We start from the raw sequence: 144179 nt of genomic DNA, 5'->3' as shown, positions 1-144179 counted from the left end.
GAATGTTCAAGGAAATGGTATACAACAGTTTTTCTTTCTTTCTTTCATCCCCCTACACCCCCAGCTTCCAAATCATGGTTGACAACATTAATATTCCATCTTCTGCATTCTTACTATTTTTCTTTATGCAGATTAACAATCTTTTATTATTTTATTGAAATTTCCATGAAAGTTCAAGGAAATGGGATACAACAGTTTTTCTTTCTTTCTTTTATCCCCCAACACCCCCCAGCTTCCCAATCATGGTTGATAACATTAATATTCTATCTTCTGCATTCTTACTCTTTTTCTCTATGCAGATTAACAATCTTTTTATTATTTTATTGAAATTTCCATGAATGTTCAAGGAAATGGGATACAACAGTTTTTCTTTCTTTCTTTTATCCAGTACCCCCGCCATCTTCCAAATCATGGTTGACAACATTAATATACAATCTTCTGCATTCTTACAGTTTTACTTTATGCAGATTAACAATCTTTTTCTTATTTTATTGAAATTTCCATGAATGTTCAAGGAAATGGGATACAACAGTTTTTCTTTCTTTCTTTTATCCCCCACAACCCCCCAACTTCTAAAACATGGTTGACAACATTAATATTCTAACTTCTGCATTCTTACACTTTTTCTTTATGCAGATTAACAATCTTTTTTTATTGTATTGAAATTTCCATGAATGTTCAAGGAAATGGGATACAACAGTTTTTCTTTCTTTCTTTTATCCCCCACCCCCGCCAGCTTCCAAATCATGGTTGACAACATGAACATTCTATCTCCTGCATTCTTACTCTTTTTCTTTACGCAGATTAACAATCTTTTATTATTTTTTTGAAATTTCCATGAATGTTCAAGGAAATGGGATACAACAGTTTTTCTTTCTTTCTTTCATCCCCCACCCCCCCAGCTTCCAAATCATGGTTGACAACATAATATTGTAACTTGTGCCTTCATACTCTTTTTCTTTATGCATTTAACAATCTTTTTATTATTTTATTGAAATTTCCATGAATGTTCAAGGAAATGTGATACAACATTATTTCTTTCTTTCTTTCATCCCGCACGCCCCCAGCTTCCAAATCGTGGTTGACAAGATTAATATTCAATGTTCTGCATTCTTACACTTTTTCTTTATGCAGATTAACAATTTTTTATTATTTTATTGAAATTTCCATGAATGTTCAAGGAAATGGGTTACAACAGTTTTTCTTTCTTTCTTTCATCCCCCTACCCTCCCAGCTTCCAAATCATTGTTGACAACATTAATATTCCATCTTCTGCTTTCTTACTCTTTTTCTTTATGCAGATTAACAATCTTTTATTATTTTATTGAAATTTCCATTAAAGTTCAAGGAAATGGGATACAACAGTTTTTCTTTCTTTCTTTTATCCCCCAACACGACCCAGCTTCCCAATCATGGTTGACAACATTAATATGCTATCTTCTGCATTCTTACTCTTTTTCTCTGTGCAGATTAACAATCTTTTTATTATTTTATTGAAATTTCCATGAACGTTCAAGGAAATGGGATACAACAGTTTTTCTTTCTTTCTTTTATCCCGCACAACCCCCCAGATTCCAAATCATTGTTGACAACATTAACATTCAATCTTCTGCATTCTTAATCTTTTTCTTTATGCAGATTAACAATCTTTTTATTATTTAATTGAAATTTCCATGAACGTTCAAGGAAATGGGATACAACAGTTTTTCTTTCTTTCTTTTATCCCGCACAACCCCCCAGATTCCAAATCATTGTTGACAACATTAACATTCAATCTTCTGCATTCTTACTCTTTTTCTCTATGCAGATTAACAATCTTTTTATTATTGTATTGAAATTTCCCTGAATGTTCAAGGAAATGGGATAAAACAGTTTTTCTTTCTTTCTTTTATCCCGCACAACCCCCCAGATTCCAAATCATTGTTGACAACATTAACATTCTATCTTCGTCATTCTTACTCTTTTTCTCTATGCAGATTAAGAATCTTTTTATTATTTTATTGAAATTTCCATGAATGTTAAAGGAAATGGGATACAACACTTTTTCTTTCTTTCTATCATCCCCCAACCCCACCAGCTTCCAAATCATTGTTGACAACATTAATATTCTATCTTCTGCATTCTTACTATTTTTCTTTATGCAGATTACCAATCTTTTTATTATTTTATTGAAATTTCCATGAATGTTCAAGGAAATGGGATACAACAGTTTTTCTTTCATTCTTGTATCCCCCAGCCCCCCAGCTTCCAAATCATGATTGAAAACATTAATATTCTACCTTCTGCATTCTTACTGTTTTTCTTTATGCAGATTAACAATCTTTTCTTATTTTATTGAAATTTCCATGAATGTTCAAGGAAATGGGATACAACACTTTTTCTGTCTTTCTTTTATCCCCCACACCCGCCAGCTTCCAAATCATGGTTGACAACATGAACATTCTATCTCCTGCATTCTTACTCTTTTTCTTTATGCAGATTAACTATCTTTTATTATTTTATTGAAATTTCCATGAATGTTCAAGGAAATGGGATACAACAGTTTTTCTTTCTTTCTTTTATCCCCCACGCTCCAAGCTTCCAAATCATGGTTGACAACATTAATATTCTATCTTCTGCATTCTTACTCTTTTTCTTTATGTAGATTACCAATCTTTTTATTATTTTATTGAACTTTCCATGAATGTTCAAGGAAATGGTATACAACAGTTTTTCTTTCACTCTTTTATCCCCCAACCCCCCAAGCTTCCAAATCATGGTTGACAAGATTAATAGTCTATCTTCTGCATTCTTACTATTTTTCTTTATGCAGAATAACAATCTTTTTATTATTTTACTGAAATTTCCATGAATGTTCAAGGAAATGGGATACAACAGTTTTTCTTTCTTTCTTTTATCCCCCACAACCCCCCAGCTTCCAAAACATGGTTGACAACATTAATAATCTATCTTCTGCATTCTTACTCTTTTTCTTTATGCAGATTAACAATCTTTTTATTATTGTATTGAAATTTCCATGAATGTTCAAGGAAATGGGATACAACAGTTTTTCTTTCTTTCTTTTATCCCCCACCCCCGCCAGCTTCCAAATCATGGTTGACAACATAATATTGTATCTTCTGCCTTCATACTCTTTTTCTTTATGCATTTAACAATCTTGTCATTATTTTACTGAAATTTCATGAATGTTCAAGGAAATGGGATACAACACTTTCTCTTTCTTTCTTTTATCCCCCACTCCCCAATCTTCCAAATCATGGTTGACAACATTAATATTCTATCTTCTGCATTCTTACTCTTTTTCTTTATGCAGATTACCAATTTTTTTAATATTTAATTGAAATTTCCATGAATGTTCAAGGAAATGGTATACAACAGATTTTCTTTCTTTCTTTTATCCCCCACCACCCACCACCTTCCAAATCATGGTTGACAACATTCATATTCAATCTTCTGTATTCTTACACTTTTTCTTTATGTAAATAACAATCTATTTCTTATTTTATTGAAATTTCCATGAATGTCCAAGGAAATGGGATACAACATTTTTTCTTTCTCTCTTTTATCCCCCACGCCCCCAGCTTCCAAATCGTGGTTGACAACATTAATATTCAATCTTCGGCATTCTTACACTTTTTCTTTATGCAGATTAACAATCTTTTTATTATTTTAATGAAATTTCCATGAATGTTCAAGGAAATGGAATACAACAGTTTTTCTTTCTTTCTTTTATCCCCCACCACCTCCCACCTTCCAAATCATGGTTGGCAACAGTAATATTCAATCTTCTGCATTCTTACACTTTTACTTTATGCAGATTAACAATCTTTTTATTATTTTATTAAAATTTCCATGAATGTTCAAGGAAATTGATTACAACAGTTTTTCTTTCTTTCTTTTATCCCCCACTTGCCCGCAGCTTCTAATTCATGGTTGACAACATTAATATTCTATCTTCTGCATTCTTACTCTTTTTCTTTATGCAGATTAACTATCTTTTTATCATTTTATTGAAATTTCTATGAATGTTCAAGGAAATGGGATACAACAGTTTTTCTTACTTTCTTTTATCCCCCACGCCACCCCAGCTTCCAAATCATGTTTGACAACATTAATATTCTATCTTCTGCATTCTTTCACTTTTTCTTTATGCAGACTAACAATCTTTTTATTATTTTATTGAATTTTCCATGAATGTTCAAGGAAATGTGATACAACATTATTTCTTTCTTTCTTTTATCCCGCACGCCCCCAGCTTCCAAATCGTGGTTGACAATATTAATATTCAATGTTCTGCATTCTTACACTTTTTCTTTATGCAGATTAACAATTTTTTATTATTTTATTGAAATTTCCATGAATGTTCAAGGAAATGGGATGCAACAGTTTTTCTTTCTTTCTTTCATCCCCCTACCCCCCCAGCTTCCAAATCATGGTTGACAACTTTAATATTCCATCTTCTGCATTCTTACTCTTTTTCTTTATGCAGATTAACAATCTTTTTACTATTTTATTGAAATTTCCATGAATGTTCAAGGAAATGGGATACAACAGTTTTTCTTTCTTTCTTTTATCCCCCACAACCCCCCAGTTTCTAAAACATTGTTGACAACATTAATATTCTATCTTCTGCATTCTTACTCTTTTTCTTTATGCAGATTAACAATCTTTTTATTATTGTATTGAAATTTCCATGAATGTTCAAGGAAATGGGATACAACAGTTTTTCTTTCTTTCTTTTATCCCCCACCCCCGCCAGCTTCCAAGTCATGGTTGACAACATGAACATTCTATCTCCTGCATTCTTACTCTTTTTCTTCATGCAGATTAACAATCTTTTATTATTTATTTGAAATTTCCATGAATGTTCAAGGAAATGGGATACAACAGTTTTTTTTTCTTTCTTTCATCCCCCACCCTCCCAGCTTCCAAATCATGGTTGACAACATAATATTGTATCTTCTGCCTTCATACTCTTTTTCTTTATGCATTTAACAATCTTGTCATTATTTTACTGAAATTTCATGAATGTTCAAGGAAATGGGATACAACATTTTCTCTTTCTTTCTTTTATCCCCCACTCCCCAAGCTTCCAAATCATGGTCGACAACTTTCATATTCTATCTTCTGCATTCTTACTCTTTTTCTTTATGCAGATTACCAATCTTTTTAAGATTTTATTGAAATTTCCATGAATGTTCAAGGAAATGGTATACAACAGTTTTTCTTTCTTTCTTTTATCCCCCACCACCCACCACCTTCCAAATCATGGTTGACAACATTAGTATTCAATCTTCGGCATTCTTACACTTTTTTTTATGCAGTTGAACAATCTTTTTATTATTTTAATGAAATTTCTATGAATGTTCAAGGAAATGGAATACAACAGTTTTTCTTTCTTTCTTTTATCTCCCACCACCTCCCACCTTCCAAATCATGGTTGGCAACAGTAATATTCAATCTTGTGCATTCTTACACTTTTACTTTATGCAGATTAACAATCTTTTTATTATTTTATTAAAATTTCCATGAATGTTCAAGGAAATTGGATACAACAGTTTTTCTTTCTTTCTTTTATTCCCCACTTGCCCGCAGCTTCTAATTCATGGTTGACAACATTAATATTCTATCTTCTGCATTCTTACACTTTTTCTTTATGCAGATTAACTATCTTTTTATTATTTTATTGAAATTTCCATGAATGTTCAAGGAAATGGGATACAACAGTTTTTCTTACTTTCTTTTATCCCCCACCCCCCCCCAGCTTCCAAATCATGTTTGACAACATTAATATTCTATCTTCTGCATTCTTACACTTTTTCTTTATGCAGACTAACAATCTTTTTATTATTTTATTGAAATTTCCATGAATGTTCAAGGAAATGTGATACAACATTATTTCTTTCTTTCTTTCATCCCGCACGCCCCCAGCTTCCAAATCGTGGTTGACAATATTAATATTCAATGTTCTGCATTCTTACACTTTTTCTTTATGCAGATTAACAATTTTTTATTATTTTATTGAAATTTCCATGAATGTTCAAGGAAATGGGATACAAAGGTTTTTCTTTCTTTCTTTCATCCCCCTACCCCCCCAGCTTCCAAAACATGGTTGACAACATTAATATTCCATCTTCTGCATTCTTACTCTTTTTCTTTATGCAGATTAACAATCTTTTATTATTTTATTGAAATTTCCATGAAAGTTCAAGGAAATGGGATACAACAGTTTTTCTTTCTTTCTTTTATCCCCCAACACGCCCCAGCTTCCCAATCAGGGTTGACAACATTAATATTCTATCTTCTGCATTCTTACTCTTTTTCTTTATGCAGATTAACAATCTTTTTATTATTTTATTGAAATTTCCATGAATGTTCAAGGAAATGGTATACAACAGTTTTTCTTTCTTTCTTTTATCCCGCACAACCCCCCAGATTCCAAATCATTGTTGACAACATTAACATTCATTCTTCTGCATTCTTAATCTTTTTCTTTATGCAGATTAACAATCTTTTTATTATTTTATTGAAATTGCCATGAATGTTCAAGGAAATGGGATACAACATTTTTTCTTTCTTTCTTTTATCCTCCAGCGCCCCCAGCTTCCAAATCATGGTTTACAACATTAATATTCTATCTTCTGCATTCTTACTCTTTTTCTCTATGCAGATTAACAATCTTTTTATTATTGTATTGAAATTTCCATGAATGTTCAAGGAAATGGGATACAACAGTTTTTCATTCTTTCTTTTATCCCGCATAACCCCCCAGATTCCAAATCATTGCTGACAACATTAACATTCTATCTTCGTCATTCTTACTCTTTTTCTATATGCAGATTAAGAATCTCTTTATTATTTTATTGAAATTTCAATGAATGTTCATAGAAATGTGACACAAGAGTTTTTCTTTCTTTCTTTTATCCCCCACCCCAACAGCTTCCAAATCTTAGTTCCCAACACTAATATTCTATCTTCTGCATTCTTACACTTTTTCTTTATGCATATTAACAATCTTTTTATTATTTTATTGAAATTTCGATGAATGTTCAAGGAAATGGGATAAAACAGTTTTTCTTTCTTTCTTTTATCCCGCACAACCCCCCAGATTCCAAATCATTGTTGACAACATTAACATTCTATCTTCGTCATTCTTACTCTTTTTCTCTATGCAGATTAAGAATCTTTTTATTATTTTATTGAAATTTCCATGAATGTTAAAGGAAATGGGATACAACACTTTTTCTTTCTTTCTATCATCCCCCAACCCCACCAGCTTCCAAATCATTGTTGACAACATTAATATTCTATCTTCTGCATTCTTACTATTTTTCTTTATGCAGATTACCAATCTTTTTATTATTTTATTGAAATTTCCATGAATGTTCAAGGAAATGGGATACAACAGTTTTTCTTTCATTCTTGTATCCCCCAGCCCCCCAGCTTCCAAATCATGATTGAAAACATTAATATTCTACCTTCTGCATTCTTACTGTTTTTCTTTATGCAGATTAACAATCTTTTCTTATTTTATTGAAATTTCCATGAATGTTCAAGGAAATGGGATACAACACTTCTTCTGTCTTTCTTTTATCCCCCACCCCCGCCAGCTTCCAAATCATGGTTGACAACATGAACATTCTATCTCCTGCATTCTTACTCTTTTTCTTTATGCAGATTAACTATCTTTTATTATTTTATTGAAATTTCCATGAATGTTCAAGGAAATGGGATACAACATTTTTTCTTTCATTCTTTTATCCCCCAACCCCCCAAGCTTCCAAATCATGGTTGACAAGATTAATAGACTATCTTCTGCATTCTTACAATTTTTCTTTATGCAGAATAACAATCTTTTTATTATTTTACTGAAATTTCCATGAATGTTCAAGGAAATGGGATACAACAGTTTTTCTTTCTTTCTTTTATCCCCCACAACCCCCCAGCTTCCAAAACAGGGTTGACAACATTAATTATCTATCTTCTGCATTCTTACTCTTTTTCTTTATGCAGATTAACAATCTTTTTATTATTGTATTGAAATTTCCATGAATGATCAAGGAAATGGGATACAACAGTTTTTCTTTCTTTCTTTTATCCCCCACCCCCGCCAGCTTCCAAATCATGGTTGACAACATAATATTGTATCTTCTGCCTTCATACTCTTTTTCTTTATGCATTTAACAATCTTGTCATTATTTTACTGAAATTTCATGAATGTTCAAGGAAATGGGATACAACATTTTCTCTTTCTTTCTTTTATCCCCCACTCCCCAATCTTCCAAATCATGGTTGACAACATTAATATTCTATCTTCTGCATCCTTACTCTTTTTCTTTATGCAGATTACCAATCTTTTTAATATTTAATTGAAATTTCCATGAATGTTCAAGGAAATGGTATACAACAGTTTTTCTTTCTTTCTTTTATCCCCCACCACCCACCACCTTCCAAATCATGGTTGACAACATTCATATTCAATCTTCTGTATTCTTACACTTTTTCTTTATGTAAATAACAATCTATTTCTTATTTTATTGAAATTTCCATGAATGTCCAAGGAAATGGGATACAACATTTTTTCTTTCTTTCTTTTATCCCCCACCCCCGCCAGCTTCCAAGTCATGGTTGACAACATGAACATTCTATCTCCTGCATTCTTACTCTTTTTCTTCATGCAGATTAACAATCTTTTATTATTTATTTGAAATTTCCATGAATGTTCAAGGAAATGGGATACAACAGTTTTTTTTTCTTTCTTTCATCCCCCACCCTCCCAGCTTCCAAATCATGGTTGACAACATAATATTGTATCTTCTGCCTTCATACTCTTTTTCTTTATGCATTTAACAATCTTGTCATTATTTTACTGAAATTTCATGAATGTTCAAGGAAATGGGATACAACATTTTCTCTTTCTTTCTTTTATCCCCCACTCCCCAAGCTTCCAAATCATGGTCGACAACATTCATATTCTATCTTCTGCATTCTTACTCTTTTTCTTTATGCAGATTACCAATCTTTTTAATATTTTATTGAAATTTCCATGAATGTTCAAGGAAATGGTATACAACAGTTTTTCTTTCTTTCTTTTATCCCCCACCACCCACCACCTTCCAAATCATGGTTGACAACATTAGTATTCAATCTTCGGTATTCTTACACTTTTTTTTATGCAGTTGAACAATCTTTTTATTATTTTAATGAAATTTCTATGAATGTTCAAGGAAATGGAATACAACAGTTTTTCTTTCTTTCTTTTATCTCCCACCACCTCCCACCTTCCAAATCATGGTTGGCAACAGTAATATTCAATCTTGTGCATTCTTACACTTTTACTTTATGCAGATTAACAATCTTTTTATTATTTTATTAAAATTTCCATGAATGTTCAAGGAAATTGGATACAACAGTTTTTCTTTCTTTCTTTTATTCCCCACTTGCCCGCAGCTTCTAATTCATGGTTGACAACATTAATATTCTATCTTCTGCATTCTTACACTTTTTCTTTATGCAGATTAACTATCTTTTTATTATTTTATTGAAATTTCCATGAATGTTCAAGGAAATGTGATACAACAGTTTTTCTTACTTTCTTTTATCCCCCACCCCCCCCAGCTTCCAAATCATGTTTGACAACATTAATATTCTATCTTCTGCATTCTTACACTTTTTCTTTATGCAGACTAACAATCTTTTTATTATTTTATTGAAATTTCCATGAATGTTCAAGGAAATGTGATACAACATTATTTCTTTCTTTCTTTCATCCCGCACGCCCCCAGCTTCCAAATCGTGGTTGACAATATTAATATTCAATGTTCTGCATTCTTACACTTTTTCTTTATGCAGATTAACAATTTTTTATTATTTTATTGAAATTTCCATGAATGTTCAAGGAAATGGGATACAAAGGTTTTTCTTTCTTTCTTTCATCCCCCTACCCCCCCAGCTTCCAAAACATGGTTGACAACATTAATATTCCATCTTCTGCATTCTTACTCTTTTTCTTTATGCAGATTAACAATCTTTTATTATTTTATTGAAATTTCCATGAAAGTTCAAGGAAATGGGATACAACAGTTTTTCTTTCTTTCTTTTATCCCCCAACACGCCCCAGCTTCCCAATCAGGGTTGACAACATTAATATTCTATCTTCTGCATTCTTACTCTTTTTCTTTATGCAGATTAACAATCTTTTTATTATTTTATTGAAATTTCCATGAATGTTCAAGGAAATGGTATACAACAGTTTTTCTTTCTTTCTTTTATCCCGCACAACCCCCCAGATTCCAAATCATTGTTGACAACATTAACATTCATTCTTCTGCATTCTTAATCTTTTTCTTTATGCAGATTAACAATCTTTTTATTATTTTATTGAAATTGCCATGAATGTTCAAGGAAATGGGATACAACATTTTTTCTTTCTTTCTTTTATCCTCCAGCGCCCCCAGCTTCCAAATCATGGTTTACAACATTAATATTCTATCTTCTGCATTCTTACTCTTTTTCTCTATGCAGATTAACAATCTTTTTATTATTGTATTGAAATTTCCATGAATGTTCAAGGAAATGGGATACAACAGTTTTTCATTCTTTCTTTTATCCCGCATAACCCCCCAGATTCCAAATCATTGCTGACAACATTAACATTCTATCTTCGTCATTCTTACTCTTTTTCTATATGCAGATTAAGAATCTCTTTATTATTTTATTGAAATTTCAATGAATGTTCATAGAAATGTGACACAAGAGTTTTTCTTTCTTTCTTTTATCCCCCACCCCAACAGCTTCCAAATCTTAGTTCCCAACACTAATATTCTATCTTCTGCATTCTTACACTTTTTCTTTATGCATATTAACAATCTTTTTATTATTTTATTGAAATTTCGATGAATGTTCAAGGAAATGGGATAAAACAGTTTTTCTTTCTTTCTTTTATCCCGCACAACCCCCCAGATTCCAAATCATTGTTGACAACATTAACATTCTATCTTCGTCATTCTTACTCTTTTTCTCTATGCAGATTAAGAATCTTTTTATTATTTTATTGAAATTTCCATGAATGTTAAAGGAAATGGGATACAACACTTTTTCTTTCTTTCTATCATCCCCCAACCCCACCAGCTTCCAAATCATTGTTGACAACATTAATATTCTATCTTCTGCATTCTTACTATTTTTCTTCATGCAGATTACCAATCTTTTTATTATTTTATTGAAATTTCCATGAATGTTCAAGGAAATGGGATACAACAGTTTTTCTTTCATTCTTGTATCCCCCAGCCCCCCAGCTTCCAAATCATGATTGAAAACATTAATATTCTACCTTCTGCATTCTTACTGTTTTTCTTTATGCAGATTAACAATCTTTTCTTATTTTATTGAAATTTCCATGAATGTTCAAGGAAATGGGATACAACACTTCTTCTGTCTTTCTTTTATCCCCCACCCCCGCCAGCTTCCAAATCATGGTTGACAACATGAACATTCTATCTCCTGCATTCTTACTCTTTTTCTTTATGCAGATTAACTATCTTTTATTATTTTATTGAAATTTCCATGAATGTTCAAGGAAATGGGATACAACATTTTTTCTTTCATTCTTTTATCCCCCAACCCCCCAAGCTTCCAAATCATGGTTGACAAGATTAATAGACTATCTTCTGCATTCTTACAATTTTTCTTTATGCAGAATAACAATCTTTTTATTATTTTACTGAAATTTCCATGAATGTTCAAGGAAATGGGATACAACAGTTTTTCTTTCTTTCTTTTATCCCCCACAACACCCCAGCTTCCAAAACAGGGTTGACAACATTAATTATCTATCTTCTGCATTCTTACTCTTTTTCTTTATGCAGATTAACAATCTTTTTATTATTGTATTGAAATTTCCATGAATGATCAAGGAAATGGGATACAACAGTTTTTCTTTCTTTCTTTTATCCCCCACCCCCGCCAGCTTCCAAATCATGGTTGACAACATAATATTGTATCTTCTGCCTTCATACTCTTTTTCTTTATGCATTTAACAATCTTGTCATTATTTTACTGAAATTTCATGAATGTTCAAGGAAATGGGATACAACATTTTCTCTTTCTTTCTTTTATCCCCCACTCCCCAATCTTCCAAATCATGGTTGACAACATTAATATTCTATCTTCTGCATTCTTACTCTTTTTCTTTATGCAGATTACCAATCTTTTTAATATTTAATTGAAATTTCCATGAATGTTCAAGGAAATGGTATACAACAGTTTTTCTTTCTTTCTTTTATCCCCCACCACCCACCACCTTCCAAATCATGGTTGACAACATTCATATTCAATCTTCTGTATTCTTACACTTTTTCTTTATGTAAATAACAATCTATTTCTTATTTTATTGAAATTTCCATGAATGTCCAAGGAAATGGGATACAACATTTTTTCTTTCTTTCTTTTATCCCCCACCCCCGCCAGCTTCCAAGTCATGGTTGACAACATGAACATTCTATCTCCTGCATTCTTACTCTTTTTCTTCATGCAGATTAACAATCTTTTATTATTTATTTGAAATTTCCATGAATGTTCAAGGAAATGGGATACAACAGTTTTTTTTTCTTTCTTTCATCCCCCACCCTCCCAGCTTCCAAATCATGGTTGACAACATAATATTGTATCTTCTGCCTTCATACTCTTTTTCTTTATGCATTTAACAATCTTGTCATTATTTTACTGAAATTTCATGAATGTTCAAGGAAATGGGATACAACATTTTCTCTTTCTTTCTTTTATCCCCCACTCCCCAAGCTTCCAAATCATGGTCGACAACATTCATATTCTATCTTCTGCATTCTTACTCTTTTTCTTTATGCAGATTACCAATCTTTTTAATATTTTATTGAAATTTCCATGAATGTTCAAGGAAATGGTATACAACAGTTTTTCTTTCTTTCTTTTATCCCCCACCACCCACCACCTTCCAAATCATGGTTGACAACATTAGTATTCAATCTTCGGTATTCTTACACTTTTTTTTATGCAGTTGAACAATCTTTTTATTATTTTAATGAAATTTCTATGAATGTTCAAGGAAATGGAATACAACAGTTTTTCTTTCTTTCTTTTATCTCCCACCACCTCCCACCTTCCAAATCATGGTTGGCAACAGTAATATTCAATCTTGTGCATTCTTACACTTTTACTTTATGCAGATTAACAATCTTTTTATTATTTTATTAAAATTTCCATGAATGTTCAAGGAAATTGGATACAACAGTTTTTCTTTCTTTCTTTTATTCCCCACTTGCCCGCAGCTTCTAATTCATGGTTGACAACATTAATATTCTATCTTCTGCATTCTTACACTTTTTCTTTATGCAGATTAACTATCTTTTTATTATTTTATTGAAATTTCCATGAATGTTCAAGGAAATGGGATACAACAGTTTTTCTTACTTTCTTTTATCCCCCACCCCCCCCCCAGCTTCCAAATCATGTTTGACAACATTAATATTCTATCTTCTGCATTCTTACACTTTTTCTTTATGCAGACTAACAATCTTTTTATTATTTTATTGAAATTTCCATGAATGTTCAAGGAAATGTGATACAACATTATTTCTTTCTTTCTTTCATCCCGCACGCCCCCAGCTTCCAAATCGTGGTTGACAATATTAATATTCAATGTTCTGCATTCTTACACTTTTTCTTTATGCAGATTAACAATTTTTTATTATTTTATTGAAATTTCCATGAATGTTCAAGGAAATGGGATACAAAGGTTTTTCTTTCTTTCTTTCATCCCCCTACCCCCCCAGCTTCCAAAACATGGTTGACAACATTAATATTCCATCTTCTGCATTCTTACTCTTTTTCTTTATGCAGATTAACAATCTTTTATTATTTTATTGAAATTTCCATGAAAGTTCAAGGAAATGGGATACAACAGTTTTTCTTTCTTTCTTTTATCCCCCAACACGCCCCAGCTTCCCAATCAGGGTTGACAACATTAATATTCTATCTTCTGCATTCTTACTCTTTTTCTTTATGCAGATTAACAATCTTTTTATTATTTTATTGAAATTTCCATGAATGTTCAAGGAAATGGTATACAACAGTTTTTCTTTCTTTCTTTTATCCCGCACAACCCCCCAGATTCCAAATCATTGTTGACAACATTAACATTCATTCTTCTGCATTCTTAATCTTTTTCTTTATGCAGATTAACAATCTTTTTATTATTTTATTGAAATTGCCATGAATGTTCAAGGAAATGGGATACAACATTTTTTCTTTCTTTCTTTTATCCTCCAGCGCCCCCAGCTTCCAAATCATGGTTTACAACATTAATATTCTATCTTCTGCATTCTTACTCTTTTTCTCTATGCAGATTAACAATCTTTTTATTATTGTATTGAAATTTCCATGAATGTTCAAGGAAATGGGATACAACAGTTTTTCATTCTTTCTTTTATCCCGCATAACCCCCCAGATTCCAAATCATTGCTGACAACATTAACATTCTATCTTCGTCATTCTTACTCTTTTTCTATATGCAGATTAAGAATCTCTTTATTATTTTATTGAAATTTCAATGAATGTTCATAGAAATGTGACACAAGAGTTTTTCTTTCTTTCTTTTATCCCCCACCCCAACAGCTTCCAAATCTTAGTTCCCAACACTAATATTCTATCTTCTGCATTCTTACACTTTTTCTTTATGCATATTAACAATCTTTTTATTATTTTATTGAAATTTCGATGAATGTTCAAGGAAATGGGATAAAACAGTTTTTCTTTCTTTCTTTTATCCCGCACAACCCCCCAGATTCCAAATCATTGTTGACAACATTAACATTCTATCTTCGTCATTCTTACTCTTTTTCTCTATGCAGATTAAGAATCTTTTTATTATTTTATTGAAATTTCCATGAATGTTAAAGGAAATGGGATACAACACTTTTTCTTTCTTTCTATCATCCCCCAACCCCACCAGCTTCCAAATCATTGTTGACAACATTAATATTCTATCTTCTGCATTCTTACTATTTTTCTTTATGCAGATTACCAATCTTTTTATTATTTTATTGAAATTTCCATGAATGTTCAAGGAAATGGGATACAACAGTTTTTCTTTCATTCTTGTATCCCCCAGCCCCCCAGCTTCCAAATCATGATTGAAAACATTAATATTCTACCTTCTGCATTCTTACTGTTTTTCTTTATGCAGATTAACAATCTTTTCTTATTTTATTGAAATTTCCATGAATGTTCAAGGAAATGGGATACAACACTTCTTCTGTCTTTCTTTTATCCCCCACCCCCGCCAGCTTCCAAATCATGGTTGACAACATGAACATTCTATCTCCTGCATTCTTACTCTTTTTCTTTATGCAGATTAACTATCTTTTATTATTTTATTGAAATTTCCATGAATGTTCAAGGAAATGGGATACAACATTTTTTCTTTCATTCTTTTATCCCCCAACCCCCCAAGCTTCCAAATCGTGGTTGACAAGATTAATAGACTATCTTCTGCATTCTTACAATTTTTCTTTATGCAGAATAACAATCTTTTTATTATTTTACTGAAATTTCCATGAATGTTCAAGGAAATGGGATACAACAGTTTTTCTTTCTTTCTTTTATCCCCCACAACCCCCCAGCTTCCAAAACAGGGTTGACAACATTAATTATCTATCTTCTGCATTCTTACTCTTTTTCTTTATGCAGATTAACAATCTTTTTATTATTGTATTGAAATTTCCATGAATGATCAAGGAAATGGGATACAACAGTTTTTCTTTCTTTCTTTTATCCCCCACCCCCGCCAGCTTCCAAATCATGGTTGACAACATAATATTGTATCTTCTGCCTTCATACTCTTTTTCTTTATGCATTTAACAATCTTGTCATTATTTTACTGAAATTTCATGAATGTTCAAGGAAATGGGATACAACATTTTCTCTTTCTTTCTTTTATCCCCCACTCCCCAATCTTCCAAATCATGGTTGACAACATTAATATTCTATCTTCTGCATTCTTACTCTTTTTCTTTATGCAGATTACCAATCTTTTTAATATTTAATTGAAATTTCCATGAATGTTCAAGGAAATGGTATACAACAGTTTTTCTTTCTTTCTTTTATCCCCCACCACCCACCACCTTCCAAATCATGGTTGACAACATTCATATTCAATCTTCTGTATTCTTACACTTTTTCTTTATGTAAATAACAATCTATTTCTTATTTTATTGAAATTTCCATGAATGTCCAAGGAAATGGGATACAACATTTTTTCTTTCTCTCTTTTATCCCCCACGCCCCCAGCTTCCAAATCGTGGTTGACAACATTAATATTCAATCTTCGGCATTCTTACAGTTTTTCTTTATGCAGATTAACAATCTTTTTATTATTTTAATGAAATTTCCATGAATGTTCAAGGAAATGGAATACAACAGTTTTTCTTTGTTTCTTTTATCCCCCACCACCTCCCACCTTCCAAATCATGGTTGGCAACAGTAATATTCAATCTTCTGCATTCTTACACTTTTACTTTATGCAGATTAACAATCTTTTTATTATTTTATTAAAATTTCCATGAATGTTCAAGGAAATTGGATACAACAGTTTTTCTTTCTTTCTTTTATCCCCCACTTGCCCGCAGCTTCTAATTCATGGTTGACAACATTAATATTCTATCTTCTGCATTCTTACTCTTTTTCTTTATGCAGATTAACTATCTTTTTATCATTTTATTGAAATTTCTATGAATGTTCAAGGAAATGGGATACAACAGTTTTTCTTACTTTCTTTTATCCCCCACGCCCCCCCAGCTTCCAAATCATGTTTGACAACATTAATATTCTATCTTCTGCATTCTTTCACTTTTTCTTTATGCAGACTAACAATCTTTTTATTATTTTATTGAATTTTCCATGAATGTTCAAGGAAATGTGATACAACATTATTTCTTTCTTTCTTTTATCCCGCACGCCCCCAGCTTCCAAATCGTGGTTGACAATATTAATATTCAATGTTCTGCATTCTTACACTTTTTCTTTATGCAGATTAACAATTTTTTATTATTTTATTGAAATTTCCATGAATGTTCAAGGAAATGGGATGCAACAGTTTTTCTTTCTTTCTTTCATCCCCCTACCCCCCCAGCTTCCAAATCATGGTTGACAACATTAATATTCCATCTTCTGCATTCTTACTCTTTTTCTTTATGCAGATTAACAATCTTTTCTTATTTTATTGAAATTTCCATGAAAGTTCAAGGAAATGGGATACAACAGTTTTTCTTTCTTTCTTTTATCCCCCAACACGCCCCAGCTTCCCAATCATGGTTGACAACATTAATATTCCATCTTCTGCATTCTTACTCTTTTTCTCTGTGCAGATTAACAATCTTTTTACTATTTTATTGAAATTTCCATGAATGTTCAAGGAAATGGGATACAACAGTTTTTCTTTCTTTCTTTTATCCCCCACAACCCCCCAGCTTCTAAAACATGGTTGACAACATTAATATTCTATCTTCTGCATTCTTACTCTTTTTCTTTATGCAGATTAACAATCTTTTTATTATTGTATTGAAATTTCCATGAATGTTCAAGGAAATGGGATACAACAGTTTTTCTTTCTTTCTTTTATCCCCCACCCCCGCCAGCTTCCAAATCATGGTTGACAACATGAACATTCTATCTCCTGCATTCTTACTCTTTTTCTTCATGCAGATTAACAATCTTTTATTATTTATTTGAAATTTCCATGAATGTTCAAGGAAATGGGATACAACAGTTTTTTTTTCTTTCTTTCATCCCCCACCCTCCCAGCTTCCAAATCATGGTTGACAACATAATATTGTATCTTCTGCCTTCATACTCTTTTTCTTTATGCATTTAACAATCTTGTCATTATTTTACTGAAATTTCATGAATGTTCAAGGAAATGGGATACAATATTTTCTCTTTCTTTCTTTTATCCCCCACTCCCCAATCTTCCAAATCATGGTCGACAACATTCATATTCTATCTTCTGCATTCTTACTCTTTTTCTTTATGCAGATTACCAATCTTTTTAATATTTTATTGAAATTTCCATGAATGTTCAAGGAAATGGGATACAACATTTTTTCTTTCTTTCTTTTATCCCCCAACCCCCCAAGCTTCCAAATCATGGTTGACAAGATTAATAGACTATCTTCTGCATTCTTACAATTTTTCTTTATGCAGAATAACAATCTTTTTATTATTTTACTGAAATTTCCATGAATGTTCAAGGAAATGGGATACAACAGTTTTTCTTTCTTTCTTTTATCCCCCACAACCCCCCAGCTTCCAAAACAGGGTTGACAACATTAATTATCTATCTTCTGCATTCTTACTCTTTTTCTTTATGCAGATTAACAATCTTTTTATTATTGTATTGAAATTTCCATGAATGATCAAGGAAATGGGATACAACAGTTTTTCTTTCTTTCTTTTATCCCCCACCCCCGCCAGCTTCCAAATCATGGTTGACAACATAATATTGTATCTTCTGCCTTCATACTCTTTTTCTTTATGCATTTAACAATCTTGTCATTATTTTACTGAAATTTCATGAATGTTCAAGGAAATGGGATACAACATTTTCTCTTTCTTTCTTTTATCCCCCACTCCCCAATCTTCCAAATCATGGTTGACAACATTAATATTCTATCTTCTGCATTCTTACACTTTTTCTTTATGCAGATTAACTATCTTTTTATTATTTTATTGAAATTTCCATGAATGTTCAAGGAAATGGGATACAACAGTTTTTCTTACTTTCTTTTATCCCCCACCCCCCCCCCCAGCTTCCAAATCATGTTTGACAACATTAATATTCTATCTTCTGCATTCTTACACTTTTTCTTTATGCAGACTAACAATCTTTTTATTATTTTATTGAAATTTCCATGAATGTTCAAGGAAATGTGATACAACATTATTTCTTTCTTTCTTTCATCCCGCACGCCCCCAGCTTCCAAATCGTGGTTGACAATATTAATATTCAATGTTCTGCATTCTTACACTTTTTCTTTATGCAGATTAACAATTTTTTATTATTTTATTGAAATTTCCATGAATGTTCAAGGAAATGGGATACAAAGGTTTTTCTTTCTTTCTTTCATCCCCCTACCCCCCCAGCTTCCAAAACATGGTTGACAACATTAATATTCCATCTTCTGCATTCTTACTCTTTTTCTTTATGCAGATTAACAATCTTTTATTATTTTATTGAAATTTCCATGAAAGTTCAAGGAAATGGGATACAACAGTTTTTCTTTCTTTCTTTTATCCCCCAACACGCCCCAGCTTCCCAATCAGGGTTGACAACATTAATATTCTATCTTCTGCATTCTTACTCTTTTTCTTTATGCAGATTAACAATCTTTTTATTATTTTATTGAAATTTCCATGAATGTTCAAGGAAATGGTATACAACAGTTTTTCTTTCTTTCTTTTATCCCGCACAACCCCCCAGATTCCAAATCATTGTTGACAACATTAACATTCATTCTTCTGCATTCTTAATCTTTTTCTTTATGCAGATTAACAATCTTTTTATTATTTTATTGAAATTGCCATGAATGTTCAAGGAAATGGGATACAACATTTTTTCTTTCTTTCTTTTATCCTCCAGCGCCCCCAGCTTCCAAATCATGGTTTACAACATTAATATTCTATCTTCTGCATTCTTACTCTTTTTCTCTATGCAGATTAACAATCTTTTTATTATTGTATTGAAATTTCCATGAATGTTCAAGGAAATGGGATACAACAGTTTTTCATTCTTTCTTTTATCCCGCATAACCCCCCAGATTCCAAATCATTGCTGACAACATTAACATTCTATCTTCGTCATTCTTACTCTTTTTCTATATGCAGATTAAGAATCTCTTTATTATTTTATTGAAATTTCAATGAATGTTCATAGAAATGTGACACAAGAGTTTTTCTTTCTTTCTTTTATCCCCCACCCCAACAGCTTCCAAATCTTAGTTCCCAACACTAATATTCTATCTTCTGCATTCTTACACTTTTTCTTTATGCATATTAACAATCTTTTTATTATTTTATTGAAATTTCGATGAATGTTCAAGGAAATGGGATAAAACAGTTTTTCTTTCTTTCTTTTATCCCGCACAACCCCCCAGATTCCAAATCATTGTTGACAACATTAACATTCTATCTTCGTCATTCTTACTCTTTTTCTCTATGCAGATTAAGAATCTTTTTATTATTTTATTGAAATTTCCATGAATGTTAAAGGAAATGGGATACAACACTTTTTCTTTCTTTCTATCATCCCCCAACCCCACCAGCTTCCAAATCATTGTTGACAACATTAATATTCTATCTTCTGCATTCTTACTATTTTTCTTTATGCAGATTACCAATCTTTTTATTATTTTATTGAAATTTCCATGAATGTTCAAGGAAATGGGATACAACAGTTTTTCTTTCATTCTTGTATCCCCCAGCCCCCCAGCTTCCAAATCATGATTGAAAACATTAATATTCTACCTTCTGCATTCTTACTGTTTTTCTTTATGCAGATTAACAATCTTTTCTTATTTTATTGAAATTTCCATGAATGTTCAAGGAAATGGGATACAACACTTCTTCTGTCTTTCTTTTATCCCCCACCCCCGCCAGCTTCCAAATCATGGTTGACAACATGAACATTCTATCTCCTGCATTCTTACTCTTTTTCTTTATGCAGATTAACTATCTTTTATTATTTTATTGAAATTTCCATGAATGTTCAAGGAATTGGGATACAACATTTTTTCTTTCATTCTTTTATCCCCCAACCCCCCAAGCTTCCAAATCATGGTTGACAAGATTAATAGACTATCTTCTGCATTCTTACAATTTTTCTTTATGCAGAATAACAATCTTTTTATTATTTTACTGAAATTTCCATGAATGTTCAAGGAAATGGGATACAACAGTTTTTCTTTCTTTCTTTTATCCCCCACAACCCCCCAGCTTCCAAAACAGGGTTGACAACATTAATTATCTATCTTCTGCATTCTTACTCTTTTTCTTTATGCAGATTAACAATCTTTTTATTATTGTATTGAAATTTCCATGAATGATCAAGGAAATGGGATACAACAGTTTTTCTTTCTTTCTTTTATCCCCCACCCCCGCCAGCTTCCAAATCATGGTTGACAACATAATATTGTATCTTCTGCCTTCATACTCTTTTTCTTTATGCATTTAACAATCTTGTCATTATTTTACTGAAATTTCATGAATGTTCAAGGAAATGGGATACAACATTTTCTCTTTCTTTCTTTTATCCCCCACTCCCCAATCTTCCAAATCATGGTTGACAACATTAATATTCTATCTTCTGCATTCTTACTCTTTTTCTTTATGCAGATTACCAATCTTTTTAATATTTAATTGAAATTTCCATGAATGTTCAAGGAAATGGTATACAACAGTTTTTCTTTCTTTCTTTTATCCCCCACCACCCACCACCTTCCAAATCATGGTTGACAACATTCATATTCAATCTTCTGTATTCTTACACTTTTTCTTTATGTAAATAACAATCTATTTCTTATTTTATTGAAATTTCCATGAATGTCCAAGGAAATGGGATACAACATTTTTTCTTTCTTTCTTTTATCCCCCACCCCCGCCAGCTTCCAAGTCATGGTTGACAACATGAACATTCTATCTCCTGCATTCTTACTCTTTTTCTTCATGCAGATTAACAATCTTTTATTATTTATTTGAAATTTCCATGAATGTTCAAGGAAATGGGATACAACAGTTTTTTTTTCTTTCTTTCATCCCCCACCCTCCCAGCTTCCAAATCATGGTTGACAACATAATATTGTATCTTCTGCCTTCATACTCTTTTTCTTTATGCATTTAACAATCTTGTCATTATTTTACTGAAATTTCATGAATGTTCAAGGAAATGGGATACAACATTTTCTCTTTCTTTCTTTTATCCCCCACTCCCCAAGCTTCCAAATCATGGTCGACAACATTCATATTCTATCTTCTGCATTCTTACTCTTTTTCTTTATGCAGATTACCAATCTTTTTAATATTTTATTGAAATTTCCATGAATGTTCAAGGAAATGGTATACAACAGTTTTTCTTTCTTTCTTTTATCCCCCACCACCCACCACCTTCCAAATCATGGTTGACAACATTAGTATTCAATCTTCGGCATTCTTACACTTTTTTTTATGCAGTTGAACAATCTTTTTATTATTTTAATGAAATTTCTATGAATGTTCAAGGAAATGGAATACAACAGTTTTTCTTTCTTTCTTTAATCTCCCACCACCTCCCACCTTCCAAATCATGGTTGGCAACAGTAATATTCAATCTTGTGCATTCTTACACTTTTACTTTATGCAGATTAACAATCTTTTTATTATTTTATTAAAATTTCCATGAATGTTCAAGGAAATTGGATACAACAGTTTTTCTTTCTTTCTTTTATTCCCCACTTGCCCGCAGCTTCTAATTCATGGTTGACAACATTAATATTCTATCTTCTGCATTCTTACACTTTTTCTTTATGCAGATTAACTATCTTTTGATTATTTTATTGAAATTTCCATGAATGTTCAAGGAAATGGGATACAACAGTTTTTCTTACTTTCTTTTATCCCCCACCCCCCCCCAGCTTCCAAATCATGTTTGACAACATTAATATTCTATCTTCTGCATTCTTACACTTTTTCTTTATGCAGACTAACAATCTTTTTATTATTTTATTGAAATTTCCATGAATGTTCAAGGAAATGTGATACAACATTATTTCTTTCTTTCTTTCATCCCGCACGCCCCCAGCTTCCAAATCGTGGTTGACAATATTAATATTCAATGTTCTGCATTCTTACACTTTTTCTTTATGCAGATTAACAATTTTTTATTATTTTATTGAAATTTCCATGAATGTTCAAGGAAATGGGATACAAAGGTTTTTCTTTCTTTCTTTCATCCCCCTACCCCCCCAGCTTCCAAAACATGGTTGACAACATTAATATTCCATGTTCTGCATTCTTACTCTTTTTCTTTATGCAGATTAACAATCTTTTATTATTTTATTGAAATTTCCATGAAAGTTCAAGGAAATGGGATACAACAGTTTTTCTTTCTTTCTTTTATCCCCCAACACGCCCCAGCTTCCCAATCAGGGTTGACAACATTAATATTCTATCTTCTGCATTCTTACTCTTTTTCTTTATGCAGATTAACAATCTTTTTATTATTTTATTGAAATTTCCATGAATGTTCAAGGAAATGGTATACAACAGTTTTTCTTTCTTTCTTTTATCCCGCACAACCCCCCAGATTCCAAATCATTGTTGACAACATTAACATTCATTCTTCTGCATTCTTAATCTTTTTCTTTATGCAGATTAACAATCTTTTTATTATTTTATTGAAATTGCCATGAATGTTCAAGGAAATGGGATACAACATTTTTTCTTTCTTTCTTTTATCCTCCAGCGCCCCCAGCTTCCAAATCATGGTTTACAACATTAATATTCTATCTTCTGCATTCTTACTCTTTTTCTCTATGCAGATTAACAATCTTTTTATTATTGTATTGAAATTTCCATGAATGTTCAAGGAAATGGGATACAACAGTTTTTCATTCTTTCTTTTATCCCGCATAACCCCCCAGATTCCAAATCATTGCTGACAACATTAACATTCTATCTTCGTCATTCTTACTCTTTTTCTATATGCAGATTAAGAATCTCTTTATTATTTTATTGAAATTTCAATGAATGTTCATAGAAATGTGACACAAGAGTTTTTCTTTCTTTCTTTTATCCCCCACCCCAACAGCTTCCAAATCTTAGTTCCCAACACTAATATTCTATCTTCTGCATTCTTACACTTTTTCTTTATGCATATTAACAATCTTTTTATTATTTTATTGAAATTTCGATGAATGTTCAAGGAAATGGGATAAAACAGTTTTTCTTTCTTTCTTTTATCCCGCACAACCCCCCAGATTCCAAATCATTGTTGACAACATTAACATTCTATCTTCGTCATTCTTACTCTTTTTCTCTATGCAGATTAAGAATCTTTTTATTATTTTATTGAAATTTCCATGAATGTTAAAGGAAATGGGATACAACACTTTTTCTTTCTTTCTATCATCCCCCAACCCCACCAGCTTCCAAATCATTGTTGACAACATTAATATTCTATCTTCTGCATTCTTACTATTTTTCTTTATGCAGATTACCAATCTTTTTATTATTTTATTGAAATTTCCATGAATGTTCAAGGAAATGGGATACAACAGTTTTTCTTTCATTCTTGTATCCCCCAGCCCCCCAGCTTCCAAATCATGATTGAAAACATTAATATTCTACCTTCTGCATTCTTACTGTTTTTCTTTATGCAGATTAACAATCTTTTCTTATTTTATTGAAATTTCCATGAATGTTCAAGGAAATGGGATACAACACTTCTTCTGTCTTTCTTTTATCCCCCACCCCCGCCAGCTTCCAAATCATGGTTGACAACATGAACATTCTATCTCCTGCATTCTTACTCTTTTTCTTTATGCAGATTAACTATCTTTTATTATTTTATTGAAATTTCCATGAATGTTCAAGGAAATGGGATACAACATTTTTTCTTTCATTCTTTTATCCCCCAACCCCCCAAGCTTCCAAATCATGGTTGACAAGATTAATAGACTATCTTCTGCATTCTTACAATTTTTCTTTATGCAGAATAACAATCTTTTTATTATTTTACTGAAATTTCCATGAATGTTCAAGGAAATGGGATACAACAGTTTTTCTTTCTTTCTTTTATCCCCCACAACCCCCCAGCTTCCAAAACAGGGTTGACAACATTAATTATCTATCTTCTGCATTCTTACTCTTTTTCTTTATGCAGATTAACAATCTTTTTATTATTGTATTGAAATTTCCATGAATGATCAAGGAAATGGGATACAACAGTTTTTCTTTCTTTCTTTTATCCCCCACCCCCGCCAGCTTCCAAATCATGGTTGACAACATAATATTGTATCTTCTGCCTTCATACTCTTTTTCTTTATGCATTTAACAATCTTGTCATTATTTTACTGAAATTTCATGAATGTTCAAGGAAATGGGATACAACATTTTCTCTTTCTTTCTTTTATCCCCCACTCCCCAATCTTCCAAATCATGGTTGACAACATTAATATTCTATCTTCTGCATTCTTACTCTTTTTCTTTATGCAGATTACCAATCTTTTTAATATTTAATTGAAATTTCCATGAATGTTCAAGGAAATGGTATACAACAGTTTTTCTTTCTTTCTTTTATCCCCCACCACCCACCACCTTCCAAATCATGGTTGACAACATTCATATTCAATCTTCTGTATTCTTACACTTTTTCTTTATGTAAATAACAATCTATTTCTTATTTTATTGAAATTTCCATGAATGTCCAAGGAAATGGGATACAACATTTTTTCGTTCTCTCTTTTATCCCCCACGCCCCCAGCTTCCAAATCGTGGTTGACAACATTAATATTCAATCTTCGGCATTCTTACAGTTTTTCTTTATGCAGATTAACAATCTTTTTATTATTTTAATGAAATTTCCATGAATGTTCAAGGAAATGGAATACAACAGTTTTTCTTTGTTTCTTTTATCCCCCACCACCTCCCACCTTCCAAATCATGGTTGGCAACAGTAATATTCAATCTTCTGCATTCTTACACTTTTACTTTATGCAGATTAACAATCTTTTTATTATTTTATTAAAATTTCCATGAATGTTCAAGGAAATTGGATACAACAGTTTTTCTTTCTTTCTTTTATCCCCCACTTGCCCGCAGCTTCTAATTCATGGTTGACAACATTAATATTCTATCTTCTGCATTCTTACTCTTTTTCTTTATGCAGATTAACTATCTTTTTATCATTTTATTGAAATTTCTATGAATGTTCAAGGAAATGGGATACAACAGTTTTTCTTACTTTCTTTTATCCCCCACGCCCCCCCAGCTTCCAAATCATGTTTGACAACATTAATATTCTATCTTCTGCATTCTTTCACTTTTTCTTTATGCAGACTAACAATCTTTTTATTATTTTATTGAATTTTCCATGAATGTTCAAGGAAATGTGATACAACATTATTTCTTTCTTTCTTTTATCCCGCACGCCCCCAGCTTCCAAATCGTGGTTGACAATATTAATATTCAATGTTCTGCATTCTTACACTTTTTCTTTATGCAGATTAACAATTTTTTATTATTTTATTGAAATTTCCATGAATGTTCAAGGAAATGGGATGCAACAGTTTTTCTTTCTTTCTTTCATCCCCCTACCCCCCCAGCTTCCAAATCATGGTTGACAACATTAATATTCCATCTTCTGCATTCTTACTCTTTTTCTTTATGCAGATTAACAATCTTTTCTTATTTTATTAAAATTTCCATGAAAGTTCAAGGAAATGGGATACAACAGTTTTTCTTTCTTTCTTTTATCCCCCAACACGCCCCAGCTTCCCAATCATGGTTGACAACATTAATATTCTATCTTCTGCATTCTTACTCTTTTTCTCTGTGCAGATTAACAATCTTTTTACTATTTTATTAAAATTTCCATGAATGTTCAAGGAAATGGGATACAACAGTTTTTCTTTCTTTCTTTTATCCCCCACAACCCCCCAGCTTCTAAAACATGGTTGACAACATTAATATTCTATCTTCTGCATTCTTACTCTTTTTCTTTATGCAGATTAACAATCTTTTTATTATTGTATTGAAATTTCCATGAATGTTCAAGGAAATGGGATACAACAGTTTTTCTTTCTTTCTTTTATCCCCCACCCCCGCCAGCTTCCAAATCATGGTTGACAACATGAACATTCTATCTCCTGCATTCTTACTCTTTTTCTTCATGCAGATTAACAATCTTTTATTATTTATTTGAAATTTCCATGAATGTTCAAGGAAATGGGATACAACAGTTTTTTTTTTCTTTCTTTCATCCCCCACCCTCCCAGCTTCCAAATCATGGTTGACAACATAATATTGTATCTTCTGCCTTCATACTCTTTTTCTTTATGCATTTAACAATCTTGTCATTATTTTACTGAAATTTCATGAATGTTCAAGGAAATGGGATACAACATTTTCTCTTTCTTTCTCTTATCCCCCACTCCCCAATCTTCCAAATCATGGTCGACAACATTCATATTCTATCTTCTGCATTCTTACTCTTTTTCTTTATGCAGATTACCAATCTTTTTAATATTTTATTGAAATTTCCATGAATGTTCAAGGAAATGGGATACAACATTTTTTCTTTCATTCTTTTATCCCCCAACCCCCCAAGCTTCCAAATCATGGTTGACAAGATTAATAGACTATCTTCTGCATTCTTACAATTTTTCTTTATGCAGAATAACAATCTTTTTATTATTTTACTGAAATTTCCATGAATGTTCAAGGAAATGGGATACAACAGTTTTTCTTTCTTTCTTTTATCCCCCACAACCCCCCAGCTTCCAAAACAGGGTTGACAACATTAATTATCTATCTTCTGCATTCTTACTCTTTTTCTTTATGCAGATTAACAATCTTTTTATTATTGTATTGAAATTTCCATGAATGATCAAGGAAATGGGATACAACAGTTTTTCTTTCTTTCTTTTATCCCCCACCCCCGCCAGCTTCCAAATCATGGTTGACAACATAATATTGTATCTTCTGCCTTCATACTCTTTTTCTTTATGCATTTAACAATCTTGTCATTATTTTACTGAAATTTCATGAATGTTCAAGGAAATGGGATACAACATTTTCTCTTTCTTTCTTTTATCCCCCACTCCCCAATCTTCCAAATCATGGTTGACAACATTAATATTCTATCTTCTGCATTCTTACTCTTTTTCTTTATGCAGATTACCAATCTTTTTAATATTTAATTGAAATTTCCATGAATGTTCAAGGAAATGGTATACAACAGTTTTTCTTTCTTTCTTTTATCCCCCACCACCCACCACCTTCCAAATCATGGTTGACAACATTCATATTCAATCTTCTGTATTCTTACACTTTTTCTTTATGTAAATAACAATCTATTTCTTATTTTATTGAAATTTCCATGAATGTCCAAGGAAATGGGATACAACATTTTTTCTTTCTTTCTTTTATCCCCCACCCCCGCCAGCTTCCAAGTCATGGTTGACAACATGAACATTCTATCTCCTGCATTCTTACTCTTTTTCTTCATGCAGATTAACAATCTTTTATTATTTATTTGAAATTTCCATGAATGTTCAAGGAAATGGGATACAACAGTTTTTTTTTCTTTCTTTCATCCCCCACCCTCCCAGCTTCCAAATCATGGTTGACAACATAATATTGTATCTTCTGCCTTCATACTCTTTTTCTTTATGCATTTAACAATCTTGTCATTATTTTACTGAAATTTCATGAATGTTCAAGGAAATGGGATACAACATTTTCTCTTTCTTTCTTTTATCCCCCACTCCCCAAGCTTCCAAATCATGGTCGACAACATTCATATTCTATCTTCTGCATTCTTACTCTTTTTCTTTATGCAGATTACCAATCTTTTTAATATTTTATTGAAATTTCCATGAATGTACAAGGAAATGGTATACAACAGTTTTTCTTTCTTTCTTTTATCCCCCACCACCCACCACCTTCCAAATCATGGTTGACAACATTAGTATTCAATCTTCGGCATTCTTACACTTTTTTTTATGCAGTTGAACAATCTTTTTATTATTTTAATGAAATTTCTATGAATGTTCAAGGAAATGGAATACAACAGTTTTTCTTTCTTTCTTTTATCTCCCACCACCTCCCACCTTCCAAATCATGGTTGGCAACAGTAATATTCAATCTTGTGCATTCTTACACTTTTACTTTATGCAGATTAACAATCTTTTTATTATTTTATTAAAATTTCCATGAATGTTCAAGGAAATTGGATACAACAGTTTTTCTTTCTTTCTTTTATTCCCCACTTGCCCGCAGCTTCTAATTCATTGGTTGACAACATTAATATTCTATCTTCTGCATTCTTACACTTTTTCTTTATGCAGATTAACTATCTTTTGATTATTTTATTGAAATTTCCATGAATGTTCAAGGAAATGGGATACAACAGTTTTTCTTACTTTCTTTTATCCCCCACCCCCCCCCAGCTTCCAAATCATGTTTGACAACATTAATATTCTATCTTCTGCATTCTTACACTTTTTCTTTATGCAGACTAACAATCTTTTTATTATTTTATTGAAATTTCCATGAATGTTCAAGGAAATGTGATACAACATTATTTCTTTCTTTCTTTCATCCCGCACGCCCCCAGCTTCCAAATCGTGGTTGACAATATTAATATTCAATGTTCTGCATTCTTACACTTTTTCTTTATGCAGATTAACAATTTTTTATTATTTTATTGAAATTTCCATGAATGTTCAAGGAAATGGGATACAAAGGTTTTTCTTTCTTTCTTTCATCCCCCTACCCCCCCAGCTTCCAAAACATGGTTGACAACATTAATATTCCATCTTCTGCATTCTTACTCTTTTTCTTTATGCAGATTAACAATCTTTTATTATTTTATTGAAATTTCCATGAAAGTTCAAGGAAATGGGATACAACAGTTTTTCTTTCTTTCTTTTATCCCCCAACACGCCCCAGCTTCCCAATCAGGGTTGACAACATTAATATTCTATCTTCTGCATTCTTACTCTTTTTCTTTATGCAGATTAACAATCTTTTTATTATTTTATTGAAATTTCCATGAATGTTCAAGGAAATGGTATACAACAGTTTTTCTTTCTTTCTTTTATCCCACACAACCCCCCAGATTCCAAATCATTGTTGACAACATTAACATTCATTCTTCTGCATTCTTAATCTTTTTCTTTATGCAGATTAACAATCTTTTTATTATTTTATTGAAATTGCCATGAATGTTCAAGGAAATGGGATACAACATTTTTTCTTTCTTTCTTTTATCCTCCAGGGCCCCCAGCTTCCAAATCATGGTTTACAACATTAATATTCTATCTTCTGCATTCTTACTCTTTTTCTCTATGCAGATTAACAATCTTTTTATTATTGTATTGAAATTTCCATGAATGTTCAAGGAAATGGGATACAACAGTTTTTCATTCTTTCTTTTATCCCGCATAACCCCCCAGATTCCAAATCATTGCTGACAACATTAACATTCTATCTTCGTCATTCTTACTCTTTTTCTATATGCAGATTAAGAATCTCTTTATTATTTTATTGAAATTTCAATGAATGTTCATAGAAATGTGACACAAGAGTTTTTCTTTCTTTCTTTTATCCCCCACCCCAACAGCTTCCAAATCTTAGTTCCCAACACTAATATTCTATCTTCTGCATTCTTACACTTTTTCTTTATGCATATTAACAATCTTTTTATTATTTTATTGAAATTTCGATGAATGTTCAAGGAAATGGGATAAAACAGTTTTTCTTTCTTTCTTTTATCCCGCACAACCCCCCAGATTCCAAATCATTGTTGACAACATTAACATTCTATCTTCGTCATTCTTACTCTTTTTCTCTATGCAGATTAAGAATCTTTTTATTATTTTATTGAAATTTCCATGAATGTTAAAGGAAATGGGATACAACACTTTTTCTTTCTTTCTATCATCCCCCAACCCCACCAGCTTCCAAATCATTGTTGACAACATTAATATTCTATCTTCTGCATTCTTACTATTTTTCTTTATGCAGATTACCAATCTTTTTATTATTTTATTGAAATTTCCATGAATGTTCAAGGAAATGGGATACAACAGTTTTTCTTTCATTCTTGTATCCCCCAGCCCCCCAGCTTCCAAATCATGATTGAAAACATTAATATTCTACCTTCTGCATTCTTACTGTTTTTCTTTATGCAGATTAACAATCTTTTCTTATTTTATTGAAATTTCCATGAATGTTCAAGGAAATGGGATACAACACTTCTTCTGTCTTTCTTTTATCCCCCACCCCCGCCAGCTTCCAAATCATGGTTGACAACATGAACATTCTATCTCCTGCATTCTTACTCTTTTTCTTTATGCAGATTAACTATCTTTTATTATTTTATTGAAATTTCCATGAATGTTCAAGGAAATGGGATACAACATTTTTTCTTTCATTCTTTTATCCCCCAACCCCCCAAGCTTCCAAATCATGGTTGACAAGATTAATAGACTATCTTCTGCATTCTTACAATTTTTCTTTATGCAGAATAACAATCTTTTTATTATTTTACTGAAATTTCCATGAATGTTCAAGGAAATGGGATACAACAGTTTTTCTTTCTTTCTTTTATCCCCCACAACCCCCCAGCTTCCAAAACAGGGTTGACAACATTAATTATCTATCTTCTGCATTCTTACTCTTTTTCTTTATGCAGATTAACAATCTTTTTATTATTGTATTGAAATTTCCATGAATGATCAAGGAAATGGGATACAACAGTTTTTCTTTCTTTCTTTTATCCCCCACCCCCGCCAGCTTCCAAATCATGGTTGACAACATAATATTGTATCTTCTGCCTTCATACTCTTTTTCTTTATGCATTTAACAATCTTGTCATTATTTTACTGAAATTTCATGAATGTTCAAGGAAATGGGATACAACATTTTCTCTTTCTTTCTTTTATCCCCCACTCCCCAATCTTCCAAATCATGGTTGACAACATTAATATTCTATCTTCTGCATTCTTACTCTTTTTCTTTATGCAGATTACCAATCTTTTTAATATTTAATTGAAATTTCCATGAATGTTCAAGGAAATGGTATACAACAGTTTTTCTTTCTTTCTTTTATCCCCCACCACCCACCACCTTCCAAATCATGGTTGACAACATTCATATTCAATCTTCTGTATTCTTACACTTTTTCTTTATGTAAATAACAATCTATTTCTTATTTTATTGAAATTTCCATGAATGTCCAAGGAAATGGGATACAACATTTTTTCTTTCTCTCTTTTATCCCCCACACCCACCAGCTTCCCAGTCATGGTTGACAACATTAATATTCAATCTTCGGCATTCTTACAGTTTTTCTTTATGCAGATTAACAATCTTTTTATTATTTTAATGAAATTTCCATGAATGTTCAAGGAAATGGAATACAACAGTTTTTCTTTGTTTCTTTTATCCCCCACCACCTCCCACCTTCCAAATCATGGTTGGCAACAGTAATATTCAATCTTCTGCATTCTTACACTTTTACTTTATGCAGATTAACAATCTTTTTATTATTTTATTAAAATTTCCATGAATGTTCAAGGAAATTGGATACAACAGTTTTTCTTTCTTTCTTTTATCCCCCACTTGCCCGCAGCTTCTAATTCATGGTTGACAACATTAATATTCTATCTTCTGCATTCTTACTCTTTTTCTTTATGCAGATTAACTATCTTTTTATCATTTTATTGAAATTTCTATGAATGTTCAAGGAAATGGGATACAACAGTTTTTCTTACTTTCTTTTATCCCCCACGCCCCCCCAGCTTCCAAATCATGTTTGACAACATTAATATTCTATCTTCTGCATTCTTTCACTTTTTCTTTATGCAGACTAACAATCTTTTTATTATTTTATTGAATTTTCCATGAATGTTCAAGGAAATGTGATACAACATTATTTCTTTCTTTCTTTTATCCCGCACGCCCCCAGCTTCCAAATCGTGGTTGACAATATTAATATTCAATGTTCTGCATTCTTACACTTTTTCTTTATGCAGATTAACAATTTTTTATTATTTTATTGAAATTTCCATGAATGTTCAAGGAAATGGGATGCAACAGTTTTTCTTTCTTTCTTTCATCCCCCTACCCCCCCAGCTTCCAAATCATGGTTGACAACATTAATATTCCATCTTCTGCATTCTTACTCTTTTTCTTTATGCAGATTAACAATCTTTTCTTATTTTATTGAAATTTCCATGAAAGTTCAAGGAAATGGGATACAACAGTTTTTCTTTCTTTCTTTTATCCCCCAACACGCCCCAGCTTCCCAATCATGGTTGACAACATTAATATTCTATCTTCTGCATTCTTACTCTTTTTCTCTGTGCAGATTAACAATCTTTTTACTATTTTATTGAAATTTCCATGAATGTTCAAGGAAATGGGATACAACAGTTTTTCTTTCTTTCTTTTATCCCCCACAACCCCCCAGCTTCTAAAACATGGTTGACAACATTAATATTCTATCTTCTGCATTCTTACTCTTTTTCTTTATGCAGATTAACAATCTTTTTATTATTGTATTGAAATTTCCATGAATGTTCAAGGAAATGGGATACAACAGTTTTTCTTTCTTTCTTTTATCCCCCACCCCCGCCAGCTTCCAAATCATGGTTGACAACATGAACATTCTATCTCCTGCATTCTTACTCTTTTTCTTCATGCAGATTAACAATCTTTTATTATTTATTTGAAATTTCCATGAATGTTCAAGGAAATGGGATACAACAGTTTTTTTTTCTTTCTTTCATCCCCCACCCTCCCAGCTTCCAAATCATGGTTGACAACATAATATTGTATCTTCTGCCTTCATACTCTTTTTCTTTATGCATTTAACAATCTTGTCATTATTTTACTGAAATTTCATGAATGTTCAAGGAAATGGGATACAACATTTTCTCTTTCTTTCTTTTATCCCCCACTCCCCAATCTTCCAAATCATGGTCGACAACATTCATATTCTATCTTCTGCATTCTTACTCTTTTTCTTTATGCAGATTACCAATCTTTTTAATATTTTATTGAAATTTCCATGAATGTTCAAGGAAATGGTATACAACAGTTTTTCTTTCTTTCTTTTATCCCCCACCACCCACCACCTTCCAAATCATGGTTGACAACATTAATATTCAATCTTCTGTATTCTTACACTTTTTCTTTATGTAAATAACAATCTATTTATTCTTTTATTGAAATTTCCATGAATGTCCAAGGAAATGGGATACAACATTTTTTCTTTCTTTCTTTTATCCCCCACACCCCCAGCTTCCAAATCGTGGTTGACAACATTAGTATTCAATCTTCGGCATTCTTACACTTTTTTTTTATGCAGTTGAACAATCTTTTTATTATTTTAATGAAATTTCTATGAATGTTCAAGGAAATGGAATACAACAGTTTTTCTTTCTTTCTTTTATCTCCCACCACCTCCCACGTTCCAAATCATGGTTGGCAACAGTAATATTCAATCTTGTGCATTCTTACACTTTTACTTTATGCAGATTAACAATCTTTTTATTATTTTATTAAAATTTCCATGAATGTTCAAGGAAATTGGATACAACAGTTTTTCTTTCTTTCTTTTATTCCCCACTTGCCCGCAGCTTCTAATTCATGGTTGACAACATTAATATTCTATCTTCTGCATTCTTACTCTTTTTCTTTATGCAGATTAACTATCTTTTTATTATTTTATTGAAATTTCCACGAATGTTCAAGGAAATGGAATACAACAGTTTTTCTTACTTTCTTTTATCCCCCACCCCCCCCAGCTTCCAAATCATGTTTGACAACATTAATATTCTATCTTCTGCATTCTTACACTTTTTCTTTATGCAGACTAACAATCTTTTTATTATTTTATTGAAATTTCCATGAATGTTCAAGGAAATGTGATACAACATTATTTCTTTCTTTCTTTCATCCCGCACGCCCCCAGCTTCCAAATCGTGGTTGACAATATTAATATTCAATGTTCTGCATTCTTACACTTTTTCTTTATGCAGATTAACAATTTTTTATTATTTTATTGAAATTTCCATGAAAGTTCAAGGAAATGGGATACAACAGTTTTTCTTTCTTTCTTTTATCCCCCAACACGCCCCAGCTTCCCAATCATGGTTGACAACATTAATATTCTATCTTCTGCATTCTTACTCTTTTTCTTTATGCAGATTAACAATCTTTTTATTATTTTATTGAAATTTCCATGAATGTTCAAGGAAATGGTATACAACAGTTTTTCTTTCTTTCTTTTATCCCGCACAACCCCCCAGATTCCAAATCATTGTTGACAACATTAACATTCAATCTTCTGCATTCTTAATCTTTTTCTTTATGCAGATTAACAATCTTTTTATTATTTTATTGAAATTGCCATGAATGTTCAAGGAAATGGGATACAACATTTTTTCTTTCTTTCTTTTATCCTCCAGCGCCCCCAGCTTCCAAATCATGGTTTACAACATTAATATTCTATCTTCTGCATTCTTACTCTTTTTCTCTATGCAGATTAACAATCTTTTTATTATTGTATTGAAATTTCCATGAATGTTCAAGGAAATGGGATACAACAGTTTTTCATTCTTTCTTTTATCCCGCATAACCCCCCAGATTCCAAATCATTGTTGACAACATTTATATTCTATCTTCGTCATTCTTACTCTTTTTCTCTATGCAGATTAAGAATCTCTTTATTATTTTATTGAAATTTCAATGAATGTTCATAGAAATGTGACAAAAGAGTTTTTCTTTCTTTCTTTTATCCCCCACCCCAACAGCTTCCAAATCTTAGTTCCCAACACTAATATTCTATCTTCTGCATTCTTACACTTTTTCTTTATGCATATTAACAATCTTTTTATTATTTTATTGAAATTTCGATGAATGTTCAAGGAAATGGGATACAACAGTTTTTCTTTCATTCTTTTATCCACCACCCCCACAGCTTCCAAATCATGATTGAAAACATTAATATTCTACCTTCTGCATTCTTACTGTTTTCCTTTATGCAGATTAACAATCTTTTCTTATTTTATTGAAATTTCCATGAAAGTTCAAGGAAATGGGATACAACAGTTTTTCTTTCTTTCTTTTATCCCCCCACACCCACCAGCTTCCCAATCATGGTTGACAACATTAATATTCTATCTTCTGCATTCTTACTCTTTTTCTTTATGCAGATAACCACTTTTAAATATTTTATTGAAATTTCCATGAATGTTCAAGGAAATGGTATACAACAGTTTTTCTTTCTTTCTTTTATCCCCCACCACCCACCACCTTCCAAATCATGGTTGACAACATTCATATTCAATCTTCTGTATTCTTACACTTTTTCTTTATGTAAATAACAATCTATTTATTATTTTATTGAAATTTCCATGAATGTCCAAGGAAATGGGATACAACATTTTTTCTTTCTCTCTTTTATCCCCCACGCCCCCAGCTTCCAAATCGTGGTGGACAACATTAATATTCAATCTTCGGCATTCTTACACTTTTTCTTTATGCAGATTAACAATCTTTTTATTATTTTAATGAAATTTCCATGAATGTTCAAGGAAATGGAATACAACAGTTTTTCTTTCTTTCTTTTATCCCCCACCACCTCCCACCTTCCAAATCATGGTTGGCAACAGTAATATTCAATCTTCTGCATTCTTACACTTTTACTTTATGCAGATTAACAATCTTTTTATTATTTTATTAAAATTTCCATGAATGTTCAAGGAAATTGGATACAACAGTTTTTCTATCTTTCTTTTATCCCCCACTTGCCCGCAGCTTCTAATTCATGGTTGACAACATTAATATTCTATCTTCTGCATTCTTACTCTTTTTCTTTATGCAGATTAACTATCTTTTTATCATTTTATTGAAATTTCTATGAATGTTCAAGGAAATGGGATACAACAGTTTTTCTTACTTTCTTTCCCCCCCCCCCCAGCTTCCAAATCATGTTTGACAACATTAATATTCTATCTTCTGCATTCTTTCACTTTTTCTTTATGCAGACTAACAATCTTTTTATTATTTTATTGAATTTTCCATGAATGTTCAAGGAAATGTGATACAACATTATTTCTTTCTTTCTTTTATCCCGCACGCCCCCAGCTTCCAAATCGTGGTTGACAATATTAATATTCAATGTTCTGCATTCTTACACTTTTTCTTTATGCAGATTAACAATTTTTTATTATTTTATTGAAATTTCCATGAATGTTCAAGGAAATGGGATGCAACAGTTTTTCTTTCTTTCTTTCATCCCCCTACCCCCCCAGCTTCCAAATCATGGTTGACAACATTAATATTCCATCTTCTGCATTCTTACTCTTTTTCTTTATGCAGATTAACAATCTTTTCTTATTTTATTGAAATTTCCATGAAAGTTCAAGGAAATGGGATACAACAGTTTTTCTTTCTTTCTTTTATCCCCCAACACGCCCCAGCTTCCCAATCATGGTTGACAACATTAATATTCTATCTTCTGCATTCTTACTCTTTTTCTCTGTGCAGATTAACAATCTTTTTACTATTTTATTGAAATTTCCATGAATGTTCAAGGAAATGGGATACAACAGTTTTTCTTTCTTTCTTTTATCCCCCACAACCCCCCAGCTTCTAAAACATGGTTGACAACATTAATATTCTATCTTCTGCATTCTTACTCTTTTTCTTTATGCAGATTAACAATCTTTTTATTATTGTATTGAAATTTCCATGAATGTTCAAGGAAATGGGATACAACAGTTTTTCTTTCTTTCTTTTATCCCCCACCCCCGCCAGCTTCCAAATCATGGTTGACAACATGAACATTCTATCTCCTGCATTCTTACTCTTTTTCTTTATGCAGATTAACAATCTTTTTATTATTTTATTGAAATTGCCATGAATGTTCAAGGAAATGGGATACAACAGTTTTTTTTTCTTTCTTTCATCCCCCACCCTCCCAGCTTCCAAATCATGGTTGACAACATAATATTGTATCTTCTGCCTTCATACTCTTTTTCTTTATGCATTTAACAATCTTGTCATTATTTTACTGAAATTTCACGAATGTTCAAGGAAATGGGATACAACATTTTCTCTTTCTTTCTTTTATCCCCCACTTCCCAAGCTTCCAAATCATGGTCGACAACATTCATATTCTATCTTCTGCATTCTTACTCTTTTTCTTTATGCAGATTACCAATCTTTTTAATATTTTATTGAAATTTCCATGAATGTTCAAGGAAATGGTATACAACAGTTTTTCTTTCTTTCTTTTATCCCCCACCACCGACCACCTTCCAAATCATGGTTGACAACATTAATATTCAATCTTCTGTATTCTTACAATTTTTCTTTATGTAAATAACAATCTATTTATTATTTTATTGAAATTTCCATGAATGTCCAAGGAAATGGGATACAACATTTTTTCTTTCTTTCTTTTATCCCCCACACCCCCAGCTTCCAAATCGTGGTTGACAACATTAGTATTCAATCTTCGGCATTCTTACACTTTTTTTTTATGCAGTTGAACAATCTTTTTATTATTTTAATGAAATTTCTATGAATGTTCAAGGAAATGGAATACAACAGTTTTTCTTTCTTTCTTTTATCTCCCACCACCTCCCACCTTCCAAATCATGGTTGGCAACAGTAATATTCAATCTTGTGCATTCTTACACTTTTACTTTATGCAGATTAACAATCTTTTTATTATTTTATTAAAATTTCCATGAATGTTCAAGGAAATTGGATACAACAGTTTTTCTTTCTTTCTTTTATTCCCCACTTGCCCGCAGCTTCTAATTCATGGTTGACAACATTAATATTCTATCTTCTGCATTCTTACTCTTTTTCTTTATGCAGATTAACTATCTTTTTATTATTTTATTGAAATTTCCACGAATGTTCAAGGAAATGGAATACAACAGTTTTTCTTACTTTCTTTTATCCCCCACCCCCCCCAGCTTCCAAATCATGTTTGACAACATTAATATTCTATCTTCTGCATTCTTACTCTTTTTCTTTATGCAGACTAACAATCTTTTTATTATTTTATTGAAATTTCCATGAATGTTCAAGGAAATGTGATACAACATTATTTCTTTCTTTCTTTCATCCCGCACGCCCCCAGCTTCCAAATCGTGGTTGACAATATTAATATTCAATGTTCTGCATTCTTACACTTTTTCTTTATGCAGATTAACAATTTTTTATTATTTTATTGAAATTTCCATGAAAGTTCAAGGAAATGGGATACAACAGTTTTTCTTTCTTTCTTTTATCCCCCAACACGCCCCAGCTTCCCAATCATGGTTGACAACATTAATATTCTATCTTCTGCATTCTTACTCTTTTTCTTTATGCAGATTAACAATCTTTTTATTATTTTATTGAAATTTCCATGAATGTTCAAGGAAATGGTATACAACAGTTTTTCTTTCTTTCTTTTATCCCGCACAACCCCCCAGATTCCAAATCATTGTTGACAACATTAACATTCAATCTTCTGCATTCTTAATCTTTTTCTTTATGCAGATTAACAATCTTTTTATTATTTTATTGAAATTGCCATGAATGTTCAAGGAAATGGGATACAACATTTTTTCTTTCTTTCTTTTATCCTCCAGCGCCCCCAGCTTCCAAATCATGGTTTACAACATTAATATTCTATCTTCTGCATTCTTACTCTTTTTCTCTATGCAGATTAACAATCTTTTTATTATTGTATTGAAATTTCCATGAATGTTCAAGGAAATGGGATACAACAGTTTTTCATTCTTTCTTTTATCCCGCATAACCCCCCAGATTCCAAATCATTGTTGACAACATTTATATTCTATCTTCGTCATTCTTACTCTTTTTCTCTATGCAGATTAAGAATCTCTTTATTATTTTATTGAAATTTCAATGAATGTTCATAGAAATGTGACACAAGAGTTTTTCTTTCTTTCTTTTATCCCCCACCCCAACAGCTTCCAAATCTTAGTTCCCAACACTAATATTCTATCTTCTGCATTCTTACACTTTTTCTTTATGCATATTAACAATCTTTTTATTATTTTATTGAAATTTCGATGAATGTTCAAGGAAATGGGATACAACAGTTTTTCTTTCATTCTTTTATCCACCACCCCCACAGCTTCCAAATCATGATTGAAAACATTAATATTTTACCTTCTGCATTCTTACTGTTTTCCTTTATGCAGATTAACAATCTTTTCTTATTTTATTGAAATTTCCATGAAAGTTCAAGGAAATGGGATACAACAGTTTTTCTTTCTTTCTTTTATCCCCCCACACCCACCAGCTTCCCAATCATGGTTGACAACATTAATATTCTATCTTCTGCATTCTTACTCTTTTTCTTTATGCAGATTACCAATCTTTTAAATATTTTATTGAAATTTCCATGAATGTTCAAGGAAATGGTATACAACAGTTTTTCTTTCTTTCTTTTATCCCCCACCACCCACCACCTTCCAAATCATGGTTGACAACATTCATATTCAATCTTCTGTATTCTTACACTTTTTCTTTATGTAAATAACAATCTATTTATTATTTTATTGAAATTTCCATGAATGTCCAAGGAAATGGGATACAACATTTTTTCTTTCTCTCTTTTATCCCCCACGCCCCCAGCTTCCAAATCGTGGTGGACAACATTAATATTCAATCTTCGGCATTCTTACACTTTTTCTTTATGCAGATTAACAATCTTTTTATTATTTTAATGAAATTTCCATGAATGTTCAAGGAAATTGGATACAACAGTTTTTCTTTCTTTCTTTTATCCCCCACTTGCCCGCAGCTTCTAATTCATGGTTGACAACATTAATATTCTATCTTCTGCATTCTTACTCTTTTTCTTTATGCAGATTAACTATCTTTTTATCATTTTATTGAAATTTCTATGAATGTTCAAGGAAATGGGATACAACAGTTTTTCTTACTTTCTTTTCCCCCCCCCCAGCTTCCAAATCATGTTTGACAACATTAATATTCTATCTTCTGCATTCTTTCACTTTTTCTTTATGCAGACTAACAATCTTTTTATTATTTTATTGAATTTTCCATGAATGTTCAAGGAAATGTGATACAACATTATTTCTTTCTTTCTTTTATCCCGCACGCCCCCAGCTTCCAAATCGTGGTTGACAATATTAATATTCAATGTTCTGCATTCTTACACTTTTTCTTTATGCAGATTAACAATTTTTTATTATTTTATTGAAATTTCCATGAATGTTCAAGGAAATGGGATGCAACAGTTTTTCTTTCTTTCTTTCATCCCCCTACCCCCCCAGCTTCCAAATCATGGTTGACAACATTAATATTCCATCTTCTGCATTCTTACTCTTTTTCTTTATGCAGATTAACAATCTTTTCTTATTGTATTGAAATTTCCATGAATGTTCAAGGAAATGGGATACAACAGTTTTTCTTTCTTTCTTTTATCCCCCACCCCCGCCAGCTTCCCAATCATGGTTGACAACATTAATATTCTATCTTCTGCATTCTTACTCTTTTTCTCTGTGCAGATTAACAATCTTTTTACTATTTTATTGAAATTTCCATGAATGTTCAAGGAAATGGGATACAACAGTTTTTCTTTCTTTCTTTTATCCCCCACAACCCCCCAGCTTCTAAAACATGGTTGACAACATTAATATTCTATCTTCTGCATTCTTACTCTTTTTCTTTATGCAGATTAACAATCTTTTTATTATTGTATTGAAATTTCCATGAATGTTCAAGGAAATGGGATACAACAGTTTTTCTTTCTTTCTTTTATCCCCCACCCCCGCCAGCTTCCAAATCATGGTTGACAACATGAACATTCTATCTCCTGCATTCTTACTCTTTTTCTTTATGCAGATTAACAATCTTTTTATTATTTTATTGAAATTGCCATGAATGTTCAAGGAAATGGGATACAACAGTTTTTTTTTCTTTCTTTCATCCCCCACCCTCCCAGCTTCCAAATCATGGTTGACAACATAATATTGTATCTTCTGCCTTCATACTCTTTTTCTTTATGCATTTAACAATCTTGTCATTATTTTACTGAAATTTCACGAATGTTCAAGGAAATGGGATACAACATTTTCTGTTTCTTTCTTTTATCCCCCACTCCCCAAGCTTCCAAATCATGGTCGACAACATTCATATTCTATCTTCTGCATTCTTACTCTTTTTCTTTATGCAGATTACCAATCTTTTTAATATTTTATTGAAATTTCCATGAATGTTCAAGGAAATGGTATACAACAGTTTTTCTTTCTTTCTTTTATCCCCCACCACCGACCACCTTCCAAATCATGGTTGACAACATTAATATTCAATCTTCTGTATTCTTACACTTTTTCTTTATGTAAATAACAATCTATTTATTATTTTATTGAAATTTCCATGAATGTCCAAGGAAATGGGATACAACATTTTTTCTTTCTTTCTTTTATCCCCCACACCCCCAGCTTCCAAATCGTGGTTGACAACATTAGTATTCAATCTTCGGCATTCTTACACTTTTTTTTTATGCAGTTGAACAATCTTTTTATTATTTTAATGAAATTTCTATGAATGTTCAAGGAAATGGAATACAACAGTTTTTCTTTCTTTCTTTTATCTCCCACCACCACCCACCTTCCAAATCATGGTAGGCAACAGTAATATTCAATCTTGTGCATTCTTACACTTTTACTTTATGCAGATTAACAATCTTTTTATTATTTTATTAAAATTTCCATGAATGTTCAAGGAAATTGGATACAACAGTTTTTCTTTCTTTCTTTTATTCCCCACTTGCCCGCAGCTTCTAATTCATGGTTGACAACATTAATATTCTATCTTCTGCATTCTTACTCTTTTTCTTTATGCAGATTAACTATCTTTTTATTATTTTATTGAAATTTCCATGAATGTTCAAGGAAATGGGATACAACAGTTTTTCTTACTTTCTTTTATCCCCCACCGCCCCCCAGCTTCCAAATCATGTTTGACAACATTAATATTCTATCTTCTGCATTCTTACACTTTTTCTTTATGCAGACTAACAATCTTTTTATTATTTTATTGAAATTTCCATGAATGTTCAAGGAAATGTGATACAACATTATTTCTATCTTTCTTTCGTCCCGCACGCCCCCAGCTTCCAAATCGTGTTTGACAATATTAATATTCAATGTTCTGCATTCTTACACTTTTTCTTTATGCAGATTAACAATTTTTTATTATTTTATTGAAATTTCCATGAATGTTCAAGGAAATGGGATACAAAGGTTTTTCTTTCTTTCTTTCATCCCCCTACCCCCCCAGCTTCCAAAACATGGTTGACAACATTAATATTCCATCTTCTGCATTCTTACTCTTTTTCTTTATGCAGATTAACAATCTTTTATTATTTTATTGTAATTTCCATGAAAGTTCAAGGAAATGGGATACAACAGTTTTTCTTTCTTTCTTTTATCCCCCAACACGCCCCAGCTTCCCAATCATGGTTGACAACATTAATATTCTATCTTCTGCATTCTTACTCTTTTTCTTTATGCAGATTAACAATCTTTTTATTATTTTATTGAAATTTCCATGAATGTTCAAGGAAATGGTATACAACAGTTTTTCTTTCTTTCTTTTATCCCGCACAACCCCCCAGATTCCAAATCATTGTTGACAACATTAACATTCAATCTTCTGCATTCTTAATCTTTTTCTTTATGCAGATTAACAATCTTTTTATTATTTTATTGAAATTGCCATGAATGTTCAAGGAAATGGGATACAACATTTTTTCTTTCTTTCTTTTATCCTCCAGCGCCCCCAGCTTCCAAATCATGGTTTACAACATTAATATTCTATCTTCTGCATTCTTACTCTTTTTCTCTATGCAGATTAACAATCTTTTTATTATTGTATTGAAATTTCCATGAATGTTCAAGGAAATGGGATACAACAGTTTTTCATTCTTTCTTTTATCCCGCATAACCCCCCCAGATTCCAAATCATTGTTGACAACATTAACATTCTATCTTCGTCATTCTTACTCTTTTTCTCTATGCAGATTAAGAATCTCTTTATTATTTTATTGAAATTTCAATGAATGTTCATAGAAATGTGACACAAGAGTTTTTCTTTCTTTCTTTTATCCCCCACCCCAACAGCTTCCAAATCTTAGTTCCCAACACTAATATTCTATCTTCTGCATTCTTACACTTTTTCTTTATGCATATTAACAATCTTTTTATTATTTTATTGAAATTTCGATGAATGTTCAAGGAAATGGGATACAACAGTTTTTCTTTCATTCTTTTATCCACCACCCCCCCAGCTTCCAAATCATGATTGAAAACATTAATATTCTACCTTCAGCATTCTTACTGTTTTCCTTTATGCAGATTAACAATCTTTTCTTATTTTATTGAAATTTCCATGAAAGTTCAAGGAAATGGGATACAACAGTTTTTCTTTCTTTCTTTTATCCCCCCACACCCACCAGCTTCCCAATCATGGTTGACAACATTAATATTCTATCTTCTGCATTCTTACTTTTTTTCTCTATGCAGATTAACAATCTTTTTATTATTTTATTGAAATTTCCATGAATTTTCATGGAAATGGGATACAACAATTTTTCTTTCTTTCTTTTATCCCGCACAACCCCCCAGCTTCCAAATCATTGTTGACAACATTAACATTCTATCTTCTGCATTCTTACTCTTTTTCTTTATGCAGATTAACAATCTTTTTATTATTTTATTGAAATTGCCATGAATGTTCAAGGAAATGGGATACAACTGTGTTTCTTTCTTTCTTTTATCCTCCAGCGCCCCCAGCTTCCAAATCATGGTTGACAATATTAATATTCTATCTTTTGCATTCTTACTCTCTTTCTTTATGCAGATTAACAATCTTTTTATTATTGTATTGAAATTTCCATGAATGTTCAAGGAAATAGGATACAACAGTTTTTCTTTCTTTCTTTTATCCCCACACCCGCCAGCTTCCAAATCATGGTTGACAACATTAACATTCTATCTCCTGCATTCTTACTCTTTTTCTTTATGCAGATTAACAATCTTTTATTATTTTATTGAAATTTCCATGAATGTTCAAGGAAATGGGATACAACAGTTTTTCTTTCTTTCTTTCATCACCCACCCCCCCAGCTTCCAAATCATGGATAACAACATAATATTCTATCTTCTGCCTTCATATTCTTTTTCTTTATGCAGATTCACAATCTTGTCATTATTTTATTGAAATTTCATGAATGTTCAAGGAAATGGGATACAACAGTTTTTCTTTCTTTCTTTTATCCCCCACCCCCGCCAGCTTCCAAATCATGGTTGACAACATGAACATTCTATCTCCTGCATTCTTACTCTTTTTCTTCATGCAGATTAACAATCTTTTATTATTTATTTGAAATTTCCATGAATGTTCAAGGAAATGGGATACAACAGTTTTTTATTCTTTCTTTCATCCCCCACCCTCCCAGCTTCCAAATCATGGTTGACAACATAATATTGTATCTTCTGCCTTCATACTCTTTTTCTTTATGCATGTAACAATCTTGTCATTATTTTACTGAAATTTCATGAATGTTCAAAGAAATGGGATACAACATTTTCTCATTCTTTCTTTTATCCCCCACTCCCCAAGCTTCCAAATCATGGTTGACAACATTAATATTCTATCTTCTGCATTCTTACTCTTTTTCTTTATGCAGATTACCAATCTTTTAAATATTTTATTGAAATTTCCATGAATGTTCAAGGAAATGGTATACAACAGTTTTTCTTTCTTTCTTTTATCCCCCACCACCCACCACCTTCCAAATCATAGTTGACAACATTAATATTCAATCTTCTGTATTCTTACACTTTTTCTTTATGTAAATAACAATCTATTTATTATTTTATTGAAATTTCCATGAATGTCCAAGGAAATGGGATACAACATTTTTTCTTTCTTTCTTTTATCCCCCACGCCCCCAGCTTCCAAATCGTGGTTGACAACATTAATATTCAATCTTCGGCATTCTTACACTTTTTCTTTATGCAGTTGAACAATCTTTTTATTATTTTAATGAAATTTCTATGAATGTTCAAGGAAATGGAATACAACAGTTTTTCTTTCTTTCTTTTATCTCCCACCACCTCCCACCTTCCAAATCATGGTTGGCAACAGTAATATTCAATCTTGTGCATTCTTACACTTTTACTTTATGCAGATTAACAATCTTTTTTATTATTTTATTAAAATTTCCATGAATGTTCAAGGAAATTGGATACAACAGTTTTTCTTTCTTTCTTTTATCCCCCACTTGCCCGCAGCTTCTAATTCATGGTTGACAACATTAATATTCTATCTTCTGCATTCTTACTCTTTTTCTTTATGCAGACTAACAATCTTTTTATTATTTTATTGAAATTTCCATGAATGTTCAAGGAAATGTGATACAACATTATTTCTTTCTTTCTTTCATCCCGCACGCCCCCAGCTTCCAAATCGTGGTTGACAATATTAATATTCAATGTTCTGCATTCTTACACTTTTTCTTTATGCAGATTAACATTTTTTTATTATTTTATTGAAATTTCCATGAATGTTCAAGGAAATGGGATACAAAGGTTTTTCTTTCTTTCTTTCATCCCCCTACCCCCCCAGCTTCCAAAACATGGTTGACAACATTAATATTCCATCTTCTGCATTCTTACCCTTTTTGTTTATGCAGATTAACAATCTTTTTATTATTGTATTGAAATTTCCATGAATGTTCAAGGAAATGGGATAAAAAAGTTTTTCTTTCTTTCCTTTATCCCCCACCCCCGCCAGCTTCCAAATCATGGTTGACAACATTAACATTCTATCTCCTGCATTCTTACTCTTTTTGTTTATGCAGATTACCAATCTTTTTATTATTTTTTTGAACTTTCCATGAATGTTCAAGGAAATGGTATACAACAGTTTTTCTTTCATTCTTTTATCCCCCACCCCCCCAAGCTTCCAAATCATGGTTGACAACATTAATATTCTATCTTCTGCATTCTTACTCTTTTTCTCTATGCAGATTAAGAATCTCTTTATTATTTTATTGAAATTTCAATGAATGTTCATAGAAATTTGACACAAGAGTTTTTCTTTCTTTCTTTTATCCCCCACCCCCCAAGCTTCCAAATCATGGTTCACAACACTAATCCTCTATCTTCAGCATTCTTACACTTTTTCTTTATGCATATTAACAATCTTTTTATTATTTTATTGAAATTTCCATGAATGTTCAAGGAAATGGGATACAACAGTTTTTCTTTCTTTCTTTTATCCCCCACCTCCCCCAGCTTCCAAATCATGGTTGACAACATTAATATACTATCTTCTGCATTCTTACTGGTTTTCTTTATGCAGATTAACAAACTTTTTATTATTGTATTGAAATTTCCATGAATGTTCAAGGAAATGGGATACAACAGTTTTTCTTTCTTTCTTTTCTCCCCCACCCCTGCCAGCTTCCAAATCATGGTTGACAACATGAACATTCTATCTCCTGCATTCTTACTCTTTTTCTTTATGCAGATTAACAATCTTTTATTATTTTATTGAAATTTCCATGAATGTTCAAGGAAATGGTATACAACAGATTTTCTTTCTTTCTTTTATCCCCCACCAACCCCCACCTTCCAAATCATGGTTGACAACATTAATATTTAATCTTCTGTATACTTACACATTTTCTTTATGTAAATAACAATCTATTTATTATTTTATTGAAATTTCCATGAATGTCCAAGGAAATGGGACACAACATTTTTTCTTTCTTTCTTTTATCCCCCACGCCCCCAGCTTCCAAATCGTGGTTGACAACATTAATATTCAATCTTCGGCATTCTTACACTTTTTCTTTATGCAGATTACCAATCTTTTTATTATTTTATTGAAATTTCCATGAAAGTTCAAGGAAATGGTATACAACAGTTTTTCTTTCATTCTTTTATCCCCCACCCCCCCAAGCTTCCAAATCATGGTTGACAACATTAATATTCTATCTTCTGCATTCTTACTCTTTTTCTCTATGCAGATTAAGAATCTCTTTATTATTTTATTGAAATTTCAATGAATGTTCATAGAAATTTGACACAAGAGTTTTTCTTTCTTTCTTTTATCCCCCACCCCCCAAGCTTCCAAATCATGGTTCACAACACTAATCCTCTATCTTCAGCATTCTTACACTTTTTCTTTATGCATATTAACAATCTTTTTATTATTTTATTGAAATTTCCATGAATGTTCAAGGAAATGGGATACAACAGTTTTTCTTTCTTTCTTTTATCCCCCACCTCCCCCAGCTTCCAAATCATGGTTGACAACATTAATATACTATCTTCTGCATTCTTACTGGTTTTCTTTATGCAGATTAACAAACTTTTTATTATTGTATTGAAATTTCCATGAATGTTCAAGGAAATGGGATACAACAGTTTTTCTTTCTTTCTTTTCTCCCCCACCCCTGCCAGCTTCCAAATCATGGTTGACAACATGAACATTCTATCTCCTGCATTCTTACTCTTTTTCTTTATGCAGATTAACAATCTTTTATTATTTTATTGAAATTTCCATGAATGTTCAAGGAAATGGTATACAACAGATTTTCTTTCTTTCTTTTATCCCCCACCAACCCCCACCTTCCAAATCATGGTTGACAACATTAATATTTAATCTTCTGTATACTTGCACATTTTCTTTATGTAAATAACAATCTATTTATTATTTTATTGAAATTTCCATGAATGTCCAAGGAAATGGGACACAACATTTTTTCTTTCTTTCTTTTATCCCCCACGCCCCCAGCTTCCAAATCGTGGTTGACAACATTAATATTCAATCTTCGGCATTCTTACACTTTTTCTTTATGCAGATTACCAATCTTTTTATTATTTTATTGAAATTTCCATGAATGTTCAAGGAAATGGTATACAACAGTTTTTCTTTCTTTCTTTTATCCCCCACCACCCCCCAACTTCCAAATCATGGTTGACAACATTAATATTCAATCTTCGGCATTTTTACACTTTTTCTTTATGTAAATAACAATCTATTTATTATTTTATTGAAATTTCCATGAATGTTCAAGGAAATGGGATACAACAGTTTTTCTTTCTTTCTTTCATCCCCCAACCCCCCCAGCTTCCAAATCATGGTTGACAACATAATATTCTATCTTCTGCCTTCATACTCTTTTTCTTTATGCAGATTCACAATCTTGTCTTTATTTTATTGAAATTCCATGAATGTTCAAGGAAATGGGATACAACAATTTCTCTTTCTTTCTTTTATCCCCCACGCTCCAAGCTTCCAAATCATGGTTGACAATATTAATATTCTATCTTCTGCATTCTTATTCTTTTTCTTTATGCAGATTACCATTCTTTTTATTATTTTATTGAACTTTCCATGAATGTTCAAGGAAATGGTATACAACAGTTTTTCTTTCTTTCTTTTCTCCAGCACCTCCGCCATCTTCCAAATCATGGTTGGCAACATTAATATTCAATCTTCTGCATTCTTACACTTTTACTTTATGCAGATTAACAATCTTTTTCTTATTTTATTGAAAATTCCATGAATGTTCCAGTAAATGGGATACAACAGTTTTTCTTTCTTTCTTTTATCCTCCAGCGCCCCCAGCTTCTAAATCATGGTTGCCAACATTAATATACTATCTTCTGCATTCTTACTCTTTTTCTTTATGCAGATTAACAATCTTTTTATTATTTTATTGAAATTTCCATGAATGTTCAAGGAAATGGGATACAGCAGTTTTTCTTTCTTTCTTTCATCCCCCACCCCCCCCAGCTTCCAAATCATGGTTGACAACATAATATTCTATCTTCTGCCTTCATACTCTTTTTCTTTATGCATTTAACAATCTTGTCATTATTTTATTGAAATTTCATGAATGTTCAAGGAAATGGGATAAAACATTTTCTCTTTCTTTCTTGTATCCCCCACTCCCCATGCTTCCAAATCATGGTTAACAACATTAATATTCTATCTTCTGCATTCTTACTCTTTTTCTTTATGCAGATTACCAATCTTTTTATTATTTTATTGAACTTTCCATGAATGTTCATGGAAATGGGATACAACAGTTTTTCTTTCTTTCTTTTATCCCCCACCCCCGCCAGCTTCCAAATCATGGTTGACAACATGAACATTCTATCTCCTGCATTCTTACTCTTTTTCTTTATGCAGATTAACAATCTTTTAATATTTTTTTGAAATTTCCATGAATGTTCAAGGAAATGGGATACAACAGTTTTTCTTTCTTTCTTTCATCCCCCATCCCCCCAGCTTCCAAATCATGGTTGACAACATAATATTGTATCTTCTGCCATCATACTCGTTTTCTTTATGCATTTAACAATCTTGTCATTATTTTCTTGAAATTTCCATGAATGTTCAAGGAAATGGGATACAACATTTTCTCTTTCTTTCTTTTATCCCCCACTCCCCAAGCTTCCAAATCATGGTTGACAACATTAATATTCTATCTTCTACATTCTTACTCTTTTTCTTTATGCAGATTACCAATCGTTTTATTATTTTATTTAAATTTCCATGAATGTTCAAGGAAATGGTATACAACAGTTTTTCTTTCTTTCTTTTATCCCCCACCACCCCCACCTTCCAAATCATGGTTGACAACATTAATATTCAATCTTCTGTAATCTTACACTTTTTCTTTATGTAAATAACAATCTATTTATTATTTTATTGAAATTTCCATGAATGTCCAAGGAAACGGGATACAACATTTTTTCTTTCTTTCCTTTATCCCCCACGCCCCCAGCTTCCAAATCGTGGTTGACAACATTAATATTCAATCTTCGGCATTCTTACACTTTTTCTTTATGCAGATGAACAATCTTTTTATTATTTTAATGAAATTTCCATGAATGTTCAAGGAAATGGAATACAACAGTTTTTCTTTCTTTCTTTTATCCCCCACCACCTCCCACCTTCCAAATCATGGTTGGCAACAGTAATATTCAATCTTCTGCATTCTTACACTTTTACTTTATGCAGATTAACAATCTTTTTATTATTTTATTAAAATTTCCATGAAAGTTCAAGGAAATGGGATACAACAGTTTTTCTTTCTTTCTTTTATCCCCCATACCCCCCAGCTTCCAAATCATGGTTGCCAACATTAATAATCTATCTTCTGCATTCTAACTCTTTCTTTACGCAGGTTAACAATCTTTCTGTTATTTAATTGAAATTTCCATGAATGTTCAAGGAAATGGGATACGACACTTTTTCTTTCTTTCTATCATCCCCCAACCCCCCAGCTTCCAAATCATGGTTGAAAACATTAATATTCTATCTTCTACATTCTTACTCTTTTTCTTTATGCAGATTAACTAACTTCTTATTATTTTATTGAAATTTTATGAATGTTCAAGGAATTGGGATACAACAATTTCTCTTTCTTTCTATCATCCCCCACCCCCCAAGCTTCCAAATCATGCTTGACAAGATTAATATTCTATCTTCTGCATTCTTACACTTTTTCTTTATGCAGATTATCTATCTTTTTATTATTTTATTGAAATTTCCATGAATGGTCAAGGAAATGGGATACAACAGTTTTTCTTACTTTCTTTTATCCCCCACCCCCCCAGCTTCCAAATCATGGTTGACAACATTAATATTCTATCTTCTGCATTCTTACACTTTTACTTTATGCAGACTAACAATCTTTTTATTATTTTCTTGAAATTTCCATCAATGTTCAAGGAAATGATACAACAGTTTTTCTTTCTTTCTTTCATCCCCCTACCCCCACAGCTTCCAAATCATGGTTGACAACATTAATATTCCATCTTCTGCATTCTTACACTTTTTCTCTATGCAGATTAACAATCTTTTTATTATTTCATTGAAATTTCCATGAGTGTTCAAGGAAATGGGATACAACAGTTTTTCTTTCTTTCTTTTATCCCCCACCCCCCCGGCTTCCAAATCATGGTTGACAACATTAATATTCCATCTTCTGCATTCTTACTCTTTTTCTTTAGGCAGATTAGCAATCTTTTTATTATTTTATTGAAATTTCCATGAATGTTCAAGGAAATGGGACGCAACAGTTTTTCTTTCTTTCTTTTATCACCCACCACCCTAGCGTCAAAATCATGGTTGACAACACTAATATTCTATCTTCTGCATTCTTACTCTTTTTCTTTATGCAGATTAACAATCTTTTTATTATTTTATTGAAATTTCCATGAATGTTCAAGGAAATGGTATAGAACTGTTTTTCTTTCTTTCTTTTATCCCCCACTCTCCCCCAGTTTACAAATCATGGTTGACTATATTAATATTCTATCTTCTGCATTCTTACCCTTTTTGTTTATGCAGATTAACAATCTTTTTATTATTTTATTGAAATTTCCATGAATGTTCAAGGAAATGGGATACAACAGTTTTTCTGTCTTTCTTTTATCCAGCACCCCCGCCATCTTCCAAATCATGGTTGACAACATTAATATTCAATCTTCTGCATTCTTACACTTTTACTTTATGCAGATTAACAATCTTTTTCTTATTTTATTGAAATTTCCATGAATGTTCAAGGAAATGGGATACAACAGTTTTTCTTTCTTTCTTTTATCCCCCACAACCCCCCAGCTTCCAAAACATGGTTGACAACATTAATATTCTATCTTCTGCATTCTTACTCTTTTTCTTTATGCAGATTAACAATCTTTTTATTATTGTATTGAAATTTCCATGAATGTTCAAGGAAATGGGATAAAAAAGTTTTTCTTTCTTTCTTTTATCCTCCAGCGCCCCCAGCTTCCAAATCATGGTTGACAACATTAATATTCTATCTTCTGCATTCTTACTCTTTTTCTTTATGCAGATTAACAATCTTTTTATTATTTTATTGAAATTTCCATGAATGTTCAAGGAAATGGGATACAACAGTTTTTCTTTCTTTCTTTTATCCAGCACCCCCGCCATCTTCCAAATCATGGTTGACAACATTAATATTCAATCTTCTGCATTCTTACACTTTTACTTTATGCAGATTAACAATCTTTTTCTTATTTTATTGAAATTTCCATGAATGTTCAAGGAAATGGGATACAACAGTTTTTCTTTCTTTCTTTTATCCCCCACAACCCCCCAGCTTCCAAAACATGGTTGACAACATTAATATTCTATCTTCTGCATTCTTACTCTTTTTCTTTATGCAGATTAACAATCTTTTTATTATTGTATTGAAATTTCCATGAATGTTCAAGGAAATGGGATAAAAAAGTTTTTCTTTCTTTCTTTTATCCTCCAGCACCCCCAGCTTCCAAATCATGGTTGACAACATTAATATTCTATCTTCTGCATTCTTACTCTCTTTCTTTATGCAGATTAACAATCTTTTTATTATTTTATTGAAATTTCCATGAATGTTCAAGGAAATGGGATACAACAGTTTTTCTTTCTTTCTTTTATCCAGCACCCCCGCCATCTTCCAAATCATGGTTGACAACATAAATATTTAATCTTCTGCATTCTTACACTTTTACTTTGTGCAGATTAACAATCTTTTTCTTATTTTATTGAAATTTCCATGAATGTTCAAGGAAATGGGATACAACAGTTTTTCTTTCTTTTTTTTATCCCCCACAACACCCCAGCTTCCAAAACATGGTTGACAACATTAATATTCTATCTTCTGCATTCTTACTCTTTTTCTTTATGCAGATTAACAATCTTTTTCTTATTTTATTGAAATGTCCATGAATGTTCAAGGAAATGGGATACAACAGTTTTTCTTTCTTTCTTTTATCCCCCACCCCCGCCAGCTTCCAAATCATGGTTGAAAACATGAACATTCTATCTCCTGCATTCTTACTCTTTTTCTTTATGCAGATTAACAATCTTTTAATATTTTTTTGAAATTTCCATGAATGTTCAAGGAAATGGGATACAACAGTTTTTCTTTGTTTCTTTCATCCCCCATCCCCCCAGCTTCCAAATCATGGTTGACAACATAATATTGTATCTTCTGCCTTCATACTCGTTTTCTTTATGCATTTAACAATCTTGTCATTATTTTATTGAAATTTCATGAATGTTCAAGGAAATGGGATACAATATTTTCTCTTTCTTTCTTTTATCCCCCACTCCCCAAGCTTCCAAATCATGGTTGACAACATTAATATTCTATCTTCTACATTCTTACTCTTTTTCTTTATGCAGATTACCAATCGTTTTATTATTTTATTTAAATTTCCATGAATGTTCAAGGAAATGGTATACAACAGTTTTTCTTTCTTTCTTTTATCCCCCACCACCCCCCACCTTCCAAATCATGGTTGACAACATTAATATTCAATCTTCTGTAATCTTACACTTTTTCTTTATGTAAATAACAATCTAGTTATTATTTTATTGAAATTTCCATGAATGTCCAAGGAAATGGGATACAACATTTTTTCTTTCTTTCTTTTATCCCCCACGCCCCCAGCTTCCAAATCGTGGTTGACAACATTAATATTCAATCTTCTGCATTCTTACACTTTTACTTTATGCAGATTAACAATCTTTTTATTATTTTATTAAAATTTCCATGAATGTTCAAGGAAATTGGATACAACGGTTTTTCTTTCTTTCTTTTATCCCCCACTTGCCCGCAGCTTCTAATTCATGGTTGACAACATTAATATTCTATCTTCTGCATTCTTACACTCTTTCTTTATGCAGATTAACAATCTTTTTATTATTTTATTGAAATTTCCATGAATGTTCAAGGAAATGGGATACAACAGTTTTTCTTTCTTTCTTTTATCCAGCACCCCCGCCATCTTCCAAATCATGGTTGACAACATAAATATTTAATCTTCTGCATTCTTACACTTTTACTTTGTGCAGATTAACAATCTTTTTCTTATTTTATTGAAATTTCCATGAATGTTCAAGGAAATGGGATACAACAGTTTTTCTTTCTTTTTTTTATCCCCCACAACCCCCCAGCTTCCAAAACATGGTTGACAACATTAATATTCTATCTTCTGCATTCTTACTCTTTTTCTTTATGCAGATTAACAATCTTTTTATTATTGTATTGAAATTTCCATGAATGTTCAAGGAAATGGGACACAACAGTTTTTCTTTCTTTCTTTTATCCCCCACCCCCGCCAGCTTCCAAATCATGGTTGACAACATGAACATTCTATCTCCTGCATTCTTACTCTTTTTCTTTATGCAGATTAACAATCTTTTATTATTTTATTGAAATTTCCATGAATGTTCAAGGAAATGGTATACAACATTTTTTCTTTCTTTCTTTTATCCCCCACCACCCCCCACCTTCCAAATCATGGTTGACAACATTAATATTCAATCTTCGGCATTCTTACACTTTTTCTTTATGTAAATAACAATCTATTTATTATTTTATTGAAATTTCCATGAATGTTCAAGGAAATGGGATACAACAGTTTTTCTTTCTTTCTTTCATCCCCCACCCCCCCCAGCTTCCAAATCATGGTTGACAACATAATATTCTATCTTCTGCCTTCATACTCTTTTTCTTTATGCAGATTCACAATATTGTCATTATTTTATTGAAATTCCATGAATGTTCAAGGAAATGGGATACAACAATTTCTTTTTCTTTCTTTTATCCCCCACGCTCCAAGCTTCCAAATCATGGTTGACAACATTAATATTCTATCTTCTGCATTCTTATTCTTTTTCTTTATGCAGATTACCATTCTTTTTATTATTTTATTGAACTTTCCATGAATGTTCAAGGAAATGGTATACAACTGTATTTCTTTCTTTCTTTTATCACCCACTCCCCCCAAGTTTACAAATCATGGTTGACAACATTAATATTCAATCTTCGGCATTCTTACACTTTTTCTTTATGCAGATGAACAATCTTTTTATTATTTTAATGAAATTTCCATGAATGTTCAAGGAAATGGAATACAACAGTTTTTCTTTCTTTCTTTTATCCCCCACCACCTCCCACCTTCCAAATCATGGTTGGCAACATTAATATTCAATCTTCTGCATTCTTACACTTTTCCTTTATGCAGATTAACAATCTTTTTATTATTTTATTAAAATTTCCATGAATGTTCAAGGAAATTTGATACAACGGTTTTTCTTTCTTTCTTTTATCCCCCACTGGCCCGCAGCTTCTAAATCATGGTTGACAACATTAATATTCTATCTTCTGCATTCTTACTCTTTTTCTTTAGGCAGATTATCTATCTTTTTATTATTTTATTGAAATTTCCATGAATGGTCAAGGAAATGGGATACAACAGTTTTTCTTACTTTCTTTTATCCCCCAGCTTCCAAATCATGGTTGACAACATTAATATTCCATCTTCTGCATTCTTACTCTTTTTCTTTATGCAGATTAGCAATCTTTTTATTATTTTATTGAAATTTCCATGAATGTTCAAGGAAATGGGACGCAACAGTTTTTCTTTCTTTCTTTTATCACCCACCACCCCAGCGTCAAAATCATGGTTGACAACACTAATATTCTAACTTCTGCATTCTTTCTCTTTTTCTTTATGCAGATTACCAATCTTTTTATTATTTTATTGAACTTCCATGAATGTTCAAGGAAATGGTATAGAACTGTTTTTCTTTCTTTCTTTTATCCCCCACTCTCCCCCAGGTTACAAATCATGGTTGACAATATTAATATTCTATCTTCTGCATTCTTACCATTTTTGTTTATGCAGATTAACAATCTTTTTATTATTGTATTGAAATTTCCATGAATGTTCAAGGAAATGGGATAAAAAAGTTTTTCTTTCTTTCTTTTATCCTCCAGCGCCCCCAGCTTCCAAATCATGGTTGACAACATTAATATTCTATCTTCTGCATTCTTACTCTTTTTCTTTATGCAGATTAACAATCTTTTTATTATTTTATTGAAATTTCCATGAATGTTCAAGGAAATGGGATACAACAGTTTTTCTTTCTTTCTTTTATCCAGCACCCCCGCCATCTTCCAAATCATGGTTGACAACATTAATATTCAATCTTCTGCATTCTTACACTTTTACTTTATGCAGATTAACAATCTTTTTCTTATTTTATTGAAATTTCCATGAATGTTCAAGGAAATGGGATACAACAGTTTTTCTTTCTTTCTTTTATCCTCCAGCGCCCCCAGCTTCCAAATCATGGTTGACAACATTAATATTCTCTCTTCTGCATTCTTACTCTCTTTCTTTATGCAGATTAACAATCTTTTTATTATTTTATTGAAATTTCCATGAATGTTCAAGGAAATGGGATACAACAGTTTTTCTTTCTTTCTTTTATCCAGCACCCCCGCCATCTTCCAAATCATGGTTGACAACATTAATATTCAATCTTCTGCATTCCTACACTTTTTCTTTATGCAGATTAACAATCTTTTTCTTATTTTATTGAAATTTCCATGAATGTTCAAGGAAATGGGATACAACAGTTTTTCTTTCTTTCTTTCATCCCCCATCCCCCCAGCTTCCAAATCATCGTTGACAACATAATATTGTATCTTCTGCATTCTTATTCTTTTTCTTTATGCAGATTACCATTCTTTTTATTATTTTATTGAACTTTCCATGAATGTTCAAGGAAATGGTATACAACTGTATTTCTTTCTTTCTTTTATCCCCCACTCCCCCCCAGTTTACAAATCATGGTTGACAACATTAATATTCAATCTTCGGCATTCTTACACTTTTTCTTAATGCAGATGAACAATCTTTTTATTATTTTAATGAAATTTCCATGAATGTTCAAGGAAATGGAATACAACAGTTTTTCTTTCCTTCTTTTATCCCCCACCACCTCCCACCTTCCAAATCATGGTTGGCAACAGTAATATTCAATCTTCTGCATTCTTACACTTTTACTTTATGCAGATTAACAATCTTTTTATTATTTTATTAAAATTTCCATGAATGTTCAAGGAAATTGGATACAACAGTTTTTCTTTATTTCTTTTATCCCTCACTTGCCCGCAGCTTCTAATTCATGGTTGACAACATTAATATTCTATCTTCTGCATTCTTACTCTTTTTCTTTATGCAGATTAACTATCTTTTTATTATTTTATTGAAATTTCAATGAATGGTCAAGGAAATGGGATACAACAGTTTTTCTTACATTCTTTTATCCCACACCTCCCCCCAGCTTCCAAATCATGGTTGACAACATTAATATTCTATCTTCTGCATTCTTACACTTTTTCTTTATGCAGACTAACAATCTTTTTATTATTTTATTGAAATTTCCATGAATGTTCAAGGAAATGTGATACAACATTATTTCTTTCTTTTTTTCATCCCCCACGCCTCCAGCTTCCAAATCGTGGTTGACAATATTAATATTCAAAGTTCTGCATTCTTACACTTTTTCTTTATGCAGATTATCTATCTTTTTATTATTTTATTGAAATTTCCATGAATGGTCAAGGAAATGGGATACAACAGTTTTTCTTACTTTCTTTTATCCCCCAGCTTCCAAATCATGGTTGACAACATTAATATTCTATCTTCTGCATTCTTACACTTTTTCTTTATGCAGACTAACAATCTTTTTATTATTTTATTGAAATTTCCATGAATGTTCAAGGAAATGTGATACAACATTATTTCTTTCTTTCTTTCAACACCCACGCACCCAGCTTCCAAATCGTGGTTGACAATATTAATATTCAATGTTCTGCATTCTTACACTTTGTCTTTATGCAGATTAACAATCTTTTTATTATTTTATTGAAATTTCCATCAATGTTCAAGGAAATGATACAACAGTTTTTCTTTCTTTCTTTCATCCCCCTACCCCCACAGCTTCCAAATCATGGTTGACAACATTAATATTCCATCTTCTGCATTCTTACACTTTTTCTCTATGCAGATTAACAATCTTTTTATTATTTTATTGAAATTTCCATGAGTGTTCAAGGAAATGGGATACAACAGTTTTTCTTTCTTTATTTTATCCCCCCCCCCCGGCTTCCAAATCATGGTTGACAACATTAATATTCCATCTTCTGCATTCTTACTCTTTTTCTTTATGCAGATTAGCAATCTTTTTATTATTTTATTGAAATTTCCATGAATGTTCAAGGAAATGGTATAGAACTGTTTTTCTTTCTTTCTTTTATCCCCCACTCTCCCCCAGTTTACAAATCATGGTTGACAATATTAATATTCTATCTTCTGCATTCTTACCCTTTTTGTTTATGCAGATTAACAATCTTTTTATTATTGTATTGAAATTTCCATGAATGTTCAAGGAAATGGGATAAAAAAGTTTTTCTTTCTTTCTTTTATCCTCCAGCGCCCCCAGCTTCCAAATCATGGTTGACAACATTAATATTCTATCTTATACATTCTTACTCTTTTTCTTTATGCAGATTAACAATCTTTTTATTATTTTATTGAAATTTCCATGAATGTTCAAGGAAATGGGATACAACAGTTTTTCTTTCTTTCTTTTATCCAGCACCCCCGCCATCTTCCAAATCATGGTTGACAACATTAATATTCAATCTTCTGCATTCTTACACTTTTACTTTATGCAGATTAACAATCTTTTTCTTATTTTATTGAAATTTCCATGAATGTTCAAGGAAATGGGATACAACAGTTTTTCTTTCTTTCTTTTATATCCCACAACCCCCCAGCTTCCAAAACATGGTTGACAACATTAATATTCTATCTTCTGCATTCTTACACTTTTTCTTTATGCAGATTAACAATCTTTTTATTATTGTATTGAAATTTCCATGAATGTTCAAGGAAATGGGATAAAAAAGTTTTTCTTTCTTTCTTTTATCCTCCAGCGCCCCCAGCTTCCAAATCATGGTTGACAACATTAATATTCTATCTTCTGCATTCTTACTCTCTTTCTTTATGCAGATTAACAATCTTTTTATTATTTTATTGAAATTTCCATGAATGTTCAAGGAAATGGGATACAACAGTTTTTTTTTCTTTCTTTTATCCAGCACCCACGCCATCTTCCAAATCATGGTTGACAACATTAATATTCAATCTTCTGCATTCTTACACTTTTTCTTTATGCAGATTAACAATCTTTTTCTTATTTTATTGAAATTTCCATGAATGTTCAAGGAAATGGGATACAACAGTTTTTCTTTCTTTCTTTCATCCCCCATCCCCCCAGCTTCCAAATCATGGTTGACAACATAATATTGTATCTTCTGCATTCTTATTCTTTTTCTTTATGCAGATTACCATTCTTTTTATTATTTTATTGAACTTTCCATGAATGTTCAAGGAAATAGTATACAACTGTATTTCTTTCTTTCTTTTATCCCCCACTCCCCCCCAGTTTACAAATCATGGTTGACAACATTAATATTCAATCTTCGGCATTCTTACACTTTTTCTTTATGCAGATGAACAATCTTTTTATTATTTTAATGAAATTTCCATGAATGTTCAAGGAAATGGAATACAACAGTTTTTCTTTCTTTCTTTTATCCCCCACCACCTCCCACCTTTCAAATCATGGTTGGCAACAGTAATATTCAATCTTCTGCATTCTTACACTTTTCCTTTATGCAGATTAACAATCTTTTTATTATTTTATTAAAATTTCCATGAATGTTCAAGGAAATTGGATACAACAGTTTTTCTTTCTTTCTTTTATCCCCCACTTGCCCGCAGCTTCTAATTCATGGTTGACAACATTAATATTCTATCTTCTGCATTCTTACTCTTTTTCTTTATGCAGATTAACTATCTTTTTATTATTTTATTGAAATTTCCATGAATGGTCAAGGAAATGGGATACAACAGTTTTTCTTACATTCTTTTATCCCCCACCCCCCCCAGCTTCCAAATCATGGTTGACAACATTAATATTCTATCTTCTGCATTCTTACTGTTTTTCTTTATGCAGACTAACAATCTTTTTATTATTTTATTGAAATTTCCATGAATGTTCAAGGAAATGTGATACAACATTATTTCTTTCCTTTTTTCATCCCCCCCGCCCCCAGCTTCCAAATCGTGGTTGACAATATTAATATTCAATGTTCTGCATTCTTACACTTTTTCTTTATGCAGATTAACAATTTTTTATTATTTTATTGAAATTTCCATGAATGTTCAAGGAAATGGGATACAACAGTTTTTCTTTCTTTCTTTTATCCAGCACCCCCGCCATCTTCCAAATCATGGTTGACAACATTAATATTCAATCTTCTGCATTCTTACACTTTTTCTTTATGCATATTAACAATCTTTTTCTTATTTTATTGAAATTTCCATGAATGTTCAAGGAAATGGGATACAACAGTTTTTCTTTCTTTCTTTTATCCCCCACAACCCCCCAGCTTCCAAAACATGGTTGACAACATTAATATTCTATCTTCTGCATTCTTACTCTTTTTCTTTATGCAGATTAACAATCTTTTTATTATTGTATTGAAATTTCCATGAATGTTCAAGGAAATGGGATACAACAGTTTTTCTTTCTTTCTTTTATCCCCCACCCCCGCCAGCTTCCAAATCATGGTTGACAACATGAACATTCTATCTCCTGCATTCTTACTCTTTTTCTTTATGCAGATTAACAATCTTTTAATATTTTTTTGAAATTTCCATGAATGTTCAAGGAAATGGGATACAACAGTTTTTCTTTCTTTCTTTCATCCCCCATCCCCCCAGCTTCCAAATCATGGTTGACAACATAATATTGTATCTTCTGCCTTCATACTCGTTTTCTTTATGCGTTTAACAATCTTGTCATTATTTTATTGAAATTTAATGAATGTTCAAGGAAATGGGATACAACATTTTCTCTTTCTTTCTTTTATCCCCCACTCCCCAAGCTTCCAAATCATGGTTGACAACATTAATATTCTATCTTCTGCATTCTTACTCTTTTTCTCTATGCAGATTAACAATCTTTTTATTATTTTATTGAAATTTCCATGAATGTTCAAGGAAATGGGATACAATAGTTTTTCTTTCTTTCTTTTATCCCGCACAACCCCCCAGATTCCCAATCGTTGTTGACAACATTAACATTCAATCTTCTGCATTCTTAATCTTTTTCTTTATGCAGATTAACAATCTTTTTATTATTTTATTGAAATTTCCATGAATGTTCAAGGAATGGGATACAACAATTTCTCTTTCTTTCTTTTATCCCCCACCCCCCAAGCTTCCAAATCATGCTTGACAAGATTAATATTCTATCTTCTGCATTCTTACACTTTTTCTTTATGCAGATTAACAATCTATTTATTATTTTATTGAAATTTCAATGAATGTTCAAGGAAATGGGAGACAACAGTTTTTCTTTCTTTCTTTCATCCCCCACCCACCCCAGCTTCCAAATCATGGTTGACAACATAATATTCTATCTTCTGCCTTCATACTCTTTTTCTTTATGCAGATTCACAATCTTGTCATTATTTTATTGAAATTTCATGAATGTTCAAGGAAATGGGATACAACAGTTTTTCTTTCTTTCTTTCATCCCCCAGCCCCCCCAGCTTCCAAATCATGGTTGACAACATAATATTCTATCTTCTGCCTTCATACTCTTTTTCTTTATGCATTTAACAATCTTGTCATGATTTTATTGAAATTTCATGAATGTTGAAGGAAATGGGATAAAACATTTTCTCTTTCTTTCTTGTATCCCCCACTCCCCATGCTTCCAAATCATGGTTGACAACATTAATATTCTATCTTCTGCATTCTTACTCTTTTTCTTTATGCAGATTACCAATCTTTTTAATATTTTATTGAAATTTCCATGAATGTTCAAGGAAATGGTATACAACAGTTTTTCTTTCTTTCTTTAATCCCCCACAACCCCCACCTTCCAAATCATGGTTGACAACATTAATATTCAATCTTCTGCATTCTTACACTTTTACTTTATGCAGATTAACAATCTTTTTATTATTTTATTAAAATTTCCATGAATGTTCAAGGAAATTGTATACAACGGTTTTTCTTTCTTTCTTTTATCCCCCACTGGCCCGCAGCTTCTAAATCATGGTTGACAACATTAATATTCTATCTTCTGCATAATTACTCTTTTTCTTTATGCAGATTAACTATCTTTTTATTATTTTATTGAAATTTCCATGAATGGTCAAGGAAATGGGATACAACAGTTTTTCTTACTTTCTTTTATCCCCCACCCCCCCCAGCTTCCAAATCATGGTTGACAACATTAATATTCTATCTTCTGCATTCTTACACTTTTTCTTTATGCAGACTAACAATCTTTTTATTATTTTATTGAAATTTCCATGAATGTTCAAGGAAATGTGGTACAAAATTATTTCTTTCTTTCTTTCATCCCCCACGCACCCAGCTTCCAAATCGTGGTTGACAATATTAATATTCAATGTTCTGCATTCTTACACTTTTTCTTTATGCAGATTAACAATCTTTTTATTATTTTATTGAAATTTCCATCAATGTTCAAGGAAATGATACAACAGTTTTTCTTTCTTTCTTTCATCCCCCTACCCCCACAGCTTCCAAATCATGGTTGACAACATTAATATTCCATCTTCTGCATTCTTACACTTTTTCTCTATGCAGATTAACAATCTTTTTATTATTTTATTGAAATTTCCATGAGTGTTCAAGGAAATGGGATACAACAGTTTTTCTTTCTTTCTTTTATCCCCCACCCCCCCGGCTTCCAAATCATGGTTGACAACATTAATATTCCATCTTCTGCATTCTTACTCTTTTTCTTTATGCAGATTAGCAATCTTTTTATTATTTTATTGAAATTTCCATGAATGTTCAAGGAAATGGGAGGCAACAGTTTTTCTTTCTTTCTTTTATCCCCCACTCCCCCAGCGTCAAAATCATGGTTGACAACACTAATATTCTATCTTCTGCATTCTTACTCTTTTTCTTTATGCAGATTACCAATCTTTTTATTATTTTATTGAACTTTCCATGAATGTTCAAGGAAATGGTATAGAACTGTTTTTCTTTCTTTCTTTTATCCCCCACTCTCCCCCAGTTTACAAATCATGGTTGACAATATTAATATTCTATCTTCTGCATTCTTACCCTTTTTGTTTATGCAGATTAACAATCTTTTTATTATTGTATTGAAATTTCCATGAATGTTCAAGGAAATGGGATAAAAAAGTTTTTCTTTCTTTCTTTTATCCTCCAGCGCCCCCAGCTTCCAAATCATGGTTGACAACATTAATATTCTATCTTCTGCATTCTTACTCTTTTTCTTTATGCAGATTAACAATCTTTTTATTATTTTATTGAAATTTCCATGAATGTTCAAGGAAATGGGATACAACAGTTTTTCTTTCTTTCTTTTATCCAGCACCCCCGCCATCTTCCAAATCATGGTTGACAACATTAATATTCAATCTTCTGCATTCTTACACTTTTACTTTATGCAGATTAACAATCTTTTTCTTATTTTATTGAAATTTCCATGAATGTTCAAGGAAATGGGATACAACAGTTTTTCTTTCCTTCTTTTATCCCCCACACCCCCCAGGTTCCAAATCATGGTTGACAACATGAACATTCTATCTCCTGCATTCTTACTCTTTTTCTTTATGCAGATTAACAATCTTTTATTATTTTATTGAAATTTCCATGAATGTTCAAGGAAATGGTATGCAACATTTTTTCTTTCTTTCTTTTATCCCCCACCACACCCCATCTTCCAAATCATGGTTGACAACATTAATATTCAATCTTCGGCATTCTTACACTTTTTCTTTATGTAAATAACAATCTATTTATTATTTTATTGAAATTTCCATGAATGTTCAAGGAAATGGGATACAACAGTTTTTCTTTCTTTCTTTCATCCCCCACCCCCCCCAGCTTCCAAATCATGGTTGACAACATAATATTCTATCTTCTGCCTTCATACTCTTTTTCTTTATGCAGATTCACAATCTTGTCATTATTTTATTGAAATTCCATGAATGTTCAAGGAAATGGGATACAACAATTTCTCTTTCTTTCTTTTATCCCCCACGCTCCAAGCTTCCAAATCATGGTTGACAACATTAATATTCTATCTTCTGCATTCTTATTCTTTTTCTTTATGCAGATTACCATTCTTTTTATTATTTTATTGAACTTTCAATGAATGTTCAAGGAAATGGTATACAACTGTTTTTCTTTCTTTCTTTTATCCCCCACTCCCCCCCAGTTTTCAAATCATGGTTGACAACATTAATATTCAATCTTCGGCATTCTTACACTTTTTCTTTATGCAGATGAACAATCGTTTTATTATTTTAATGAAATTTCCATGAATGTTCAAGGAAATGGAATACAACAGTTTTTCTTTCTTTCTTTTATCCCCCACCACCTCCCACCTTCCAAATCATGGTTGGCAACAGTAATATTCAATCTTCTGCATTCTTATACTTTTACTTTATGCAGATTAACAATCTTTTTATTATTTTATTGAAATTTCCATGAATGTTCAAGGAAATGGGATAAAAAAGTTTTTCTTTCTTTCTATTATCCTCCAGCGCCCCCAGCTTCCAAATCATGGTTGACAACATTAATATTCTATCTTCTGCATTCTTACTCTTTTTCTTTATGCAGATTAACAAACTTTTTATTATTTTATTGAAATTTCCATGAATGTTCAAGGACATGGGATACAACAGTTTTTCTTTCTTTCTTTTATCCAGCACCCCCGCCATCTTCCAAATCATGGTTGACAACATTAATATTCAATCTTCTGCATTCTTACACTTTTACTTTATGCAGATTAACAATCTTTTTCTTATTTTATTGAAATTTCCATGAATGTTCAAGGAAATGGGATACAACAGTTTTTCTTTCTTTCTTTTATCTCGCACCACCCCCCAGATTCCCAATCGTTGTTGACAACATTAACATGCAATCTTCTGCATTCTTAATCTTTTTCTTAATGCAGATTAACAATCTTTTTATTATTTTATTGAAATTTCCATGAATGTTCAAGGAAATGGGATAAAAAAGTTTTTCTTTCTTTCTTTTATCCTCCAGCATCCCCAGCTTCCAAATCATGGTTGACAACATTAATATTCTATCTTCTGCATTCTTACTCTTTTTCTTTATGCAGATTAACAATCTTTTTATTATTTTATTGAAATTTCCATGAATGTTCAAGGAAATGGGATACAACAGTGTTTCTTTCTTTCTTTTATCCAGCACCCCCGCCATCTTCCAAATCATGGTTGACAACATTAATATTCAATCTTCTGCATTCTTACACTTTTACTTTATGCAGATTAACAATCTTTTTCTTATTTTATTGAAATTTCCATGAATGTTCAAGGAAATGGGATACAACAGTTTTTCTTTCTTTCTTTTATCTCGCACCACCCCCCAGATTCCCAATCGTTGTTGACAACATTAACATGCAATCTTCTGCATTCTTAATCTTTTTCTTTATGCAGATTAACAATCTTTTTATTATTTTATTGAAATTTCCATGAATGTTCAAGGAAATGGGATAAAAAAGTTTTTCTTTCTTTCTTTTATCCTCCAGCGTCCCCAGCTTCCAAATCATGGTTGACAACATTAATATTCTATCTTCTGCATTCTTACTCTTTTTCTTTATGCAGATTAACAATCTTTTTATTATTTTATTGAAATTTCCATGAATGTTCAAGGAAATGGGATACAACAGTTTTTCTTTCTTTCTTTTTCCAGCACCCCCGCCATCTTCCAAATCATGGTTGACAACATTAATATTCAATCTTCTGCATTCTTACACTTTTACTTTATGCAGATTAACAATCTTTTTCTTATTTTATTGAAATTTCCATGAATGTTCAAGGAAATGGGATACAACAGTTTTTCTTTCTTTCTTTTATCCCCCACAACCCCCCAGGTTCCAAATCATGGTTGACAACATGAACATTCTATCTCCTGCATTCTTACTCTTTTTCTTTATGCAGATTAACAATCTTTTATTATTTTATTGAAATTTCCATGAATGTTCAAGGAAATGGTATACAACATTTTTTCTTTCTTTCTTTTGTCCCCCACCACACCCCACCTTCCAAATCATGGTTGACAACATTAATATTCAATCTTCGGCATTCTTACTCTTTTTCTTTATGCAGATTAACTATCTTTTTATTATTTTATTGTAATTTCCATGAATGTTCAAGGAAATGGGATACAACAGTTTTTCTTACATTCTTTTATCCCCCACCCCCCCCAGCTTCCAAATCATGGTAGACAACATTAATATTCTATCTTCTGCATTCTTACACTTTTTCTTTATGCAGACTAACAATCTTTTTATTATTTTATTGAAATTTCCATGAATGTTCAAGGAAATGTGATACAACATTATTTCTTTCTTTTTTTTATCCCCCACGCCCCCAGCTTCCAAATCGTGGTTGACAATATTAATATTCAATGTTCTGCATTCTTACACTTTTTCTTTATGCAGATTAACAATTTTTTATTATTTTATTGAAATTGCCATGAATGTTCAAGGAAATGGGATACAACAGTTTTTCTTTCTTTCTTTCATCCCCCTACCCCCCCAGCTTCCAAATCATGGTTGACAACATTAATATTCCATCTTCTGCATTCTTACTCTTTTTCTTTATGCAGATTAACAATCTTTTATTATTTTATTGAAATTTCCATGAAAGTTCAAGGAAATGGGATACAACAGTTTTTCTTTCTTTCTTTTATCCCCCAACATCCCCCAGCTTCCCAATCATGGTTGACAACATTAATATTCTATCTTCTGCCTTCATATTCTTTTTCTTTATGCAGATTAACAATCTTGTCATTTTTTTTTGAAATTTCATGAATGTTCAAGGAATTGGGATACAACAATTTCTCTTTCTTTCCTTTATCCCCCACCCCCCAAGCTTCCAAATCATGGTTGACAAGATTAATATTCTATCTTCTGCATTCTTACACTTTTTCTTTATGCAGATTAATAATCTATTTATTATTTTATTGAAATTTCCATGAAAGTTCAAGGAAATGGGATACAACAGTTTTTCTTTCTTTCTTTTATCCCCCATACCCCCCAGCTTCCAAATCATGGTTGCCATCATTAATAATCTATCTTCTGCATTCTAACTCTTTCTTTACGCAGGTTAACAATCTTTCTGTTATTTTATTGAAATTTCCATGAATGTTCAAGGAAATGGGATACGACACTTTTTCTTTCTTTCTATCATCCCCCACCCCCCAGCTTCCAAATCATGGTTGAAAACATTAATATTCTATCTTCAACATTCTTACTCTTTTTCTTTATGCAGATTAACAATCTTTTTATTATTTTATTGAAATTTTATGAATGTTCAAGGAATTGGGATACAACAATTTCTCTTTCTTTCTTTTATCCCCCATCCCCCAAGCTTCCAAATCATGCTTGACAAGATTAATATTCTATCTTCTGCATTCTTACACTTTTTCTTTATGCAGATTAACAATCTATTTATTATTTTATTGAAATTTCAATGAATGTTCAAGGAAATGGGATACAACAGTTTTTCTTTCTTTCTTTCATCCCCCACCCCCCCCAGCTTCCAAATCATGGTTGACAACATAATATTCTAACTTCTGCCTTCATACTCTTTTTCTTTATGCAGATTCACAATCTTGTTATTATTTTATTGAAATTTCATGAATGTTCAAGGAAATGGGATACAACAAATTTCTCTTTCTTTGTTTTATCCCCCACGCTGCAAGCTTCCAAATCATGGTTGACAACATTAATAATCTATGTTCTGCATTCTTACTCTTTTTCTTTATGCAGATTACCAATATTTTTATTATTTTATTGAACTTTCCATGAATGTTCAAGGAAATGGTATACAACTGTTTTTCTTTCTTTCTTTTATCCCTCACTCCCCCCCAGTTTACAAATCACGGTTGACAACGTTAATATTCTATCTTCTGCATTCTTACCCTTTTTGTTTATGCAGATTAACAATCTTTTTATTATTGTATTGAAATTTCCATGAATGTTCAAGGAAATGGGATAAAAAAGTTTTTCTTTCTTTCTTTTATGCCCCACCCCCGCCAGCTTCCAAATCATGGTTGACAACATTAACATTCTATCTCCTGCATTCTTACTCTTTTTGTTTATGCAGATTACCAATCTTTTTATTATTTTATTGAACTTTCCATGAATGTTGAAGGAAATGGTATACAACAGTTTTTCTTTCATTCTTTTATCCCCCACCCCCCCAAGCTTCCAAATCATGGTTGACAACATTAATATTCTATCTTCTGCATTCTTACTCTTTTTCTCTATGCAGATTAAGAATCTATTTATTATTTTATTGAAATTTCAATGAATGTTCATAGAAATGTGACACAAGAGTTTTTCTTTCTTTCTTTTATCCCCCACCCCCCAAGCTTCCAAATCATGGTTCACAACACTAATCGTCTATCTTCAGCATTCTTACACTTTTTCTTTATGCATATTAACAATCTTTTTATTATTTTATTGAAATTTCCATGAATGTTTAAGGAAATGGGATACAACAGTTTTTCTTTCTTTCTTTTATCCCCCACCTCCCCCAGCTTCCAAATCATGGTTGACAACATTAATATTCTATCTTCTGCATTCTTACTCTTTTTCTTTATGCAGATTAACAAACTTTTTATTATTGTATTGAAATTTCCATGAATGTTCAAGGAAATGGGATACAACAGTTTTTCTTTCTTTCTTTTATCCCCCACCCCTGCCAGCTTCCAAATCATGGTTGACAACATGAACATTCTATCTCCTGCATTCTTACTCTTATTCTTTATGCAGATTAACAATCTTTTATTATTTTATTGAAATTTCCATGAATGTTCAAGGAAATGGGATACAACAGTTTTTCTTTCTTTCTTTCATCCCCCACCCTCCCAGCTTCCAAATCATGGTTGACAACATAATATTGTATCTTCTGCCTTCATACTCTTTTTCTTTATGCATTTAACAATCTTGTCATTATTTTATTGAAATTTCATGAATGTTCAAGGAAATGGGATACAACATTTTCTCGTTCTTTCTTTTATCCCCCACTCCCCAAGCTTCCAAATCATGGTTGACAACATTAATATTCTATCTTCTGCATTCTTACTCTTTTTCTTCATGCAGATTACCAATCTTTTTATTATTTTATTGAAATTTCCATGAATGTTCAAGGAAATGGTATACAACAGATTTTCTGTCTTTCTTTTATCCCCCACCCACCCCCACCTTCCAAATCATGGTTGACAAAATTAATATTTAATCTTCTGTATACTTACACATTTTCTTTATGTAAATAACAATCTATTTATTATTTTACTGAAATTTCCATGAATGTCCAAGGAAATGGGATACAACATTTTTTCTTTCTTTCTTTTATCCCCCACGCCCCCAGCTTCCAAATCGTGGTTGACAACATTAATATTCAATCTTCGGCATTCTTACACTTTTTCTTTATGCAGATTACCAATCTTTTATTATTTTATAGAAATTTCCATGAATGTTCAAGGAAATGGTATACAACAGTTTTTCTTTCTTTCTTTTATCCCCCACCACCCCCCACCTTTCAAATCATGGTTGACAACATTAATATTCAATCTTCGGCATTCTTACACTTTTTCTTTATGTAAATAACAATCTATTTATTATTTTATTGAAATTTCCATGAATGTTCAAGGAAATGGGATACAACAGTTTTTCTTTCTTTCTTTCATCCCCCACCCACCCCCAGGTTCCAAATCATGGTTGACAACATAATATTCTATCTTCTGCCTTCATACTCTTTTTCTTTATGCAGATTCACAATCTTGTCATTATTTTATTGAAATTCCATGAATGTTCAAGGAAATGGGATACAACAATTTCTCTTTCTTTCTTTTATCCCCCACGCTCCAAGCTTCCAAATCATGGTTGACAATATTAATATTCTATCTTCTGCATTCTTATTCTTTTTCTTTATGCAGATTACCATTCTTTTTATTATTTTATTGAACTTTCCATGAATGTTCAAGGAAATGGTATACAACTGTTTTTCTTTCTTTCTTTTATCCCCCACTCACCCCCAGTTTACAAATCATGGTTGACAACATTAATATTCTATCTTCTGCATTCTTACTCTTTTTCTTTATGCAGATTAACAATCTTTTTATTATTTTATTGAAATTTCCATGAATGTTCCAGTAAATGGGATACAGCCGTTTTTCTTTCTTTCTTTTATCCTCCAGCGACCCCAGCTTCCAAATCATGGTTGACAACATTAATATTCTATCTTCTGCATTCTTACTCTTTTTCTTTATGCAGATTAACAATCTTTTTATTATTTTATTGAAATTTCCATGAATGTTCCAGGAAATGGGATACAACAGTTTTTCTTTCTTTCTTTTATCCAGCACCCCTGCCATCTTCCAAATCATGGTTGACAACATTAATATTCAATCTTCTGCATTCTTACACTTTTACTTTATGCAGATTAACAATCTTTTTCTTATTTTATTGAAAATTCCATGAATGTTCTAGGAAATGGGATACAACATTTTTTCTTTCTTTCTTTTATCCTCCAGCGCCCCCAGCTTCTAAATCATGGTTGACAACATTAATATACTATCTTCTGCATTCTTACCCTTTTTCTTTATGCAGATTAACAATCTTTTTATTATTTTATTGAAATTTCCATGAATGTTCAAGGAAATGGGATACAACAGTTTTTCTTTCTTTCTTTCATCCCCCACCCCCCCCAGCTTCCAAATCATGGTTGACAACATAATATTCTATCTTCTGCCTTCATACTCTTTTTCTTTATGCATTTAACAATCTTGTCATTATTTTATTGAAATTTCATGAATGTTCAAGGAAATGGGATAAATCATTTTCTCTTTCTTTCTTGTATCACCCACTCCCCATGCTTCCAAATCATGGTTGACAACATTAATATTCTATATTCTGCATTCTTACTCTTTTTCTTTATGCAGATTAACAATCTTTTTATTATTTTATTAAAATATCCATGAATGTACAAGGAAATTGGATACAACGGTTTTTCTCTCTTTCTTTTATCTCCCACTTGCCCGCAGCATCTAATTCATGGTTGACAACATTAATATTCTATCTTCTGCATTCTTACTCTCTTTCTTTATGCAGATTAACAATATTTTTATTATTTTATTGAAATTTCCATGAATGTTCAAGGAAATGGGATACAACAGTTTTTCTTTCTTTCTTTTATCTCGCACCACCCCCCAGATTCCCAATCGTTGTTGACAACATTAACATGCAATCTTCTGCATTCTTAATCTTTTTCTTTATGCAGATTAACAATCTTTTTATTATTTTATTGAAATTTCCATGAATGTTCAAGGAAATGGGATAAAAAAGTTTTTCTTTCTTTCTTTTATCCTCCAGCGTCCCCAGCTTCCAAATCATGGTTGACAACATTAATATTCTATCTTCTGCATTCTTACTCTTTTTCTTTATGCAGATTAACAATCTTTTTATTATTTTATTGAAATTTCCATGAATGTTCAAGGAAATGGGATACAACAGTTTTTCTTTCTTTCTTTTATCCAGCACCCCCGCCATCTTCCAAATCATGGTTGACAACATTAATATTCAATCTTCTGCATTCTTACACTTTTACTTTATGCAGATTAACAATCTTTTTCTTATTTTATTGAAATTTCCATGAATGTTCAAGGAAATGGGATACAACAGTTTTTCTTTCTTTCTTTTATCTCGCACCACCCCCCAGATTCCCAATCGTTGTTGACAACATTAACATGCAATCTTCTGCATTCTTAATCTTTTTCTTTATGCAGATTAACAATCTTTTTATTATTTTATTGAAATTTCCATGAATGTTCAAGGAAATGGGATAAAAAAGTTTTTCTTTCTTTCTTTTATCCTCAAGCGTCCCCAGCTTCCAAATCATGGTTGACAACATTAATATTCTATCTTCTGCATTCTTACTCTTTTTCTTTATACAGATTAACAATCTTTTTATTATTTTATTGAAATTTCCATGAATGTTCAAGGAAATGGGATACAACAGTTTTTCTTTCTTTCTTTTATCCAGCACCCCCGCCATCTTCCAAATCATGGTTGACAACATTAATATTCAATCTTCTGCATTCTTACACTTTTACTTTATGCAGATTAACAATCTTTTTCTTATTTTATTGAAATTTCCATGAATGTTCAAGGAAATGGGATACAACAGTTTTTCTTTCTTTCTTTTATCCCCCACAACCCCCCAGGTTCCAAATCATGGTTGACAACATGAACATTCTATCTCCTGCATTCTTACTCTTTTTCTTTATGCAGATTAACAATCTTTTATTATTTTATTGAAATTTCCATGAATGTTCAAGGAAATGGTATACAACATTTTTTCTTTCTTTCTTTTATCCCCCACCATACCCCACCTTCCAAATCATGGTTGACAACATTAATATTCAATCTTCGGCATTCTTACTCTTTTTCTTTATGCAGATTAACTATCTTTTTATTATTTTATTGTAATTTCCATGAATGTTCAAGGAAATGGGATACAACAGTTTTTCTTACATTCTTTTATCCCCCACCCCCCCCAGCTTCCAAATCATGGTTGACAACATTAATATTCTATCTTCTGCATTCTTACACTTTTTCTTTATGCAGACTAACAATCTTTTTATTATTTTATTGAAATTTCCATGAATGTTCAAGGAAATGTGATACAACATTATTTCTTTCTTTTTTTTATCCCCCACGCCCCCAGCTTCCAAATCGTGGTTGACAATATTAATATTCAATTTTCTGCATTCTTACACTTTTTCTTTATGCAGATTAACAATTTTTTATTATTTTATTGAAATTGCCATGAATGTTCAAGGAAATGGGATACAACAGTTTTTCTTTCTTTCTTTCATCCCCCTACCCCCCCAGCTTCCAAATCATGGTTGACAACATTAATATTCCATCTTCTGCATTCTTACTCTTTTTCTTTATGCAGATTAACAAACTTTTATTATTTTATTGAAATTTCCATGAAAGTTCAAGGAAATGGGATACAACAGTTTTTCTTTCTTTCTTTTATCCCCCAACATCCCCCAGCTTCCCAATCATGGTTGACAACATTAATATTCTATCTTCTGCCTTCATATTCTTTTTCTTTATGCAGATTAACAATCTTGTCATTTTTTTTTGAAATTTCATGAATGTTCAAGGAATTGGGATACAACAATTTCTCTTTCTTTCCTTTATCCCCCACCCCCCAAGCTTCCAAATCATGGTTGACAAGATTAATATTCTATCTTCTGCATTCTTACACTTTTTCTTTATGCAGATTAATAATCTATTTATTATTTTATTGAAATTTCCATGAAAGTTCAAGGAAATGGGATACAACAGTTTTTCTTTCTTTCTTTTATCCCCCATACCCCCCAGCTTCCAAATCATGGTTGCCAACATTAATAATCTATCTTCTGCATTCTAACTCTTTCTTTACGCAGGTTAACAATCTTTCTGTTATTTTATTGAAATTTCCATGAATGTTCAAGGAAATGGGATACGACACTTTTTCTTTCTTTCTATCATCCCCCACCCCCCAGCTTCCAAATCATGGTTGAAAACATTAATATTCTATCTTCAACATTCTTACTCTTTTTCTTTATGCAGATTAACAATCTTTTTATTATTTTATTGAAATTTTATGAATGTTCAAGGAATTGGGATACAACAATTTCTCTTTCTTTCTTTTATCCCCCATCCCCCAAGCTTCCAAATCATGCTTGACAAGATTAATATTCTATCTTCTGCATTCTTACACTTTTTCTTTATGCAGATTAACAATCTATTTATTATTTTATTGAAATTTCAATGAATGTTCAAGGAAATGGGATACAACAGTTTTTCTTTCTTTCTTCCATCCCCCACCCCCCCCCCAGCTTCCAAATCATGGTTGACAACATAATATTCTAACTTCTGCCTTCATACTCTTTTTCTTTATGCAGATTCACAATCTTGTTATTATTTTATTGAAATTTCATGAATGTTCAAGGAAATGGGATACAACAAATTTCTCTTTCTTTGTTTTATCCCCCACGCTGCAAGCTTCCAAATCATGGTTGACAACATTAATAATCTATGTTCTGCATTCTTACTCTTTTTCTTTATGCAGATTACCAATATTTTTATTATTTTATTGAACTTTCCATGAATGTTCAAGGAAATGGTATACAACTGTTTTTCTTTCTTTCTTTTATCCCTCACTCCCCCCCAGTTTACAAATCACGGTTGACAACGTTAATATTCTATCTTCTGCATTCTTACCCTTTTTGTTTATGCAGATTAACAATCTTTTTATTATTGTATTGAAATTTCCATGAATGTTCAAGGAAATGGGATAAAAAAGTTTTTCTTTCTTTCTTTTATGCCCCACCCCCGCCAGCTTCCAAATCATGGTTGACAACATTAACATTCTATCTCCTGCATTCTTACTCTTTTTGTTTATGCAGATTACCAATCTTTTTATTATTTTATTGAACTTTCCATGAATGTTCAAGGAAATGGTATACAACAGTTTTTCTTTCATTCTTTTATCCCCCACCCCCCCAAGCTTCCAAATCATGGTTGACAACATTAATATTCTATCTTCTGCATTCTTACTCTTTTTCTCTATGCAGATTAAGAATCTATTTATTATTTTATTGAAATTTCAATGAATGTTCATAGAAATGTGACACAAGAGTTTTTCTTTCTTTCTTTTATCCCCCACCCCCCAAGCTTCCAAATCATGGTTCACAACACTAATCGTCTATCTTCAGCATTCTTACACTTTTTCTTTATGCATATTAACAATCTGTTTATTATTTTATTGAAATTTCCATGAATGTTTAAGGAAATGGGATACAACAGTTTTTCTTTCTTTCTTTTATCCCCCACCTCCCCCAGCTTCCAAATCATGGTTGACAACATTAATATTCTATCTTCTGCATTCTTACTCTTTTTCTTTATGCAGATTAACAAACTTTTTATTATTGTATTGAAATTTCCATGAATGTTCAAGGAAATGGGATACAACAGTTTTTCTTTCTTTCTTTTATCCCCCACCCCTGCCAGCTTCCAAATCGTGGTTGACAACATGAACATTCTATCTCCTGCATTCTTACTCTTATTCTTTATGCAGATAAACAATCTTTTATTATTTTATTGAAATTTCCATGAATGTTCAAGGAAATGGGATACAACAGTTTTTCTTTCTTTCTTTCATCCCCCACCCTCCCAGCTTCCAAATCATGGTTGACAACATAATATTGTATCTTCTGCCTTCATACTCTTTTTCTTTATGCATTTAACAATCTTGTCATTATTTTATTGAAATTTCATGAATGTTCAAGGAAATGGGATACAACATTTTCTCGTTCTTTCTTTTATCCCCCACTCCCCAAGCTTCCAAATCATGGTTGACAACATTAATATTCTATCTTCTGCATTCTTACTCTTTTTCTTCATGCAGATTACCAATCTTTTTATTATTTTATTGAAATTTCCATGAATGTTCAAGGAAATGGTATACAACAGATTTTCTGTCTTTCTTTTATCCCCCACCCACCCCCACCTTCCAAATCATGGTTGACAAAATTAATATTTAATCTTCTGTATACTTACACATTTTCTTTATGTAAATAACAATCTATTTATTATTTTACTGAAATTTCCATGAATGTCCAAGGAAATGGGATACAACATTTTTTCTTTCTTTCTTTTATCCCCCACGCCCCCAGCTTCCAAATCGTGGTTGACAACATTAATATTCAATCTTCGGCATTCTTACACTTTTTCTTTATGCAGATTACCAATCTTTTTATTATTTTATAGAAATTTCCATGAATGTTCAAGGAAATGGTATACAACAGTTTTTCTTTCTTTCTTTTATCCCCCACCACCCCCCACCTTTCAAATCATGGTTGACAACATTAATATTCAATCTTCGGCATTCTTACACTTTTTCTTTATGTAAATAACAATCTATTTATTATTTTATTGAAATTTCCATGAATGTTCAAGGAAATGGGATACAACAGTTTTTCTTTCTTTCTTTCATCCCCCACACACCCCCAGGTTCCAAATCATGGTTGACAACATAATATTCTATCTTCTGCCTTCATACTCTTTTTCTTTATGCAGATTCACAATCTTGTCATTATTTTATTGAAATTCCATGAATGTTCAAGGAAATGGGATACAACAATTTCTCTTTCTTTCTTTTATCCCCCACGCTCCAAGCTTCCAAATCATGGTTGACAATATTAATATTCTATCTTCTGCATTCTTATTCTTTTTCTTTATGCAGATTACCATTCTTTTTATTATTTTATTGAACTTTCCATGAATGTTCAAGGAAATGGTATACAACTGTTTTTCTTTCTTTCTTTTATCCCCCACTCCCCCCCAGTTTACAAATCATGGTTGACAACATTAATATTCTATCTTCTGCATTCTTACTCTTTTTCTTTATGCAGATTAACAATCTTTTTATTATTTTATTGAAATTTCCATGAATGTTCCAGTAAATGGGATACAGCCGTTTTTCTTTCTTTCTTTTATCCTCCAGCGACCCCAGCTTCCAAATCATGGTTGACAACATTAATATTCTATCTTCTGCATTCTTACTCTTTTTCTTTATGCAGATTAACAATCTTTTTATTATTTTATTGAAATTTCCATGAATGTTCCAGGAAATGGGATACAACAGTTTTTCTTTCTTTCTTTTATCCAGCACCCCTGCCATCTTCCAAATCATGGTTGACAACATTAATATTCAATCTTCTGCATTCTTACACTTTTACTTTATGCAGATTAACAATCTTTTTCTTATTTTATTGAAAATTCCATGAATGTTCTACGAAATGGGATACAACATTTTTTCTTTCTTTCTTTTATCCTCCAGCGCCCCCAGCTTCTAAATCATGGTTGACAACATTAATATACTATCTTCTGCATTCTTACCCTTTTTCTTTATGCAGATTAACAATCTTTTTATTATTTTTTTGAAATTTCCATGAATGTTCAAGGAAATGGGATACAACAGTTTTTCTTTCTTTCTTTTATCCCCCACCACCCCCCACCTTCCAAATCATGGTTGACAACATTAATATTCAATCTTCGGCATTCTTACACTTTTTCTTTATGTAAATAACAATCTATTTATTATTTTATTGAAATTTCCATGAATGTTCAAGGAAATGGGATACAACAGTTTTTCTTTCTTTCTTTTATCTTCCAGCGCCCCCAGCTTCCAAATCATGGTTGACAACATTAATATACTATCTTCTGCATTCTTACTCTTTTTCTTTATGCAGATTAACAATCTTTTTATTATTTTATTGAAATTTCCATGAATATTCAAGGAAATGGGATACAACAGTTTTTCTTTCTTTCTTTCATCCCCCACCCTCCCCCAGCTTCCAAATCATGGTTGACAACATAATATTCTATCTTCTGCCTTCATACTCTTTTTCTTTATGCATTTAACAATCTTGTCATTATTTTTTTGAAATTTCATGAATGTTCAAGGAAATGGGATACAACATTTTCTCTTTCTTTCTTGTATCCCCCACTCCCCATGCTTCCAAATCATGGTTGACAACATTAATATTCAATCTTCTGCATTCTTACACTTTTAATTTATGCAGATTAACAATCTTTTTCTTATTTTATTGAAAATTCCATGAATGTTCCAGTAAATGGGATACAACAGTTTTTCCTTCTTTCTTTTATCTTCCAGCGCCCCCAGCTTCCAAATCATGGTTGACAACATTAATATACTATCTTCTGCATTCTTACTCTTTTTCTTTATGCATCTTACCAATCTTTTTAATATTTTATTGAAATTTCCATGAATGTTCAAGGAAATGGTATACAACAGTTTTTCTTTCTTTCTTTTATCCCCCACCACCCCTACCTTCCAAATCATGGTTGACAACATTAATATTCAATCTTCTGCATTCTTACACTTTTACTTTATGCAGAGTAACAATCTATTTATTATTTTATTAATATTTCCATGAATGTTCAAGGAAATTGGATACAACGGTTTTTCTTTCTTTCTTTTATCCCCCACTGGCCCGCAGCTTCTAAATCATGGTTGAGAACATTAATATTCTATCTTCTGCATTCTTACTCTTATTCTTTATGCAGATTAACTATCTTTTTATTATTTTATTGAAATTTCCATGAATGGTCAAGGAAATGGGATACAACAGTTTTTCTTACTTTCTTTTATCCCCCACCCCCCCCAGCTTCCAAATCATGGTTGACAACATTAATATTCTATCTTCTGCATTCTTACACTTTTTCTTTATGCAGACTAACAATCTTTATTATTTTATTGAAATTTCCATGAATGTTCAAGGAAATGTGATACAACATTATTTCTTTCTTTCTTTCATCCCCCACGCACCCAGCTTCCAAATCGTGGTTGACAATATTAATATTCAATGTTCTGCATTCTTACACTTTTTCTTTATGCAGATTAACAATCTTTTTATTATTTTATTGAAATTTCCATCAATGTTCAAGGAAATGATACAACAGTTTTTCTTTCTTTCTTTCATCCCCCTACCGCCACAGCTTCCAAATCATGGTTGACAACATTAATATTCCATCCTCTGCATTCTTACACTTTTTCTCTATGCAGATTGACAATCTTTTATTATTTTATTGAAATTTCCATGAGTGTTCAAGGAAATGGGATACAACAGTTTTTCTTTCTTTCTTTTATCCCCCACCCCCCCGGCTTCCAAATCATGGTTGACAACATTAATATTCCATCTTCTGCATTCTTACTCTTTTTCCTTATGCAGATTAGCAATCTTTTTATTATTTTATTGAAATTTCCATGAATGTTCAAGGAAATGGGAGGCAACAGTTTTTCTTTCTTTCTTTTATCCCCCACCCCCCCAGCGTCAAAATCATGGTTGACAACACTAATATTCTATCTTCTGCATTCTTACCCTTTTTGTTTATGCAGATTAACAATCTTTTTATTATTGTATTGAAATTTCCAAGAATGTTCAAGGAAATGGGATAAAAAAGTTTTTCTTTCTTTCTTTTATCCTCCAGCGCCCCCAGCTTCCAAATCATGGTTGACAACATTAATATTCTATCTTCTGCATTCTTACTCTTTTTCTTTATGCAGATTAACAATCTTTTTATTATTTTATTGAAATTTCCATGAATGTTCAAGGAAATGGGATACAGCCGTTTTTCTTTCTTTCTTTTATCCAGCACCCCCGCCATCTTGCAAATCATGGTTGACAATATTAATATTCAATCTTCTGCATTCTTACACTTTTACTTTATGCAGATTAACAATCTTTTTCTTATTTTATTGAAATTTCCATGAATATTCAAGGAAATGGGATACAAGAGTTTTTCTTTCTTTCTTTTATCCCCCACAACCCCCCAGCTTCCAAAACATGGTTTACAACATTAATATTCTATCTTCTGCATTCTTACTCTTTTTCTTTATGCAGATTAACAATCTTTTTATTATTGTATTGAAATTTCCATGAATGTTCAAGGAAATGGGATACAAGAGTTTTTCTTTCTTTCTTTCATCCCCCACCCACCCCCAGCTTCCAAATCATGTTTGACAACATAATATTCTTTCTTCTGCCTTCATATTCTTTTTCTTTATGCAGATTAACAATCTTGTCATTATTTTTTTGAAATTTCATGAATGTTCAAGGAATTGGGATACAACAATTTCTCTTTCTTTCTTTTATCCCCCACCCCCCAAGCTTCCAAATCATGGTTGACAAGATTAATATTCTATCTTCTGCATTCTTACACTTTTTCTTTATGCAGATTAACAATCTATTTATTATTTTATTGAAACTTCCATGAATGTTCAAGGAAATGGGATACAACAATTTCTCTTTCTTTCTTTTATCCCCCATCCCCCAAGCTTCCAAATCATGCTTGACAAGATTAATATTCTATCTTCTGCATTCTTACACTTTTTCTTTATGCAGATTAACAATCTATTTATTATTTTATTGAAATTTCAATGAATGTTCAAGGAAATGGGATACAACAGTTTTTCTTTCTTTCTTTCATCCCCCACCCCCCCCCATTTCCAAATCATGGTTGACAACATAATATTCTATCTTCTGCCTTCATACTCTTTTTCTTTATGCAGATTCACAATCTTGTCATTATTTTATTGAAATTTCATGAATGTTCAAGGAAATGGGATACAACAATTTCTCTTTCTTTGTTTTATCCCCCACGCTGCAAGCTTCCAAATCATGGTTGACAACATTAATAATCTATGTTCTGCATTCTTACTCTTTTTCTTTATGCAGATTACCAATATTTTTATTATTTTATTGAACTTTCCATGAATGTTCAAGGAAATGGTATACAACTGTTTTTCTTTCTTTCTTTTATCCCTCACTCCCCCCCAGTTTACAAATCACGGTTGACAACATTAATATTCTATCTTCTGCATTCTTACCCTTTTTGTTTATGCAGATTAACAATCTTTTTATTATTGTATTGAAATTTCCATGAATGTTCAAGGAAATGGGATAAAAAAGTTTTTCTTTCGTTCTTTTATGCCCCACCCCCGCCAGCTTCCAAATCATGGTTGACAACATTAACATTCTATCTCCTGCATTCTTACTCTTTTTGTTTATGCAGATTACCAATCTTTTTATTATTTTATTGAACTTTCCATGAATGTTCAAGGAAATGGTATACAACAGTTTTTCTTTCATTCTTTTATCCCCAACCCCCCCAAGCTTCCAAATCATGGTTGACAACATTAATATTCTATCTTCTGCATTCTTACTCTTTTTCTCTATGCAGATTAAGAATCTCTTTATTATTTTATTGAAATTTCAATGAATGTTCATAGAAATGTGACACAAGAGTTTTTCTTTCTTTCTTTTATCCCCCACCCCCCAAGCTTCCAAATCATGGTTCACAACACTAATCGTCTATCTTCAGCATTCTTACACTTTTTCTTTATGCATATTAACAATCTTTTTATTATTTTATTGAAATTTCCATGAATGTTCAAGGAAATGGGATACAACAGTTTTTCTTTCTTTCTTTTATCCCCCACCTCCCCCAGCTTCCAAATCATGGTTGACAACATTAATATTCTATCTTCTGCATTCTTACTGTTTTTCTTTATGCAGATTAACAAACTTTTTATTATTGTATTGAAATTTCCATGAATGTTCAAGGAAATGGGATACAACAGTTTTTCTTTCTTTCTTTCATCCCCCACCCCCCCAGCTTCCAAATCATGGTTGACAACATAATATTGTATCTTCTGCCTTCATACTCTTTTTCTTTATGCATTTAACAATCTTGTCATTATTTTATTGTAATTTCATGAATGTTCAAGGAAATGGGATACAACATTTTCTCGTTCTTTCTTTTATCCCCTACTCCCCAAGCTTCCAAATAATGGTTGACAACATTAATATTCTATCTTCTGCATTCTTACTCTTTTTCTTCATGCAGATTACCAATCTTTTTATTATTTTATTGAAATTTCCATGAATGTTCAAGGAAATGGTATACAACAGATTTTCTGTCTTTCTTTTATCCCCCACCCACCCCCACCTTCCAAATCATGGTTGACAAAATTAATATTTAATCTTCTGTATACTTACACATTTTCTTTATGTAAATAACAATCTATTTATTATTTTATTGAAATTTCCATGAATGTCCAAGGAAATGGGATACAACATTTTTTCTTTCTTTCTTTCATCCCCCACCCTCCCCCAGGTTCCAAATCATGGTTGACAACATAATATTCTATCTTCTGCCTTCATACTCTTTTTCTTTATGCATTTAACAATCTTGTCATTATTTTTTTGAAATTTCATGAATGTTCAAGGAAATGGGATACAACATTTTCTCTTTCTTTCTTGTATCCCCCACTCCCCATGCTTCCAAATCATGGTTGACAACATTAATATTCAATCTTCTGCATTCTTACACTTTTAATTTATGCAGATTAACAATCTTTTTCTTATTTTATTGAAAATTCCATGAATGTTCCAGTAAATGGGATACAACAGTTTTTCCTTCTTTCTTTTATCTTCCAGCGCCCCCAGCTTCCAAATCATGGTTGACAACATTAATATACTATCTTCTGCATTCTTACTCTTTTTCTTTATGCATCTTACCAATCTTTTTAATATTTTATTGAAATTTCCATGAATGTTCAAGGAAATGGTATACAACAGTTTTTCTTTCTTTCTTTTATCCCCCACCACCCCTACCTTCCAAATCATGGTTGACAACATTAATATTCAATCTTCTGCATTCTTACACTTTTACTTTATGCAGAGTAACAATCTATTTATTATTTTATTAATATTTCCATGAATGTTCAAGGAAATTGGATACAACGGTTTTTCTTTCTTTCTTTTATCCCCCACTGGCCCGCAGCTTCTAAATCATGGTTGAGAACATTAATATTCTATCTTCTGCATTCTTACTCTTATTCTTTATGCAGATTAACTATCTTTTTATTATTTTATTGAAATTTCCATGAATGGTCAAGGAAATGGGATACAACAGTTTTTCTTACTTTCTTTTATCCCCCACCCCCCCCAGCTTCCAAATCATGGTTGACAACATTAATATTCTATCTTCTGCATTCTTACACTTTTTCTTTATGCAGACTAACAATCTTTATTATTTTATTGAAATTTCCATGAATGTTCAAGGAAATGTGATACAACATTATTTCTTTCTTTCTTTCATCCCCCACGCACCCAGCTTCCAAATCGTGGTTGACAATATTAATATTCAATGTTCTGCATTCTTACACTTTTTCTTTATGCAGATTAACAATCTTTTTATTATTTTATTGAAATTTCCATCAATGTTCAAGGAAATGATACAACAGTTTTTCTTTCTTTCTTTCATCCCCCTACCGCCACAGCTTCCAAATCATGGTTGACAACATTAATATTCCATCCTCTGCATTCTTACACTTTTTCTCTATGCAGATTGACAATCTTTTATTATTTTATTGAAATTTCCATGAGTGTTCAAGGAAATGGGATACAACAGTTTTTCTTTCTTTCTTTTATCCCCCACCCCCCCGGCTTCCAAATCATGGTTGACAACATTAATATTCCATCTTCTGCATTCTTACTCTTTTTCCTTATGCAGATTAGCAATCTTTTTATTATTTTATTGAAATTTCCATGAATGTTCAAGGAAATGGGAGGCAACAGTTTTTCTTTCTTTCTTTTATCCCCCACCCCCCCAGCGTCAAAATCATGGTTGACAACACTAATATTCTATCTTCTGCATTCTTACCCTTTTTGTTTATGCAGATTAACAATCTTTTTATTATTGTATTGAAATTTCCAAGAATGTTCAAGGAAATGGGATAAAAAAGTTTTTCTTTCTTTCTTTTATCCTCCAGCGCCCCCAGCTTCCAAATCATGGTTGACAACATTAATATTCTATCTTCTGCATTCTTACTCTTTTTCTTTATGCAGATTAACAATCTTTTTATTATTTTATTGAAATTTCCATGAATGTTCAAGGAAATGGGATACAGCCGTTTTTCTTTCTTTCTTTTATCCAGCACCCCCGCCATCTTGCAAATCATGGTTGACAATATTAATATTCAATCTTCTGCATTCTTACACTTTTACTTTATGCAGATTAACAATCTTTTTCTTATTTTATTGAAATTTCCATGAATATTCAAGGAAATGGGATACAAGAGTTTTTCTTTCTTTCTTTTATCCCCCACAACCCCCCAGCTTCCAAAACATGGTTTACAACATTAATATTCTATCTTCTGCATTCTTACTCTTTTTCTTTATGCAGATTAACAATCTTTTTATTATTGTATTGAAATTTCCATGAATGTTCAAGGAAATGGGATACAAGAGTTTTTCTTTCTTTCTTTCATCCCCCACCCACCCCCAGCTTCCAAATCATGTTTGACAACATAATATTCTTTCTTCTGCCTTCATATTCTTTTTCTTTATGCAGATTAACAATCTTGTCATTATTTTTTTGAAATTTCATGAATGTTCAAGGAATTGGGATACAACAATTTCTCTTTCTTTCTTTTATCCCCCACCCCCCAAGCTTCCAAATCATGGTTGACAAGATTAATATTCTATCTTCTGCATTCTTACACTTTTTCTTTATGCAGATTAACAATCTATTTATTATTTTATTGAAACTTCCATGAATGTTCAAGGAAATGGGATACAACAATTTCTCTTTCTTTCTTTTATCCCCCATCCCCCAAGCTTCCAAATCATGCTTGACAAGATTAATATTCTATCTTCTGCATTCTTACACTTTTTCTTTATGCAGATTAACAATCTATTTATTATTTTATTGAAATTTCAATGAATGTTCAAGGAAATGGGATACAACAGTTTTTCTTTCTTTCTTTCATCCCCCACCCCCCCCCATTTCCAAATCATGGTTGACAACATAATATTCTATCTTCTGCCTTCATACTCTTTTTCTTTATGCAGATTCACAATCTTGTCATTATTTTATTGAAATTTCATGAATGTTCAAGGAAATGGGATACAACAATTTCTCTTTCTTTGTTTTATCCCCCACGCTGCAAGCTTCCAAATCATGGTTGACAACATTAATAATCTATGTTCTGCATTCTTACTCTTTTTCTTTATGCAGATTACCAATATTTTTATTATTTTATTGAACTTTCCATGAATGTTCAAGGAAATGGTATACAACTGTTTTTCTTTCTTTCTTTTATCCCTCACTCCCCCCCAGTTTACAAATCACGGTTGACAACATTAATATTCTATCTTCTGCATTCTTACCCTTTTTGTTTATGCAGATTAACAATCTTTTTATTATTGTATTGAAATTTCCATGAATGTTCAAGGAAATGGGATAAAAAAGTTTTTCTTTCGTTCTTTTATGCCCCACCCCCGCCAGCTTCCAAATCATGGTTGACAACATTAACATTCTATCTCCTGCATTCTTACTCTTTTTGTTTATGCAGATTACCAATCTTTTTATTATTTTATTGAACTTTCCATGAATGTTCAAGGAAATGGTATACAACAGTTTTTCTTTCATTCTTTTATCCCCAACCCCCCCAAGCTTCCAAATCATGGTTGACAACATTAATATTCTATCTTCTGCATTCTTACTCTTTTTCTCTATGCAGATTAAGAATCTCTTTATTATTTTATTGAAATTTCAATGAATGTTCATAGAAATGTGACACAAGAGTTTTTCTTTCTTTCTTTTATCCCCCACCCCCCAAGCTTCCAAATCATGGTTCACAACACTAATCGTCTATCTTCAGCATTCTTACACTTTTTCTTTATGCATATTAACAATCTTTTTATTATTTTATTGAAATTTCCATGAATGTTCAAGGAAATGGGATACAACAGTTTTTCTTTCTTTCTTTTATCCCCCACCTCCCCCAGCTTCCAAATCATGGTTGACAACATTAATATTCTATCTTCTGCATTCTTACTGTTTTTCTTTATGCAGATTAACAAACTTTTTATTATTGTATTGAAATTTCCATGAATGTTCAAGGAAATGGGATACAACAGTTTTTCTTTCTTTCTTTCATCCCCCACCCTCCCAGCTTCCAAATCATGGTTGACAACATAATATTGTATCTTCTGCCTTCATACTCTTTTTCTTTATGCATTTAACAATCTTGTCATTATTTTATTGTAATTTCATGAATGTTCAAGGAAATGGGATACAACATTTTCTCGTTCTTTCTTTTATCCCCTACTCCCCAAGCTTCCAAATAATGGTTGACAACATTAATATTCTATCTTCTGCATTCTTACTCTTTTTCTTCATGCAGATTACCAATCTTTTTATTATTTTATTGAAATTTCCATGAATGTTCAAGGAAATGGTATACAACAGATTTTCTGTCTTTCTTTTATCCCCCACCCACCCCCACCTTCCAAATCATGGTTGACAAAATTAATATTTAATCTTCTGTATACTTACACATTTTCTTTATGTAAATAACAATCTATTTATTATTTTATTGAAATTTCCATGAATGTCCAAGGAAATGGGATACAACATTTTTTCTTTCTTTCTTTCATCCCCCACCCTCCCCCAGGTTCCAAATCATGGTTGACAACATAATATTCTATCTTCTGCCTTCATACTCTTTTTCTTTATGCATTTAACAATCTTGTCATTATTTTTTTGAAATTTCATGAATGTTCAAGGAAATGGGATACAACATTTTCTCTTTCTTTCTTGTATCCCCCACTCCCCATGCTTCCAAATCATGGTTGACAACATTAATATTCAATCTTCTGCATTCTTACACTTTTAATTTATGCAGATTAACAATCTTTTTCTTATTTTATTGAAAATTCCATGAATGTTCCAGTAAATGGGATACAACAGTTTTTCCTTCTTTCTCTTATCTTCCAGCGCCCCCAGCTTCCAAATCATGGTTGACAACATTAATATACTATCTTCTGCATTCTTACTCTTTTTCTTTATGCATCTTACCAATCTTTTTAATATTTTATTGAAATTTCCATGAATGTTCAAGGAAATGGTATACAACAGTTTTTCTTTCTTTCTTTTATCCCCCACCACCCCTACCTTCCAAATCATGGTTGACAACATTAATATTCAATCTTCTGCATTCTTACACTTTTACTTTATGCAGAGTAACAATCTATTTATTATTTTATTAATATTTCCATGAATGTTCAAGGTAATTGGATACAACGGTTTTTCTTTCTTTCTTTTATCCCCCACTGGCCCGCAGCTTCTAAATCATGGTTGAGAACATTAATATTCTATCTTCTGCATTCTTACTCTTATTCTTTATGCAGATTAACTATCTTTTTATTATTTTATTGAAATTTCCATGAATGGTCAAGGAAATGGGATACAACAGTTTTTCTTACTTTCTTTTATCCCCCACCCCCCCCAGCTTCCAAATCATGGTTGACAACATTAATATTCTATCTTCTGCATTCTTACACTTTTTCTTTATGCAGACTAACAATCTTTATTATTTTATTGAAATTTCCATGAATGTTCAAGGAAATGTGATACAACATTATTTCTTTCTTTCTTTCATCCCCCACGCACCCAGCTTCCAAATCGTGGTTGACAATATTAATATTCAATGTTCTGCATTCTTACACTTTTTCTTTATGCAGATTAACAATCTTTTTATTATTTTATTGAAATTTCCATCAATGTTCAAGGAAATGATACAACAGTTTTTCTTTCTTTCTTTCATCCCCCTACCGCCACAGCTTCCAAATCATGGTTGACAACATTAATATTCCATCCTCTGCATTCTTACACTTTTTCTCTATGCAGATTGACAATCTTTTATTATTTTATTGAAATTTCCATGAGTGTTCAAGGAAATGGGATACAACAGTTTTTCTTTCTTTCTTTTATCCCCCACCCCCCCGGCTTCCAAATCATGGTTGACAACATTAATATTCCATCTTCTGCATTCTTACTCTTTTTCCTTATGCAGATTAGCAATCTTTTTATTATTTTATTGAAATTTCCATGAATGTTCAAGGAAATGGGAGGCAACAGTTTTTCTTTCTTTCTTTTATCCCCCACCCCCCCAGCGTCAAAATCATGGTTGACAACACTAATATTCTATCTTCTGCATTCTTACCCTTTTTGTTTATGCAGATTAACAATCTTTTTATTATTGTATTGAAATTTCCAAGAATGTTCAAGGAAATGGGATAAAAAAGTTTTTCTTTCTTTCTTTTATCCTCCAGCGCCCCCAGCTTCCAAATCATGGTTGACAACATTAATATTCTATCTTCTGCATTCTTACTCTTTTTCTTTATGCAGATTAACAATCTTTTTATTATTTTATTGAAATTTCCATGAATGTTCAAGGAAATGGGATACAGCCGTTTTTCTTTCTTTCTTTTATCCAGCACCCCCGCCATCTTGCAAATCATGGTTGACAATATTAATATTCAATCTTCTGCATTCTTACACTTTTACTTTATGCAGATTAACAATCTTTTTCTTATTTTATTGAAATTTCCATGAATATTCAAGGAAATGGGATACAAGAGTTTTTCTTTCTTTCTTTTATCCCCCACAACCCCCCAGCTTCCAAAACATGGTTTACAACATTAATATTCTATCTTCTGCATTCTTACTCTTTTTCTTTATGCAGATTAACAATCTTTTTATTATTGTATTGAAATTTCCATGAATGTTCAAGGAAATGGGATACAAGAGGTTTTCTTTCTTTCTTTCATCCCCCACCCACCCCCAGCTTCCAAATCATGTTTGACAACATAATATTCTTTCTTCTGCCTTCATATTCTTTTTCTTTATGCAGATTAACAATCTTGTCATTATTTTTTTGAAATTTCATGAATGTTCAAGGAATTGGGATACAACAATTTCTCTTTCTTTCTTTTATCCCCCACCCCCCAAGCTTCCAAATCATGGTTGACAAGATTAATATTCTATCTTCTGCATTCTTACACTTTTTCTTTATGCAGATTAACAATCTATTTATTATTTTATTGAAACTTCCATGAATGTTCAAGGAAATGGGATACAACAATTTCTCTTTCTTTCTTTTATCCCCCATCCCCCAAGCTTCCAAATCATGCTTGACAAGATTAATATTCTATCTTCTGCATTCTTACACTTTTTCTTTATGCAGATTAACAATCTATTTATTATTTTATTGAAATTTCAATGAATGTTCAAGGAAATGGGATACAACAGTTTTTCTTTCTTTCTTTCATCCCCCACCCCCCCCCATTTCCAAATCATGGTTGACAACATAATATTCTATCTTCTGCCTTCATACTCTTTTTCTTTATGCAGATTCACAATCTTGTCATTATTTTATTGAAATTTCATGAATGTTCAAGGAAATGGGATACAACAATTTCTCTTTCTTTGTTTTATCCCCCACGCTGCAAGCTTCCAAATCATGGTTGACAACATTAATAATCTATGTTCTGCATTCTTACTCTTTTTCTTTATGCAGATTACCAATATTTTTATTATTTTATTGAACTTTCCATGAATGTTCAAGGAAATGGTATACAACTGTTTTTCTTTCTTTCTTTTATCCCTCACTCCCCCCCAGTTTACAAATCACGGTTGACAACATTAATATTCTATCTTCTGCATTCTTACCCTTTTTGTTTATGCAGATTAACAATCTTTTTATTATTGTATTGAAATTTCCATGAATGTTCAAGGAAATGGGATAAAAAAGTTTTTCTTTCGTTCTTTTATGCCCCACCCCCGCCAGCTTCCAAATCATGGTTGACAACATTAACATTCTATCTCCTGCATTCTTACTCTTTTTGTTTATGCAGATTACCAATCTTTTTATTATTTTATTGAACTTTCCATGAATGTTCAAGGAAATGGTATACAACAGTTTTTCTTTCATTCTTTTATCCCCAACCCCCCCAAGCTTCCAAATCATGGTTGACAACATTAATATTCTATCTTCTGCATTCTTACTCTTTTTCTCTATGCAGATTAAGAATCTCTTTATTATTTTATTGAAATTTCAATGAATGTTCATAGAAATGTGACACAAGAGTTTTTCTTTCTTTCTTTTATCCCCCACCCCCCAAGCTTCCAAATCATGGTTCACAACACTAATCGTCTATCTTCAGCATTCTTACACTTTTTCTTTATGCATATTAACAATCTTTTTATTATTTTATTGAAATTTCCATGAATGTTCAAGGAAATGGGATACAACAGTTTTTCTTTCTTTCTTTTATCCCCCACCTCCCCCAGCTTCCAAATCATGGTTGACAACATTAATATTCTATCTTCTGCATTCTTACTGTTTTTCTTTATGCAGATTAACAAACTTTTTATTATTGTATTGAAATTTCCATGAATGTTCAAGGAAATGGGATACAACAGTTTTTCTTTCTTTCTTTCATCCCCCACCCTCCCAGCTTCCAAATCATGGTTGACAACATAATATTGTATCTTCTGCCTTCATACTCTTTTTCTTTATGCATTTAACAATCTTGTCATTATTTTATTGTAATTTCATGAATGTTCAAGGAAATGGGATACAACATTTTCTCGTTCTTTCTTTTATCCCCTACTCCCCAAGCTTCCAAATAATGGTTGACAACATTAATATTCTATCTTCTGCATTCTTACTCTTTTTCTTCATGCAGATTACCAATCTTTTTATTATTTTATTGAAATTTCCATGAATGTTCAAGGAAATGGTATACAACAGATTTTCTGTCTTTCTTTTATCCCCCACCCACCCCCACCTTCCAAATCATGGTTGACAAAATTAATATTTAATCTTCTGTATACTTACACATTTTCTTTATGTAAATAACAATCTATTTATTATTTTATTGAAATTTCCATGAATGTCCAAGGAAATGGGATACAACATTTTTTCTTTCTTTCTTTCATCCCCCAGGCCCCCAGCTTCCAAATCGTGGTTGACAACATTAATATTCAAACTTCGGCACTCTTACACTTTTTCTTTATGCAGATTACCAATCTTTTTATTATTTTATTGAAATTTCCATGAATGTTCGAGGAAATGGTATACAACAGTTTTTCTTTCTTTCTTTTATTCCCCACCACCCCCACCTTCCAAATCATGGTTGACAACATTAATATTCAATCTTCGGCATTCTTACACTTTTTCTTTATGTAAATAACAATCTATTTATTATTTTATTGAAATTTCCATGAATGTTCAAGGAAATGGGATACAACAGTTTTTCTTTCTTTCTTTCATCCCCCACCCCCCCCCCAGCTTCCAAATCATGGTTGACAACATAATATTCTATCTTCTGCCTTCATACTCTTTTTCTTTATGCAGATTCACAATCTTGTCATTATTTTATTGAAATTCTATGAATGTTCAAGGAAATGGGATACAACAATTTCTCTTTCTTTCTTTTATCCCCCACGCTCCAAGCTTCCAAATCATGGTTGACAATATTAATATTCTATCTTCTGCATTCTTATTCTTTTTCATTATGCAGATTACCATTCTTTTTATTATTTTATTGAACTTTCCATGAATGTTAAAGGAAATGGTATACAACTGTTTTTCTTTCTTTCTTTTATCCCCCACTCCCCCCCAGTTTACAAATCATGGTTGACAACATTAATATTCTATCTTCTGCATTCTTACACTTTTTCTTTATGCAGATTAACAATCTTTTTATTATTTTATTGAAATTTCCATGAATGTTCCAGTAAATGGGATACAGCCGTTTTTCTTTCTTTCTTTTATCCTCCAGCGACCCCAGCTTCCAAATCATGGTTGACAACATTAATATTCTATCTTCTGCATTCTTACTCTTTTTCTTTATGCAGATTAACAATTTTTTATTATTTTATTGAAATTTCCATGAATGTTCAAGGAAATGGGATACAACAATTTCTCTTTCTTTCTTTCATCCCGCACGCCCCCAGCTTCCAAATCGTGGTTGACAATATTAATATTCAATGTTCTGCATTCTTACACTTTTTCATTATGCAGATTAACAATTTTTTATTATTTTATTGAAATTTCCATGAATGTTCAAGGAAATGGGATACAACAGTTTTTCTTTCTTTCTTTTATCCAGCACCGCCGCCATCTTCCAAATCATGGTTGACAACATTAATATTCAATCTTCTGCATTCTTACACTTTTTCTTTATGCATATTAACAATCTTTATCTTATTGTATTGAAATTTCCATGAATGTTCAAGGAAATGGGATACAACAGTTTTTCTTTCTTTCTTTTATCCCCCACCCCCGCCAGCTTCCAAATCATGGTTGACAACATGAACATTCTATCTCCTGCATTCTTACTCTTTTTCTTTATGCAGATTAACAATCTTTTATTATTTTTTTGAAATTTCCATGAATGTCCAAGGAAATGGGATACAACAGTTTTTCTTTCTTTCTTTCATCCCCCACCCCCCCAGCTTCCAAATCATGGTTGACAACATAATATTGTATCTTCTGCCTTCATACTCGTTTTCTTTATGCATTTAACAATCTTGTCATTATTTTATTGAAAGTTCATGAATGTTCAAGGAAATGGGATACAACATTTTCTCTTTCTTTCTTTTATCCCCCACTCCCCAAGCTTCCAAATCATGGTTGACAACATTAATATTCTATCTTCTGCATTCTTACTCTTTTTCTTTATGCAGATTACCAATCGTTTTATTATTTTATTTAAATATCCATGAATGTTCAAGGAAATGGTATACAACAGTTTTTCTTTCTTTCTTTTATCCCCAACCACCCCCCACCTTCCAAATCATGGTTGACAACCTTAATATTCAATCTTCTGTAATCTTACACTTTTTCTTTATGTAAATAACAATCTATTTATTATTTTATTGAAATTTCCATGAATGTTCAAGTAAATGGGATACAACCGTTTTTCTTTCTTTCTTTTATCCTCCACCGGCCCCAGCTTCCAAATCATGGTTGACAAAATTAATATTCTATCTTCTGCATTCTTACTCTTTTTCTTTATGCAGATTAACAAACTTTTTATTATTTTATTGAAATTTCCATGAATGTTCAAGGAAATGGGATACAACAGTTTTTCTTTCTTTCTTTTATCCAGCACCCCCGCCATCTTCCAAATCATGGTTGACAACATTAATATTCAATCTTCTGCATTCTTACACTTTTACTTTATGCAGATTAACAATCTTTTTCTTATTTTATTGAAATTTCCATGAATGTTCAAGGAAATGGGATGCAACAGTTTTTCTTTCTTTCTTTCATCCCCCACCCCCCTCCAGCTTCCAAATCATGGTTGACAACATAATATTCTATCTTCTGCCTTCATACTCTTTTTCTTTATGCATTTAACAATCTTGTCAATATTTTATTGAAATTTCATGAATGTTCAAGGAAATGGGATACAACATTTTCTCTTTCTTTCTTGTATCCCCCACTCCCCATGCTTCCAAATCATGGTTGACAACATTCATATTCAATCTTCTGCATTCTTATACTTTTTCTTTATGCAGATTAACAATCTTTTTATTATTTTATTGAAATTTCCATCAATGTTCAAGGAAATGATACAACAGTTTTTCTTTCTTTCTTTCATCCCCCTACCGCCACACCTTCCAAATCATGGTTGACAACATTAATATTCCATCTTCTGCATTCTTACACTTTTTGTCTATGCAGATTGACAATCTTTTTATTATTTTATTGAAATTTCCATGAGTTTTCAAGGAAATGGGATACAACAGTTTTTCTTTCTTTCTTTTATCCCCCACCCCCCCGGCTTCCAAATCATGGTTGACAACATTAATATTCCATCTTCTGCATTCTTACTCTTTTTCTTTATGCAGATTAGCAATCTTTTTATTATTTTATTGAAATTTCCATGAATGTTCAAGGAAATGGGATAAAAAATTTTTCTTTCTTTCTTTTATCCTCCAGCGCCCCAGCTTCCAAATCATGGTTGACAACATTAATATTCCATCTTCTGCATTCTTACTCTTTTTCTTTATGCAGATTAGCAATCTTTTTATTATTTTATTGAAATTTCCATGAATGTTCAAGGAAATGGGATAAAAAATTTTTCTTTCTTTCTTTTATCCTCCAGCGCCCCCAGCTTCCAAATCATGGTTGACAACATTAATATTCTATCTTCTGCATTCTTACTCTTTTTCTTTATGCAGATTAACAATCTTTTTATTATTTTATTGAAATTTCCATGAATGTTCAAGGAAATGGGATACAACAGTTTATCTTTCTTTCTTTTATGCAGCACCCCCGCCATCTTCCCAATCATGGTTGACAACATTAATATTCAATCTTCTGCATTCTTACAGTTTTACTTTATGCAGATTAACAATCTTTTTCTTATTTTATTGAAATTTCCATGAATGTTCAATTAAATGGGATACAACAGTTTTTCTTTCTTTCTTTTATCCTCCAGCGGCCCCAGCTTCCAAATCATGGTTGACAACATTAATATTCTATCTTCTGCATTCTTACTCTTTTTCTTTATGCAGATTAACAATCTTTTTATTATTTTATTGAAATTTCCATGAATGTTCAAGGAAATGGGATACAACAGTTTTTCTTTCTTTCTTTTATCCAGCACCACCGCCATCTTCCAAATCATGGTTGAAAACATTAATATTCAATCTTCTGCATTCTTACAGTTTTACTTTATGCAGATTAACAATCTTTTTCTTATTTTATTGAAATTTCCATGAATGTTCAATTAAATGGGATACAACAGTTTTTCTTTATTTCTTTTATCCCCCACAACCCCCCAGCTTCTAAAACATGGTTGACAACATTAATATTCTATCTTCTGCATTCTTACTCTTTTTCTTTATGCAGATTAACAATCTTTTTATTATTGTATTGAAATTTCCATGAATGTTCAAGGAAATGGGATACAACAGTTTTTCTTTCTTTCTTTTATCCCCCACCCCCGACAGCTTCCAAATCATGGATGACAACATGAACATTCTATCTCCTGCATTCTTACTCTTTTTCTTTATGCAGATTAACAATCTTTTATTATTTTTTTGAAATTTCCATGAATGTTCAAGGAAATGGGATACAACAGTTTTTCTTTCTTTCTTTCATCCCCCACCCCCCCAGCTTCCAAATCATGGTTGACAACATAATATTGTATCTTCTGCCTTCATACTCTTTTTCTTTATGAATTTAACAATCTTGTCATTATTTTATTGAAATTTCATGAATGTTCAAGGAAATGGGATACAACATTTTTTCTTTCTTTCTTTTATTCTCCAGCGCCCCCAACTTCCAAATCATGGTTGACAACATTAATATTCTATCTTCTGCATTCTTACTCTTTTTCTCTATGCAGATTAACAATCTTTTTATTATTGTATTGAAATTTCCATGAATGTTCAAGGAAATGGGATACAACAGTTTTTCTTTCTTTCTTTTATCCCGCACAACCCCCCAGATTCCAAATCATTGTTGACAACATTAACATTCTATCTTCGTCATTCTTACCCTTTTTCTCTATGCAGATTAAGAATCTTTTTATTATTTTATTGAAATTTCCATGAATGTTCAAGGAAATGGGATACAACACTTTTTCTTTCTTTCTATCATCCCCCAACCCCACCAGCTTCCAAATCATGGCTGACAACATTAATATTCTATCTTCTGCATTCTTACTATTTTTCTTTATGCAGATTACCAATCTTTTTATTATTTTATTGAAATTTCCATGAATGTTCAAGGAAATGGGATACAACAGTTTTTCTTTCATTCTTTTATCCCCCACCCCCCCAAGCTTCCAAATCATGGTTGACAAGATTAATAGTCTATCTTCTGCATTCTTACACTTTTACTTTATGCAGATTAACAATCTTTTTCTTATTTTATTGAAATTTCCATGAATGTTCAAGGAAATGGGATACAACAGTTTTTCTTTCTTTCTTTTATCCCCCACAACCCCCCAGCTTCCAAAACATGGTTGACAACATTAATATTCTATCTTCTGCATTCTTACTCTTTTTCTTTATGCAGATTAACAATCTTTTTATTATTGTATTGAAATTTCCATGAACGTTCAAGGAAATGGGATACAACAGTTTTTCTTTCTTTCTTTTATCCCCCACCCCCGCCAGCTTCCAAATCATGGTTGACAACATGAACATTCTATCTCCTGCGTTCCTACTCTTTTTCTTTATGCAGATTAACAATCTTTTATTATTTTTTTGAAATTTCCATGAATGTTCAAGGAAATGGGATACAACAGTTTTTCTTTCTTTCTTTCATCCCCCACCCCCCCAGCTTCCAAATCATGGTTGACAACATAATATTGTATCTTCTGCCTTCATACTCGTTTTCTTTATGCATTTAACAATCTTGTCATTATTTTATTGAAATTTCATGAATGTTCAAGGAAATGGGATACAACATTTTCTCGTTCTTTCTTTTATCCCCTACTCCCCAAGCTTCCAAATAATGGTTGACAACATTAATATTCTATCTTCTGCATTCTTACTCTTTTTCTTCATGCAGATTACCAATCTTTTTATTATTTTATTGAAATTTCCATGAATGTTCAAGGAAATGGTATACAACAGATTTTCTGTCTTTCTTTTATCCCCCACCCACCCCCACCTTCCAAATCATGGTTGACAAAATTAATATTTAATCTTCTGTATACTTACACATTTTCTTTATGTAAATAACAATCTATTTATTATTTTATTGAAATTTCCATGAATGTCCAAGGAAATGGGATACAACATTTTTTCTTTCTTTCTTTCATCCCCCAGGCCCCCAGCTTCCAAATCGTGGTTGACAACATTAATATTCAAACTTCGGCACTCTTACACTTTTTCTTTATGCAGATTACCAATCTTTTTATTATTTTATTGAAATTTCCATGAATGTTCGAGGAAATGGTATACAACAGTTTTTCTTTCTTTCTTTTATTCCCCACCACCCCCACCTTCCAAATCATGGTTGACAACATTAATATTCAATCTTCGGCATTCTTACACTTTTTCTTTATGTAAATAACAATCTATTTATTATTTTATTGAAATTTCCATGAATGTTCAAGGAAATGGGATACAACAGTTTTTCTTTCTTTCTTTCATCCCCCACCCCCCCCCCAGCTTCCAAATCATGGTTGACAACATAATATTCTATCTTCTGCCTTCATACTCTTTTTCTTTATGCAGATTCACAATCTTGTCATTATTTTATTGAAATTCTATGAATGTTCAAGGAAATGGGATACAACAATTTCTCTTTCTTTCTTTTATCCCCCACGCTCCAAGCTTCCAAATCATGGTTGACAATATTAATATTCTATCTTCTGCATTCTTATTCTTTTTCATTATGCAGATTACCATTCTTTTTATTATTTTATTGAACTTTCCATGAATGTTAAAGGAAATGGTATACAACTGTTTTTCTTTCTTTCTTTTATCCCCCACTCCCCCCCAGTTTACAAATCATGGTTGACAACATTAATATTCTATCTTCTGCATTCTTACACTTTTTCTTTATGCAGATTAACAATCTTTTTATTATTTTATTGAAATTTCCATGAATGTTCCAGTAAATGGGATACAGCCGTTTTTCTTTCTTTCTTTTATCCTCCAGCGACCCCAGCTTCCAAATCATGGTTGACAACATTAATATTCTATCTTCTGCATTCTTACTCTTTTTCTTTATGCAGATTAACAATTTTTTATTATTTTATTGAAATTTCCATGAATGTTCAAGGAAATGGGATACAACAATTTCTCTTTCTTTCTTTCATCCCGCACGCCCCCAGCTTCCAAATCGTGGTTGACAATATTAATATTCAATGTTCTGCATTCTTACACTTTTTCATTATGCAGATTAACAATTTTTTATTATTTTATTGAAATTTCCATGAATGTTCAAGGAAATGGGATACAACAGTTTTTCTTTCTTTCTTTTATCCAGCACCGCCGCCATCTTCCAAATCATGGTTGACAACATTAATATTCAATCTTCTGCATTCTTACACTTTTTCTTTATGCATATTAACAATCTTTATCTTATTGTATTGAAATTTCCATGAATGTTCAAGGAAATGGGATACAACAGTTTTTCTTTCTTTCTTTTATCCCCCACCCCCGCCAGCTTCCAAATCATGGTTGACAACATGAACATTCTATCTCCTGCATTCTTACTCTTTTTCTTTATGCAGATTAACAATCTTTTATTATTTTTTTGAAATTTCCATGAATGTCCAAGGAAATGGGATACAACAGTTTTTCTTTCTTTCTTTCATCCCCCACCCCCCCAGCTTCCAAATCATGGTTGACAACATAATATTGTATCTTCTGCCTTCATACTCGTTTTCTTTATGCATTTAACAATCTTGTCATTATTTTATTGAAAGTTCATGAATGTTCAAGGAAATGGGATACAACATTTTCTCTTTCTTTCTTTTATCCCCCACTCCCCAAGCTTCCAAATCATGGTTGACAACATTAATATTCTATCTTCTGCATTCTTACTCTTTTTCTTTATGCAGATTACCAATCGTTTTATTATTTTATTTAAATATCCATGAATGTTCAAGGAAATGGTATACAACAGTTTTTCTTTCTTTCTTTTATCCCCAACCACCCCCCACCTTCCAAATCATGGTTGACAACCTTAATATTCAATCTTCTGTAATCTTACACTTTTTCTTTATGTAAATAACAATCTATTTATTATTTTATTGAAATTTCCATGAATGTTCAAGTAAATGGGATACAACCGTTTTTCTTTCTTTCTTTTATCCTCCACCGGCCCCAGCTTCCAAATCATGGTTGACAAAATTAATATTCTATCTTCTGCATTCTTACTCTTTTTCTTTATGCAGATTAACAAACTTTTTATTATTTTATTGAAATTTCCATGAATGTTCAAGGAAATGGGATACAACAGTTTTTCTTTCTTTCTTTTATCCAGCACCCCCGCCATCTTCCAAATCATGGTTGACAACATTAATATTCAATCTTCTGCATTCTTACACTTTTACTTTATGCAGATTAACAATCTTTTTCTTATTTTATTGAAATTTCCATGAATGTTCAAGGAAATGGGATGCAACAGTTTTTCTTTCTTTCTTTCATCCCCCACCCCCCTCCAGCTTCCAAATCATGGTTGACAACATAATATTCTATCTTCTGCCTTCATACTCTTTTTCTTTATGCATTTAACAATCTTGTCAATATTTTATTGAAATTTCATGAATGTTCAAGGAAATGGGATACAACATTTTCTCTTTCTTTCTTGTATCCCCCACTCCCCATGCTTCCAAATCATGGTTGACAACATTCATATTCAATCTTCTGCATTCTTATACTTTTTCTTTATGCAGATTAACAATCTTTTTATTATTTTATTGAAATTTCCATCAATGTTCAAGGAAATGATACAACAGTTTTTCTTTCTTTCTTTCATCCCCCTACCGCCACACCTTCCAAATCATGGTTGACAACATTAATATTCCATCTTCTGCATTCTTACACTTTTTGTCTATGCAGATTGACAATCTTTTTATTATTTTATTGAAATTTCCATGAGTTTTCAAGGAAATGGGATACAACAGTTTTTCTTTCTTTCTTTTATCCCCCACCCCCCCGGCTTCCAAATCATGGTTGACAACATTAATATTCCATCTTCTGCATTCTTACTCTTTTTCTTTATGCAGATTAGCAATCTTTTTATTATTTTATTGAAATTTCCATGAATGTTCAAGGAAATGGGATAAAAAATTTTTCTTTCTTTCTTTTATCCTCCAGCGCCCCAGCTTCCAAATCATGGTTGACAACATTAATATTCCATCTTCTGCATTCTTACTCTTTTTCTTTATGCAGATTAGCAATCTTTTTATTATTTTATTGAAATTTCCATGAATGTTCAAGGAAATGGGATAAAAAATTTTTCTTTCTTTCTTTTATCCTCCAGCGCCCCCAGCTTCCAAATCATGGTTGACAACATTAATATTCTATCTTCTGCATTCTTACTCTTTTTCTTTATGCAGATTAACAATCTTTTTATTATTTTATTGAAATTTCCATGAATGTTCAAGGAAATGGGATACAACAGTTTATCTTTCTTTCTTTTATGCAGCACCCCCGCCATCTTCCCAATCATGGTTGACAACATTAATATTCAATCTTCTGCATTCTTACAGTTTTACTTTATGCAGATTAACAATCTTTTTCTTATTTTATTGAAATTTCCATGAATGTTCAATTAAATGGGATACAACAGTTTTTCTTTCTTTCTTTTATCCTCCAGCGGCCCCAGCTTCCAAATCATGGTTGACAACATTAATATTCTATCTTCTGCATTCTTACTCTTTTTCTTTATGCAGATTAACAATCTTTTTATTATTTTATTGAAATTTCCATGAATGTTCAAGGAAATGGGATACAACAGTTTTTCTTTCTTTCTTTTATCCAGCACCACCGCCATCTTCCAAATCATGGTTGAAAACATTAATATTCAATCTTCTGCATTCTTACAGTTTTACTTTATGCAGATTAACAATCTTTTTCTTATTTTATTGAAATTTCCATGAATGTTCAATTAAATGGGATACAACAGTTTTTCTTTATTTCTTTTATCCCCCACAACCCCCCAGCTTCTAAAACATGGTTGACAACATTAATATTCTATCTTCTGCATTCTTACTCTTTTTCTTTATGCAGATTAACAATCTTTTTATTATTGTATTGAAATTTCCATGAATGTTCAAGGAAATGGGATACAACAGTTTTTCTTTCTTTCTTTTATCCCCCACCCCCGACAGCTTCCAAATCATGGATGACAACATGAACATTCTATCTCCTGCATTCTTACTCTTTTTCTTTATGCAGATTAACAATCTTTTATTATTTTTTTGAAATTTCCATGAATGTTCAAGGAAATGGGATACAACAGTTTTTCTTTCTTTCTTTCATCCCCCACCCCCCCAGCTTCCAAATCATGGTTGACAACATAATATTGTATCTTCTGCCTTCATACTCTTTTTCTTTATGAATTTAACAATCTTGTCATTATTTTATTGAAATTTCATGAATGTTCAAGGAAATGGGATACAACATTTTTTCTTTCTTTCTTTTATTCTCCAGCGCCCCCAACTTCCAAATCATGGTTGACAACATTAATATTCTATCTTCTGCATTCTTACTCTTTTTCTCTATGCAGATTAACAATCTTTTTATTATTGTATTGAAATTTCCATGAATGTTCAAGGAAATGGGATACAACAGTTTTTCTTTCTTTCTTTTATCCCGCACAACCCCCCAGATTCCAAATCATTGTTGACAACATTAACATTCTATCTTCGTCATTCTTACCCTTTTTCTCTATGCAGATTAAGAATCTTTTTATTATTTTATTGAAATTTCCATGAATGTTCAAGGAAATGGGATACAACACTTTTTCTTTCTTTCTATCATCCCCCAACCCCACCAGCTTCCAAATCATGGCTGACAACATTAATATTCTATCTTCTGCATTCTTACTATTTTTCTTTATGCAGATTACCAATCTTTTTATTATTTTATTGAAATTTCCATGAATGTTCAAGGAAATGGGATACAACAGTTTTTCTTTCATTCTTTTATCCCCCACCCCCCCAAGCTTCCAAATCATGGTTGACAAGATTAATAGTCTATCTTCTGCATTCTTACACTTTTACTTTATGCAGATTAACAATCTTTTTCTTATTTTATTGAAATTTCCATGAATGTTCAAGGAAATGGGATACAACAGTTTTTCTTTCTTTCTTTTATCCCCCACAACCCCCCAGCTTCCAAAACATGGTTGACAACATTAATATTCTATCTTCTGCATTCTTACTCTTTTTCTTTATGCAGATTAACAATCTTTTTATTATTGTATTGAAATTTCCATGAACGTTCAAGGAAATGGGATACAACAGTTTTTCTTTCTTTCTTTTATCCCCCACCCCCGCCAGCTTCCAAATCATGGTTGACAACATGAACATTCTATCTCCTGCGTTCCTACTCTTTTTCTTTATGCAGATTAACAATCTTTTATTATTTTTTTGAAATTTCCATGAATGTTCAAGGAAATGGGATACAACAGTTTTTCTTTCTTTCTTTCATCCCCCACCCCCCCAGCTTCCAAATCATGGTTGACAACATAATATTGTATCTTCTGCCTTCATACTCGTTTTCTTTATGCATTTAACAATCTTGTCATTATTTTATTGAAATTTCATGAATGTTCAAGGAAATGGGATACAACATTTTCACTTTCTTTCTTTTATCCCCCACTCCCCAAGCTTCCAAATCATGGTTGACAACGTTAATATTCTATCTTCTGCATTCTTACTCTTTTTCTTTATGCAGATTACCAATCGTTTTATTATTTTATTGAAATTTCCATGAATGTTCACGGAAATGGTATACAACAGTTTTTCTTTCTTTCTTTTATCCCCCACCACCCCCCACCTTCCAAATCATGGTTGACAATATTAATATTCAATCTTCTGTAATCTTACACTTTTTCTTTATGTAAATAACAATCTATTTATTATTTTATTGAAATTTCCATGAATGTCCTAGGAAATGGGATACAACATTTTTTCTTTCTTTCTTTTATCCCCCACTCCCCCCCAGTTTACAAATCATGGTTGACAACATTAATATTCTATCTTCTGCATTCTTACACTTTTTCTTTATGCAGATTAACAATCTTTTTATTATTTTATTGAAATTTCCATGAATGTTCCAGTAAATGGGATACAGCCGTTTTTCTTTCTTTCTTTTATCCTCCAGCGACCCCAGCTTCCAAATCATGGTTGACAACATTAATATTCTATCTTCTGCATTCTTACTCTTTTTCTTTATGCAGATTAACAATTTTTTATTATTTTATTGAAATTTCCATGAATGTTCAAGGAAATGGGATACAACAATTTCTCTTCCTTTCTTTCATCCCGCACGCCCCCAGCTTCCAAATCGTGGTTGACAATATTAATATTCAATGTTCTGCATTCTTACACTTTTTCATTATGCAGATTAACAATTTTTTATTATTTTATTGAAATTTCCATGAATGTTCAAGGAAATGGGATACAACAGTTTTTCTTTCTTTCTTTTATCCAGCACCGCCGCCATCTTCCAAATCATGGTTGACAACATTAATATTCAATCTTCTGCATTCTTACACTTTTTCTTTATGCATATTAACAATCTTTATCTTATTGTATTGAAATTTCCATGAATGTTCAAGGAAATGGGATACAACAGTTTTTCTTTCTTTCTTTTATCCCCCACCCCCGCCAGCTTCCAAATCATGGTTGACAACATGAACATTCTATCTCCTGCATTCTTACTCTTTTTCTTTATGCAGATTAACAATCTTTTATTATTTTTTTGAAATTTCCATGAATGTCCAAGGAAATGGGATACAACAGTTTTTCTTTCTTTCTTTCATCCCCCACCCCCCCAGCTTCCAAATCATGGTTGACAACATAATATTGTATCTTCTGCCTTCATACTCGTTTTCTTTATGCATTTAACAATCTTGTCATTATTTTATTGAAAGTTCATGAATGTTCAAGGAAATGGGATACAACATTTTCTCTTTCTTTCTTTTATCCCCCACTCCCCAAGCTTCCAAATCATGGTTGACAACATTAATATTCTATCTTCTGCATTCTTACTCTTTTTCTTTATGCAGATTACCAATCGTTTTATTATTTTATTTAAATATCCATGAATGTTCAAGGAAATGGTATACAACAGTTTTTCTTTCTTTCTTTTATCCCCAACCACCCCCCACCTTCCAAATCATGGTTGACAACCTTAATATTCAATCTTCTGTAATCTTACACTTTTTCTTTATGTAAATAACAATCTATTTATTATTTTATTGAAATTTCCATGAATGTTCAAGTAAATGGGATACAACCGTTTTTCTTTCTTTCTTTTATCCTCCACCGGCCCCAGCTTCCAAATCATGGTTGACAAAATTAATATTCTATCTTCTGCATTCTTACTCTTTTTCTTTATGCAGATTAACAAACTTTTTATTATTTTATTGAAATTTCCATGAATGTTCAAGGAAATGGGATACAACAGTTTTTCTTTCTTTCTTTTATCCAGCACCCCCGCCATCTTCCAAATCATGGTTGACAACATTAATATTCAATCTTCTGCATTCTTACACTTTTACTTTATGCAGATTAACAATCTTTTTCTTATTTTATTGAAATTTCCATGAATGTTCAAGGAAATGGGATGCAACAGTTTTTCTTTCTTTCTTTCATCCCCCACCCCCCTCCAGCTTCCAAATCATGGTTGACAACATAATATTCTATCTTCTGCCTTCATACTCTTTTTCTTTATGCATTTAACAATCTTGTCAATATTTTATTGAAATTTCATGAATGTTCAAGGAAATGGGATACAACATTTTCTCTTTCTTTCTTGTATCCCCCACTCCCCATGCTTCCAAATCATGGTTGACAACATTCATATTCAATCTTCTGCATTCTTATACTTTTTCTTTATGCAGATTAACAATCTTTTTATTATTTTATTGAAATTTCCATCAATGTTCAAGGAAATGATACAACAGTTTTTCTTTCTTTCTTTCATCCCCCTACCGCCACACCTTCCAAATCATGGTTGACAACATTAATATTCCATCTTCTGCATTCTTACACTTTTTCTCTATGCAGATTGACAATCTTTTTATTATTTTATTGAAATTTCCATGAGTTTTCAAGGAAATGGGATACAACAGTTTTTCTTTCTTTCTTTTATCCCCCACCCCCCCGGCTTCCAAATCATGGTTGACAACATTAATATTCCATCTTCTGCATTCTTACTCTTTTTCTTTATGCAGATTAGCAATCTTTTTATTATTTTATTGAAATTTCCATGAATGTTCAAGGAAATGGGATAAAAAATTTTTCTTTCTTTCTTTTATCCTCCAGCGCCCCAGCTTCCAAATCATGGTTGACAACATTAATATTCCATCTTCTGCATTCTTACTCTTTTTCTTTATGCAGATTAGCAATCTTTTTATTATTTTATTGAAATTTCCATGAATGTTCAAGGAAATGGGATAAAAAATTTTTCTTTCTTTCTTTTATCCTCCAGCGCCCCCAGCTTCCAAATCATGGTTGACAACATTAATATTCTATCTTCTGCATTCTTACTCTTTTTCTTTATGCAGATTAACAATCTTTTTATTATTTTATTGAAATTTCCATGAATGTTCAAGGAAATGGGATACAACAGTTTATCTTTCTTTCTTTTATGCAGCACCCCCGCCATCTTCCCAATCATGGTTGACAACATTAATATTCAATCTTCTGCATTCTTACAGTTTTACTTTATGCAGATTAACAATCTTTTTCTTATTTTATTGAAATTTCCATGAATGTTCAATTAAATGGGATACAACAGTTTTTCTTTCTTTCTTTTATCCTCCAGCGGCCCCAGCTTCCAAATCATGGTTGACAACATTAATATTCTATCTTCTGCATTCTTACTCTTTTTCTTTATGCAGATTAACAATCTTTTTATTATTTTATTGAAATTTCCATGAATGTTCAAGGAAATGGGATACAACAGTTTTTCTTTCTTTCTTTTATCCAGCACCACCGCCATCTTCCAAATCATGGTTGAAAACATTAATATTCAATCTTCTGCATTCTTACAGTTTTACTTTATGCAGATTAACAATCTTTTTCTTATTTTATTGAAATTTCCATGAATGTTCAATTAAATGGGATACAACAGTTTTTCTTTATTTCTTTTATCCCCCACAACCCCCCAGCTTCTAAAACATGGTTGACAACATTAATATTCTATCTTCTGCATTCTTACTCTTTTTCTTTATGCAGATTAACAATCTTTTTATTATTGTATTGAAATTTCCATGAATGTTCAAGGAAATGGGATACAACAGTTTTTCTTTCTTTCTTTTATCCCCCACCCCCGACAGCTTCCAAATCATGGATGACAACATGAACATTCTATCTCCTGCATTCTTACTCTTTTTCTTTATGCAGATTAACAATCTTTTATTATTTTTTTGAAATTTCCATGAATGTTCAAGGAAATGGGATACAACAGTTTTTCTTTCTTTCTTTCATCCCCCACCCCCCCAGCTTCCAAATCATGGTTGACAACATAATATTGTATCTTCTGCCTTCATACTCTTTTTCTTTATGAATTTAACAATCTTGTCATTATTTTATTGAAATTTCATGAATGTTCAAGGAAATGGGATACAACATTTTTTCTTTCTTTCTTTTATTCTCCAGCGCCCCCAACTTCCAAATCATGGTTGACAACATTAATATTCTATCTTCTGCATTCTTACTCTTTTTCTCTATGCAGATTAACAATCTTTTTATTATTGTATTGAAATTTCCATGAATGTTCAAGGAAATGGGATACAACAGTTTTTCTTTCTTTCTTTTATCCCGCACAACCCCCCAGATTCCAAATCATTGTTGACAACATTAACATTCTATCTTCGTCATTCTTACCCTTTTTCTCTATGCAGATTAAGAATCTTTTTATTATTTTATTGAAATTTCCATGAATGTTCAAGGAAATGGGATACAACACTTTTTCTTTCTTTCTATCATCCCCCAACCCCACCAGCTTCCAAATCATGGCTGACAACATTAATATTCTATCTTCTGCATTCTTACTCTTTTTCTTTATGCAGATTACCAATCTTTTTATTATTTTATTGAAATTTCCATGAATGTTCAAGGAAATGGGATACAACAGTTTTTCTTTCATTCTTTTATCCCCCACCCCCCCAAGCTTCCAAATCATGGTTGACAAGATTAATAGTCTATCTTCTGCATTCTTACACTTTTACTTTATGCAGATTAACAATCTTTTTCTTATTTTATTGAAATTTCCATGAATGTTCAAGGAAATGGGATACAACAGTTTTTCTTTCTTTCTTTTATCCCCCACAACCCCCCAGCTTCCAAAACATGGTTGACAACATTAATATTCTATCTTCTGCATTCTTACTCTTTTTCTTTATGCAGATTAACAATCTTTTTATTATTGTATTGAAATTTCCATGAACGTTCAAGGAAATGGGATACAACAGTTTTTCTTTCTTTCTTTTATCCCCCACCCCCGCCAGCTTCCAAATCATGGTTGACAACATGAACATTCTATCTCCTGCGTTCTTACTCTTTTTCTTTATGCAGATTAACAATCTTTTATTATTTTTTTGAAATTTCCATGAATGTTCAAGGAAATGGGATACAACAGTTTTTCTTTCTTTCTTTCATCCCCCACCCCCCCAGCTTCCAAATCATGGTTGACAACATAATATTGTATCTTCTGCCTTCATACTCGTTTTCTTTATGCATTTAACAATCTTGTCATTATTTTATTGAAATTTCATGAATGTTCAAGGAAATGGGATACAACATTTTCACTTTCTTTCTTTTATCCCCCACTCCCCAAGCTTCCAAATCATGGTTGACAACGTTAATATTCTATCTTCTGCATTCTTACTCTTTTTCTTTATGCAGATTACCAATCGTTTTATTATTTTATTGAAATTTCCATGAATGTTCACGGAAATGGTATACAACAGTTTTTCTTTCTTTCTTTTATCCCCCACCACCCCCCACCTTCCAAATCATGGTTGACAATATTAATATTCAATCTTCTGTAATCTTACACTTTTTCTTTATGTAAATAACAATCTATTTATTATTTTATTGAAATTTCCATGAATGTCCTAGGAAATGGGATACAACATTTTTTCTTTCTTTCTTTTATCCCCCTCGCCCCCAGCTTCCAAATCGTGGTTGACAACATTAATATTCAATCTTCGGCATTCTAACACTTTTTCTTTATGCAGATGAACAATCTTTTTATTATTTTAATGAAATTTCCATGAATGTTCAAGGAAATGGAATACAACAGTTTTTCTTTCTTTCTTTTATCCCCCACCACCTCCCAACTTCCAAATCATGGTTGGCAACAGTAATATTCAATCTTCTGCATTCTTACACTTTTACTTTATGCAGATTAATAATCTTTTTATTATTTTATTGAAATTTCCATGAATGTTCAAGGAAATGTGATACAACATTATTTCTTTCTTTCTTTCATCCCGCACGCCCCCAGCTTCCAAATCGTGGTTGACAATATTAATATTCAATGTTCTGCATTCTTACACTTTTTCATTATGCAGATTAACAATTTTTTATTATTTTCTTGAAATTTCCATGAATGTTCAAGGAAATGGGATACAACAGTTTTTCTTTCTTTCTTTCATCCCCCTACCCCCCCAGCTTCCAAATCATGGTTGACAACATTAATATTCCATCTTCTGCTTTCTTACTCTTTTTCTTTATGCAGATTAACAATCTTTTATTATTTTATTGAAATTTCCATGAAAGTTCAAGGAAATGGGATACAACAGTTTTTCTTTCTTTCTTTTATCCCCCAACACGCCCCAGCTTCCCAATCATGGTTGACAACATTAATATTCTATCTTCTGCGTTCTTAGTCTTTTTCTCTGTGCAGATTAACAATCTTTTTATTATTTTATTGAAATTTCCAGGAATGTTGAAGGAAATGGGATACAACAGTTTGTCTTTCTTTCTTTTATCCCGCACAACCCCGCAGATTCCAAATCATTGTTGACAACATTAACATTCAATCTTCTGCATTCTTAATCTTTTTCTTTATGCAGATTAACAATCTTTTTATTATTTTATTGAAATTGCCATGAATGTTCAAGGAAATGCGATACAACATTTTTTCTTTCTTTCTTTTATCCTCCAGCGCCCCCAACTTCCAAATCATGGTTGACAACATTAATATTCTATCTTCTGCATTCTTACTCTTTTTCTCTATGCAGATTAACAATCTTTTTATTATTGTATTGAAATTTCCATGAATGTTCAAGGAAATGGGATACAACAGTTTTTCTTTCTTTCTTTTATCCCGCACAACCCCCCAGATTCCAAATCATTGTTGACAACATTAACATTCTATCTTCGTCATTCTTACTCTTTTTCTCTATGCAGATTAAGAATCTTTTTATTATTTTATTGAAATTTCCATGAATGTTCAAGGGAATGGGATTCAACACTTTTTCTTTCTTTCTTTTATCCCCCACCCCCGCCAGCTTCCAAATCATGGTTGACAACATGAACATTCTATCTCCTGCATTCTTACTCTTTTTCTTTATGCAGATTAACAATCTTTTATTATTTTATTGAAATTTCCATGAATGTTCAAGGAAATGGGATACAACAGTTTTTCTTTCTTTCTTTTATCCCCCACGCTCCAAGCTTCCAAATAATGGTTGACAACATTAATATTCTATCTTCTGCATTCTTACTCTTTTTCTTTATGCAGATTACCAATCTTTTTATTATTTTATTGAACTTTCCATGAATGTTCAAGGAAATGGTATACAACAGTTTTTCTTTCATTCTTTTATCCCCCACCCCCCCAAGGTTCCAAATCATGGTTGACAAGATTAATAGTCTATCTTCTGCATTCTTACACTTTTACTTTATGCAGATTAACAATCTTTTTCTTATTTTATTGAAATTTCCATGAATGTTCAAGGAAATGGGATACAACAGTTTTTCTTTCTTTCTTTTATCCCCCACAACCCCCCAGCTTCCAAAACATGGTTGACAACATTAATATTCTATCTTCTGCATTCTTACTCTTTTTCTTTATGCAGATTAACAATCTTTTTATTATTGTATTGAAATTTCCATGAATGTTCAAGTAAATGGGATACAACAGTTTTTCTTTCTTTCTTTTATCCCCCACCCCCGCCAGCTTCCAAATCATGGTTGACAACATGAACATTCTATCTCCTGCATTCTTACTCTTTTTCTTTATGCAGATTAACAATCGTTTATTATTTTTTTGAAATTTCCATGAATGTTCAAGGAAATGGGATACAACAGTTTTTCTTTCTTTCTTTCATCCCCCACCCCCCCAGCTTCCAAATCATGGTTGACAACATAATATTGTATCTTCTGCCTTCATACTCGTTTTCTTTATGCATTTAACAATCTTGTCATTATTTTATTGAAATTTCATGAATGTTCAAGGAAATGGGATACAACATTTTCACTTTTATCTTTTATCCCCCACTCCCCAAGCTTCCAAATCATGGTTGACAACATTAATATTCTATCTTCTGCATTCTTACTCTTTTTCTTTATGCAGATTACCAATCGTTTTATTATTTTATTGAAATTTCCATGAATGTTCAAGGAAATGGTATACAACAGTTTTTCTTTCTTTCTTTTATCCCCCACCACCCCCCACCTTCCAAATCATGGTTGACAATATTAATATTCAATCTTCTGTAATCTTACACTTTTTCTTTATGTAAATAACAATCTATTTATTATTTTATTGAAATTTCCATGAATGTCCTAGGAAATGGGATACAACATTTTTTCTTTCTTTCTTTTATCCCCCACGCCCCCAGCTTCCAAATCGTGGTTGACAACATTAATATTCAATCTTCGGCATTCTAACACTTTTTCTTTATGCAGATGAACAATCTTTTTATTGTTTTAATGAAATTTCCATGAATGTTCAAGGAAATGGCGTACAACAGTTTTTCTTTCTTTCTTTTATCCAGCACCCCCGCCATCTTCCAAATCATGGTTGACAACATTAATATTCAATCTTCTGCATTCTTACACTTTTACTTTACGCAGATTAACAATCTTTATCTTATTTTATTGAAATTTCCATGAATGTTCAAGGAAATGGGATACAACAGTTTTTCTTTCTTTCTTTTATACCCCACCACCCCCCAGCTTCCAAAACATGGTTGACAACATTAATATTCTATCTTCTGCATTCTTACTCTTTTTCTCTATGCAGATTAACAATCTTTTTATTATTTTATTGAAATTTCCATGAATGTTCAAGTAAATGGGATACAACAGTTTTTCTTTCTTTCTTTTATCCTCCAGCGGCCCCAGCTTCCAAATCATGGTTGACAACATTAATATTCTATCTTCTGCATTCTTACTCTTTTTCTGTATGCAGATTAACAATCTTTTTATTATTTTATTGAAATTTCCATGAATGTTCAAGGAAATGGGATACAACAGTTTTTCTTTCTTTCTTTTTCCAGCACCCCCGCCATCTTCCAAATCATGGTTGACAACATTAATATTCAATGTTCTGCATTCTTACAGTTTTACTTTATGCCGATTAACAATCTTTTTCTTATTTTATTGAAATTTCCATGAATGTTCAAGGAAATGGGATACAACAGTTTTTCTTTCTTTCTTTTATCCCCCACAATCCCCCAGCTTCTAAAACATGGTTGACAACATTAATATTCTATCTTCTGCATTCTTACTCTTTTTCTTTATGCAGATTAACAATCTTTTTATTATTGTATTGAAATTTCCATGAATGTTCAAGGAAATGGGATACAACAGTTTTTCTTTCTTTCTTTTATCCCCCACGCTCCAAGCTTCCAAATCATGGTTGACAACATTAATATTCTATCTTCTGCATTCTTACTCTTTTTCTTTATGCAGATTACCAATCTTTTTATTATTTTATTGAACTTTCCATGAATGTTCAAGGAAATGGTATACAACAGTTTTTCTTTCATTCTTTTATCCCCCACCCCCCCAAAGCTTCCAAATCATGGTTGACAAGATTAATAGTCTATCTTCTGCATTCTTACACTTTTACTTTATGCAGATTAACAATCTTTTTCTTATTTTATTGAAATTTCCATGAATGTTCAAGGAAATGGGATACAACAGTTTTTCTTTCTTTCTTTTATCCCCCACAACCCCCCAGCTTCCAAATCATGGTTGACAACATAATATTGTATCTTCTGCCTTCATACTCTTTTTCTTTATGAATTTAACAATCTTGTCATTATTTTATTGAAATTTCATGAATGTTCAAGGAAATGGGATACAACATTTTTTCTTTCTTTCTTTTATTCTCCAGCGCCCCCAACTTCCAAATCATGGTTGACAACATTAATATTCTATCTTCTGCATTCTTACTCTTTTTCTCTATGCAGATTAACAATCTTTTTATTATTGTATTGAAATTTCCATGAATGTTCAAGGAAATGGGATACAACAGTTTTTCTTTCTTTCTTTTATCCCGCACAACCCCCCAGATTCCAAATCATTGTTGACAACATTAACATTCTATCTTCGTCATTCTTACCCTTTTTCTCTATGCAGATTAAGAATCTTTTTATTATTTTATTGAAATTTCCATGAATGTTCAAGGAAATGGGATACAACACTTTTTCTTTCTTTCTATCATCCCCCAACCCCACCAGCTTCCAAATCATGGCTGACAACATTAATATTCTATCTTCTGCATTCTTACTCTTTTTCTTTATGCAGATTACCAATCTTTTTATTATTTTATTGAAATTTCCATGAATGTTCAAGGAAATGGGATACAACAGTTTTTCTTTCATTCTTTTATCCCCCACCCCCCCAAGCTTCCAAATCATGGTTGACAAGATTAATAGTCTATCTTCTGCATTCTTACACTTTTACTTTATGCAGATTAACAATCTTTTTCTTATTTTATTGAAATTTCCATGAATGTTCAAGGAAATGGGATACAACAGTTTTTCTTTCTTTCTTTTATCCCCCACAACCCCCCAGCTTCCAAAACATGGTTGACAACATTAATATTCTATCTTCTGCATTCTTACTCTTTTTCTTTATGCAGATTAACAATCTTTTTATTATTGTATTGAAATTTCCATGAACGTTCAAGGAAATGGGATACAACAGTTTTTCTTTCTTTCTTTTATCCCCCACCCCCGCCAGCTTCCAAATCATGGTTGACAACATGAACATTCTATCTCCTGCGTTCTTACTCTTTTTCTTTATGCAGATTAACAATCTTTTATTATTTTTTTGAAATTTCCATGAATGTTCAAGGAAATGGGATACAACAGTTTTTCTTTCTTTCTTTCATCCCCCACCCCCCCAGCTTCCAAATCATGGTTGACAACATAATATTGTATCTTCTGCCTTCATACTCGTTTTCTTTATGCATTTAACAATCTTGTCATTATTTTATTGAAATTTCATGAATGTTCAAGGAAATGGGATACAACATTTTCACTTTCTTTCTTTTATCCCCCACTCCCCAAGCTTCCAAATCATGGTTGACAACGTTAATATTCTATCTTCTGCATTCTTACTCTTTTTCTTTATGCAGATTACCAATCGTTTTATTATTTTATTGAAATTTCCATGAATGTTCACGGAAATGGTATACAACAGTTCTTCTTTCTTTCTTTTATCCCCCACCACCCCCCACCTTCCAAATCATGGTTGACAATATTAATATTCAATCTTCTGTAATCTTACACTTTTTCTTTATGTAAATAACAATCTATTTATTATTTTATTGAAATTTCCATGAATGTCCTAGGAAATGGGATACAACATTTTTTCTTTCTTTCTTTTATCCCCCTCGCCCCCAGCTTCCAAATCGTGGTTGACAACATTAATATTCAATCTTCGGCATTCTAACACTTTTTCTTTATGCAGATGAACAATCTTTTTATTATTTTAATGAAATTTCCATGAATGTTCAAGGAAATGGAATACAACAGTTTTTCTTTCTTTCTTTTATCCCCCACCACCTCCCAACTTCCAAATCATGGTTGGCAACAGTAATATTCAATCTTCTGCATTCTTACACTTTTACTTTATGCAGATTAATAATCTTTTTATTATTTTATTGAAATTTCCATGAATGTTCAAGGAAATGTGATACAACATTATTTCTTTCTTTCTTTCATCCCGCACGCCCCCAGCTTCCAAATCGTGGTTGACAATATTAATATTCAATGTTCTGCATTCTTACACTTTTTCATTATGCAGATTAACAATTTTTTATTATTTTCTTGAAATTTCCATGAATGTTCAAGGAAATGGGATACAACAGTTTTTCTTTCTTTCTTTCATCCCCCTACCCCCCCAGCTTCCAAATCATGGTTGACAACATTAATATTCCATCTTCTGCTTTCTTACTCTTTTTCTTTATGCAGATTAACAATCTTTTATTATTTTATTGAAATTTCCATGAAAGTTCAAGGAAATGGGATACAACAGTTTTTCTTTCTTTCTTTTATCCCCCAACACGCCCCAGCTTCCCAATCATGGTTGACAACATTAATATTCTATCTTCTGCGTTCTTAGTCTTTTTCTCTGTGCAGATTAACAATCTTTTTATTATTTTATTGAAATTTCCAGGAATGTTGAAGGAAATGGGATACAACAGTTTGTCTTTCTTTCTTTTATCCCGCACAACCCCGCAGATTCCAAATCATTGTTGACAACATTAACATTCAATCTTCTGCATTCTTAATCTTTTTCTTTATGCAGATTAACAATCTTTTTATTATTTTATTGAAATTGCCATGAATGTTCAAGGAAATGCGATACAACATTTTTTCTTTCTTTCTTTTATCCTCCAGCGCCCCCAACTTCCAAATCATGGTTGACAACATTAATATTCTATCTTCTGCATTCTTACTCTTTTTCTCTATGCAGATTAACAATCTTTTTATTATTGTATTGAAATTTCCATGAATGTTCAAGGAAATGGGATACAACAGTTTTTCTTTCTTTCTTTTATCCCGCACAACCCCCCAGATTCCAAATCATTGTTGACAACATTAACATTCTATCTTCGTCATTCTTACTCTTTTTCTCTATGCAGATTAAGAATCTTTTTATTATTTTATTGAAATTTCCATGAATGTTCAAGGGAATGGGATTCAACACTTTTTCTTTCTTTCTTTTATCCCCCACCCCCGCCAGCTTCCAAATCATGGTTGACAACATGAACATTCTATCTCCTGCATTCTTACTCTTTTTCTTTATGCAGATTAACAATCTTTTATTATTTTATTGAAATTTCCATGAATGTTCAAGGAAATGGGATACAACAGTTTTTCTTTCTTTCTTTTATCCCCCACGCTCCAAGCTTCCAAATAATGGTTGACAACATTAATATTCTATCTTCTGCATTCTTACTCTTTTTCTTTATGCAGATTACCAATCTTTTTATTATTTTATTGAACTTTCCATGAATGTTCAAGGAAATGGTATACAACAGTTTTTCTTTCATTCTTTTATCCCCCACCCCCCCAAGGTTCCAAATCATGGTTGACAAGATTAATAGTCTATCTTCTGCATTCTTACACTTTTACTTTATGCAGATTAACAATCTTTTTCTTATTTTATTGAAATTTCCATGAATGTTCAAGGAAATGGGATACAACAGTTTTTCTTTCTTTCTTTTATCCCCCACAACCCCCCAGCTTCCAAAACATGGTTGACAACATTAATATTCTATCTTCTGCATTCTTACTCTTTTTCTTTATGCAGATTAACAATCTTTTTATTATTGTATTGAAATTTCCATGAATGTTCAAGTAAATGGGATACAACAGTTTTTCTTTCTTTCTTTTATCCCCCACCCCCGCCAGCTTCCAAATCATGGTTGACAACATGAACATTCTATCTCCTGCATTCTTACTCTTTTTCTTTATGCAGATTAACAATCGTTTATTATTTTTTTGAAATTTCCATGAATGTTCAAGGAAATGGGATACAACAGTTTTTCTTTCTTTCTTTCATCCCCCACCCCCCCAGCTTCCAAATCATGGTTGACAACATAATATTGTATCTTCTGCCTTCATACTCGTTTTCTTTATGCATTTAACAATCTTGTCATTATTTTATTGAAATTTCATGAATGTTCAAGGAAATGGGATACAACATTTTCACTTTTATCTTTTATCCCCCACTCCCCAAGCTTCCAAATCATGGTTGACAACATTAATATTCTATCTTCTGCATTCTTACTCTTTTTCTTTATGCAGATTACCAATCGTTTTATTATTTTATTGAAATTTCCATGAATGTTCAAGGAAATGGTATACAACAGTTTTTCTTTCTTTCTTTTATCCCCCACCACCCCCCACCTTCCAAATCATGGTTGACAATATTAATATTCAATCTTCTGTAATCTTACACTTTTTCTTTATGTAAATAACAATCTATTTATTATTTTATTGAAATTTCCATGAATGTCCTAGGAAATGGGATACAACATTTTTTCTTTCTTTCTTTTATCCCCCACGCCCCCAGCTTCCAAATCGTGGTTGACAACATTAATATTCAATCTTCTGCATTCTTACACTTTTACTTTACGCAGATTAACAATCTTTATCTTATTTTATTGAAATTTCCATGAATGTTCAAGGAAATGGGATACAACAGTTTTTCTTTCTTTCTTTTATACCCCACCACCCCCCAGCTTCCAAAACATGGTTGACAACATTAATATTCTATCTTCTGCATTCTTACTCTTTTTCTCTATGCAGATTAACAATCTTTTTATTATTTTATTGAAATTTCCATGAATGTTCAAGTAAATGGGATACAACAGTTTTTCTTTCTTTCTTTTATCCTCCAGCGGCCCCAGCTTCCAAATCATGGTTGACAACATTAATATTCTATCTTCTGCATTCTTACTCTTTTTCTGTATGCAGATTAACAATCTTTTTATTATTTTATTGAAATTTCCATGAATGTTCAAGGAAATGGGATACAACAGTTTTTCTTTCTTTCTTTTTCCAGCACCCCCGCCATCTTCCAAATCATGGTTGACAACATTAATATTCAATGTTCTGCATTCTTACAGTTTTACTTTATGCCGATTAACCATCTTTTTCTTATTTTATTGAAATTTCCATGAATGTTCAAGGAAATGGGATACAACAGTTTTTCTTTCTTTCTTTTATCCCCCACAATCCCCCAGCTTCTAAAACATGGTTGACAACATTAATATTCTATCTTCTGCATTCTTACTCTTTTTCTTTATGCAGATTAACAATCTTTTTATTATTGTATTGAAATTTCCATGAATGTTCAAGGAAATGGGATACAACAGTTTTTCTTTCTTTCTTTTATCCCCCACGCTCCAAGCTTCCAAATCATGGTTGACAACATTAATATTCTATCTTCTGCATTCTTACTCTTTTTCTTTATGCAGATTACCAATCTTTTTATTATTTTATTGAACTTTCCATGAATGTTCAAGGAAATGGTATACAACAGTTTTTCTTTCATTCTTTTATCCCCCACCCCCCCAAAGCTTCCAAATCATGGTTGACAAGATTAATAGTCTATCTTCTGCATTCTTACACTTTTACTTTATGCAGATTAACAATCTTTTTCTTATTTTATTGAAATTTCCATGAATGTTCAAGGAAATGGGATACAACAGTTTTTCTTTCTTTCTTTTATCCCCCACAACCCCCCAGCTTCCAAAACGTGGTTGACAACATTAATATTCTATCTTCTGCATTCTTACTCTTTTTCTTTATGCAGATTAACAATCTTTTTATTATTGTATTGAAATTTCCATGAATGTTCAAGGAAATGGGATACAACAGTTTTTCTTTCTTTCTTTTATCCCCCACCCCCGCCAGCTTCCAAATCATGGTTGACAACATGAACATTCTATCTCCTGCATTCTTACTCTTTTTCTTTATGCAGATTAACAATCTTTTATTATTTTTTTGAAATTTCCATGAATGTTCAAGGAAATGGGATACAACAGTTTTTCTTTCTTTCTTTCATCCCCCACCCCCCCAGCTTCCAAATCATGGTTGACAACATAATATTGTATCTTCTGCCTTCATACTCGTTTTCTTTATGCATTTAACAATCTTGTCATTATTTTATTGAAATTTCATGAATGTTCAAGGAAATGGGATACAACATTTTCACTTTCTTTCTTTTATCCCCCACTCCCCAAGCTTCCAAATCATGGTTGACAACATTAATATTCTATCTTCTGCATTCTTACTCTTTTTCTTTATGCAGATTACCAATCGTTTTATTATTTTATTTAAATTTCCATGAATGTTCAAGGAAATGGTATACAACAGTTTTTCTTTCTTTCTTTTATCCCCCACCACCCCCCACCTTCCAAATCATGGTTGACAATATTAATATTCAATCTTCTGTAATCTTACACTTTTTCTTTATGTAAATAACAGTCTATTTATTATTTTATTGAAATTTCCATGAATGTCCTAGGAAATGGGATACAACATTTTTTCTTTCTTTCTTTTATCCGCCACGCCCCCAGCTTCCAAATCGTGGTTGACAACATTAATATTCAATCTTCGGCATTCTAACACTTTTTCTTTATGCAGATGAACAATCTTTTTATTATTTTAATGAAATTTCCATGAATGTTCAAGGAAATGGAATACAACAGTTTTTCTTTCTTTCTTTTATCCCCCACCACCTCCCACCTTCCAAATCATGGTTGGCAACAGTAATATTCAATCTTCTGCATTCTTACACTTTTACTTTATGCAGATTAATAATCTTTTTATTATTTTATTAAAATTTCCATGAATGTTCAAGGAAATTGGATACAACAGTTTTTCTTTCTTTCTTTTATCCCCCACTTGCCCGCAGCTTCTAATTCATGGTTGACAACATTAATATTCTATATTCTGCATTCTTACTCTCTTTCTTTATGCAGATTAACAATCTTTTTATTATTTTATTGAAATTTCCATGAATGGTCAAGGAAATGGCATACAACAGTTTTTCTTTCTTTCTTTTATCCAGCACCCCCGCGATCTTCCAAATCATGGTTGACAACATTAATATTCAATCTTCTGCATTCTTACACTTTTACTTTATGCAGATTAACAATCTTTTTCTTATTTTATTGAAATTTCCATGAATGTTCAAGGAAATGGGATACAACAGTTTTTCTTTCTTTCTTTTATACCCCACCACCCCCCAGCTTCCAAAACATGGTTGACAACATTAATATTCTATCTTCTGCATTCTTACTCTTTTTCTCTATGCAGATTAACAATCTTTTTATTATTTTATTGAAATTTCCATGAATGTTCAAGTAAATGGGATACAACAGTTTTTCTTTCTTTCTTTTATCCTCCAGCGGCCCCAGCTTCCAAATCATGGTTGACAACATTAATATTCTATCTTCTGCATTCTTACTCTTTTTCTTTATGCAGATTAACAATCTTTTTATTATTTTATTGAAATTTCCATGAATGTTCAAGGAAATGGGATACAACAGTTTTTCTTTCTTTCTTTTTCCAGCACCCCCGCCATCTTCCAAATCATGGTTGACAACATTAATATTCAATCTTCTGCATTCTTACAGTTTTACTTTATGCAGATTAACAATCTTTTTCTTATTTTATTGAAATTTCCATGAATGTTCAAGGAAATGGGATACAACAGATTTTCTTTCTTTCTTTTATCCCCCACAACCCCCCAGCTTCTAAAACATGGTTGACAACATTAATATTCTATCTTCTGCATTCTTACTCTTTTTCTTTATGCAGATTAACAATCTTTTTATTATTGTATTGAAATTTCCATGAATGTTCAAGGAAATGGGATAGAACAGTTTTTCTTTCTTTCTTTTATCCCCCACCCCCGCCAGCTTCCAAATCATGGTTGACAACATTAATATTCTATCTTCTGCATTCTTACTCTTTTTCTTTATGCAGATTACCAATCGTTTTATTATTTTATTGAAATTTCCATGAATGTTCAAGGAAATGGTATACAACAGTTTTTCTTTCTTTCTTTTATCCCCCACCACCCCCCACCTTCCAAATCATGGTTGACAATATTAATATTCAATCTTCTGTAATCTTACACTTTTTCTTTATGTAAATAACAATCTATTTATTATTTTATTGAAATTTCCATGAATGTCCTAGGAAATGGGATACAACATTTTTTCTTTCTTTCTTTTATCCCCCACGCCCCCAGCTTCCAAATCGTGGTTGACAACATTAATATTCCATCTTCGGCATTCTAACACTTTTTCTTTATGCAGATGAACAATCTTTTTATTATTTTAATGAAATTTCCATGAATGTTCAAGGAAATGGAATACAACAGTTTTTCTTTCTTTCTTTTATCCCCCACCACCTCCCACCTTCCAAATCATGGTTGGCAACAGTAATATTCAATCTTCTGCATTCTTACACTTTTACTTTATGCAGATTAATAATCTTTTTATTATTTTATTAAAATTTCCATGGATGTTCAAGGAAATTGGATACAACAGTTTTTCTTTCTTTCTTTTATCCCCCACTTGCCCGCAGCTTCTAATTCATGGTTGACAACATTAATATTCTATCTTCTGCATTCTTACTCTCTTTCTTTATGCAGATTAACAATCTTTTTATTATTTTATTGAAATTTCCATGAATGTTCAAGGAAATGGCGTACAACAGTTTTTCTTTCTTTCTTTTATCCAGCACCCCCGCCATCTTCCACATCATGGTTGACAACATTAATATTCAATCTTCTGCATTCTTACACTTTTACTTTACGCAGATTAACAATCTTTTTCTTATTTTAATGAAATTTCCATGAATGTTCAAGGAAATGGGATACAACAGTTTTTCTTTCTTTCTTTTATACCCCACCACCCCCCAGCTTCCAAAACATGGTTGACAACATTAATATTCTATCTTCTGCATTCTTACTCTTTTTCTCTATGCAGATTAACAATCTTTTTATTATTTTATTGAAATTTCCATGAATGTTCAAGTAAATGGGATACAACAGTTTTTCTTTCTTTCTTTTATCCTCCAGCGGCCCCAGCTTCCAAATCATGGTTGACAACATTAATATTCTATCTTCTGCATTCTTACTCTTTTTCTTTATGCAGATTAACAATCTTTTTATTATTTTATTGAAATTTCCATGAATGTTCAAGGAAATGGGATACAACAGTTTTTCTTTCTTTCTTTTTCCAGCACCCCCGCCATCTTCCAAATCATGCTTGACAACATTAATATTCAATCTTCTGCATTCTTACAGTTTTACTTTATGCAGATTAACAATCTTTTTCTTATTTTATTGAAATTTCCATGAATGTTCAAGGAAATGGGATACAACAGTTTTTCTTTCTTTCTTTTATCCCCCACAACCCCCCAGCTTCTAAAACATGGTTGACAACATTAATATTCTATCTTCTGCATTCTTACTCTTTTTCTTTATGCAGATTAACAATCTTTTTATTATTGTATTGAAATTTCCATGAATGTTCAAGGAAATGGGATAGAACAGTTTTTCTTTCTTTCTTTTATCCCCCACCCCCGCCAGCTTCCAAATCATGGTTGACAACATTAATATTCTATCTTCTGCATTCTTACTCTTTTTCTTTATGCAGATTACCAATCGTTTTATTATTTTATTGAAATTTCCATGAATGTTCAAGGAAATGGTATACAACAGTTTTTCTTTCTTTCTTTTATCCCCCACCACCCCCCACCTTCCAAATCATGATTGACAATATTAATATTCAATCTTCTGTAATCTTACACTTTTTCTTTATGTAAATAACAATCTATTTATTATTTTATTGAAATTTCCATGAATGTCCTAGGAAATGGGATACAACATTTTTTCTTTCTTTCTTTTATCCCCCTCGCCCCCAGCTTCCAAATCGTGGTTGACAACATTAATATTCAATCTTCGGCATTCTAACACTTTTTCTTTATGCAGATGAACAATCTTTTTATTATTTTAATGAAATTTCCATGAATGTTCAAGGAAATGGAATACAACAGTTTTTCTTTCTTTCTTTTATCCCCCACCACCTCCCAACTTCCAAATCATGGTTGGCAACAGTAATATTCAATCTTCTGCATTCTTACACTTTTACTTTATGCAGATTAATAATCTTTTTATTATTTTATTGAAATTTCCATGAATGTTCAAGGAAATGTGATACAACATTATTTCTTTCTTTCTTTCATCCCGCACGCCCCCAGCTTCCAAATCGTGGTTGACAATATTAATATTCAATGTTCTGCATTCTTACACTTTTTCATTATGCAGATTAACAATTTTTTATTATTTTCTTGAAATTTCCATGAATGTTCAAGGAAATGGGATACAACAGTTTTTCTTTCTTTCTTTCATCCCCCTACCCCCCCAGCTTCCAAATCATGGTTGACAACATTAATATTCCATCTTCTGCTTTCTTACTCTTTTTCTTTATGCAGATTAACAATCTTTTATTATTTTATTGAAATTTCCATGAAAGTTCAAGGAAATGGGATACAACAGTTTTTCTTTCTTTCTTTTATCCCCCAACACGCCCCAGCTTCCCAATCATGGTTGACAACATTAATATTCTATCTTCTGCGTTCTTAGTCTTTTTCTCTGTGCAGATTAACAATCTTTTTATTATTTTATTGAAATTTCCAGGAATGTTGAAGGAAATGGGATACAACAGTTTGTCTTTCTTTCTTTTATCCCGCACAACCCCGCAGATTCCAAATCATTGTTGACAACATTAACATTCAATCTTCTGCATTCTTAATCTTTTTCTTTATGCAGATTAACAATCTTTTTATTATTTTATTGAAATTGCCATGAATGTTCAAGGAAATGCGATACAACATTTTTTCTTTCTTTCTTTTATCCTCCAGCGCCCCCAACTTCCAAATCATGGTTGACAACATTAATATTCTATCTTCTGCATTCTTACTCTTTTTCTCTATGCAGATTAACAATCTTTTTATTATTGTATTGAAATTTCCATGAATGTTCAAGGAAATGGGATACAACAGTTTTTCTTTCTTTCTTTTATCCCGCACAACCCCCCAGATTCCAAATCATTGTTGACAACATTAACATTCTATCTTCGTCATTCTTACTCTTTTTCTCTATGCAGATTAAGAATCTTTTTATTATTTTATTGAAATTTCCATGAATGTTCAAGGGAATGGGATTCAACACTTTTTCTTTCTTTCTTTTATCCCCCACCCCCGCCAGCTTCCAAATCATGGTTGACAACATGAACATTCTATCTCCTGCATTCTTACTCTTTTTCTTTATGCAGATTAACAATCTTTTATTATTTTATTGAAATTTCCATGAATGTTCAAGGAAATGGGATACAACAGTTTTTCTTTCTTTCTTTTATCCCCCACGCTCCAAGCTTCCAAATAATGGTTGACAACATTAATATTCTATCTTCTGCATTCTTACTCTTTTTCTTTATGCAGATTACCAATCTTTTTATTATTTTATTGAACTTTCCATGAATGTTCAAGGAAATGGTATACAACAGTTTTTCTTTCATTCTTTTATCCCCCACCCCCCCAAGGTTCCAAATCATGGTTGACAAGATTAATAGTCTATCTTCTGCATTCTTACACTTTTACTTTATGCAGATTAACAATCTTTTTCTTATTTTATTGAAATTTCCATGAATGTTCAAGGAAATGGGATACAACAGTTTTTCTTTCTTTCTTTTATCCCCCACAACCCCCCAGCTTCCAAAACATGGTTGACAACATTAATATTCTATCTTCTGCATTCTTACTCTTTTTCTTTATGCAGATTAACAATCTTTTTATTATTGTATTGAAATTTCCATGAATGTTCAAGTAAATGGGATACAACAGTTTTTCTTTCTTTCTTTTATCCCCCACCCCCGCCAGCTTCCAAATCATGGTTGACAACATGAACATTCTATCTCCTGCATTCTTACTCTTTTTCTTTATGCAGATTAACAATCGTTTATTATTTTTTTGAAATTTCCATGAATGTTCAAGGAAATGGGATACAACAGTTTTTCTTTCTTTCTTTCATCCCCCACCCCCCCAGCTTCCAAATCATGGTTGACAACATAATATTGTATCTTCTGCCTTCATACTCGTTTTCTTTATGCATTTAACAATCTTGTCATTATTTTATTGAAATTTCATGAATGTTCAAGGAAATGGGATACAACATTTTCACTTTTATCTTTTATCCCCCACTCCCCAAGCTTCCAAATCATGGTTGACAACATTAATATTCTATCTTCTGCATTCTTACTCTTTTTCTTTATGCAGATTACCAATCGTTTTATTATTTTATTGAAATTTCCATGAATGTTCAAGGAAATGGTATACAACAGTTTTTCTTTCTTTCTTTTATCCCCCACCACCCCCCACCTTCCAAATCATGGTTGACAATATTAATATTCAATCTTCTGTAATCTTACACTTTTTCTTTATGTAAATAACAATCTATTTATTATTTTATTGAAATTTCCATGAATGTCCTAGGAAATGGGATACAACATTTTTTCTTTCTTTCTTTTATCCCCCACGCCCCCAGCTTCCAAATCGTGGTTGACAACATTAATATTCAATCTTCTGCATTCTTACACTTTTACTTTACGCAGATTAACAATCTTTATCTTATTTTATTGAAATTTCCATGAATGTTCAAGGAAATGGGATACAACAGTTTTTCTTTCTTTCTTTTATACCCCACCACCCCCCAGCTTCCAAAACATGGTTGACAACATTAATATTCTATCTTCTGCATTCTTACTCTTTTTCTCTATGCAGATTAACAATCTTTTTATTATTTTATTGAAATTTCCATGAATGTTCAAGTAAATGGGATACAACAGTTTTTCTTTCTTTCTTTTATCCTCCAGCGGCCCCAGCTTCCAAATCATGGTTGACAACATTAATATTCTATCTTCTGCATTCTTACTCTTTTTCTGTATGCAGATTAACAATCTTTTTATTATTTTATTGAAATTTCCATGAATGTTCAAGGAAATGGGATACAACAGTTTTTCTTTCTTTCTTTTTCCAGCACCCCCGCCATCTTCCAAATCATGGTTGACAACATTAATATTCAATGTTCTGCATTCTTACAGTTTTACTTTATGCCGATTAACCATCTTTTTCTTATTTTATTGAAATTTCCATGAATGTTCAAGGAAATGGGATACAACAGTTTTTCTTTCTTTCTTTTATCCCCCACAATCCCCCAGCTTCTAAAACATGGTTGACAACATTAATATTCTATCTTCTGCATTCTTACTCTTTTTCTTTATGCAGATTAACAATCTTTTTATTATTGTATTGAAATTTCCATGAATGTTCAAGGAAATGGGATACAACAGTTTTTCTTTCTTTCTTTTATCCCCCACGCTCCAAGCTTCCAAATCATGGTTGACAACATTAATATTCTATCTTCTGCATTCTTACTCTTTTTCTTTATGCAGATTACCAATCTTTTTATTATTTTATTGAACTTTCCATGAATGTTCAAGGAAATGGTATACAACAGTTTTTCTTTCATTCTTTTATCCCCCACCCCCCCAAAGCTTCCAAATCATGGTTGACAAGATTAATAGTCTATCTTCTGCATTCTTACACTTTTACTTTATGCAGATTAACAATCTTTTTCTTATTTTATTGAAATTTCCATGAATGTTCAAGGAAATGGGATACAACAGTTTTTCTTTCTTTCTTTTATCCCCCACAACCCCCCAGCTTCCAAAACGTGGTTGACAACATTAATATTCTATCTTCTGCATTCTTACTCTTTTTCTTTATGCAGATTAACAATCTTTTTATTATTGTATTGAAATTTCCATGAATGTTCAAGGAAATGGGATACAACAGTTTTTCTTTCTTTCTTTTATCCCCCACCCCCGCCAGCTTCCAAATCATGGTTGACAACATGAACATTCTATCTCCTGCATTCTTACTCTTTTTCTTTATGCAGATTAACAATCTTTTATTATTTTTTTGAAATTTCCATGAATGTTCAAGGAAATGGGATACAACAGTTTTTCTTTCTTTCTTTCATCCCCCACCCCCCCAGCTTCCAAATCATGGTTGACAACATAATATTGTATCTTCTGCCTTCATACTCGTTTTCTTTATGCATTTAACAATCTTGTCATTATTTTATTGAAATTTCATGAATGTTCAAGGAAATGGGATACAACATTTTCACTTTCTTTCTTTTATCCCCCACTCCCCAAGCTTCCAAATCATGGTTGACAACATTAATATTCTATCTTCTGCATTCTTACTCTTTTTCTTTATGCAGATTACCAATCGTTTTATTATTTTATTTAAATTTCCATGAATGTTCAAGGAAATGGTATACAACAGTTTTTCTTTCTTTCTTTTATCCCCCACCACCCCCCACCTTCCAAATCATGGTTGACAATATTAATATTCAATCTTCTGTAATCTTACACTTTTTCTTTATGTAAATAACAGTCTATTTATTATTTTATTGAAATTTCCATGAATGTCCTAGGAAATGGGATACAACATTTTTTCTTTCTTTCTTTTATCCGCCACGCCCCCAGCTTCCAAATCGTGGTTGACAACATTAATATTCAATCTTCGGCATTCTAACACTTTTTCTTTATGCAGATGAACAATCTTTTTATTATTTTAATGAAATTTCCATGAATGTTCAAGGAAATGGAATACAACAGTTTTTCTTTCTTTCTTTTATCCCCCACCACCTCCCACCTTCCAAATCATGGTTGGCAACAGTAATATTCAATCTTCTGCATTCTTACACTTTTACTTTATGCAGATTAATAATCTTTTTATTATTTTATTAAAATTTCCATGAATGTTCAAGGAAATTGGATACAACAGTTTTTCTTTCTTTCTTTTATCCCCCACTTGCCCGCAGCTTCTAATTCATGGTTGACAACATTAATATTCTATATTCTGCATTCTTACTCTCTTTCTTTATGCAGATTAACAATCTTTTTATTATTTTATTGAAATTTCCATGAATGGTCAAGGAAATGGCATACAACAGTTTTTCTTTCTTTCTTTTATCCAGCACCCCCGCGATCTTCCAAATCATGGTTGACAACATTAATATTCAATCTTCTGCATTCTTACACTTTTACTTTATGCAGATTAACAATCTTTTTCTTATTTTATTGAAATTTCCATGAATGTTCAAGGAAATGGGATACAACAGTTTTTCTTTCTTTCTTTTATACCCCACCACCCCCCAGCTTCCAAAACATGGTTGACAACATTAATATTCTATCTTCTGCATTCTTACTCTTTTTCTCTATGCAGATTAACAATCTTTTTATTATTTTATTGAAATTTCCATGAATGTTCAAGTAAATGGGATACAACAGTTTTTCTTTCTTTCTTTTATCCTCCAGCGGCCCCAGCTTCCAAATCATGGTTGACAACATTAATATTCTATCTTCTGCATTCTTACTCTTTTTCTTTATGCAGATTAACAATCTTTTTATTATTTTATTGAAATTTCCATGAATGTTCAAGGAAATGGGATACAACAGTTTTTCTTTCTTTCTTTTTCCAGCACCCCCGCCATCTTCCAAATCATGGTTGACAACATTAATATTCAATCTTCTGCATTCTTACAGTTTTACTTTATGCAGATTAACAATCTTTTTCTTATTTTATTGAAATTTCCATGAATGTTCAAGGAAATGGGATACAACAGATTTTCTTTCTTTCTTTTATCCCCCACAACCCCCCAGCTTCTAAAACATGGTTGACAACATTAATATTCTATCTTCTGCATTCTTACTCTTTTTCTTTATGCAGATTAACAATCTTTTTATTATTGTATTGAAATTTCCATGAATGTTCAAGGAAATGGGATAGAACAGTTTTTCTTTCTTTCTTTTATCCCCCACCCCCGCCAGCTTCCAAATCATGGTTGACAACATTAATATTCTATCTTCTGCATTCTTACTCTTTTTCTTTATGCAGATTACCAATCGTTTTATTATTTTATTGAAATTTCCATGAATGTTCAAGGAAATGGTATACAACAGTTTTTCTTTCTTTCTTTTATCCCCCACCACCCCCCACCTTCCAAATCATGGTTGACAATATTAATATTCAATCTTCTGTAATCTTACACTTTTTCTTTATGTAAATAACAATCTATTTATTATTTTATTGAAATTTCCATGAATGTCCTAGGAAATGGGATACAACATTTTTTCTTTCTTTCTTTTATCCCCCACGCCCCCAGCTTCCAAATCGTGGTTGACAACATTAATATTCCATCTTCGGCATTCTAACACTTTTTCTTTATGCAGATGAACAATCTTTTTATTATTTTAATGAAATTTCCATGAATGTTCAAGGAAATGGAATACAACAGTTTTTCTTTCTTTCTTTTATCCCCCACCACCTCCCACCTTCCAAATCATGGTTGGCAACAGTAATATTCAATCTTCTGCATTCTTACACTTTTACTTTATGCAGATTAATAATCTTTTTATTATTTTATTAAAATTTCCATGGATGTTCAAGGAAATTGGATACAACAGTTTTTCTTTCTTTCTTTTATCCCCCACTTGCCCGCAGCTTCTAATTCATGGTTGACAACATTAATATTCTATCTTCTGCATTCTTACTCTCTTTCTTTATGCAGATTAACAATCTTTTTATTATTTTATTGAAATTTCCATGAATGTTCAAGGAAATGGCGTACAACAGTTTTTCTTTCTTTCTTTTATCCAGCACCCCCGCCATCTTCCACATCATGGTTGACAACATTAATATTCAATCTTCTGCATTCTTACACTTTTACTTTACGCAGATTAACAATCTTTTTCTTATTTTAATGAAATTTCCATGAATGTTCAAGGAAATGGGATACAACAGTTTTTCTTTCTTTCTTTTATACCCCACCACCCCCCAGCTTCCAAAACATGGTTGACAACATTAATATTCTATCTTCTGCATTCTTACTCTTTTTCTCTATGCAGATTAACAATCTTTTTATTATTTTATTGAAATTTCCATGAATGTTCAAGTAAATGGGATACAACAGTTTTTCTTTCTTTCTTTTATCCTCCAGCGGCCCCAGCTTCCAAATCATGGTTGACAACATTAATATTCTATCTTCTGCATTCTTACTCTTTTTCTTTATGCAGATTAACAATCTTTTTATTATTTTATTGAAATTTCCATGAATGTTCAAGGAAATGGGATACAACAGTTTTTCTTTCTTTCTTTTTCCAGCACCCCCGCCATCTTCCAAATCATGCTTGACAACATTAATATTCAATCTTCTGCATTCTTACAGTTTTACTTTATGCAGATTAACAATCTTTTTCTTATTTTATTGAAATTTCCATGAATGTTCAAGGAAATGGGATACAACAGTTTTTCTTTCTTTCTTTTATCCCCCACAACCCCCCAGCTTCTAAAACATGGTTGACAACATTAATATTCTATCTTCTGCATTCTTACTCTTTTTCTTTATGCAGATTAACAATCTTTTTATTATTGTATTGAAATTTCCATGAATGTTCAAGGAAATGGGATAGAACAGTTTTTCTTTCTTTCTTTTATCCCCCACCCCCGCCAGCTTCCAAATCATGGTTGACAACATTAATATTCTATCTTCTGCATTCTTACTCTTTTTCTTTATGCAGATTACCAATCGTTTTATTATTTTATTGAAATTTCCATGAATGTTCAAGGAAATGGTATACAACAGTTTTTCTTTCTTTCTTTTATCCCCCACCACCCCCCACCTTCCAAATCATGATTGACAATATTAATATTCAATCTTCTGTAATCTTACACTTTTTCTTTATGTAAATAACAATCTATTTATTATTTTATTGAAATTTCCATGAATGTCCTAGGAAATGGGATACAACATTTTTTCTTTCTTTCTTTTATCCCCCACGCCCCCAGCTTCCAAATCGTGGTTGACAACATTAATATTCCATCTTCGGCATTCTAACACTTTTTCTTTATGCAGATGAACAATCTTTTTATTATTTTAATGAAATTTCCATGAATGTTCAAGGAAATGGAATACAACAGTTTTTCTTTCTTTCTTTTATCCCCCACCACCTCCCACCTTCCAAATCATGGTTGGCAACAGTAATATTCAATCTTCTGCATTCTTACACTTTTACTTTATGCAGATTAATAATCTTTTTATTATTTTATTAAAATTTCCATGGATGTTCAAGGAAATTGGATACAACAGTTTTTCTTTCTTTCTTTTATCCCCCACTTGCCCGCAGCTTCTAATTCATGGTTGACAACATTAATATTCTATCTTCTGCATTCTTACTCTCTTTCTTTATGCAGATTAACAATCTTTTTATTATTTTATTGAAATTTCCATGAATGTTCAAGGAAATGGCGTACAACAGTTTTTCTTTCTTTCTTTTATACCCCACCACCCCCCAGCTTCCAAAACATGGTTGACAACATTAATATTCTATCTTCTGCATTCTTACACTTTTTCTCTATGCAGATTAACAATCTTTTTATTATTTTATTGAAATTTCCATGAATGTTCAAGTAAATGGGATACAACAGTTTTTCTTTCTTTCTTTTATCCTCCAGCGGCCCCAGCTTCCAAATCATGGTTGACAACATTAATATTCTATCTTCTGCATTCTTACTCTTTTTCTGTATGCAGATTAACAATCTTTTTATTATTTTATTGAAATTTCCATGAATGTTCAAGGAAATGGGATACAACAGTTTTTCTTTCTTTCTTTTTCCAGCACCCCCGCCATCTTCCAAATCATGCTTGACAACATTAATATTCAATCTTCTGCATTCTTACAGTTTTACTTTATGCAGATTAACAATCTTTTTCTTATTTTATTGAAATTTCCATGAATGTTCAAGGAAATGGGATACAACAGTTTTTCTTTCTTTCTTTTATCCCCCACAACCCCCCAGCTTCTAAAACATGGTTGACAACATTAATATTCTATCTTCTGCATTCTTACTCTTTTTCTTTATGCAGATTAACAATCTTTTTATTATTGTATTGAAATTTCCATGAATGTTCAAGGAAATGGGATACAACAGTTTTTCTTTCTTTCTTTTATCCCCCACGCTCCAAGCTTCCAAATCATGGTTGACAACATTAATATTCTATCTTCTGCATTCTTACTCTTTTTCTTTATGCAGATTACCAATCTTTTTATTATTTTATTGAACTTTCCATGAATGTTCAAGGAAATGGGATACAACAGTTTTTCTTTCTTTCTTTTATCCCCCACCCCCCCAGCTTCCAAATCATGGTTGACAACATAATATTGTAACTTGTGCCTTCATACTCTTTTTCTTTATGCATTTAACAATCTTTTTATTATTTTATTGAAATTTCCATGAATGTTCAAGGAAATGTGATACAACATTATTTCTTTCTTTCTTTCATCCCGCACGCCCCCAGCTTCCAAATCGTGGTTGACAATATTAATATTCAAAGTTCTGCATTCTTACACTTTTTCTTTATGCAGATTAACAATTTTTTATTATTTTATTGAAATTTCCATGAATGTTCAAGGAAATGGGATACAACAGTTTTTCTTTCTTTCTTTCATCCCCCTACCCTCCCAGCTTCCAAATCATGGTTGACAACATTAATATTCCATCTTCTGCTTTCTTACTCTTTTTCTTTATGCAGATTAACAATCTTTTATTATTTTATTGAAATTTCCATTAAAGTTCAAGGAAATGGGATACAACAGTTTTTCTTTCTTTCTTTTATCCCCCTCTTGCCCGCAGCTTCTAATTCATGGTTGACAACATTAATATTCTATCTTCTGCATTCTTACTATTTTTCTTTATGCAGATTACCAATCTTTTTATTATTTTATTGAAATTTCCATGAATGTTCAAGGAAATGGAATACAACAGTTTTTCTTTCTTTCTTTTATCCCCCACCACCTCCCACCTTCCAAATCATGGTTGGCAACAGTAATATTCTATCTTCTGCATTCTTACACTTTTACTTTATGCAGATTAATAATCTTTTTATTATTTTATTAAAATTTCCATGAATGTTCAAGGAAATGGGATACAACAGTTTTTCTTTCTTTCTTTTTCCAGCACCCCCGCCATCTTCCAAATCATGGTTGACAACATTAATATTCAATCTTCTGCATTCTTACAGTTTTACTTTATGCAGATTAACAATCTTTTTCTTATTTTATTGAAATTTCCATGAATGTTCAAGGAAATGGGATACAACAGTTTTTCTTTCTCTCTTTTATCCCCCACAACCCCCAAGCTTCTAAAACATGGTTGACAACATTAATATTCTATCTTCTGCATTCTTACTCTTTTTCTTTATGCAGATTAACAATCTTTTTATTATTGTATTGAAATTTCCATGAATGTTCAAGGAAATGGGATACAACAGTTTTTCTTTCTTTCTTTTATCCCCCACGCTCCAAGCTTCCAAATCATGGTTGACAACATTAATATTCTATCTTCTGCATTCTTACTCTTTTTCTTTATGCAGATTACCAATCTTTTTATTATTTTATTGAACTTTCCATGAATGTTCAAGGAAATGGTATACAACAGTTTTTCTTTCATTCTTTTATCCCCCACCCCCCCAAGCTTCCAAATAATGGTTGAAAAGATTAATAGTCTATCTTCTGCATTCTTACACTTTTACTTTATGCAGATTAACAATCTTTTTATTATTGTATTGAAATTTCCATGAATGTTCAAGGAAATGGGATACAACAGTTTTTCTTTCTTTCTTTTATCCCCCACCCCCGCCAGCTTCCAAATCATGGTTGACAACATGAACATTCTATCTCCTGCATTCTTACTCTTTTTCTTTATGCAGATTAACAATCTTTTATTATTTTTTTGAAATTTCCATGAATGTTCAAGGAAATGGGATACAACAGTTTTTCTTTCTTTCTTTCATCCCCCACCCCCCCAGCTTCCAAATCATGGTTGACAACATAATATTGTATCTTCTGCCTTCATACTCGTTTTCTTTATGCATTTAACAATCTTGTCATTATTTTATTGAAATTTCATGAATGTTCAAGGAAATGGGATACAACATTTTCACTTTCTTTCTTTTATCCCCCACTCCCCAAGCTTCCAAATCATGGTTGACAACATTAATATTCTATCTTCTGCATTCTTACTCTTTTTCTTTATGCAGATTACCAATCGTTTTATTATTTTATTGAAATTTCCATGAATGTTCAAGGAAATGGTATACAACAGTTTTTCTTTCTTTCTTTTATCCCCCACCACCCCCCACCTTCCAAATCATGGTTGACAATATTAATATTCAATCTTCTGTAATCTTACACTTTTTCTTTATGTAAATAACAATCTATTTATTATTTTATTGAAATTTCCATGAATTTCCTAGGAAAAGGGATACAACATTTTTTCTTGCTTTCTTTTATCCCCCACGCCCCCAGCTTCCAAATCGTCGTTGACAACATTAATATTCAATCTTCGGCATTCTAACACTTTTTCTTTATGCAGATGAACAATCTTTTTATTATTTTAATGAAATTTCCATGAATGTTCAAGGAAATGGCATACAACAGTTTTTCTTTCTTTCTTTTATCCCCCACCACCTCCCACCTTCCAAATCATGGTTGGCAACAGTAATATTCAATCTTCTGCATTCTTACACTTTTACTTTATGCAGATTAATAATCTTTTTATTATTTTATTAAAATTTCCATGAATGTTCAAGGAAATTGGATACAACAGTTTTTCTTTCTTTCTTTTATCCCCCACTTGCCCGCAGCTTCTAATTCATGGTTGACAACATTAATATTCTATCTTCTGCATTCTTACTCTCTTTCTTTATGCAGATTAACAATCTTTTTCTTATTTTATTGAAATTTCCATGAATGTTCAAGGAAATGGGATACAACAGTTTTTCTTTCTTTCTTTTATACCCCACCACCCCCCAGCTTCCAAAACATGGTTGACAACATTAATATTCTATCTTCTGCATTCTTACTCTTTTTCTCTATGCAGATTAACAATCTTTTTATTATTTTATTGAAATTTCCATGAATGTTCAAGTAAATGGGATACAACAGTTTTTCTTTCTTTCTTTTATCCTCCAGCGGCCCCAGCTTCCAAATCATGGTTGACAACATTAATATTCTATCTTCTGCATTCTTACTCTTTTTCTTTATGCAGATTAACAATCTTTTTATTATTTTATTGAAATTTCCATGAATGTTCAAGGAAATGGGATACAACAGTTTTTCTTTCTTTCTTTTATCCCCCACAACCCCCAGCTTCTAAAACATGGTTGACAACATTAATATTCTATCTTCTGCATTCTTACTCTTTTTCTTTATGCAGATTAACAATCTTTTTATTATTTTATTGAAATTTCCATGAATGTTCAAGGAAATGGGATAGAACAGTTTTTCTTTCTTTCTTTTATCCCCCACCCCCGCCAGCTTCCAAATCATGGTTGACAACATGAACATTCTATCTCCTGAATTCTTACTCTTTTTCTTTATGCAGATTAACAATCTTTTATTATTTTTTTGAAATTTCCATGAATGTTCAAGGAAAGAGATACAACAGTTTTTCTTTCTTTCTTTCATCCCCCTCCCCCCCAGCTTCCAAATCATGGTTGACAACATAATATTGTATCTTCTGCCTTCATACTCTTTTTCTTTATGCAGATGAACAATCTTTTTATTATTTTAATGAAATTTCCATGAATGTTCAAGGAAATGGAATACAACAGTTTTTCTTTCTTTCTTTTATCCCCCACCACCTCCCACCTTCCAAATCATGGTTGGCAACAGTAATATTCAATCTTCTGCATTCTTACACTTTTACTTTATGCAGATTAATAATCTTTTTATTATTTTATTAAAATTTCCATGGATGTTCAAGGAAATTGGATACAACAGTTTTTCTTTCTTTCTTTTATCCCCCACTTGCCCGCAGCTTCTAATTCATGGTTGACAACATTAATATTCTATCTTCTGCATTCTTACACTCTTTCTTTATGCAGATTAACAATCTTTTTATTATTTTATTGAAATTTCCATGAATGTTCAAGGAAATGGCGTACAACAGTTTTTCTTTCTTTCTTTTATCCAGCACCCCCGCCATCTTCCACATCATGGTTGACAACATTAATATTCAATCTTCTGCATTCTTACACTTTTACTTTACGCAGATTAACAATCTTTTTCTTATTTTATTGAAATTTCCATGAATGTTCAAGGAAATGGGATACAACAGTTTTTCTTTCTTTCTTTTATACCCCACCACCCCCCAGCTTCCAAAACATGGTTGACAACATTAATATTCTATCTTCTGCATTCTTACTCTTTTTCTCTATGCAGATTAACAATCTTTTTATTATTTTATTGAAATTTCCATGAATGTTCAAGTAAATGGGATACAACAGTTTTTCTTTCTTTCTTTTATCCTCCAGCGGCCCCAGCTTCCAAATCATGGTTGACAACATTAATATTCTATCTTCTGCATTCTTACTCTTTTTCTTTATGCAGATTAACAATCTTTTTATTATTTTATTGAAATTTCCATGAATGTTCAAGGAAATGGGATACAACAGTTTTTCTTTCTTTCTTTTTCCAGCACCCCCGCCATCTTCCAAATCATGCTTGACAACATTAATATTCAATCTTCTGCATTCTTACAGTTTTACTTTATGCAGATTAACAATCTTTTTCTTATTTTATTGAAATTTCCATGAATGTTCAAGGAAATGGGATACAACAGTTTTTCTTTCTTTCTTTTATCCCCCACAACCCCCAGCTTCTAAAACATGGTTGACAACATTAATATTCTATCTTCTGCATTCTTACTCTTTTTCTTTATGCAGATTAACAATCTTTTTATTATTGTATTGAAATTTCCATGAATGTTCAAGGAAATGGGATAGAACAGTTTTTCTTTCTTTCTTTTATCCCCCACCCCCGCCAGCTTCCAAATCATGGTTGACAACATTAATATTCTATCTTCTGCATTATTACTCTTTTTCTTTATGCAGATTACCAATCGTTTTATTGTTTTATTGAAATTTCCATGAATGTTCAAGGAAATGGTATACAACAGTTTTTCTTTCTTTCTTTTATCCCCCACCACCCCCCACCTTCCAAATCATGATTGACAATATTAATATTCAATCTTCTGTAATCTTACACTTTTTCTTTATGTAAATAACAATCTATTATTATTTTATTGAAATTTCCATGAATGTCCTAGGAAATGGGATACAACATTTTTTCTTTCTTTCTTTTATCCCCCACGCCCCCAGCTTCCAAATCGTGGTTGACAACATTAATATTCCATCTTCGGCATTCTAACACTTTTTCTTTATGCAGATGAACAATCTTTTTATTATTTTAATGAAATTTCCATGAATGTTCAAGGAAATGGAATACAACAGTTTTTCTTTCTTTCTTTTATCCCCCACCACCTCCCACCTTCCAAATCATGGTTGGCAACAGTAATATTCAATCTTCTGCATTCTTACACTTTTACTTTATGCAGATTAATAATCTTTTTATTATTTTATTAAAATTTCCATGGATGTTCAAGGAAATTGGATACAACAGTTTTTCTTTCTTTCTTTTATCCCCCACTTGCCCGCAGCTTCTAATTCATGGTTGACAACATTAATATTCTATCTTCTGCATTCTTACTCTCTTTCTTTATGCAGATTAACAATCTTTTTATTATTTTATTGAAATTTCCATGAATGTTCAAGGAAATGGCGTACAACAGTTTTTCTTTGTTTCTTTTATCCAGCACCCCCGCCATCTTCCACATCATGGTTGACAACATTAATATTCAATCTTCTGCATTCTTACACTTTTACTTTACGCAGATTAACAATCTTTTTCTTATTTTATTGAAATTTCCATGAATGTTCAAGGAAATGGGATACAACAGTTTTTCTTTCTTTCTTTTATACCCCACCACCCCCCAGCTTCCAAAACATGGTTGACAACATTAATATTCTATCTTCTGCATTCTTACACTTTTTCTCTATGCAGATTAACAATCTTTTTATTATTTTATTGAAATTTCCATGAATGTTCAAGTAAATGGGATACAACAGTTTTTCTTTCTTTCTTTTATCCTCCAGCGGCCCCAGCTTCCAAATCATGGTTGACAACATTAATATTCTATCTTCTGCATTCTTACTCTTTTTCTGTATGCAGATTAACAATCTTTTTATTATTTTATTGAAATTTCCATGAATGTTCAAGGAAATGGGATACAACAGTTTTTCTTTCTTTCTTTTTCCAGCACCCCCGCCATCTTCCAAATCATGCTTGACAACATTAATATTCAATCTTCTGCATTCTTACAGTTTTACTTTATGCAGATTAACAATCTTTTTCTTATTTTATTGAGATTTCCATGAATGTTCAAGGAAATGGGATACAACAGTTTTTCTTTCTTTCTTTTATCCCCCACAACCACCCAGCTTCTAAAACATGGTTGACAACATTAATATTCTATCTTCTGCATTCTTACTCTTTTTCTTTATGCAGATTAACAATCTTTTTATTATTGTATTGAAATTTCCATGAATGTTCAAGGAAATGGGATACAACAGTTTTTCTTTCTTTCTTTTATCCCCCACGCTCCAAGCTTCCAAATCATGGTTGACAACATTAATATTCTATCTTCTGCATTCTTACTCTTTTTCTTTATGCAGATTACCAATCTTTTTATTATTTTATTGAACTTTCCATGAATGTTCAAGGAAATGGGATACAACAGTTTTTCTATCTTTCTTTTATCCCCCACCCCCCCAGCTTCCAAATCATGGTTGACAACATAATATTGTAACTTGTGCCTTCATACTCTTTTTCTTTATGCATTTAACAATCTTTTTATTATTTTATTGAAATTTCCATGAATGTTCAAGGAAATGTGATACAACATTATTTCTTTCTTTCTTTCATCCCGCACGCCCCCAGCTTCCAAATCGTGGTTGACAATATTAATATTCAATGTTCTGCATTCTTACACTTTTTCTTTATGCAGATTAACAATTTTTTATTATTTTATTGAAATTTCCATGAATGTTCAAGGAAATGGGATACAACAGTTTTTCTTTCTTTCTTTCATCCCCCTACCCTCCCAGCTTCCAAATCATGGTTGACAACATTAATATTCCATCTTCTGCTTTCTTACTCTTTTTCTTTATGCAGATTAACAATCTTTTATTATTTTATTGAAATTTCCATTAAAGTTCAAGGAAATGGGATACAACAGTTTTTCTTTCTTTCTTTTATCCCCCTCTTGCCCGCAGCTTCTAATTCATGGTTGACAACATTAATATTCTATCTTCTGCATTCTTACTATTTTTCTTTATGCAGATTACCAATCTTTTTATTATTTTATTGAAATTTCCATGAATGTTCAAGGAAATGGAATACAACAGTTTTTCTTTCTTTCTTTTATCCCCCACCACCTCCCACCTTCCAAATCATGGTTGGCAACAGTAATATTCTATCTTCTGCATTCTTACACTTTTACTTTATGCAGATTAATAATCTTTTTATTATTTTATTAAAATTTCCATGAATGTTCAAGGAAATGGGATACAACAGTTTTTCTTTCTTTCTTTTTCCAGCACCCCCGCCATCTTCCAAATCATGGTTGACAACATTAATATTCAATCTTCTGCATTCTTACAGTTTTACTTTATGCAGATTAACAATCTTTTTCTTATTTTATTGAAATTTCCATGAATGTTCAAGGAAATGGGATACAACAGTTTTTCTTTCTCTCTTTTATCCCCCACAACCCCCAAGCTTCTAAAACATGGTTGACAACATTAATATTCTATCTTCTGCATTCTTACTCTTTTTCTTTATGCAGATTAACAATCTTTTTATTATTGTATTGAAATTTCCATGAATGTTCAAGGAAATGGGATACAACAGTTTTTCTTTCTTTCTTTTATCCCCCACGCTCCAAGCTTCCAAATCATGGTTGACAACATTAATATTCTATCTTCTGCATTCTTACTCTTTTTCTTTATGCAGATTACCAATCTTTTTATTATTTTATTGAACTTTCCATGAATGTTCAAGGAAATGGTATACAACAGTTTTTCTTTCATTCTTTTATCCCCCACCCCCCCAAGCTTCCAAATCATGGTTGACAAGATTAATAGTCTATCTTCTGCATTCTTACACTTTTACTTTATGCAGATTAACAATCTTTTTATTATTGTATTGAAATTTCCATGAATGTTCAAGGAAATGGGATACAACAGTTTTTCTTTCTTTCTTTTATCCCCCACCCCCGCCAGCTTCCAAATCATGGTTGACAACATGAACATTCTATCTCCTGCATTCTTACTCTTTTTCTTTATGCAGATTAACAATCTTTTATTATTTTTTTGAAATTTCCATGAATGTTCAAGGAAATGGGATACAACAGTTTTTCTTTCTTTCTTTCATCCCCCACCCCCCCAGCTTCCAAATCATGGTTGACAACATAATATTGTATCTTCTGCCTTCATACTCGTTTTCTTTATGCATTTAACAATCTTGTCATTATTTTATTGAAATTTCATGAATGTTCAAGGAAATGGGATACAACATTTTCACTTTCTTTCTTTTATCCCCCACTCCCCAAGCTTCCAAATCATGGTTGACAACATTAATATTCTATCTTCTGCATTCTTACTCTTTTTCTTTATGCAGATTACCAATCGTTTTATTATTTTATTGAAATTTCCATGAATGTTCAAGGAAATGGTATACAACAGTTTTTCTTTCTTTCTTTTATCCCCCACCACCCCCCACCTTCCAAATCATGATTGACAATATTAATATTCAATCTTCTGTAATCTTACACTTTTTCTTTATGTAAATAACAATCTATTATTATTTTATTGAAATTTCCATGAATGTCCTAGGAAATGGGATACAACATTTTTTCTTTCTTTCTTTTATCCCCCACGCCCCCAGCTTCCAAATCGTGGTTGACAACATTAATATTCCATCTTCGGCATTCTAACACTTTTTCTTTATGCAGATGAACAATCTTTTTATTATTTTAATGAAATTTCCATGAATGTTCAAGGAAATGGAATACAACAGTTTTTCTTTCTTTCTTTTATCCCCCACCACCTCCCACCTTCCAAATCATGGTTGGCAACAGTAATATTCAATCTTCTGCATTCTTACACTTTTACTTTATGCAGATTAATAATCTTTTTATTATTTTATTAAAATTTCCATGGATGTTCAAGGAAATTGGATACAACAGTTTTTCTTTCTTTCTTTTATCCCCCACTTGCCCGCAGCTTCTAATTCATGGTTGACAACATTAATATTCTATCTTCTGCATTCTTACTCTCTTTCTTTATGCAGATTAACAATCTTTTTATTATTTTATTGAAATTTCCATGAATGTTCAAGGAAATGGCGTACAACAGTTTTTCTTTCTTTCTTTTATCCAGCACCCCCGCCATCTTCCACATCATGGTTGACAACATTAATATTCAATCTTCTGCATTCTTACACTTTTACTTTACGCAGATTAACAATCTTTTTCTTATTTTATTGAAATTTCCATGAATGTTCAAGGAAATGGGATACAACAGTTTTTCTTTCTTTCTTTTATACCCCACCACCCCCCAGCTTCCAAAACATGGTTGACAACATTAATATTCTATCTTCTGCATTCTTACACTTTTTCTCTATGCAGATTAACAATCTTTTTATTATTTTATTGAAATTTCCATGAATGTTCAAGTAAATGGGATACAACAGTTTTTCTTTCTTTCTTTTATCCTCCAGCGGCCCCAGCTTCCAAATCATGGTTGACAACATTAATATTCTATCTTCTGCATTCTTACTCTTTTTCTGTATGCAGATTAACAATCTTTTTATTATTTTATTGAAATTTCCATGAATGTTCAAGGAAATGGGATACAACAGTTTTTCTTTCTTTCTTTTTCCAGCACCCCCGCCATCTTCCAAATCATGCTTGACAACATTAATATTCAATCTTCTGCATTCTTACAGTTTTACTTTATGCAGATTAACAATCTTTTTCTTATTTTATTGAGATTTCCATGAATGTTCAAGGAAATGGGATACAACAGTTTTTCTTTCTTTCTTTTATCCCCCACAACCCCCCAGCTTCTAAAACATGGTTGACAACATTAATATTCTATCTTCTGCATTCTTACTCTTTTTCTTTATGCAGATTAACAATCTTTTTATTATTGTATTGAAATTTCCATGAATGTTCAAGGAAATGGGATACAACAGTTTTTCTTTCTTTCTTTTATCCCCCACGCTCCAAGCTTCCAAATCATGGTTGACAACATTAATATTCTATCTTCTGCATTCTTACTCTTTTTCTTTATGCAGATTACCAATCTTTTTATTATTTTATTGAACTTTCCATGAATGTTCAAGGAAATGGGATACAACAGTTTTTCTATCTTTCTTTTATCCCCCACCCCCCCAGCTTCCAAATCATGGTTGACAACATAATATTGTAACTTGTGCCTTCATACTCTTTTTCTTTATGCATTTAACAATCTTTTTATTATTTTATTGAAATTTCCATGAATGTTCAAGGAAATGTGATACAACATTATTTCTTTCTTTCTTTCATCCCGCACGCCCCCAGCTTCCAAATCGTGGTTGACAATATTAATATTCAATGTTCTGCATTCTTACACTTTTTCTTTATGCAGATTAACAATTTTTTATTATTTTATTGAAATTTCCATGAATGTTCAAGGAAATGGGATACAACAGTTTTTCTTTCTTTCTTTCATCCCCCTACCCTCCCAGCTTCCAAATCATGGTTGACAACATTAATATTCCATCTTCTGCTTTCTTACTCTTTTTCTTTATGCAGATTAACAATCTTTTATTATTTTATTGAAATTTCCATTAAAGTTCAAGGAAATGGGATACAACAGTTTTTCTTTCTTTCTTTTATCCCCCTCTTGCCCGCAGCTTCTAATTCATGGTTGACAACATTAATATTCTATCTTCTGCATTCTTACTATTTTTCTTTATGCAGATTACCAATCTTTTTATTATTTTATTGAAATTTCCATGAATGTTCAAGGAAATGGAATACAACAGTTTTTCTTTCTTTCTTTTATCCCCCACCACCTCCCACCTTCCAAATCATGGTTGGCAACAGTAATATTCTATCTTCTGCATTCTTACACTTTTACTTTATGCAGATTAATAATCTTTTTATTATTTTATTAAAATTTCCATGAATGTTCAAGGAAATGGGATACAACAGTTTTTCTTTCTTTCTTTTTCCAGCACCCCCGCCATCTTCCAAATCATGGTTGACAACATTAATATTCAATCTTCTGCATTCTTACAGTTTTACTTTATGCAGATTAACAATCTTTTTCTTATTTTATTGAAATTTCCATGAATGTTCAAGGAAATGGGATACAACAGTTTTTCTTTCTCTCTTTTATCCCCCACAACCCCCAAGCTTCTAAAACATGGTTGACAACATTAATATTCTATCTTCTGCATTCTTACTCTTTTTCTTTATGCAGATTAACAATCTTTTTATTATTGTATTGAAATTTCCATGAATGTTCAAGGAAATGGGATACAACAGTTTTTCTTTCTTTCTTTTATCCCCCACGCTCCAAGCTTCCAAATCATGGTTGACAACATTAATATTCTATCTTCTGCATTCTTACTCTTTTTCTTTATGCAGATTACCAATCTTTTTATTATTTTATTGAACTTTCCATGAATGTTCAAGGAAATGGTATACAACAGTTTTTCTTTCATTCTTTTATCCCCCACCCCCCCAAGCTTCCAAATCATGGTTGACAAGATTAATAGTCTATCTTCTGCATTCTTACACTTTTACTTTATGCAGATTAACAATCTTTTTATTATTGTATTGAAATTTCCATGAATGTTCAAGGAAATGGGATACAACAGTTTTTCTTTCTTTCTTTTATCCCCCACCCCCGCCAGCTTCCAAATCATGGTTGACAACATGAACATTCTATCTCCTGCATTCTTACTCTTTTTCTTTATGCAGATTAACAATCTTTTATTATTTTTTTGAAATTTCCATGAATGTTCAAGGAAATGGGATACAACAGTTTTTCTTTCTTTCTTTCATCCCCCAGCCCCCCAGCTTCCAAATCATGGTTGACAACATAATATTGTATCTTCTGCCTTCATACTCGTTTTCTTTATGCATTTAACAATCTTGTCATTATTTTATTGAAATTTCATGAATGTTCAAGGAAATGGGATACAACATTTTCACTTTCTTTCTTTTATCCCCCACTCCCCAAGCTTCCAAATCATGGTTGACAACATTAATATTCTATCTTCTGCATTCTTACTCTTTTTCTTTATGCAGATTACCAATCGTTTTATTATTTTATTGAAATTTCCATGAATGTTCAAGGAAATGGTATACAACAGTTTTTCTTTCTTTCTTTTATCCCCCACCACCCCCCACCTTCCAAATCATGGTTGACAATATTAATATTCAATCTTCTGTAATCTTACACTTTTTCTTTATGTAAATAACAATCTATTTATTATTTTATTGAAATTTCCATGAATTTCCTAGGAAATGGGATACAACATTTTTTCTTTCTTTCTTTTATCCGCCACGCCCCCAGCTTCCAAATCGTGGTTGACAACATTAATATTCAATCTTCGGCATTCTAACACTTTTTCTTTATGCAGATGAACAATCTTTTTATTATTTTAATGAAATTTCCATGAATGTTCAAGGAAATGGAATACAACAGTTTTTCTTTCTTTCTTTTATCCCCCACCACCTCCCACCTTCCAAATCATGGTTGGCAACAGTAATATTCAATCTTCTGCATTCTTACACTTTTACTTTATGCAGATTAATAATCTTTTTATTATTTTATTAAAATTTCCATGAATGTTCAAGGAAATTGGATACAACAGTTTTTCTTTCTTTCTTTTATCCCCCACTTGCCCGCAGCTTCTAATTCATGGTTGACAACATTAATATTCTATCTTCTGCATTCTTACTCTCTTTC

Source organism: Cynocephalus volans, chromosome 4 (assembly GCF_027409185.1).
Source record: "Cynocephalus volans isolate mCynVol1 chromosome 4, mCynVol1.pri, whole genome shotgun sequence".
Lineage (NCBI taxonomy): Eukaryota > Metazoa > Chordata > Mammalia > Dermoptera > Cynocephalidae > Cynocephalus > Cynocephalus volans.
This window is presented reverse-complemented; position numbering follows the sequence as displayed.